At 41.9% G+C, this 144,179-nt stretch overlaps 1 protein-coding gene and 1 long non-coding RNA gene across 4 annotated transcripts; one reads left to right on the plus strand and one right to left on the minus strand.

Moving 5' to 3' along the window:
* Nucleotides 1-24,458: 24,458 nt before the first annotated feature.
* Nucleotides 24,459-108,134, plus strand: LOC103724117 (protein DETOXIFICATION 29-like). Of its 3 annotated transcripts, XR_005508280.1 has the most exons (9): nucleotides 24,459-25,059; nucleotides 25,137-25,678; nucleotides 30,233-30,319; nucleotides 90,537-90,593; nucleotides 90,684-90,922; nucleotides 106,142-106,249; nucleotides 107,133-107,251; nucleotides 107,503-107,589; nucleotides 107,914-108,134. XR_005508280.1 is itself a non-coding variant. In XM_039118904.1 (8 exons), exons 1-7 carry the CDS (start codon nucleotides 24,634-24,636, stop codon nucleotides 107,546-107,548), a joined length of 1,491 nt encoding a protein of 496 aa, XP_038974832.1. In that variant the 5' UTR covers nucleotides 24,460-24,633; the 3' UTR covers nucleotides 107,549-107,589; nucleotides 107,914-108,134. The 3 variants fall into 3 exon arrangements, 2 of the variants coding, with proteins under 2 accessions (XP_038974832.1, XP_038974831.1); XM_039118904.1 differs by lacking the exon at nucleotides 106,142-106,249 and having other exon boundaries at nucleotides 24,460-25,059; nucleotides 107,528-107,589; XM_039118903.1 differs by lacking the exon at nucleotides 106,142-106,249 and having other exon boundaries at nucleotides 24,461-25,059.
* LOC120106056 lies at nucleotides 86,819-89,145 on the minus strand. Its single transcript, XR_005508281.1, has 2 exons — nucleotides 87,097-89,145; nucleotides 86,819-86,995 (listed from the first exon to the last, which is right to left on the minus strand). It is a non-coding gene; the product is annotated as an uncharacterized LOC120106056 (long non-coding RNA).
* Nucleotides 108,135-144,179: the final 36,045 nt, after the last annotated feature.

The raw sequence follows: 144,179 nt of genomic DNA on the forward strand, positions 1-144,179 counted from the left end.
GAGCATCATTGGTCAAAAGGATGAATTATGCGGTAACCATATGAATGGGTTTTTTGAATGTTGCTTTGCATATTCGACCTATCCGGACATCGGGTTTCATTGCTAGATGGTCACCTCGATTAGTGCATGGAGTGGTTCATGTACTACCGGCTTAGTGTTCGAACCTATCGGAGTCACGCACATAAGTCAAGTTAAGTAGGAAGGACTTGATCCAATTTAATTGAGAATTAAATTGTGGGTCATTTGAGATTTGGTTTTGTCTATGTTCAGCTAGCACTGAACATGAGGTACATACTGAATTTCATGGATGTGTATTTAATTATGCCTGTATTCTGGCTTAATCAAGTTTCAATTAATGTAATTGAAATTGATTTGGACTTATTTGTTGAGTTTGTTTTTGAATTGGATTCAAATGAATGTAATTGGGCTTAATGATGATTTTATTAGAATTTATTCCATATTTATTCTAGTCCAAGTGTGACTCGGATTGATCTGAAAATTGAACTAATTGGAGTTCACATGAATCAGATTCATGTGGAATTTTTTCGGATCCAAAATCTTTCAAATTGGTCTTCAATTTGGTTTAGAACCAATAATGGACCCAAACCCATTTGATTCAGCCCATTTGAATTAACCCATTTAAGAAAAGTCAAATTTGATTCAGAAATTTACTTGTTTGCCCCTCTATTTGAATGACACGTTTTTGGTTCTGGTTTCTTCCTCGGTCCAGTGGACCAATTTTTTTTTCTGCAAACCTTCTCCCGTGGACCGCGTTCTTCTTCTTCTTCCGAACACATCGAAGGCCGCTTGATCTTCCCTCTTTCGGCTACCATTTGAAGATCCGAAGAGACGTGTCTCTTCGGTTTTGAAACCTCTTTAATATAGGACTGATTTAATTGAAATCAAACGGTTCAAAAAATTCAATAAAATCATGAAACGTTTGGCGTTCGCTCTTCCCTTTTGGCGTTTTCTCTTCCCTGGTTCAGCCTTGTCTTTGCCTATAAATAGGCTAGCTTTCTCTTCATTCTGAGCTAGAGATTTTATCTGGGGAGAGGGGAGATTCATGATCTTTTGAGTAGCCTGTAAAAGAGAGAAAAAGGAAACGGGAAGAAAGAGGAAAAGAAAGAAAAAGAAAAAGGGAAGAAGGAATTTTTGAAATTCTTTTCTTCCAGGGGTTTATTTGCAAAAGGGTTTTTGCAATATACAGACATCATCCTACCTTCCTGCATTTCTTGGCGTGCGTGTGAAGTAGAGGGTCCGTACATCCGGGCCTCGCATAGCACCAGATCCATCAGTACCAGATCCGGCACCAGATCCAGTTCCAGATCCAGTTCCCGATCCAGTACCAGATCTAGCATCTGATCCAGTATCTGATCCAGCACTTGGCCCTGTACCAGATTCTGTTCCTGAGTACCTTGACCATCTTCCGCTGCGGGATCGAGGTATGGTAAACATAATATAGTTATGTTATTTATTTATACCTGTTATAAATAAATAGATAAAATTTTAAAACTGATTTTCTGACCTGGCATCCGATTTTATCGGATTTTGCGGGATATTTTACATCAATTGGTATCAGAGCCAGGTTGGCCGATGGAATTGGCCTATAATATCTAGAATTATGCATGATTTAATTTTTAAATTTAGATTAGATCTAGATTTATTGATAAAATATCAATCTTGTGCTGAATTATAAGGTTGTCCTGCTATAAGGTTAACCCCTTATAGTGAAAAGGTTGTCCTAGCACAAAATTGAGATTAATTTGTATCATAAAATAAATAGTTTATTTTTGTGAAATTATGCATAATTGATGTTTATGAAATTTCAGTTTTAAATTTATTATGACCACAAAGTTTAAATATAAATTGTTTATATTTGGAATAAATTGACACCTTGAATCCATGATCATAATACATTTAATAAAGAATTAAATGTTGAATTTAAAATTTAAAATTTGAATTTCAAATAAAGATTTAAAATTCAAAATTTGAAATTCGAATTAAAATTTAAATTTGAACATGGGTTTTGGGGCATGGGTTAGCACAATCAGATTAGTTGATTAGGTTAGACCTAATGTTAGAATTGAATTGGAATCAATAGTTGTATTAGACTAAATTCATTTTTCTAATTTGATCAAACTCAATAGTTTAGTTGATCATGTCCAAACACTTCAATTGGATCTGATTGTGGCTCAGTGGTCGAGCCTGAGTTCTCAATGACTATCTAAATCAACTTGACATACCATTTGGTGTCTAAGGCAAGTTGGATCTACGGTTATTAATTGGGGCTACCTCTTTCCTGGCCAACTCTGTTGGTGTCTAGGAAAGACGGTTAATGGCGGAACCCTCCCGTGATCTCTCTTACCTGGCCAATGTGGTCGTTCAAGCTTTGATTTAGATATCTTGAGACTTGGTACTCACCCATGTCAATAAGGAAATCAGTATGACTGATTTAGATGTCCATAGACCAATGAAATTCTATGTCCTCTATATGACTCAGTGCAGTCAGTGGGAGGATATAGAATTATCGGTCTCTCTAAAATCCTCTAAATTATTAGGTCCTTAAAATAATATAGTTATATAGATAACTAGGTCATAGCCTCCCATTAAAATGGATGATAATTGGTCCAGTATTTCAGTTGGACATGCAGGACGCTTCCGTCTGGTGTTCATCTGAATATTGGAATTATCCTTCATTATATGATAGCTCTTTGAGCTATCTGATTGTGATTAGGTTGGCCGAGCTTTCCTCGGGCCTGATCATACATTAGGTAGTGTCATCGAGTTAGTTCATTAATGGTTGGATCTGACCAGGATTTTCAGTGGAGGCCTCCGCCTACTGATTACCACCTGGGGCAAAATAAAATACTAGAAATTATTTAGAGAAATAATTGGTAATGTACCTACCCTTAGATGCATATGGGTTGGCCGAGCTTTCCTCGGGCCTGTATACAGTCCATGTGGATTCTAGTACCCGCTAAGGAATTAAAGTAATTCCTCGAATTAAAGGTAGAGGCTAAAAATTTGACTAAAATAGTGGGAGAAATCTTTAGACTGAAGTCCAAGTCTTTAGAGTTAAAATAAATCATATACTAATTAGCTCTGGTTTTTTCCTTTCAGATATGGCTAACTCTTTGTCCCTCCGAACACTCTTAGACAACGATAAACTTAATGGACCTAACTTCGATAGCTGGTATCGGAAGATGAAAATTGTATTAGAGCACGAGCGGATCCTATATGTGATATTGGATCCAGCACCTGAGGAACCTGCAGCAAATGCACCACGTGCAATCAGAGACGCTTATCAGAAGTGGCTTAATGATCGCACTACTGTACGCTGCATCATGAGGGCTTCGATGAATGACGAATTTAGTCGTAAATTCGAAGAGGCACAGCCTGTGGAAATATTTCAAATGTTGAAAGAGTCTTTCGGGACACCTGATGATGTCGAACGACATAAGACCTCCTGTGCGATTTTCAATGCCCGCATGAGGGAAGGGGAATCAATCACAGAACATGTATTGTACATGGTTGAGAAAATTGATCTCCTAAGTAAACTTGGTTTTCCTCTGCACGAGCAATTGGGCAAGGATGCTATTTTGAACTCACTTCCCAAATTCTACCTAACCTTCCTTAGTCATTATAGAATGACTAAACCTGCAGTATCCTATCATGGATTGCTAGGTTTACTGCAGACCTATGAGAAGGATCACCAACTCTTTAAGGGGTCGGTGAATGTGGTGGGTGGAACTTCTGCAGGTCGTTCTTCCTTTAAGAAAGGAAAGAAAAAGAAGGTAAATAAAGTTCGTGCTAGGGCTTCTAAGCCCAAACAGACTATGAAGCAGAAATCTGATCAGAGTAAGGCAGAATGCTTCTTCTGCAAGAAGCAGGGTCACTGGAAGCGGAACTGTCCGGCTTATTTAGCGTCCTTTGATCCAAACAGGCTAAAGAAGAAAATGCAGCAAATAGTTGCTGCACAAGATAATTATATGATAACACCTTGTAATTTTTCTGTTTATGATTCTACTACCTGGGTATTGGATACCGGAAGTCCAATTAATATTTGCAATTCTTTGCAGGGACTTCAAGTAAGTAGAAGATTCAAGAACGGCGATCGATTCCTAAATGTTGGTGATGGAAGATCTGTTCCAATCCTAGCTTTAGGAGTCATTGAGTTGTTTTTTGAGTCTGGAGTAGTTATGTTAGATGATTGTCACTTTTGTCCAGCATTCTTGATGAATGTCATCTCTGTAGGCTTTTTGGCCAAGAATGGTTATACCTTTTATATAAATGAAAGATTTTGTGATATCATTTTGAATGATACTAAAATTTTCAGTGGACAAATGAAATATGACATTTATACTCTATCATTGCCTATGAATGTAATGTACACATCTAATAAACACCCTAAATTAGATAAAGTCAATGAAACCTATTTATGGCATTGCCGGCTTGGTCATATAAACAAAAACAGGATAAACAGGTTAGCCCAACAAGGCATTTTAAAAATCAATGATTGTGAATCATTGCTAACTTGTGAATCCTGTCTTCTGGGTAAAATGACCAAGTCACCTTTTTCTGGAAAGGGTGAACGAGCCAGCGATGTTCTTGGCCTCATACATACTGATGTATGTGGACCTATGAACGTAAGTGCCAAAGGTGGTTATGCCTACTTCATAACCTTCACAGATGACCTATCCAGGTATGGGTATGTCTATCTGATGAAGCATAAGTCGGAATCATTTGAAATGTTCAAACGATTTCGTAATGAAGTAGAAAAACAGACTGGAAAGAGTATTAAGATCCTTCGGTCAAACCGAGGAGGAGAATACCTTTTCGGTGATTTCTTGACTTATCTAGAGGAGAATGGGATTCTCTCACAATGGACCCCTCCAGGAACACCTCAGCACAATGGTGTATCCGAAAGGAGGAATCGAACTCTGTTAGACATGGTTCGATCCATGATGGGGTTTACTAGTCTGCCTCTATCTTTTTGGGGTTATGCTTTAGAGTCTGCGTGTATAATACTAAATAAGGTTCCAAGTAAGTCTGTTGAGAAGACTCCATATGAGATATGGACTGGGCGTAAGTCGACACTTTCATACCTTAGGGTTTGGGGATGTCCGGCTTATGTTAAACGTTCTCAAACTGACAAACTGGGTCCTAGGTCCGATAAGTGTTATTTTGTAGGGTACCCTAAGCAAACTAGGGGTTATTACTTTTACCTTCCTAATGAACAAAAGATGTTCGTAGGACTTAAGGCAACATTTTTGGAAAAGGAATTTCTTGGTGAAGGAATTGTTGCCTCTAAGGTTGAACTTAGTGAAGTTCAGCAGGTGGAAGATTTAACACAATCTACTGAACCCACAGAATCGGTTTTAATTAGATCAAACCAGGAGCCCAATGTAGAAGCACCATTAAGGCGATCCGGTAGAGTACCGCGTCAAGTGGATAGATACTACGGTTTCTTGGTCCATGACGCGGATCCTATTGAGCTCGATGAGAATAATAAGGATCCGATCACCTATATGGATGCTATGCAGAGGTCCGACTCTGAGTTGTGGCTTAATGCCATGATATCCGAAATGGAGTCCATGGAAATCAATAGTGTATGGACACTAGTTGATCCACCCGAAGGGATAAAACCCATAGGGTGCAAATGGATCTTCAAAAGAAAGAGAGGCGCAGACGGAAAGGTGGAGACCTATAAAGCCCGTCTGGTTGCTAAGGGATATCGTCAACGTTATGGTATCGATTATGACGAAACTTTTTCCCCTGTGGCAATGCTAAAATCTATTCGGATCATGCTAGCTATAGCAGCATATATGGATTATGAAATCTGGCAAATGGATGTGAAAACAGCTTTTCTAAATGGAGAGCTGGAAGAAGAGGTGTATATGATACAACCTAAGGGTTTCACATCCATAGATGAGTCCAAAGTATGCAAGCTACAAAAGTCCATTTATGGACTTAAGCAAGCTTCTCGAAGTTGGAACATACGTTTCGATAAAACTATCAAAACATATGGCTTCGTTAAGAACGAAGAAGAACCTTGTGTCTACAAGTGGGTTAACGGTTCAGTGATCACATTTCTTGTGTTGTATGTGGATGACATTCTCTTAATTGGGAATGACATTCCTGCATTACAAAATGTGAAACTCTGGCTGTCATCACAGTTCTCCATGAAGGATCTGGGAGAAGCATCCTACATCCTAGGGATGAAAATCTATAGAGATAGATCTAAGAAGTTGCTTGGATTGTCCCAATCCACGTACATCGATACTATGTTGAAGCGGTTCAACATGGAGCATTCCAAGAAGGGCTATCTTCCGATAGGCCAAGGAATTTCTCTCTCTAAGAAAGATTGTCCGACAACTTCCGAAGAAAGAGAGCGTATGAGTAGAATCCCATATGCTTCTGCAGTAGGTTCTATTATGTACGCCATGACATGTACAAGACCGGATGTTGCTTACTCACTAGCAGTAGCGAGTAGGTATCAGTCTGATCCGGGTGAGAACCATTGGAAGGTGGTGAAAACCATCCTTAAGTATTTAAGAAATACTAAGGACCAATGGTTAATCTATGGAGAATCTGACTTAAAACTTGTGGGGTTTACAGACTCTAGTTTTCAGTCAGACTATGATGACAGTAAGAGTATGTCAGGATTTGTGTTTACCCTGAATGGAGGAGCAGTCTGCTGGAAAAGTTCCAAGCAGCATTCAGTAGCCGATTCTGTATGCGAAGCAGAGTATGTTGCTGCATCAGATGCGGCAAAGGAAGCTGTTTGGATCAAGAAGTTTGTAAATCAACTTGGTGTTGCTCCCTCAATCAACGGTCCAGTTCTTTTGTATTGTGACAATACCGGAGCCATTGCACAAGCAAAGGAGCCAAAGTCCCACCATAGAACCAAGCACATTCTGCGTCGCTACCACCTTGTACGAGAAATCGTGGAACGAGGTGACGTCAATCTTCAAAAGATCGATGGAAAGGAGAACCTAGCTGACCCATTCACTAAAGCCCTTTCTGTAAAGGAGTTCGATTATCACAAATCGAAGATGGGTATTAGATACTGTACAAATTGGCTTTAGTTCAAGTGGGAGTTGTTGGGAATTGTGTCCTAAAGCCAATTTTTATTGTAAGAATAATGTATATGTTTTATTTAATGAATAATAAAATCTATTCTGGCATTCTTTTCATCACAAGTGTTGCATCTTCAAATAGGAACTCCTGTGTATTGTGATGAAGTCCTTAGGACTAATTTAGTAGATAAAGGAGGTTTTATCATTTAGTCCTTAAATTGGTTCGCGACCGATTGACAAGCTATTAATTGGACAATAGCTATGTCAAGTATAGGTCGTTGTATGCCATTTAGTTGGTTGTCCTCTTAACCAAAGAGTGTGGAGACACTGGTATGGCATATAGGTGAGATGTAGGAGTACATCGTCGCTGAACAGTGACTCACCTGTTGAGCACTACACTGTCAGGAGTTAGCTCACAAAGCATATGGGCATAAGTATCCCTTAGACCTGAGACTATCACGGTGACTTGCAAGCAACTCACTGTACTTTGGCACTGAACGATTTGAATTTCTAATTTAGATATTGAAAAGTTGCTGGGTGCAGTCAAGTACTCGCGAAGTCTGTGTATGAGTCAAGAAGGGATTGACCGCTCCAGATTATAGGAGTTGATGTTTCGCTGTATTTCAATTTAGTAAAACCTTGGCCAGGGTAAACCAAGTGATTGGTCACTCGAATTTAATTAATTGAAATACAATATGGATGACCGGACCAAAGTGTGACAGTTCACTTTAGGTCATCTTGAGCATCGTTGGTCAAAAGGATGAATTATGCGGTAACCATATGAATGGGTTTTTTGAATGTTGCTTTGCATATTCGACCTATCCGGACATCGGGTATCATTGCTAGATGGTCACCTCGATTAGTGCATGGAGTGGTTCATGTACTACCGGCTTAGTGTTCGAACCTATCGGAGTCACGCACATAAGTCAAGTTAAGTAGGAAGGACTTGATCCAATTTAATTGAGAATTAAATTGTGGGTCATTTGAGATTTGGTTTTGTCTATGTTCAGCTAGCACTGAACATGAGGTACATACTGAATTTCATGGATGTGTATTTAATTATGTCTGTATTCTGGCTTAATCAAGTTTCAATTAATGTAATTGAAATTGATTTGGACTCATTTGTTGAGTTTGTTTTTGAATTGGATTCAAATGAATGTAATTGGGCTTAATGATGATTTTATTAGAATTTATTCCATATTTATTCTAGTCCAAGTGTGACTCGGATTGATCTGAAAATTGAACTAATTGGAGTTCACATGAATCAGATTCATGTGGAATTTTTTCGGATCCAAAATCTTTCAAATTGGTCTTCAATTTGGTTTAGAACCAATAATGGACCCAAGCCCATTTGATTCAGCCCATTTGAATTAACCCATTTAAGAAAAGTCAAATTTGATTTGAAAATTTACTTGTTTGCCCCTCTATTTGAATGACACGTTTTTGGTTCTGGTTTCTTCCTCGGTCCAGTGGACCAATTTTTTTTTTCTGCAAACCTTCTCCCGTGAACCGCGTTCTTCTTCTTCTTCCGAACACATCGAAGGCCGCTTGATCTTCCCTCTTTCGGCTACCATTTGAATATCCGAAGAGACATGTCTCTTCGGTTTTGAAACCTCTTTAATATAGGACTAATTTAATTGAAATCAAACGGTTCAAAAAATTCAATAAAATCATGAAACGTTTGGCATTCACTCTTCCCTTTTGGTGTTTTCTCTTTCCTGGTTCAGCCTTGTCTTTGCCTATAAATAGGCTAGCTTTCTCTTCATTCTGAGCTAGAGATTTTATCTGGGGAGAGGGGAGATTCATGATCTTTTGAGTAGCCTGTAAAAGAGAGAAAAAGGAAACGGGAAGAAAGAGGAAAAGAAAGAAAAAGAAAAAGGGAAGAAGGAATTTTTGAAATTCTTTTCTTCCAGGGGTTTATTTGCAAAAGGGTTTTTGCAATATACAGACATCATCCTACCTTCCTGCATTTCTTGGCGTGCGTGTGAAGTAGAGGGTCCGTACATCCGGGCCTCGCATAGCACCAGATCCATCAGTACCAGATCTGGCACCAGATCCAGTTCCAGATCCAGTTCCCGATCCAGTACCAGATCTAGCATCTGATCCAGTATCTGATCCAGCACTTGGCCCTGTACCAGATTCTGCTCCTGAGTACCTTGACCATCTTCCGCTGTGGGATCGAGGTATGATAAACATAATATAGTTATGTTATTTATTTATACCTGTTATAAATAAATAGATAAAATTTTAAAACTGATTTTCTGACCTGGCATCCGATTTTATCGGATTTTGCGGGATATTTTACATCACTTCCTAATACTCCTTAAAGGGGGATTAGGTTAACCATGAAGGAGGGGCACATGCCTCTCCTCCTTTTCCTGGCTTGGTGTGGCAAAGAAGAGGGGCCGGCGCCCCTCTTGGAAGTTAATCAAGGAGCTCCTACAAAGTAGGAGCTCCACATGCTATTTAAGAGGAGGCATGGGGGCTGACCTAGGGCATCATTGAAGCCCTCTCCCTCTCCAATTTGTGGCCCCCTCTCCTTCCCTTTCCTTGGTTCATCCGCAAGCAAAGGAAGAAAAAGAAAGGTGGCCTCTTCATCCTCCCTTCCTCCTTCCAACGCAAGAAAAAGAAAGAAGGCTGCAGGGGTTTTGTTCCTTTACTATTCTTCATCCTTCTTCTTCCTCCTCTCAAGCACATTCAAGAGTTGAAAGAAAGAGAGGAGATCAGCCATTAAAAGTTGTCTCTGCAAGGGAGCTAGCACCCCGGGGAGACGAAGAAGCTTGATCGGTTCCTGCTTCGTGTGGATACCCGTAGAGGCTGGGCACTTGAACGGCTTCAAGCGAACCTTCATCCAAAACCACGATCATCAGTTTGCGGTGATCATCTACCCGCACAAGGTGAAGATCTGATCTTCTAATGATTCTAAAAGTTTTAATCCTTATCTATCTACGAACGGTTTTTGAACAACGTTCATGCGATGAACGGTTGATCCCGCGCATGCCTCTTCCGTTGCATCTGAATTTTTTTGAATTTTCTGCGGCATGGGCGCGGTCCCCAACAGTTATGTCTTACTTCATAGTGACTTAATATCCGAGTATCGCAGATCAGTATGGTTATAAGAAATCACAATTTACTGTCATATCAGATATAATATTCAAAACAAATAAATTTTTTCTCCTGCAGAGAATTTTTATGACTCAGCAAAGCGCCAACAATAACATTCATCCTACCCCAAGGATTGAGCAAAGATGGTTGGTTGAGTTATTTCCTGAATGGTTATTAAAACAGGTTAGACGTTAAATCCTATTAGGTCTTTTATTATATTCTACAATCGGAACTTTGAAAAATTAATTATTATCTGACTTAAATTTTTTTAGGTACCGACCATGATGGAGAGACATTGTTCCAATGAATTAATAGTCCTTGCTCGAGGTTCGAACAATATTGTCAATAGATATGATTGGTTCATTATAAATGTGTTGCTGGGGGTTCAAACCGAGAACGATTGGCACAGCGGTGTGAACGGGGTTCCCTTGGAATTGCTTCGGTTGCGCTCCACCTTCCGCCGGAAAACCTGCAAGCAAGCCTCGCACCACCACCGGGGTGGTGGGGGCCCTCCGACGATCAAGTTAGGGGAGATCGAAGGAGAAGGAGAGATAGCAGGTAAGATGATACTCTGGAAAATCTTGCTTACCCTCCCCTTCCCCCCCAGCCGCATATATATCAGGCTGGGGGGTTTTTCTGAGGATTGGTCATCGTGTCGCACGATGGGGTTGCCACTGACATGGTCGTTACAGGGCATCGTGGGGCAGCGCTGGGTACGGCCATGGCAGGGCGTAGTAGAGCTCCGCTTTGTACGGCTGTTACAGGGGATCGTGGGGCCGCGCCGGATACGGCCGTTGCAGGGAGTAGTGGAGCAGGGGGCCGCGGCGTGCCTCAGGGGAACAGTCTGTTGTTGTCAAGAGATTGCCGACTTGGGGTCGGATTGCTGGATCAAGGGGCACCCGACTCGGGGTCGGGCTGCGGAGCCGAAGATATCCGACCCGAGGTCGGATTGCTGGATCAAGGGGCACCCGACTCGAGGTCGGGCTGCGGAGCCGGAGATATCCGACCCGAGGTCGGATTGCTGGATCAAGGGGCAGCCGACCCGGGGTCGGGCTGCGGAGCCGAAGATATCCGACCCGAGGTCGGATTGCTGGATCAAGGGGCAGCCGTAGTCTTCCTGGGCGCGCGTGCCGGTCACGTGGGGCATGGTGGCTAAGTTTCCCCGTAACAGTAGCCCCCCACTTCCGAGCCTGGAACCAGGAGGAGAACGGGTGAAGGGAGTGACGCTTCGAGATTGCCGCCATCCCTCGAAAAGGCGCGCGCGCTCCGAGCTCCCCGCCTTCTTTATGGCGTATGGCGGTTGTCGCTGATCTGGCAGTCTGCGGATTTCGGCGGACATCCTTCCTTAATGGCGTCGATTCGCCTTTGGGGCGCGAACGATCCTTCGGCAGCCGGGCGTCCTCTGGCGTCACCGAGGCGTCACCCGCCTTTCCGCCTATTTAACCGGGGGCCCTTCCCCCGTCCGTCTTTCTCTTCACAGGCATCCTCGAGTTTCTCCCTTGTGCTGCTGCCGTTGCCGTCGGACTGTTCGTTCGCTCCTCCTTTGACGCTCTCGGAGCCGTTCTGCTGAGGGTCTCCTCCGAGGCGGACGACCGGATTATGGCGAAGGTCGTGGAAGCGAAAGCTCAGATTACGGAGCGAGCGGAGGCGGCGCTGGCCGAGAAGAGCGCGGAAATCGGGCGTCAGGCGGTACAGGCCTATCGTCAGTCCGCCGAGTTCATCCGTGACATGTCGGACGCGGGGTCCGACTCCTTTGCCTTAGGCTTCGATGAAGGCCTGGCAAGGGTGTCCGCTAAATACCCCAGAATTGACCTGAGTGGGGTCTCCCTCCTCGACTCCCCTCCGATGCCATTGCCTGCCGATTCTCCAACCGTCTCCCTACCCTTCGCGGACGTGCTCGCCGTTCCAGACCCAGGGGTTCCTCCAAGCTGATTCTCTGTACTTTTCTTTGTTCTTTTCTTTGTATGTTGGCGTTTTGCCATGTTGTATGGGTCTCGGCCCTGATGCAACGAAAGTTAATGCAAACAAAGTGTTTCCTCATTTCACTTTCGTCCTTCCTCTTTTTAACTCCTGGTAGCGTCTCGCCAACTCCTGACTCTTGAAGTTCCTCCGGCGCTAGGCCAGGCATCCGAGGGTTAGGCCTCAGAAAATTCTTCCGGCGCTAGGCCAGGCATCCGAGGGTTAGGCCTCAGGAAATTCTTCCGGCGCTAGGCCAGGCATCCGAGGGTTAGGCCTCAGAAAATTCTTCCGGCGCTAGGCCAGGCATCCGAGGGTTAGGCCTCAGGAAATTCTTCCGGCGCTAGGCCAGGCATCCGAGGGTTAGGCCCCAGGAAATTCTTCCGGCGCTAGGCCAGGCATCCGAGGGTTAGGCCTCAGGAAATTCTTCCGGCGCTAGGCCAGGCATCCGAGGGTTGGGCCTCAGGAAATTCTTCCGGCGCTAGGCCAGGCATCCGAGGGTTAGGCCTCAGGAAATTCTTCCGGCGCTAGGCCAGGCATCCGAGGGTTAGGCCTCAGGAAATTCTTCCGGCGCTAGGCCAGGCATCCGAGGGTTAGGCCTCAGGAAATTCTTCCGGCGCTAGGCCAGGCATCCGAGGGTTAGGCCTCAGGAAATTCTTCCGCTGGTCGGCCAAGGCTGGCGCAAGCCGAGGCGATCGGTCGGGGCTTCAGGCTAGTCTGCTCCCGGGATGATCATCGGGTTAGCCCGGCATCCGAGGGCCGAGCCTCGGGGAATTCCGCTCGTTGGTCGGCCAAGGCTGGCGCAAGCCGAGGCGACCGGTCGGGGCTTCAGGCTAGTCTGCTCCCGGGATGGTCATCGGGTTAGCCTGGCATCCGAGGGCCGAGCCTTGGAGAATTCCGCTCGTTGGTCGGCCAAGGCTGGCGCAAGCCGAGGCGACCGATCGGGGCTTCAGGCTAGTCTGCTCCCGGGATGATCATCGGGTTAGCCTGGCATCCGAGGGCCAAGCCTCGGAGAATTCCGCTCGTTCGTCGGCCAAGGCTGGCGCAAGCCGAGGCGACCGGTCGGGGCTTCAGGCTAGTCTGCTCCCGGGATGGTCATCGGGTTAGCCTGGCATCCGAGGGCCGAGCCTCGGGGAATTCCGCTCGTTGGTCGGCCAAGGCTGGCGCAAGCCGAGGCGACCGGTCGGGGCTTCAGGCTAGTCTGCTCCCAGGATGATCATCGGGTTAGCCTGGCATCCGAGGGCCGAGCCTCGGGAAATTCCGCTCGTTGGTCGGCCAAGGCTGACGCAAGCCGAGGCGACCGGTCGGGGCTTCAGGCTAGTCTGCTCCCGGGATGATCATCGGGTTAGCCTGGCATCCGAGGGCCGAGCCTCGGGGAATTCCGCTCGTTGGTCGGCCAAGGCGGGCGCAAGCCGAGGCGACCGGTCGGGGCTTCAGGCTAGTCTGCTCCCGGGATGATCATCGGGTTAGCCTGGCATCCGAGGGCCGAGCCTCGAAAAATTCTGCTCGTTGGTCGGCCAAGGCTGGCGCAAGCCGAGGCGACCGGTCGGGGCTTCAGGCTAGTCTGCTCCCGGGATGATCATCGGGTTAGCCTGGCATCCGAGGGCCGAGCCTCGGGGAATTCCGCTCGTTGGTCGCGCGCCTATCACTTGCCGCTCGACGAGGTTTCTCCGTGGCCAGCTGCGATCGTGTTTCTCCTCCTCTCGAAGCGTCGCCTGGGGAACACCAGAAGGCCATTAAATGCTAATTGAGGCGTTACCTGGAAAATCGGACCGGCCAGTTGCTGCTTGCGAGGAGTGCCAGTTAAGCGGCCGCGATACGCGCGTTCTTCGAGGCGGATGCGGCCTGGGCGCGTGCGGAGATACGTGGGCCGCGGGATACACGCCGCCCGGAGTGTCCTGCACGAAGAATGCAATTAAGGAGAACGACGCTTAGGAGATCGTGGGGGGATAAGCCTCGAGAGCCGGAACGGCTCCGGATTCGATGTGCCCGCATTTATTGGAGCCACCCGCATGAGAACGACCGGGAGGCCACAGTTTGGCTATAAATATAAGCGCAGGTGCGGTAGAGCCTGCCAAGCCGGAGCTGTTCAGGTTGCCATGGATCGTGGACCTCCTCTTCGGTGCGTGGCTGGGAAATCCCTGCCGGAGGAACGGAAGGCGCGCCCCTCGCGACTTCCACCAACTAGCCGTTTCATCTGGGATCAACGGAAAGATTCTCCCCGGTGGAACTCCGCTCTAGGCGTTTCATCCGGGATCACGCCTCCTCGCGCTCTTCTCCCTTGTATTCCTTTCCTCCCCTTCTCCTGGGGAGGACCGGAATATCCGTTGGAGGTGGCGTTCCTCTAGGAGCAGTGTGAACTTCTTCTTCGTCCGCGCCGGCTTTTCGTCTTTTGCGTGAGGCGTCGATGGCGCCTCCGGGGGGAAGCACCCACGTCCGGTGGGATTGCAGCTGCTTCGGGTGGAGGGTTCGGGATCCCGGATCTTCAGCTCCACGGAGTCCCCACCTCTTCCTTACTTTCTTTACTCCCCAATTCCCCTCTGGGAATTCTTTGTAATCACACGAACACGCCATTGTAACCAGGAATTATTGAAATGAAAAGAACTATATATTTTTTTTTGAACTGTCTTTTTGGCTTTGTCTTTCTACTGGTAATATACCCGCAGGTTAGCGGAATTCCAGCTCCTTGGAATTTCTCGACCATCTAGGGCCTCCAACTGGTAGGAGCCAGGTCGGTTTACCCAGCGAACCCTATACGGGCCTTCCCAATTTGGCGCCAGCTTTCCACCTTCCGCGGGTTGAGATGCTTTGGCTCGCCTTAGCACCAGATCTTCGATTCTGAAAAGTTTTGGTCGGACCTTGGAGTTATAATATCGGGCCACCCTCCGCTGATACATCGCCATCCGAACCTGCGTCATTTCCCTCGCTTCTTCCAAGAGGTCCAGGTTCCCTCGGAGTTGCTCCGAATTGGCCTCGGGTCGGTGCGCGGCCACCCGGGGCGAGGAGAGTCCGAGCTCCACGGGGACAACCGCTTCCGTGCCATAGGTTAGGCTGAAAGGCGTCTCCCCGGTAGGGGTCCGATGCGCGGTCCGATACGCCCAAAGGACGTTCTCGAGTTCTTCGACCCAAGCTTGCCTCGTTCGACCGATTCGCGCCTTAATTCCATGGAGGATTGTCCGATTTGTCACCTCGGCCTCGCCGTTGGTTTGGGGATGCGACACAGATGTGAACCGATGCTCGATCCCGAACTCCTCGCAGAAGTCACGGAAATGCTTGTTGTCGAACTGTCGACCATTATCCGAGATGAGGACCCGGGGTACCCCAAATCGGACAATGATGTTTTTCTTCACGAACTTCCGGACTTGCGCCTCCGTGATAGTGGCCAGCGGCTCTGCCTCCACCCACTTGGTGAAGTAGTCGATTGCAACAATCAAGAATTTTCGCTGGGCGGAAGCGACGGGGAATGGTCCGAGGATATCCATTCCCCACTGTGCGAAGGGCCAGGGTGCGGTGATTGGTGCCAAGGGGACAGAAGGGACTCTCTGGACGTTGGTGTGGCGCTGGCAGGCGTCGCATTTCCGTACGTGATCCTTTGAGTCCTCCAACAAGGTAGGCCAATAATAGCCTTTCCTCATGATCTTGTGCGCCAAGGACCTAGCCCCCGAGTGCGATCCGCAGACGCCCTCGTGGACTTCGCCGAGGACGTAGGCCGCCTCCGAGGGGCGGAGGCACCTTAAGAGGGGGGCGGTAAACGAGGTCCGATACAGCCTCCCTTCATAGAGTACGTAGTGGGCGGACTTTCTGACAAGTCGCCGAGCTTGATCTTCGTCTTCAGGGAGGATCCCTTCGGCGAGGTAGGCGACGAGCGGGTCCATCCAAGACGGCTCCGGGTCAATCGCCATCACCGCCCCCGCCTCGCCGATGCTCGGGGCATCCAGGGTCTCCAGGTAGATTGTCCTTGACAGGTTGCGCGCCTCTGCGCCCACCAAGCGGGTCAACCTGTCGGCCCTGGCATTTTCGCTTCTGGGGACCTGCTGGAGGTCGACGCTGCCGAGGTCGGGAATGAGTGCTTGCACCTTCCGGACGTAGTTCTGCATGGTCGGGCTCCGGGCTTCGAACTCCCCACGGACCTGCCCGACCACCAGCTGGGAGTCGGTGAAGACCTTCAAACGCCGGATGCCGAGCTCCCCGGCGAGTTTGAGTCCCGCGACTAGGGCCTCGTACTCCGCCTCGTTGTTGGTCACTGGAAACCCAAACCTCAAGGCATACTCGGCTATCACTCCATCAGGACTGGTAAGGACCAGCCCGGCCCCTCCACCCTCGGGGTTCGACGACCCATCGATGTGAAGCGTCCAGGTCGGGAGGTCGAGGCTGGGCGTTTCCAGCGGTCTAGGTTCCGCCACCTGCACCGTGCACTCAGCGAGGAAGTCCGCAAGCACCTGGGCCTTGATGGCGGGCCGAGGCTGGTAGCGGATGTCGAACTCACCGAGTTCTATTGCCCACTTCACCAGCCGTCCCGCATTCTCGGGGTTGCTGAGGATCTGTCGTAGTGGTTGATCAGTTAAGAGGGTGACAGAATGGGCTTGGAAATAGGGGCGGAGCCTCCTGGTCGCGGTTAGCAGCGCGAAGGCGATCTTTTCAGCCTTCGTATACCGCGCCTCGGCATCCCGTAGGACCCGGCTGATGTAGTACACGGGCTTCTGGAGCTTTGCCTCTTCCCGAACCAGCACCGCACTGACCGCGGTTGGGGAGACCGCCAGATAGAGGTAGAGCATCTCCCCTTCTTGCGGCTTGGACAGCAGGGGAGGAGACGCCAGGTATTCCTTGAGCTGGTCGAATGCTGCTTGACATTCGGCCGTCCAGAGGAAGTCTTTCGGGCGTTTTAACACCTTGAAGAATGGTTGGCAGCGTTCGGCCGATTTTGCCACAAATCGTCCGAGCGCGGCGACCCTTCCAGCGAGCTCCTGAACCTCCTTCACTTTGGTCGGAGGGGACATACCTTGGATGGCCTTGATTTTGTCCGGGTTGGCTTCGATACCCCGCTGGTTGACAATGAAACTGAGGAACCTCCCGGCCGAAGCGCCAAAGGCGCACTTCGCTGGGTTCAGCTTCATGCGAACCTTCCGCAAGGTGGTGAAAGTCTCCTCCAGATCCACGATGTGCTGGTCTGCCTGGCGGCTCTTCACCAGCATATCGTCCACGTACACCTCCATATTCCAGCCGATTTGCTCTTTAAAGATTTTGTTGACGATGCGCTGGTAAGTGGCGCCAGCATTCTTCAGACCGAAGGGCATTACCTTGTAGCAGTACAGCCCCCGGTCTGTTATAAAGGCAGTTTTCTCCTCATCCTGTGGGGCCATCTTTATCTGGTTGTAACCGGAGAAGGCGTCCATGAAAGACAGCAGCTGATGTCCGGAAGTCGCGTCGACCAGTTGGTCCATCCGCGGAAGCGGAAAGCTATCCTTGGGGCACGCCTTGTTCAGGTCGGTATAGTCGACGCACATCCTCCACTTCCCGCTCGCCTTCCGGACAAGTACGACATTTACCAGCCACTCGGGGTAACTCACCTCCCTTATGAATCCTGCCTCCAAGAGTTTGTCTACCTCCTGGTCGATCACCCGGATCCGATCCGGGGCACAGTGTCTCTTCTTCTGCTTCACTGGCCGGTGGGTCGGGTCGACGTTGAGGGCGTGAGAAATGACCTCCGGGTCGATCCCAGGTACATCGGCCGCCGACCAGGCAAATACATCGGCATTGGCTCGGAGGAATTCCACCAACCGGGCCCGAGCTCCCGGGTCGAGATTGGCGCCGACCCGGACCGCCCGGTCCCGGCGGCCTTCCTCGAGGGGAACTTCGACCACACCCTCGGCCGGCTCCCCCTGCCGCAAGGCCACCTCGTCTCTGGCATCAAGGGACTCGACGTTGAGGGCTTCTGCGGGCTTCTTCCCTTTGAGGGTCGCTAAGAAACATTGCCGTGCGGTCGGTTGGTCACCTCGGACCTCCCCGATCCCGACCGTCGTGGGGAACCGCATGAGCAAGTGGTACGTGGAGACCACCGCGCGAAGGGCGTTCAGCCCGGGTCGTCCGAGGATAGCGTTGTAGGCCGAGGGAACACGGACGACCAAGAACCCGAGTCGCACCGTGGCTTCTGCGGGTGCGACGCCCACAGTCACAGGCAGCTCAACGACACCTTCCACCGGGACAGCGTCGCCGGTGAATCCTATGAGGGGGGTGGATATTTTGCGCAACGATTGTCTGGACAAGCCCAGCTTTTGGAAGGCCTCGTAAAACAAGATATCAGCTGAGCTTCCACTATCCACAAGAATACGCCTTACATCATAGTTTGCCATAGTGAGGGAGATTACCATGGCGTCATCGTGGGGGGTCTGAACCCCCTTTACATCCTCATCACAAAAAGTGATTACATTGCCGACCCTCTGCCTCTTTGCGACGGCCGCACCTGACGCCTCCGTCGAGCCCCCTGCGTTCCTCACGGGCCGGGGGTAGCCCCCAGTGATAGTGTGGATCACGCCCGCAACGGGTCGATTCTGCTCCCGAGGCTCCGGAGGAGCCGGGTCGGCCGGACGCGGGTCTGCGGGGGGACGTCGGTCGCTCACATATCGACCGAGACGCCCCCGGCGGATGAGAGCCTCGATCTCGTCCCGAAGCTGGAAGCAGTCTTCTGTGTCGTGGCCGTGGTCTCGGTGGTACTCACAGTACGCCCGGGAGGGCCTCTTCCCAGGGATCTTCCGCATCTGTCTCGGGGCCGGGAGGTCCTTCCGCCCCTTGATCTCCATAAGGATCTGGGCCCGGGGAGTCAGGAGAGGGGTGTACCGGTTGAAACGTCGGGGCGGAGAACGAGGGCGTGGGGCGCCGTGGTTCTTCGCCGGCGACGGGCTTCTGCGCCGACGCTGGGGCATCGGGCTCCTCCTCTGGCGTGCCTCTTTCCGCCTTTTCTTCCCAAGCTTTGGAGGGATCTCAGCGGCCTCCTTGCTCCGGTGGGCGGCCGCCTCCTCGGCGTCTGCATACTGGTTCGCCCGGGACAACAGCTCTGGGAAGCTCCGCGGCAGGCGTTTGTCCAGGGAGAAGGTGAGTCTGCCCTTCCGGAAGCCACGCTTCAGGGCTGAAAGAGCTACTTCCTGACTCAGGTTCCGGACCTCCAGCGTAGCCCTGTTGAAGCGGGTAAGATAATCCCGCAGGCTTTCTCCCTCGTTTTGCCGGACATCGAAGAGGGAGTCGGAGACCAGTCGCCGCCGGCTACGGACGGCGAAATGAGTGACGAAGAGGCGAGTGAACTGGTCGAAGGACCGGATTGAGTCAGCCTCCAGCCCGGCGAACCACGCCCTCGCCGGGCCACGGAGGGTTGCCGGGAAAGCCTTGCAGAGAAGGGGATCTGATGCTCCGTGGAGGAGCATAAGGGTCCTGAAACTCTCGACGTGATCCCGCGGGTCCGCCGCCCCGTCATAGGGCTCGATCGCCGGCATTTTGAACCCCGGCGGATTCGGGGTCCGCAGGATCCTCGAGGCGAGCGCCGGCTGGGAGGAGATCTCTAAGTCGGCGAAGGGATCTTTGGAATGGCCCTTCAGGACCTGGAGTTGTCGGTGGAGATCGTCCACCCGCCGGTCCAGGGCGCGACCGGTGGGTGGGAGACAAGGAGCGGCGAGAGGGGGACCGACTGGAGCGCGGGTTCCTCGAGGACTGGGGGGTCTGGGAACGCGCCGGGGCCCGCCTCTCGGACCCCGCGCAGCTCCGGTGGGAAGGTCCCGGCAGAATGGAGCGTGCTCGAGAATCCTCCTCGCGCCGGCGCTCCTCCCCATGGGAGAGGAAGGAGCGCGGGTTGAGGAGGACAGGCGAACGCTCAGGCAGCGGCGGCTCCTGAACCCGCTGCGGCGCCCGGGACATCGCACCCTGCAGATTCTGCACCGCCTCCGCGAGGGTGCGAACCTGCTGGGTTAGCTGGTCGAACTGGGCGGCTTCGACCGTCTGAGCGGGCGGTGGGAAGGTGGAGTGTTGCTGAGAGTGTGTTGGAGATGCAGCGGCCCTCCGGCCAGAGGCGCGAGAGGCCCCGCGACCGGAAGCATTGGAAGCTCCACGACCACCTCGCCGTGCCATTACGATCGCCCTGAGATCCGGGCCCTCCTTCTAGCGCCAACTGTTGCTGGGGGTTCAAACCGAGAACGATTGGCACAGCGGTGTGAACGGAGTTCCCTTGGAATTGCTTCGGTTGCGCTCCACCTTCCGCCGGAAAACCTGCAAGCAAGCCTCGCACCACCACCGGGGTGGTGGGGGCCCTCCGACGATCAAGTTAGGGGAGATCGAAGGAGAAGGAGAGATAGCAGGTAAGATGATACTCTGAAAAATCTTGCTTACCCTCTCCTTCCCCCCCAGCCGCATATATATCAGGCTGGGGGGTTTTTCTGGGGATTGGTCATCGTGTGGAACGATGGGGTTGCCACTGACATGGTCGTTACAGGGCGTCGTGGGGCAGCGCTGGGTACGGCCATGGCAGGGCGTAGTGGAGCTCCGCTTTGTACGGCTGTTACAGGGGATCGTGGGGCAGCGCCGGATACGGCCGTTGCAGGGAGTAGTGGAGCAGGGGGCCGCGGCGTGCCTCAGGGGAACAGTCTGTTGTTGTCAAGAGATTGCCGACTTGGGGTCGGATTGCTGGATCAAGGGGCACCCGACTCGGGGTCGGGCTGCGGAGCCGAAGATATCCGACCCGAGGTCGGATTGCTGGATCAAGGGGCACCCGACTCGGGGTCGGGCTGCGGAGCCGGAGATATCCGACCCGAGGTCGGATTGCTGGATCAAGGGGCAGCCGACCCGGGGTCGGGCTGCGGAGCCGAAGATATCCGACCCGAGGTCGGATTGCTGGATCAAGGGGCAGCCGTAGTCTTCCTGGGCGCGCGTGCCGGTCACGTGGGGCATGGTGGCTAAGTTTCCCCGTAACTAAATGGTTTTAAATTTCAAACAAAAAAATGTGAAAAATTTAGAAAAACCTAAAATAGTGGAGTTATGGTCGAGGCGGACGGAAAAATTTATTATGGTACCCTAATAGATGTTTATGAGTTGGATTATTACGGAAACTTTAAGGTAGTATTATTTCGATGTGATTGGATGAATATAAACTCATCTAAAGGTTTGAGGCAAGATATAAATGGCTTCACATTAGTAAATTTTTTAAGGTTGATACATATTGGTGTGCTATTGAAAGATGACCCATTTGTTTTTTCATCTCAAGCTCAACAAGTGTTCTTCGTGCAAGACTCGAAAGATAAAGATTGGTCTGTTGTTATTAAGACTAAACCTAGGGACTTGTATGATATGGAAAAAATGTTAGCAGAGGAGGATGATGAGACTTATACTCAGTGTATGCCTTTTAATGTTGCGCCAATTGATGAATTGAATTCTACTAGTTTGGTTAGGATGGATGCTGAATAAGAGCTGGCTAGTTTCTTTATGGTAAGAAAAATATTACTTTTATGCATTAAATTATTTTACAATTTATAAATTATTTCTATAACTAATATTGATTCTTTTTTGTGCATACTAGATTACAACATGCCGCGAGAAAAATGTTTCAGAGATATTGAGTTTCAGCACAAATCCGTGGGATCTACTTCTGATCGTTCCTAGCAGCCCGATGAGCCCCATACTCAGTCTGGGTCCCAGTCTGAGCATGCGCCACCTGCAGCTTGTCCAGACATGGATGACGTGGACGTCCTGGGTAGTTTTTATATTAATTTCTCTTACAATCATACTATTTTAAATCATTTGCCTTTAATGGACTTCTTATTTTATAGATGGACTGGAGAGAGTGAGGAGAACACGAGGGCCCACTCGAGCACGAGACGTATGGACCCTACCTGAGGATGAGAAGATTGTCGTCCATTGCAACGAACTAGGGCAGCCCATCAAGAATGCTGCAAGCATTTTATCCACTTTTTTAGGATCGGTTGCGCGGAAGGGACAATTGTGTCCGCTCAACTATATGAAATGGAATGAAATACTTTCTTCGTATAAGATTGAGCCTTTTAGAGTTATTGAGGTAAAGAATTAAAGTTGCTTACTATCTTCAATTATTTTTTGATTTAACATTGATATAACATTTTTGACTTTGATATAGAAAAAGTTTGTCCTTCCTGCAAATAGCCATGATTGGGTGCTGAAGTCCGTCAACCGCAAATGGAAAGAATATAAGGCAAAGCTAAAGACAGATTGGAAGCACGAGGGCATGACTGAAGAGGAGGTGGCCTGTGTTTGTCCTCCAGATGTAATCTCTCATCAGTGGAGGGAGCTTGTCCACTACTGGTTTTCCGAGAGAGCTCAAGTTGTGTATATTTTTTCAATACCTTAGATTGTATTTATTATTATTATACATTAGAAATTTATACATTGTATAAATTATATTGTTTATTATTTTTCGGGAAAGACATATTCCAATATTGGTAGAGCTACTCGAGCATCACAGACTGTTCCTCACACTTCAGGCTCCATGAGTTATGCGAGGCGTAGAGCTGAATTCGTAAGTTTGTTTGAAACTCTTTAAATTTATCTTAAATTATTCTATCATATAGCATGTATACTCTTGAAATATACTTTTTGTTGTAGATGGATGATAATGGAAGGGAGCCTGGTAGGGTGGAGTTTTATAAGATGACTCACACCCATCGAGATGGCAGCTTCGTCCAGAAGGAGTCAAGAGATATAGTTGATGTATTCATCTTTCACTTGTGCTGCATTTTTTTTTGGTTCTATTATTGGCATACATTAATTTGAATTTTTTTTTTGAGAGATATAGGATAGGGCAACAAATCTTATTTCAGAGCGCGTCGGGGGGTCATCATCATCCGACGCGACCAATCATATTGAAGCTCAAGTGCTCGCTGAATTGATGGGCCCAGAGCGTTATGGTCGAGTGAGGGGTTACGGCGTTGGAGTTACCCCCACTCAGTTGTCTTCAGTGGGCACATATACAAGAAATGCCAGAGAATCTAGTAACACTGCAGAAGTTCGTCATCTTCAAGCAACTATTGAAGAGATGAAGCAAAACCAAGCAAATTTGCAGTCTCAGCTTACGAATATTTCATCCATGTTACAACGATTTTTTCCTTCTCAGGTAAATAACTATATATATTTGAATACATTACATATTATCAGTTATGATATATGAGTTAATGTATCACATTATTCCTAACTTCTAAGGTTTCTCTTTTTTTTTTTGTAGATTCCTGATACTTCAAATGCTTGTAGAGATGATGATGGAGCTGAATCTCGTCCCTTATGCATTCTAGATTATCTTTTATGAGTTTGATATGTATATGTTTCTTATTTTTCAGAATACATTGTAATTTGAAACTTATTAAGCAAATTTTTAATCAGATATGATAATATTCATATTTCGAATGATCTGAGTGTTTGTGTCAATGTATCAATGTAATACAGGTTCATATTGTTATAATGTATGTTTTGTAATGTGTGTTTTATAATATGGATTGGTGTTTTATTTTTTTTTAAAAAAACAATTCCTGATGCTTTTAAGCGTCGGTAAAAGACGTCATGGCTCCGCACCGGCACGCTTATGCCGACACTTCAAATGCTTATGTTAGCGTCGGCAAATGAGGATATGCCGACGCTTTAAAGCGTCGACAATTTGCGACGCTATAAAGTGTCGGGGAAAACCAGGAGGAAAACCGTGACGAAATTGTCCGTCAGGTTATCGGCGACGCCACTTAAGCTTCAGTAAAGCCCGGTTTTTGCCACTCTGGTATCTCCCATGCTTTGGCGACGCTTGGTGTTGCGTCGGCGGTACTTTAGCCGACACTAAAAAGCGTTGCTAAAGGTCCAAAAAAGCGCCGGGATTGGTCCTTTTTCCTGAAGTGAACATATCCTTCCCACTCATCTAGTAGCCTAGCTATGGTAGGATGTAAAATAAGCTCGAGCCCGAGCCGAACTTGGGCTCATAATTGAAACAAGCTTTACGAACTCAAGCCCGAGCTTTTGCTTTGCCAAGAAAGCCCGAGTTCGAGCCTAATACAGAGCTCGGTACCAAGTCCAAGCCCGAGCCCAACTTTTGTAAAACGAGCCGAGCCGGAGTCTGGGGAGGCTCGGGCTCGGCTTGGCTCGTTGACAGGTCCAGCGCCACTTGGGCATGGCTGTGTTATGTTTGAAAGGTACATGACAAAACCAAAATGACGCGTGAAGACCGGTCCGATCACCACCGCCTTCCAAGACTAGCCGACGATAGCGTTCAACCACGTCGATGTACAGCAACCACTACTTTTTTTTTTTTCCAGGTAACATACAGCAATCAGTGCTTCGAATGGGACAGAAATCTAAGTTGCTACACCAATGAAAACTAATACTCATGCAACCTCATCAAGTAAAAGAAAAAAAACAAAACAAAACAAAGCAAGATGGTTGCTACCTTCCATCAATATTAATTCAGCTGACAAATGGCAGTGGTCCTGCAAGAGTCGTAGTTCTGTAGTGCATGAACTTCCAGCGAGAGCAAGCCGAAAAGAAAGGGACAATAAAGGCACTCGATCGGCCGTCGTCGCCCTTTGAACGCATGGCCACAACGAGTGAACCGCTGCTCTCCAAGAGCTCTCGTCCAGATGAGCGGAGCGAAGAGCATGGCAGCGCGATCGCCGCCGCCCATTCGTCAATGGTCTTCGTGGCAGAGATCGGAGAGCTCGGAGACATCGGCTCCATAAGAGGACCAGGAGATTTCTGGAGGGAGTTCGTAGTGGAGTCCAAGAAGCTATGGTACCTCGCCGGCCCCGCCATCTTCACCTCCATATGCCAGTACTCCTTGGGCGCCATCACCCAGATGTTCGCCGGCCAAGTCGGCACGCTCGAGCTCGCCGCCGTCTCCGTCGAGAACTCCGTCATCGCCGGCTTCTCCTTCGGCATCATGGTAACAACAGATACAAAAATATCCTATATAAGAAACGCGTAAATTAATTAAAAGTTTTACATGATCGTTGTGTGAAGTTGGGGATGGGGAGTGCTCTGGAGACGCTGTGCGGGCAGGCGTACGGAGCGGGGCAGCTGGACATGTTAGGGGTGTACATGCAGCGGTCCTGGGTGATCCTGAACACGACGGCGCTGCTGCTGAGCCTGCTCTACGTGTTCTCGGGGCCGGTGCTGCGGCTAATCGGGCAGACGGAGGAGATCGCAGGCGCGGCGGGAACGTTCTCGGTGTGGATGATCCCGCAGCTGTTCGCGTATGCGATGAACTTCCCCATCGCCAAGTTCTTGCAGGCGCAGAGCAGGATGATGGCGATGGCGGTGGTGTCGGTGGTGGCGCTGCTGCTGCACGTGCTGTTCAGCTGGCTGTTGATTCTGAGGCTGGGGTGGGGGCTGGTCGGGGCGGCGGTCGTGCTCAACGCCTCCTGGTGGCTCATCGTGCTGGGCCAGCTCGCCTACATCTTCGGTGGGGCCTGTGGCCGGGCTTGGTCGGGCTTCTCCTTGAAGGCATTCGCCAACCTTTGGGGATTCGTCAGGTTGTCTATCGCCTCCGCCGTGATGCTCTGGTAACGACCGGTTTCAAAACGCTATCATTTATTTATTTATCTTTGTTTTATCTGGCACGTCTCCTGTCGATAATTAATGTTAATTGCATACGTATATATCTGGGTTAAGGGTCTCTGCCACAAAGCGGTCCGGTGCCTTTAGATTATTTATTTGTTTGTTTATGTACTTATTTGGGTTTCAGCAACACGAGGTTGGTCATCAGGCAACTCGGATATCTTAGATTAAGAGAGCCCCGTAAGCGTAAATGGACTTTTTAAAACGGACACTGGTAATCTGAGCATATCTCAATCGATCAAGGCATCCTTGTCTTTTCTCGAAAGAAACCAGTGATGATATTAGGTTACTGGGAAATATTTTTTAATATGGGAAAGAAACTTTTGGAGCCATTGTAACGTGGCATTGGCAGCAGAGTGTAGGACAACTAAGCCCCGTTTCCCAAAGGTAGTTGGCTGCATAGCTTCCAATAATATAACTTTTTAAAATAGAATTTTTATAAAAAAATATTTACTATTTAGAAACTAAATTTTTAAAATACTATAAAATTTTAATATATATATTTAGTAAACAAACTAAAAAAATACTTTTTGTTATGAGAAAATGATCATAAAAAATATTGTATAATACACCAGAGCAGAATAAAATATAATATGTATTAATACATAAATATATGATATAATATAATATTACTATAATATAATATAATATTATTATAATATAGTAATATAATATTATATACTATAGCATAATAATATAACATAATTTGATATTATATAATATAACATATCAATATATTATAATATAATATAATATAATATAATATAATATTTATAGTATAATATAATAATAAAGTATAAAATATTATAATTATTATTATTATTATATATTAATAAATATAAAAAAATATTTTTTGTAATTATAATATTTTATCATGAGTAGTTTGGTCTAAATAGAAAAAAAATTATAAATCAAAATAAGATAGGCTAAAAGTGCTTTGCCGAATAAGTTCTATTTTAGAATTTCTCTCGTAAATTTATTTTAGTTTTTTTGATAAAACTAAAACAGCTTCTAAATTTTTTTATTAAATATTTCTATTTTATTTAAAAATATTTTTGAACAGTCAAAAAATATTTTTTAATTCACCAAAAATCCTGTCGAACGGGGCGTAAAATGGTGCGGCTGAGGAGCCTACCGTATTAGACCTTGCTCGAGCTCCCACGTCATCAGACTGTGACAGCAGGCGACCCTTTTGTCGGAGTCCAATGACGATGAAGCGGCAGGTTAGGCCCTTTGTCTCTTTGCGTTTGGATTATTCGCTTCTTTCTTTGGTTAACAATTATTCGCTTCTTCAACCAATGCCCCCTGCGGGGATGAGAGAATTTTTGGATTATTCGCTTCCTGGACCTATGCAATCTAGGAGGACGAGAGAATTTAACCACGGAAATAATTTATTTAGCACAAGTGTCCAGCTAGAATAGATGATCGATTTGGTCGTCTCCTGTTTGATTACATTTGATTCTTGCACACAAATATCGCACAATAAGATTCACGTGTTAGTTCTTTGTCATATTTATAGTGTCATATAAGAAGAAAAACTATCTATGCACCAAAGAAGGTTGTATAAAGCGATCTTCCTTTTGTTCCACATATCTTAACTATTGCGTCCATCTTAAAGTGAAATTTGAAAAGTCAAAATTTGAACAGGAGGAAGACCTACTAACAAAGTTCATCCATTCCTCACTTAAAATAAAAAAGAAACAAAATGTGAAGCATAGTTTGTGAGGTCGTCCGTCTATCTCCGTCTCTTCTTCCTCATCAAATCATTCTTCTCTCTCCAACTATCCACAAGGCTTCCTCCTCCTTGCCATAGTTTGTGAGTCCTTTTCTTCTTCTTCGAAATATGGAGTCATTTTTCTCTCCATGATTCATGTTCACCAATACACAGTATATAACCAAGTAATACATATTTATAAATTAATCATCCAACGACCCATATATATGTCTAGGTAAATTGATACATAATTTTTAGAACATGATATTCGCCAGTACATAGTACATGTCCAGGTAATATATGTTCAACGGGTTTTTGATATACACTTTGAGTTTTTTTGATACAAACCCAACAATGGCCTAATACATATTTTCAGGTAAATCGCCACACATCCAGACAAATTAATACACAGTTTCCAAAACATTGTATTCATTAGTGCATAGAATATATCCAAGTAATACATATTCGACGGATTTCTGAGACAAACTTTAAGCTTTTCGATACATACCCAACAACGACCTATTATACACCTCCAGGCGTATTGATACAAATCTAGACAAATTGATTCACAGTTTCCACAACATTATATTTATCAGTACATAATTTATATTCAGGTGATATTCAAGCAATAAGTTTCTAGCGCATACTTTAAGCTTCTTTGATAAATACTCAAAAGCAACCTAATGCACACCTCTAGATAAATTGATACATAGTTTTAGTTTTTTTTTTTTTTTAGTACAACGGCGGCTCACACACAACGGGTGTGAATGCGGTATTTAGTTCTTAGAATAGGATGTTCACTAATACACAATTCATAGCTATGTAATATATACTTGGAAGAAGATTTTGAGGAGGAAAAATAAACTTCGGGAGGAGTTGAAGGGCTTATGGATGGATGGAGAGGGACGGATGGCTTGGCAAGGAAGAAAAAAAGGGATACTGATAGATAGTCTCATGGACGATGCTTCACGATTTTTTTTTCTTTTTTCAAATCATGGGATGGACGGAGTCTGGCATTCCATTCAACTTTGACTCTTCGGTTTCTAGTTTAATATAGATGCTATAGGATATGCATCAACAAAGAAAGAATACTTTTGTGATCTCCTTTGGTGCATGCACTAAAAGATTTTTATTTATGATGTGATGTTTGATGCAATATGCAGTTTTTACACATGAGAATGCTTAGAATTCTAATAGGGCCTGATATATAAATGTATAGAAACTAAGGTTGAAAATGGGCCGAGCTGAGCTTCCATTTGAACTTGATCCAAAATTTCTTGGGGGACTTTAGGCCGAACTTAGGTCCAAAAATTTTAGGAATGAAAAACACTACAAATGATAGGCATGAAAAACACTACAATAGATAGGCATGGAAGACCAATTCACCAACTAAAGCAGGGGTTTGGGGTAAAAAACGTGTTGCATTTTATAATTTATATATGTAGCATTGGAGGATGTGACACAATAAGGAAACTTGTTGGCTCTTGGGCTAGCAAATCCCAATTAACCAACGACAAGTTTATCCCCCTGGAGCAGGTTTACCTCATCATAATGGTGAGCACAAATTATATAGGAATGGTAGTGATGGGGTTACAGCATGTATGTATGTATGTATGTGTGAGCGGGTAACACAAGAAGGAAACTTGTTGGTTCTTGGGCTACTAGGAGCCAATTAATCAACGACAAGTTTATACCCCTAGAGCAGGTTTACCTCATCATGATGGCAAGCACAACTTATATAGGAATAGGGATTATGGGGTTGCAACATATACACCAGGAGTCAAGTATAAAAGTTTCGAACCTAAACCTAATCCAAAAGTTTCAGTAGGTCTTACTTTGGAGTCATAACCAACCCGTTCATTGTCAGATCTGTATTAGATTCAAGGCGGGTACTGGCTTTGCAAGTTGGTTTGACAACCTTGTACACCAGATCAGCTTGGTACATTCTAAACCAGCTGGCTTATGATAGTACGGCAAACCTTAATATCACGTACATGATAGTATGAACTGCTGTAGACATGAAGACCACTTTTATCATAGGTGTTTATGATATTTATCTAGTCTAGAAGCACTCTATACAATGTTAACCATCATATAATTTCATTTACCTAAAAAAATAAATAAGCAAAAATGTATACATTTTTATACACGTGGGGCTTAGGTTGTTGCCATAATGCCTCTATTACAGCTTGTTAAATGACATCATGCTGCAAAATATCATCCATGAGAGTGTACAAGGAAGTAGTTAGAAAGAAAGTTATAAGCTTTGATTGAGATTTAATCCAGAGAAAGTACAGTTTGATCTAGGTTGTTTCATATATGTCTAGTTATAATTTATGGCCTAAATAATAATTTTATTAAGTTGTACTAGAAACTACGGGTATGATGCTAAGATTATTTCCTTTACAGTGTTTATGTAAAAAAAATTCAAATTTGATTAAATATGAGAAATTAATATTTCTAGTGGATTTTATTTTAAGACGCATGAATAGAAAGGCTCTCCACATATCCTAAGAGGTGGGTATGTTTCTTTTAATCATTTAATTATGGATTTATATTCTACTAAAGATCGTGTGGCACTACTACTAGCTACTAGAAGTATGTTAACTCCATTGGTACCATTTCTAAATGCTTAAATAAACAAAGGGTAAACATGTAGCTACATTAGTCCAACATATTATTTTAGTCTTTCATGCATTTGCTTTGAGATGCAGTGCGTATAAAACCATTACCTAGTTGTGTATCTGAAAAGAGATGTATTTTATTATTTCTATTTATTTTGCAGCTTGGAGGTTTGGTATTTTATGGCATTAATTCTTTTTGCTGGTTATCTCCAAAATCCTGAAGTTTCAGTTGATGCTTTGTCAATATGGTACGTCTCTCTCTCTCTGTTTTTCTTTCCGCTTTTTTTCAATTGATCTCTCATCCTTTTGTCCAACCTTTCTAAGACCACTTACCGTTAGAAACGAAACATCGGGATATAAGCTTCTGTAAAACCATATGAATACTAATAAACATGAATAAGTTGGTTATGTATATAATACTACCTCACTTATAATTAGCCAAATTCAATAGCAACATATAACATTCCACAGACACTTCAAATAATTTAAAATAGCAACCATTTTCCCTACATTTAATCTTGGTGTTGGAAATCTCAGGTTATATGGAAAATTGTGATTGAATACTAAAATCAAGCATTTGCCAGAGATTTTAGGAAATATTGCAATAAAAGAAATATGTGAACGAATTTAGCATGTTATATAATACCCTCATAAACTACAAATCTTAAGCCTCAAACCTGTTGATATTTTTAATATTATTTTATTTATTCTAAATTAGTAATTTTTTCTAGTTAGTTGTTTTTAACAAACGGTTGTCTTTCTCAATGGATATTTGTTAACTAAAGTACCTTTCAGAGTGTCTCCTTTTGGGGAGACACTATACCTTTCTGGGTCTATATCATTGGGATTCTATAAATAAAGCAAAATCTGGGATTGTCAGATCACTATCACAACTCGTTGGCTTTTCTTACTTGCATAAACCTATGTGTTGGAAGTTTTTTAGTGAGATGTTTGCGTGGGTTTTTTCAAGATTGCTACTTACAAATCATAGAAGGCTTTATCCTCCATGCCTTAAAGATTAATTCTCATTTTTATTTCTCACCTCATCCACCATCTCGTTCCTAACAAAACCTTCATTTAGAATTATATTACACCATAAGAGAGCAAAAGGAAATTTGTTATATTTCATTATAAATCCAAGAGTTGGAAGTTTTTGGCAAGAGTTTTTTGGAATTTTTTGAGGATTGCTACTTACAAATCCTAGAAGGCTTTGCAGTATCTTGGGGGTGTTTTACTATGTTAGCAAAGTCAAATATCTAGCATAGGCAAGTAACACCTTTAACAAATATCCTACAAGCCTTAAAACTTAGATTCTCAATTTATGTCTCACTTCATCCACCATCTCGTTCCTTAACAGAACCTTCTTGAATTACGCCATACGATTGCAAACACCAAGCAAAAGGAAAATCTTTAATTTCATTATTTTGGTTCACCACGGGATGAAAAGTCGGTGGTTGGCTGAATTGAGACGTTGCCACGTCTAGCCGCAGTCTACGACTGCCATGCCATGAGCGAACAGAGCTGTGATCATTTACGGGTCTGGAAATCTCTCTGGGGAATAATCATTTGGAGACTGCAGTTGAGATGACCTCCTCCATGCATACAATCAACCCCACTTAGATGACTCAAAATCTAGGTCTTTCTCATCCCATTTAAATTTCCACGGAAGCTGAAATCTCTCAAGTCAGTTCCTCAATATATTGAATCATCTTGAGCTCATGCCTCTCCATTCCTAGCTCCTCACATCTGTGAATAAATTTAAACTCTTGCCATCCCAACACCATGTCTTGTGAAAGTTCAAATTGCGAAGGCTATCAGCTGGACCAACAGGCCAGATGGAACCAGACCTGGATCTCACCTTTGTCTGACTTGAACATGACCTAGATAATGGACGACTTTATGTCAGGCATGAGTCCAAAGATAAACACATGAATGTTATTGTTCTGGATCCAAGTCTTGTAAAAACATTCCAAACTTGATTCAGATATGATAATTTACCATATATTGTATAATATAATTTATAAATTTTATTCTTATACTTTTCTCCTTCATAAATATATTAATAAACTTGAGTTTTTCCACCACGCCTCTTGCGTCACCTCCCCACTTGTGCAACCAACAGACCCAAACTTTCCGCCACCAATAGCAATCATTTATTATTATCTCATATTTCTTCTCCTCTTTATCTATAGTTTTTGACATGTATGCCTATTAAAACTAGTCTATAACCAATCTATACTAGGATCATAAACTCATCAGATCTTAATAGTCGCTGGATATTGGAAACATGGACCCAATGCCCTATAGGGTCCGATCCAAGTTGAATGGCACCTCAACCTGATCCAATCTAATAGCATCCCCGCAGTCTACTCTCAACCATCCCATTTTCACAAGTCCCTAAGTATCATGAGTTTATAGCCCACCATTAGCATGTCCGCGCTCTATCACTCCAATTCTCTCTGTCTCGATCTCTTTCTCTCCGCCCCCCTCACCCCTCCCCGTCTTACGGGATTTCCTTTTCTTCTTATCAATTTTTAATAATAGCTTGTAATTACTTCTACATTTCTTACTTATCAATAATTTATTTCATATCTTGATTTTCATTGTTTTCTCTTTTTTTGTATGCCTCCAACTTTAGTATTTACCTTGTAGATATAAGTTCATGGTCTTTTCTTGAACTCAAAATAAAAGAAACAATATTCTCACATAACCTTAGTGTCTTTAAACTTGAAGATGTTTGATGAATGTATTTCAGCCAAACTACATCTAGATTTGAGATTCCAGTTCATGAGTTCTTTATATCCTTTTTAATTTGTGTATTTTAGTAATTGATATTTGTGCAAGACCTCAAGTGTCATGGCCACATATGCTATCTTGCACAAAAAATCTAGACAGACTAGAATTGGTCACAACACGGGAGAAATAATTAGAAAAAAAGCTAACACGTCTTCCCACAATTTTTAGGATTAGCAACTGGGGATAGGAATAGGGTTCGAGGGTTTTGGAGACAAAAAGACTTATTATGTGTTTTTGAAGGTATTTTAAATCTGGAAATGATATGCAGTATTTTGCAATCACACGTAGATTGCTCACAATTATGGTGGAAATAAAGAGTGAAGACAACGTTGGTGTATCTTGAGAAATGAGGAATCTTAGGATATTTGGGAAGCAATTATCAGGTGTAATGTGTTTCGGCAAAACGTTGACAACTTAGTAACTTAGAAAATCAGGAACAAGAGAACATGCACAACTAGGAATTAGTTTGTGATCACAATTTGATAGAATTGGTTGTTGCTAACCATAACTTTTTAAATTAGACTGGATCTTGCATGATTTGTAGAGAAGTTCTCTGCATATTAATATATCAGTAGCCTGTGATTTCATTTGGAAAAGAGATGAGAAGGAGCATTCTGAAGTCATTTATGAAGAAGTCATAATATGTTATAGTTAGTGGCCGAGGGAGTGGTTTTGGTTTTTGCTAATTTTTCATGAGTATTATTAGGTGAAATTAATTAACAAGGCCACATATATGGATTCTGGTTATGCTAAATCTTAGAAAAACATAAACTTGGAGTTCCGCCCTTAAAATAGGTATATTTTAAATTATACTATCAAACCTATTCAAGATCATTCTCATCCTACTACTACTTCTGCTAGTGTGAACTGAATGATTCTTCCCCAATGCACAACTAATATATGACTAAATGCATGATGGTGGTGAGTTACGCCCCATGCGATATGACGATCACAACGGAATCTCGCACGGGACATTGTTCATCGTATGAACACGCTACGGATCATAGAGTTCAAAAAATTTTTCTGGATCCAAATCCAAAAGGCCTTTGAACTCATGAGGAAGGAGAGATTAGGATCTGAAGGGATTAATTAAATATCACAAAACTAAAACAAAATCAGAAACAAAGGTTTGGAGATCCCATCTTCAAACTTTGTGCGGGTAGAAAAACACCGCAGCCTGATGATCTTTGGAGGTTCCTGTTGGAGCCACACACGCATTTGGCTTCTACAGGTATCCACACGAGGACTCGACTATCTGAGATCAGATCACCGGAGTGCTAGCTCCTTGCAGAGACCTCTCATGACTATCAATAATGATTAGAAGAAGATCAGCAACATACCTTCTTGAAAAGAACTCTTTCTTCTTCAACCTTACTCGTGATGGAGGAGGAGGAAGGAGGATGCTTTGCACCATGGATATTCCTTGCCTTACTACCGTAGAGGAAGAGGATGAAGAGGGCCTCTTGCTGCCATGGAGAAGGGAGGAAGAAGGCTTGGGTGTGGTAAGGAAAGAACCCTTCTTTTGGCGTGTTGGCTCCTCTCTTTGGTTCTCTTCTCACGCCTCCAATGCAACCTTGGAAGAGGAAGAAGGAGGGCTCCTTGCTGCCATGGGAGAAGAGAAGGAGAGGGAGAGGGTGGAGGCGTGGAGAAGGAGAGACTCCTATGAATTACTCTCATATGCCTCCAATGAATCCATTTTATAATTGGTGGCTTAGGGTTTTTCGAGGCTTATCAAAACCAAAAGATAGACTCTACCTTGCCACCCACCCTTGGATCAATGCCAAGTGTCCATGGCGCCATGATCAAGAGGATTAGAATCCTCTTAGGTGACGCCTCAAATCAATGCATGACATGTGTCCTTAAATCAAGAGATTAGAGCCTAATCACATTGGGCTTGGACCTCTTTCATGGTGCCTTGGATGGGTCCTAATCGCATTAGGACTTAGGCTAACTCCTAATCATATTAGAAGAATTAGATGGGGTACCATGCATCCTACAATGCCATGGAGACTTTAAAGTCCGCATGGTGTGAACACGATTTAATGCATTTTTATCCTACAATGCCATGTTACTTTAAAGTCCGCATGGTGTGAATACGACTTAAGGCATATTCCAAAAATATACCCTGATCTAATCAGGGTTAAACCAATCATGAGCCCAACTTAATTTGGGTCGAACCCAATTTGATTTGGCTCATCAAATCAGCCCAATTTGCAATCTAATTGCAATCAATTCCACTTAATTCTTCTTCCATTAACTCATTAACATTTAGTGGGTTAATTCAATCACCAATCATATTGATAATTGACATCAATTATGATTCTAAATCATAATTACGATAATTTGACTAATCAAATCCTTTATGTGTACGATCCTGTAGGTTCTATTCTGTCTGGTAGTAAGACATATTGAGATCTCCATCTCAATATCACTGAAACTCCTTTTAGTGGACTGAAATAATTTCAGGTCTACTCTTAGGGTTTACTAATCATCAAGTGAATGCCTTCAAGTCTCACAATCCACTAGTGACACCTAGCAGTATGTGGTGGCAACCCAGCAGAATGGAATGTCTAAACCTCTTAGTGCAGTTAGCGCATGATACAGTCCTTTTATCATGGATCCCGACATGACAGAGGTTATGGATAACTCGTCAAACTCCATCGTCCATCATATGTCAAATTTATTTGACCTCTAGTTCGAGATATGAAAAACTCTTTTTCCAAAATATCTGGCTAGGAATTTATCGAACTGAGTCTCATAAATCACGTAGGATCACTCTTAATCTATCAAGATCGATAGATTCAATTTAGATGCAACCCTATTCCAAAATGAACCTACTATAGCCAATCCGCACCACAAGGATCCGAATGGCTAGGGTCCAAGTTTGTATACTCGTCAAACTACAGCAACCTCACAGTGAATAGTTGAGGCATCTTAGGTCCAAGAACCAGTCATACAACTGCAGCATAAGTAGTCACTGACGAGTGGATAGACATCCATGTAACTACTTTCTTCGGCCACGTTCAATACCTTGTTCTCTAACAAGTACTTGCACAATCACTCCAATGTCTCTACACTGTGGACTCGAGACTCATCCATCTGACTAAGTGATCTATGCACTAATCTTATCAGATCGATCACCGTCCCTCATGATGGATCCATCGATCAGGAACATTTAGAAATTAATCCCTAATGACACATGCCTCAAATTTTCAACTCCTTCAGAATATGTGTCATCATCTTATTAATTTTTTGGACGATTCATGGACACATACAAACATGAATGAATAATAATGTCCAATCTTATTAACAAATAATAAGGGCCAAGTACAAATTTATATCCTATATTATAAATATGTGTCAGCCATATTGGCTTCTAGGGCATACTTCTAACAATCTTCCACTTGCACTAAAGTCAATCAGACATGTATCTAAGCTCCATCTTCTTAAGATGGGCTTCAGTCTTCTGTTGACTTAGTTGCTTAGTGAATGGGTCCACCACGTTGTCTGTGGAGTCTACTCTCTGCACCTCTACATACTTCTTTTCGAGGTAGTCGTGTATCAGATGAAATCGTCGCCCTATGTGCTTGGACTTCTGATGAGACCTCGGCTCCTTAGCTAGTGATATGGTGCCATTGTTGTCGCGGTAAAGTGCTATGGCGTCTGATGACATAACACCTAGCTCTTCGACAAACTTCTTGTACCAGAATGCTTCCTTTGTAGCTTCCGATGCGGCAATGTACTCGACTTCCATGATAGAATCTGCAATAAACAATTGTTTGGAACTCCTCCAATTTACCGATCCTCCATTGAATAAGAATACATATCCTGATGTTGACTTTCTATCATTAGGGTCAGTCATAAAATCTGAATAAGTATATCCTTCTACTTTAATTCAGATCCTCCTCCAAAGACCAAAAATATATCCTTAATCCTTCTCAAGTACTTAAGAATATTTTTCACAGCTATCTAGTGCTCTTCACGTGGATTCGACTGATATCTGCTTGTGACACTTACAGCATGTGCTATATCAAGTCGAGTACACAGCATGGCATACATGAGGCTTCCTATTGCCGAAGCATAAGGGATCCTGCTCATGCGCTCAATCTCTTCAGATGTGTTGGGGTACATCTTCTTGGAAAGATTTATCCCATGCATTAGAGGTAACAATCCCCTTTTAGAGTTTTTCATGCTGAACCTCTTCAGCACTTCCTCTATATACATTTTCTATGATAGGCCAAGCATCCTCTTAGATCTATTTCTATAGACCTTAATCCCCAAAATATAAGATGCTTTCCCTAGGTCTTTCATGGAGAACTCCTTAGACAACCATAATTTGACCGATGTGAGCATGGGAACATCATTCCCAATCAGGAGTATATCATCCACGTACAATACGAGGAATACTATAGCCCTCCCACTAATCTTTTTGTACACACATAGTTCCTCTTCGTTCTTAATGAAATCAAATGATTTGATTACATCGTTGAAACGAGTATTCCAAGTCCGAGATGCTTGCTTTAATCCATAGATGGATTTTTGCAGCTTGCAGACCTTGTGATCACCATCACTGAAAGTGAAACCTAGAGGCTGCTCCATATAGATATCTTCCACAAGATATCCATTAAGAAATGCAGTTTTCACATCCATCTGCCGAATCTCATAATCATGATAAGCTGCAATAGCAAGCAACGTTCGAATGGATTTCAGCATGGCTACCGGTGAAAAGGTATCCTGATAGTCAATGCCTTCGCGCTGACTATAACCTTTTGCCACCAACCTTGCTTTATAGGTCTCTACCTTGCCATCCAAATCTAATTTTTTTTGTAGATCCATTTAAACCCAATTGGTACTATACCTTCAGATGGATCTACTAAGGTCCAAACTTGGTTGGAATGCATGGACTCTATCTCTGACTCCATTGCTTCCATCCATCTCTCGAAATCGATGTCGAACATCGCTTCATTGTAGGTTTTGGGATCATCACCATGTTCCTTTTCTTCCATGAGAAACACTTCCTTTAGATTCTCTGTAAGTATACCTAAGTACCTTTCAGGAGGATGGAGAATCCTACTAGATCTACGAAGTGGATGAGATTCTTTATGTATTGGCTCAATGTGAATAGGTTCACTAGGCTCAATCGCTCGTTGCTCTTCAGAGACTTTCTCTTCGAGCTCAGTTTTCGTCCCACTGCCTCTATCAAGGATAAACTATTTTTCCAAAAAGATGACATGTTGGCTCATAAATACTTTGTGATCCTCTAGGATGTAAAAATTGTATCCTAACGACTCTTTAGGATATCCTATAAAACGAGCACCAATTGTCCTAGCCTCTAACTTGTCCGCCTGTTGTCGCTTGACTTGGGCCGGACATCTCCAAATTTTGAGATAACCAAGACTCGATTTCTTACCATGCCATATCTCATACGGTGTGGTGGGAATGGACTTAGAGAGAACTCTATTCAATATGTAGATAGCTGTAAGTAGGGCATCTCCCCACAGAAATAAGGGTAAATCAGTGAATCTCATCATGGACCTGACCATATCCAATAGAGTCCGATTTCTCCTCTCTGACACCTCGTTGAGTTGAGGTGTACCAGAAAATGTCCATTATGAAACTATACCATTTTCTTTGAGATAATCGCAAAACTCTCTACTAAGGTATTCACCTCTAGATCTGATCGAAGAATCTTAATGAGTTTTTCTGTTTGTTTTTCTATTTCATATCTGAATTTTTTGAACTTTTCAAATACTTCAGATTTATGTCTTATAAGATAAACATAACCATACCGTGAGTGATCAACAGTAAATGTTATAAAGTAGAAATAATGACCCCTAGCCTACATATCTAATGGGCCATACACATCAATGTGTACTAGAGCAAGTATCTCAGTGGACCTCTCTCCGTGTCCTATAAAGGGTAATTTGGCCATTTTTTCTTAAAGGCAGGATTCACAAATTGGATATGACTCAGAAGTCAATAAGCCCAAAAGCCCATGTTTCTCCAATTTGTTAATTCTGTCTTCTTCTATATGACCAAACCTGAGATGCTACAATTACTTTTGATTTATCTCATCTCTAAATCTTTTGGATCCTATGGTACTCACTGTATGCTCAGATACGTTCACAGATACATTCATGTTGGGGGGAGTCTCCACTCCTACATGGGTTCGATCCTATTAAAAATAGGGTGACACCCATGTATACCTATCAGAGCACGCATCTCTATACGCCTCCGAACGGAGAGCCACGCTTCGTCACATGATCACGCGTGAGAGTTCCCGAAAATCGGTCACAACTCTTGGACCTTTGCTCTGATACCACTGTTGGGATTTCCAGTGCTGTAGGGCGCAGCGGAAGATACGGGATTATAAAATTTTCTTATAAAACCCATTATATGAAACCCTAATAAGCTAAGATCACCTTAATAGTATAACCAAATAATATAGAAAATATAATCTTGGTATAGAAGAATACCTATCACGCTATATCCAATATGTCTGAAGATGTCCTAAGGTGCCCAAATGTTCACCCTCCGATGTTGATCCACACAGGAATGGGTTCAAGACTCTAGCTCCACCAAAACTTGATTCTAATTGTTCAATCCTTCCAAAGGATTTAATTGGTTGATTTTCCTTCACTTCCTTCTTCCTTTCTACCTCTAAAACATTCACTAGCCTTTTTGTCCTAAAGAAGACCCTCTTGTCTTGGGTTAGGACAAAAGAGAGAGGCTTGTAAGAAAGAAGGGATAAGGAAGAGAGAAGGAGAGGCTTTTTCTTGGATGATCTTTAGAACCCCAAGGCACCTCCTTATTTATAAGAGATGGAGGGATGCATCATAAAGGGATGCATCCCATCCACACACCTTATCATGATGAGGCATGTGCCAAGAGAGGCATCCCATCATGATGAGGTGTTAAGGAGAAGGGTGTATCAACTTCTTTCTCACATCTCTCTCTTAAATCCTGATAATCTAAGGGCCCAAATGCAGTGAACCAAAGCCAATGGTCCAGATCTAGGTGCCATCTAATGGTCCAGATCAAGGCATCATCATCCAGGGTGCCATCCAATGGTCCAGAAGCAAGATGCCATCACCGATGGTCCAGATTATGGTGCTGAGCAACGGTCTAGATCTTTCATCCAGAGAGCCATCCAGTGGTCCAGATTCAGGCGCTGACCAATGGTCCAGATCCTTCATCCAGGAATCCATCCAATGGTCCAGATGAAGGCGCCAACCAGTAGACCAGATCCTTCATCCAGGAAGCCATTCAATGGTCCAGATGAAGGCACCAACCAGTGGACCAGATCCTTCATCCAGGAAGCGATCCAATGGTCTAGAAGTGAAGGCCCTATCAAACCCAATCCAATTGGGTTTAACCAACTTAAAGAAAACATTAAACCTAATCAAATCAGGTCTAATTAAAGCCAAATGGGTTCCAACTCTTGGCTAACCCATATTAGGTCATGATCTAATCATATTAGATTGTTGCCCAGATAGACAACCCAAGAGGGGGGGTGAATTGAGTTTTAAAATAATTTAGATAATTTAAAACGTTATGGATGATTAATTAAAAACTATTGCAAGTTATTTAATTAATTACTATGTGCTGTGAGTAATATGAAATGAGAAGAAGGAGAGACAATCAATCACAAACACAAGTTTTATAGTGGTTCGGAGCTAACCCTTGCTCCTACGTCCACTCCCCAAGTCTCACTTGGGAATTCACTATAATCCCCTTGGATTACAGGCGGTTGTTTTCCAAGCTCACAACCAAACTTGTTGTTTTACGAGCTCACAACGAACTCGGTCGGTTTTCCCAGGCTCACCGACTAGAACCACCCCCGATTGTTTTTCCGGGATCACAATCGAACCCTTACACACGTTGGTTTTAACTCGGCTCACCAACCAACCTTAATCCCCTTGATTCAATCCCCGATTGAACCAAGTAAATACAAGTTGTAGAAAGAAAACAGAAAATGAGCTTCTCAAAAAGCAGATGAAAACAATATGAACAATAAATGAAGTTAAGAAGCCTCAAATGCTTTTATATTGGAGATGAGGAATGGCTTCTTAAACTTCTGGTCTCCTCTTGAAAGAGTAGTCGACTTGAATGCAGGAGAAGGAGGCTTTAATTGCTGGGAAGATGTAGTTGGAAGCAGTAAATGCAGATCTTCCTCTTTTTCGTTGAAGAGCACGTTGCAGAGCTTGAATGCTTGATTAGTTGGAGTAAAATAGTTGTTCCCTTCTTTGCTACAGTCTTCTGTGGCTATTTAAGCCAACCCCCACGGAAACTAGCCGTTACACTGCTTTTTCTGCCCGTTCTGCACACTCTGCGCAGCCTGACAATATGACCGTTGGTGGGTTGGAGTCGACTCGCGCGATCAGGAGTCGACTCGGCAACTGTTCCAAATTTGAATTAAAGTTGCCGTCACGACCCGGAGTCGACTCGTCTTGACCCGGAGTCGACTCGCCAACTTCTGGAGCTGACCTGGCAATTTTGGAGTCGGCTCATCCACTGAAGTCCGTGGATCCAATTTTGAATTTTGTCCACTCGAGTCGACTCGACTGTCCTTGGAGTCGACTCGAATCTCAGAGCCCGAACTCCCGATTCTCTGTCTTTTGGCTCATCCAGTCTTGGAGTCGACTCGAACTTCCTTGGAGTCGACTCGGCTCTCAGTTTCCGAAAGTTGGTCTTCTGCCTTTTGACGTGAAGCTTGTCTTGGAGTCGACTCGAGCTGTCTGGGAGTCGACTCGAATCTCAGAGGCAGTAACATGGTTTTCTGTCTGTCGATGGTCGCACAGTCTCGGAGTCGACTCGCGTATTGCGGGAGTCGACTCGAATCTCAGAGTCCATAAAATGCTCTCTGACCTTTTCTTTGTGTACGGCTGAGAGTCGACTCTTGCTTTCTCTGGAGTCGACTTGCCAACCATCGGAGTCGACTCGCGTTCCACTGGAGTCGACTCGAATCTCAGACCCGAGAAACTGCTCTTTGACTTTTCTTTGTGTACCTCTTGGAGTCGACTCTTACTATCCTGGAGTCGACTCGTTGAACATTGGAGTCGACTCGCGCACTTCAGGAGTCGACTCGTTGACAGGTTCTGAGATGAGGCTTTCTGTTCTTCTTTCTGTTTTCAGTCGGAGTCGACTCGTACTAGTCTGGAGTTGACTCGAGCTCGTGCCAGTGAACTTGATACGCTTGGAGTCGACTCGTGATACTCGGGAGTCGACTCGAGTCTCAGACTTTGGTTCAGCAGACTTCTTAACTTATCCAAAATACTATGAACCAAATCTAGAGACACTTGGACAGGATTTTCACTGAAACACTCAATTGAATTCATTAGTAATCACAAGATATACTCAAATGCTTTGAGCTCATCAAAATCAAATGGGGTTTTAATCAATCACTCCACAATCTCCCCCTTTTTGATGATGACAAAACTTTGAGTATATGTAAAATGACTTGCTCAATAAATAATGAAATAAAATCCATAAATGAATTCAAATGTCTGATAATTTAATTTATCCAAGTTTGAAAGGAGTGAAACAGCAAATTTCGGAGTTAAAGCTCCCCCTTTCATTTGGAATTATATAAGCCTTCATATTATGCAATCAATTGTTTGGCTTATATGTCATTAATGATTTAGCTTGATTAAAATTCAGATTCTCCCCCTCAACATATGCATTCAACTATGTTTTGATTCTCTGAATTTTCTTTTAATGCTTTGAAGTTTTTGAACTGAATTTTTTGTTTTTAGAGGAAAAATCTGTCAATTTGTTCTTGAGTAGGATTCAACTAATCTCCGAATATCCCTTGAATAGATTCTGGAGATTACTCCATTAGGAGCCCCAAAAGAGAGATAATGAGCCTCGAGGTACCGAATCCACTTAGAACAAATTTGTGTGTCTTTTTATTGATTTTCATTGATTTCTTTTACATATTTCATCCATATTTCTCCCCTTTTACATATTTTATACATATTTCTCCCCCTTTTTGTCATCATATCAAAAAGGAGGTAATCACACACAATCAATGGCACAAATGGCACAACCAATCATCAAATGGCACAGAAATAAAGATAAGATGTCTACTCATTGTATTGATATGAATGTGAATACATTTGAGCATACAATGAGTAAAGCAAAATAATACAAAACAAAACAAAAAGAACATCTATGGTCTCCTCGAGGATGAAGATCCCCCCTCGAGGATGTATCTCCCCCTCTCGATGAGGTGGCTCCTCCTCTCGAGGATGTGGCTCCTCCTCTCGAGGATGGTGCTCCTCCTCTCAATCGGCTCTGCTCCATGAGGAGGGTGACTGCATCTGTAACATGTCCGAGCTGCGTGATGATAGACGTGGTGGCTCTGCTATGTGTAGTGGAGAGCTCTGTCACCGACGCCTGAAGCCCAGTCACCGATGTCTGAAGTGCGTCCAGCTTGTCGATGAGTACATTCGCCAAGCGCTCGGCCCCCTCGGTGGTGGTGTGCATGTCACGACCTATCTCCTCTCGCATCTGTCGAGTGGAGCTCGTGACCTCACTCATGCTGTGGAACTGGGCCTGGACCAAACTCCGGACATTGTAGATCTCTTCCCGTACATGAGCCGTCATGTCAGTCACGGCTGTCAAGAAAGGGACCAACTGAGAAGATACGGGTGCAGGAGTGGGAGCAGGCACCGCACCTCGGAGCTCCCGAAGCAGCTCATCCCTCACCTCTCTGACTATCTCCTGTCGCAGCTCCCGGAGCTGCTCAGGATCAATCCGGACCGCCATAGAGGGTGGTGCCGAGGAGGAAGGTCCGGCGGAGGTGGTAGGAGCAGGAGGAGTGGATGGAAGGTCTGGATGGTCTGGACGGTCTGGGTAGTCTGAATCGGGCTCAGGACTGGGTGAAGGTCTGGTGGTCTGAGTGGTGAGGGTAGACTTCCTAACCCATACCCCCTCTCTCTTCCGAAATCCCATCCTGTGTAGGGTCCCCGCACGCGTGCGATCAGTCCATCGCAAAGCGCGAAAGGGCTCCCCCTCAGGAATGGGAACCTCGTACTCCCTAAACAGAAGGGTGAATATCATGCCATATGGGAGGGTGAGCCTAGGTCTATCTAGGGGCTCACACATGTATCGATATATGAGTTTAGGGAAGTTGATTGGGGTGTCATGAAGCATATAGAACATAAGAGCTAGGTCCCTCTCATTTACAAAATCAAATCTCCCTGTCTTAGGGAAGATGGACCTAGACAGTATACTCAAGAGGATTTGCATCTCAATCGGTAGTGAGCTAGCGGATACCTCGTCTACGGGTGACTGGGGTGGATGCCCGAGAACGGCCGTAAGGGCCTCAACTCTGTCCTCGGGATGTGTGGGAGCCACCCCTACTAGTGGAAGGTGGAGGATGTGGCCAATAAGATCCTCCGTGACAAACACAGGGACACCGGCTACTGTGCCCTCGATACCCCCATCTCCCCGATGGACGGTACCGTAAAACTCTCTAACGAGCCCTGGATATGTGGGGAGGTCCAATGTAAGGAAGAACTCTAAGCCCTGGACCCTAAGTCTTTCACCTATGGTGAACCCTTCCCGGGAGAGGAAGTCGAAATCGACATACCTCCCGGTGGAGACGACCTTCCCGGCCAATGGCCTCGCGGGAACCGCCCTAGGCGGGGAACGAGCCGGAGGTGGTTGCCTCGCGGGATCGTGCCGCGCCTTGGAGCGCCGCTCGGGACCGGCCTCGGGACGGGACCTCTTCCTAACCACGGTCTTACGTGGCATTTTGACCTAAAATGGAATGAAGAACCTAAAGGACGGAGAAGGGTCGACGGAGGAAGCTTGGGACGGACCGGAGACGACCTAGGAACGGACGAAAACCCTAAGAACCGGTGAAAAATCGACGGAAAAAGGGTTGGAGACGATCGGGGACGACCTAGGAGTCGGCTCTAGGGCTTTTTGAACAGTGGCGGCTTGAGAGAAAAGTGTTTTCGAAATGACAAATCTAGGGTTAAAAAGTCGGATCCCGACTGCGAGTCGACTCCCCTGAGTCGCGAGTCGACTCGACCTCGAGTCGACTCCAGAATATGCGCGAGTCGACTCTCCTTATGCGCCTGTAGACTTCGAGTCGACTCCCGACAATGTGCGAGTCGACTCCCCCTCAGCTGCCATCTTTGCGAGTCGACTCCCGCAAATGCGCGAGTCGACTCCCCCTTAGGAGCCGGCTCTGAAACTTACTCGAGTCGTCTCTAACCTTGGCACGCACCTAAAAGTCATACTATAACCATGCCAAATGAGGGAAAATCACCTAATTGGGATCTGATTTGATGATCATTGAATAGAAACTCTATTTTAACCGCATTCTAATCATCAAAATCAATTAATCTAGTGGAAACTCCCACTAGGATGGATCAATCACTCCTAATCCCCTCCTAAGCACGCTAAACCTCTCTTCACTTAGGGGTTTTGTAAAAATATCTGCTAATTGATTATCAGTACACACAAATTGGAGTGACACATCACCATTCAATACATGATCTCTTATGAAGTGATGTCTTATCTCAATGTGTTTAGTTCTTGAATGTTGAATTGGATTTTTAGTTAGATTTATGGCACTTGTATTATCACAATTAATGGGGATTTTATCTTGTTTAATGCCATAATCTTCTAATTGTTGTTTAATCCACAAGATTTGAGCACAACAACTCCCGGCTGCCACATATTCAGCTTCAGCAGTGGATAATGCAACCGAGTTTTGTTTCTTGCTAAACCATGAGATAAGGTTTTCTCCTAGAAATTGACAAGACCCGCTGGTACTTTTTCTATCAAGCTTACATCCAGCGAAGTCTAAATCTGTGTATCCTATTAAGTTTAGGCTAGATTCTTTAGAGTACCATAGCCCTATGTTCTTAGTTCCTATTAAGTATTTAAAAATTCTCTTAACTGCAGCTAGGTGTGTTTCTTTAGGATTAGCCTGATATCTAGCACACATGCACACACTAAACATAATATCAGGTCTACTTGCAGTAAGATACAGTAAAGATCCTATCATACCTCTATAAAGTTTTTGATCTACAGATTTACCAGATTCATCTTGGTCTAATTTGCATGATGAGCTCATGGGGGTGCTGATTGATTTGTTTCCCTCCATATCAAACTTCTTGAGCATCTCCTTGATATATTTAGCTTGATTGATGAAGATGCCTCCTTCAGACTGTTTGATTTGAAGCCCGAGAAAGTAGTTCAGCTCTCCCATCATGCTCATCTCAAACTCACTCTGCATCAAATCAGCAAACTCTTCGCAGAGGCGATTGTTAGTAGCACCGAAAATGATATCATCAACATAAATCTGTACTAATAACATATCCTTATTTTGCTTTTTCAGAAATAATGTTGTATCTACATTTCCCCTAGAGAATTCATGTTCTAATAGGAATTTGCTAAGCCTCTCATACCATGCTCTAGGTGCTTGTTTTAAACCATAAAGTGGTTTGTTTAGTTTATATACATGATTGGGATATTGATGATTTTCAAAACCAGGAGGTTGTTCTACATATACCTCCTCATTAATATACCCATTTAAAAAAGCACTTTTTACATCCATTTGATATAGTTTGAAGTCCTTAGAGCATGCATATGCTAATAATAATCTAATAGCCTCAAGTCTAGCTACGGGAGCAAAGGTTTCATCAAAATCTATGCCTTCTTCTTGATTATAACCCTTTGCTACTAGTCTAGCCTTATTCCTTATAACAATTCCATTTTCATCTAGCTTATTTTTATATATCCATTTAGTACCTATAATTGGATATTCAGAAGGTCTCTCTACTAGATTCCACACTTTGTTTCTAGTAAATTGGTTTAGTTCTTCTTGCATTGCATTTATCCAATTTACATCATTTTCGGCTTCTTCTATATGTTTGGGCTCAAAGTGTGAAACAAAAGCTAGATGGTTATTCAAATTCCTAAGGGATGCTCTAGTCCTAACGGGTTGAGATGGATCATCTAGAATTAGTTCCTTAGGATGCCCATGAGCATACCTCCAAGCTTTAGTTAGCCCATGATCCACAATACCCTCTTGGCTTGATGATTCTTCTTCAATCAACTTTTGATTATTATCTTGAAATCCCATCTCATCTATCTTTTCTTCAAGTATTTCAACATCATCATCAAAATTAATCTTCTTACTAGACGAGATGTCACTAGAGTCATCAAAAACAACATGTATAGATTCTTCTATAACTAAGGTTCTTTTATTAAAGACTCTATAGGCTTTACTAGTTGTAGAATAACCTAAGAATATTCCTTCATCCGATTTAGAGTCAAATTTACCTAGACTATCTTTCCCATTATTATGAACAAAACACCTACATCCAAAAACATGAAAGTAATTAACTTTTGGTTTTCTGTTTTTCCAAAGTTCATAAGGTGTTTTCTTTATAATGGGTCTTAACAAAACTCTATTTAATATATGGCAAGAAGTATTAATGGCTTCTCCCCAAAAGTACTTAGGGAGGTTACTTTCACATAACATAGTTCTAGCCATTTCTTCTAGTGTTCTATTTTTTCTTTCCACAACTCCATTTTGTTGTGGTGTCCTAGGTGCTGAAAAATTATGGGTTATCCCCTTTTTACTACAAAACTCCTCAAATGACTGATTTTCGAATTCGGTACCATGGTCACTTCTAATAGCTATTACTGAGTTATCTCTAGCATTGGTTACTTCTTTATGGAATTTCTTAAAGACAGAAAATGCTTGATCCTTATGTGCTAGGAACATGACCCATGTGTACCTAGAATAATCATCTACAATGACTAGACCATATTTATTTCCACCTAGGCTTGTTGTTCTAGTTGGACCGAATAGATCCATGTGTAATAATTCTAGAGGTCTAGAAGTAGAGACACATTTTATGGATTTAAATGAGTTCCTAGATTGTTTGCCAAATTGACATGCTTCACATATTTTGTTCTTTTCAAATTTTAATTTTGGCAAACCTATCACGAAGTCTCTTTTAACTAGTTTAGTTATTGTGTCCATGCTTGCATGACCTAACTTACGGTGCCATAACCAACTAGCATCATTTTCTTTAGTTTCATTAACAACTAAACATTGGTTATGTTTTGCAAGATCTTCTAGGTCTATAACATATATATTTCCACGCCTAATCCCTTTAAAAACTAAACTATTATCATTAGGATTTGTTATAATGCATAGTGATGGTTTAAACATAACATCATATCCTTTATCACATAATTGACTAATGCTTAACAAGTTATGCTTAAGACCATCAACATATCTAACATTATCTATAAAAGTAGAAGGGGTGATTTGAACTTTACCAATACCAATGATGTGACCTTGGTTGTTGTCTCCAAAAGTCACAACACCTCCCTTCTTAACTTCGAGGATGAAGAATTGATCTTTATCACCCGTCATGTGCCTTGAGCAGCCACTATCCAAATACCAGCAGTTTTTGTTGACCTTGGCTGCAAGACACTCCTACACAAGCAAATCATGTCATCTTAGGTACCCAAGTTTTCTTGGGTCCTTCATGGTTAGTCAAGTTGGTTCCTTTTGGAACCCATACCCTTTTTATTTTCCTTTTTGTTTTACTTTTCCTATAGTCACATACATTTACCTTATGTCCGATAGTTCCACAACAAAAGCAGGTTATTTTTTTAGTTTTAGTTTCCCCAGCTTTAACAAAGAAGTTACTAAGAAGTTTTTGTTTATTTCTTGGTTTATATCCTAAACCCGCTTTATTAAATACGACTCGTTGATTATTAAGTATCATATTTAACTTTTCAGAACTATACGTAAACTTTTCAACTAAAGGTTTGTATTTTCCAAGTTCTTTAGTTAATGTTTGATTTTCTGCTTTTAAATCATTTAGTTCTTTTGTAAGATCCTTATCTAAGGTTTGTTTATATTTTTTAAGTTCTGAAAATTCCTTAGTTAGTTTTTCATTATCTTTAGTTAAGGTGTTAGTCTTTTGAGTTAAAAGTTGGTTGTTTGTTTTAAGTTCAATATTTTCTTTGGTGATTAAGTCCTTATCCTTAACTAATTTATCGTATTTATGTAGGTATGATTGATTAGCTATTTTCAGTTCTTTATTCTTAAGATTTATAGCCTTATATTCTACCATTAACTCATTAAATGCATCATAAAGTTCATCAAAAGAAAAATCAAGATGCGTATCGGAAGTTACCTCGTTTTCGTTGGCCATGAAGCAGAAATTGGCCTTCTCTTCTTGTTCATCATCTGATGAGGAGGATGATGAGTCGGAGTCGGATAGTGTAGTGACAAGAGCCTTCTTCTTCTTGTACTTACTCCCCTTCTTCAGTAAGGGGCACTCTGCTCTTATGTGACCCGGCTTCTTGCACTCGTAACACCCAATCCCCTCGTTTTCCCTTTCCTTACCTTTGTCCTTGCGGTAGAAATTTGAGGGGCCTCTCCTTTGATGATAGGACTTCTTGTGGTTGATGAATCTCTTGAACTTGCGCACAAGAAGAGCCTCACCATCATCTTCCTCATGTTCTTCTTCTTCACTGCTGCTACTGCAGGACAAGTCCTTGTTAGATGAAGTAGATTTAAGTGCTATTACCTTTTTCTTATGGGAGGACTCTTCTTCGCTGTGTTGCTTCATGGTTAGCTCGTGAGTCATTAGGGATCCAAGGAGCTCTTCGAGTGGAAGCTTGTTCAAGTCTTTAGCTTCTTGGATTGCCGTCACCTTGGCTTCCCATGACCTTGGTAGACAGCGAAGTATTTTCCTGACAAGATCACTGTTAGTATAGCTCTTGCCAAGGCTTTTTAGGCCATTGACAATGTCAGTAAACCTAGTGAACATGCTAGTGATTGTCTCATTAGAATCCATTTTAAATAGTTCATACTTATGAACCAATATATTAATTTTGGATTCTTTAACTTGATTCGTGCCCTCATGGGTCACTTCAAGTCTATCCCAGATCTCTTTTGCAGAGTTGCAAGTAGAGACCCTATTGAATTCATTTCTATCTAAGGCACAATAAAACACATTCATAGCTTTAGAGTTTAATTGTGCCTTCCTCATGTCATGTTCATCCCAATCCTTTTCTAATTTGGGTACCTTAACACCCTCTACATATGTGGATGGGATGTATGGGCCATTCACTACAATGGTCCACATCTCATAGTCTTGGGCTTGGACGAATATTCTCATCCTAGCCTTCCAGTATGAGTAGTCGGATCCATTGAAGAAAGGGGGTCTTTGGGTGGACTGACCCTCAATGTGAGAAGATCCAAATGGGGTTGTCATTTTGATCTTTTAACTCTTGAGTGGAAGAGTTTTTGGCTCTGATACCACTTGTTGCCCAGATAGACAACCCAAGAGGGGGGGTGAATTGGGTTTTAAAATAATTTAGATAATTTAAAACGTTATGGATGATTAATTAAAAACTATTGCAAGTTATTTAATTAATTACTATGTGCTGTGAGTAATATGAAATGAGAAGAAGGAGAGACAATCAATCACAAACACAAGTTTTATAGTGGTTCGGAGCTAACCCTTGCTCCTACGTCCACTCCCCAAGTCTCACTTGGGAATTCACTATAATCCCCTTGGATTACAGGCGGTTGTTTTCCAAGCTCACAACCAAACTTGTTGTTTTACGAGCTCACAACGAACTCGGTCGGTTTTTCCAGGCTCACCGACTAGAACCACCCCCGATTGTTTTTCCGGGATCACAATCGAACCCTTACACACGTTGGTTTTAACTCGGCTCACCAACCAACCTTAATCCCCTTGATTCAATCCCCGATTGAACCAAGTAAATACAAGTTGTAGAAAGAAAACAGAAAATAAGCTTCTCAAAAAGCAGATGAAAACAATATGAACAATAAATGAAGTTAAGAAGCCTCAAACGCTTTTATATTGGAGATGAGGAATGGCTTCTTAAACTTCTGGTCTCCTCTTGAAAGAGTAGTCGACTTGAATGCAGGAGAAGGAGGCTTTAATTGCTGGGAAGATGTAGGTGGAAGCAGTAAATGCAGATCTTCCTCTTTTTCGTTGAAGAGCACGTTGCAGAGCTTGAATGCTTGATTAGTTGGAGTAAAATAGTTGTTCCCTTCTTTGCTACAGTCTTCTGTGGCTATTTAAGCCAACCCCCACGGAAACTAGCCGTTACACTGCTTTTTCTGCCGTTCTGCACACTCTGCGCAGCCTGACAATATGACCGTTGGTGGGTTGGAGTCGACTCGCGCGATCAGGAGTCGACTCGGCAACTGTTCCAAATTTGAATTAAAGTTGCCGTCACGACCCGGAGTCGACTCGTCTTGACCCGGAGTCGACTCGCCAACTTCTGGAGCTGACCTGGCAATTTTGGAGTCGGCTCATCCACTGAAGTCCGTGGATCCAATTTTGAATTTTGTCCACTCGAGTCGACTCGACTGTCCTTGGAGTCGACTCGAATCTCAGAGCCCGAACTCCCGATTCTCTGTCTTTTGGCTCATCCAGTCTTGGAGTCGACTCGAACTTCCTTGGAGTCGACTCGGCTCTCAGTTTCCGAAAGTTGGTCTTCTGCCTTTTGACGTGAAGCTTGTCTTGGAGTCGACTCGAGCTGTCTGGGAGTCGACTCGAATCTCAGAGGCAGTAACATGGTTTTCTGTCTGTCGATGGTCGCACAGTCTCGGAGTCGACTCGCGTATTGCGGGAGTCGACTCGAATCTCAGAGTCCATAAAATGCTCTCTGACCTTTTCTTTGTGTACGGCTGAGAGTCGACTCTTGCTTTCTCTGGAGTCGACTTGCCAACCATCGGAGTCGACTCGCGTTCCACTGGAGTCGACTCGAATCTCAGACCCGAGAAACTGCTCTCTGACTTTTCTTTGTGTACCTCTTGGAGTCGACTCTTACTATCCTGGAGTCGACTCGTTGAACATTGGAGTCGACTTGCGCACTTCAGGAGTCGACTCGTTGACAGGTTCTGAGATGAGGCTTTCTGTTCTTCTTTCTGTTTTCAGTCGGAGTCGACTCGTACTAGTCTGGAGTCGACTCGAGCTCGTGCCAGTGAACTTGATACGCTTGGAGTCGACTCGTGATACTCGGGAGTCGACTCGAGTCTCAGACTTTGGTTCAGCAGACTTCTTAACTTATCCAAAATACTATGAACCAAATCTAGAGACACTTGGACAGGATTTTCACTGAAACACTCAATTGAATTCATTAGTAATCACAAGATATACTCAAATGCTTTGAGCTCATCAAAATCAAATGGGGTTTTAATCAATCACTCCACATAGATCAACCTAATCTAAGAATCAGATTCGAATTTAATTTGAATCAGGAGCTAGGGTTTGCAACACGTGCTAGCATGTTCATCTTGCAAACATGATCTAATCCAATTAGACCCTTGATCAATATCCTTGTGTGTGACCCATTGAGTTCCTTATCTTAGCCAGCAGTAGGTGCAGGTGCAAGTTGACCTAACCTGATTAGAATACCTCTAATCCAATTTAGGTTCAATTTAGTGCTAAACCTGACTTAGCAATCAGAACCTTTCTGATGCTTTGATCTAATCAAACTCTTTGATCCGATCAACCCACAAGACATGATTGACGTCTAGCAACGTATCATGTCTACCCGGAAGATGAGGAACGTATTGGACAAATCCAAACATACCCTTCAGTGGCAAGTTACCGTGCAATTCAATTCCTCAGTCATACTACATCCTGAATAAGTGCATGAGTATGGATCAATATCAAACTCAATCACTTATTCATGTCTTTCTCAATCTTTTATATGATAATTCAAACAATGAAACATTAGAAACTCTTTCTAATATTCATTTTACTTTGATCAAAGGCTTCTTGAATCATCATAAGATTAGAGTAAGTAGGATGTTACATTCTCTTACTAGAAGTGACTGATTCCTTGTTGACCTACTCACAACCTTCGTACAAAATCCACCATATCCAAAATACCCCGTACATAATGCAATGTCGTGAATGAGGGTAAACCAAAACATAGCTTCAAGTGCACAAGGTACCATGGTGATCTCAGGTCTAAGGATCACTTGCACAACTCCCACTATGAGAACCATCTTTTGATAATTAAGTAAGAATCCATAAGATGTTCTCATGGCTGGTCATTTCAGTGAACTCATTCCTCTAATGAGCATCCACATCTTTGTATTAGTGTCTCACACAAGTGATTGTGAGTTATTCACCCTCTACATCGAGCATACATAAGATGTGCCAGTCTTTCCAGTAATATTGATCCCCAACTCAATATACCAATTTGACTGGAAATATTCTAAATTAGGATTTTAGGATTTTAGGTCTCACTGGTATGATCTCATCATAACCCTAAAACCAATGTCCTAATTTATGGGGTTCATCATCCAATAATAAAACAGATAAGCAGCAAATGATGAAACACAATGCCTTTATTGATATATATCGAGTGTCAAAGTACGTGATTTGGAGGATTAAAAAGAGAAACCCATCAAATGATTGGCTTATAGGGCATCTACTCTTTCAATTCATATGTAAGTGATAGAGACTATCAATCATGAAACCACATGTAACCAATTTATTTCGCAAATAAATAGAATAATAGTCTTTATTGAAATTGAATTCAAAATGTTTCTATGCTAGACAAGATACAAAAATCAAATTTCTGCTAGCACTAGGTACAAAATAACAATATCTAAGTATCAAACTAAATTCTGATGGTAATCGCAGAGGATAGGTGCCCACAACAACAGCAACAACTCTTGCTCCATTGCCAACCTGTAGGGTTACCGTACCTTTCGTAAGCCTTCTACTTTTCTTTAGACCCTACTTGGTAGTGCACAAGTGAATATTAGAATTATAGTCTATAACCCAACTAGAAATAGAATAAACTGTTAGATTAGTTTCAATAATGAGCATATTAGACATACCTTCAGAAGGCATGTCTTCCTTCTTGCTCTTTATACTCTCCATGTAGATAGGACAGTTCTTTTTCTAATGGCCGTCCTCGTTGCAATAGAAATACTTAGCTTTGGGTTCGGCCTTCTTCTTAGGAACTTCCTTCTTCGGCTCCTTCTCGGTCTTCTGCTTCTTCGCAGGCTTCTTTTTCTTTTCAGTAGACTTTCTCTTGGAAGTAAAAGCCAGCCCAACAGCGAGAATTGTGCTCCTTAAACCTTTCAAGGTTCTCTCAGTTATTACCAACATGTTCAATAATTCAAGTTTGGTGCATTCAATTTTATTTATATTGTAGTTTATAATAAACTGCCCATATGAAGATGGTAAGGGTTGCAGGATCAAATCCGTTTGCAGATCCTTGTGCATGGTCATGCCGAGCTTCTCAAGCTCCTGAAGATCGTTGATCATGGTCAAGCCATGGTCATGGACAGACTGCCCATCGTGCATCTTGGCTTTGAAAAGCCTCTTGGATACTTCAAACCTCGCTATGCGACTCTACTCACTATACAACTCTTGCAGGTGATCAAGTATATCCTTGGCAGTCTTCATGCTCTCATACTAGCATTGTAATTCGTTGAACATAGATGCAATAATGTAGCACCTAACCTTATTGTCATCATCTAACCATTTCGCATGCGTCTCACACTGCTCATTAGTTGGACGGGCTGGTAATACTGGGAGTTCATTGGTTTAGAACATATGCTATCTTCTCACAACTCAAGACAATCTTCAAGTTGTGGAGCCAATCCTTGTAATTTGGTCCAGTCAATCTATTGTTATCTAGGATTCGAGTTAATGGGTTGGAAGCCATTATCATCTGCAGAGAGTAAAGATTCTAATTAGAAATTTGTACTTGACATTAATTTATTTTAGGAACTTTTAAAACAAAAGTGGATCAAATCCTACCACTATTTTTTGGATCTCTCAAACTCTCCGGGTAAGGATACGAAAACCTGCGACTTAGGATTTCAAGTTGGGTGCTACGGTCCCACCAATCTATATGCCACCTCACCTAACAGTTATGTGTGATATATAGACGATGAGTGTACAACTCTTGTACAATGTTTCATTAGCAAGTTACAGCTAACCTGGTTTCCAAGTCATAAGGACCTCACCTAATAGTTATTGACCCCATTTCTTAGTTAAGTCAGACCCTCGTTCCTTGGTCTCCTGATAGTCAATGTCTTCGCGCTGACTATACCCTTTTACTACTAGCCTTACCTTATAGGTCTCTACTTTTCCATCCGAACCTATCTTCTTTTTGTAGATCCATTTGCATCCAATAGGCACAATACTTTCTGGTGGACCCATTAAGGTCCAGACTTGGTTGGAATGCATGGAGTTTGACTCTGACTTCATAGCTTCCAACTATTTCTCAGAATCGATATCTGATATCGCCTCGTCGTAGGTTTTGGAATCCTGTATGTATTCTCTATCTCCCATGAGGAACATTTCCTTAGTATCCTCTTCAAGTATACCTAATTATCTATCAGAAGGATGGGAGACCCTACTAGATATGCGAGGTGGAGGAGGAACAACGTGTACTGGCTCTGTATGAATGGGTTCTATAGGATTCATGACTTGTTGCTTTTCAGAGACTTTCTCTTCAAGCTCAATTTTCCTCCCACTGCATTAATCAAGGATAAACTGTTTTTCCAAGAATATGACATGTCGGCTCACAAACACATTGTGATCCTTTGAGATGTAAAAATTATATTCTAATGACTCTTTAGGATATCCTATAAAACGAGCTCTTATGGTCCTAGCCTCTAGCTTGTCCGCTTGTAGTCGCTTGACGTGGGCCGGACATCCCCAAATTTTGAGATGACCAAGATTTGGTTTCTTACCATGCCATATCTCACACGGTGTAATAGGAACGGATTTAGAGAAAACTCTATTCAGTAGATAAATTGCGATAAGTAAGGCATCTCTCCAAAGAAACATAGGTAAATCAGTGAAGCTCATCATGAACCGGACTATATCCAATAGAGTCCGATTTCTCCTCTCTGATACCCCATTGAGTTGAGGTGTACCCGGAGGAGTCCATTGTGAGACTATGCCATTCTCCCTGAGTTAGTTCCGAAATTTTTCACTAAGGTATTCTCCTCCTCGATCTGATCGAAGAGCCTTAAGGGGTTTTCCAGTTTGTTTTTCTACTTCATTTCTGAACTCTTTGAAATTTTTAAAAAATTCAGATTTGTGTCTCATAAGATACACATACCCATACCGTGAATAATCATCGGTAAAGGTAATGAAGTACGAATAACGACCTCTGGCTAGCACATCGAATGAGCCACACACATCTGTATGTACCAGGGTAAGTATTTCAGTGGTCCTCTCCCCATGTCCTACAAAGGGCAATCTAGCCATTTTTTCTTGAAGACAGGACTCGCAAACAGGATATGACTCGAAAGTCAATGAGCCAAGAAGCCCATCTTTATCCATTTTGTTCATTCTGTCCTCTCCAATATGGCCAAGCTTGAGGTGCCACAAATACTTTTGGTTTATCTCATCCCTGGATCTCTTGGATCCTTTGGCACTCACTTCTTGCTCAGACACATTTACAGATATATCCATATGCAAATAATAGAGACTGTCAATCATAAAACCACGTGCAACTATTTTATTTCTGAAATAAATAGAATAGCAGTTTTTGTCAAATGTAAAAATATGACCTTCCTATGCTAGACATGAAATAGAAATCAAATTTCTGCTAGCAGCAGGTACATAATAACAGTCTCTAAGTAATAAACTAAAACCATACGGTAGTCGCAGAGGGTAGGTGTGTTGGAAATTGTATCCTAAATCCAATCAATTGTTGATTATAAATGTATTTGAATCAATTATAAATAACATGATATTTATTCATCACCAGAACATCTTCACAAACTCCGATGTGATGAAGTCCTTAGGACTGCTTTGTGTAATGAAATGTGATTTTGTCACACAGGTCCTTAAATGTTCATGACCGTATGATATACTATTAACAGGATGATAGTATTATCGGGCGTAGGTCATTGTGTATTGGAAGCCATCAAGGGTTGATTGCTTAGAGAAGTTCCAACCTTCAAAGAGAGGATCTCTGCAAGGGAGCTAGCACCCTGGTGAGATCAAGGTGCTTGGAGCGATCTACCTCGTGTGGATACCTGTAGAGGTCGGACGATTGTGCAGCTTCAAGCAAACCAAATCCGATAGCGGTGAAGATCTAACCGCTCAAAGGTAAAGATAGGATATTTACTTAGATTAATTGTAGATCTAAAATTAATCAAGTTATTAATTTTAATCTTTCCTTAAGATTTTATAATTTTTTGAATTAGAGAACTCAGAATTTTTTTGAAATCTACGTTTTCTAGGACGTTCATGAGATGAACGACCCCGCGCGTGCATTTTCGTTGTGATCATCGCAACGCATGTGGGGATAACCTGATAGATCAGGCCGGAGCGATTCAATCAATAAATCATAGGGCATGAACTCCATTAGGAACAAAATTAATCAACATGGTTCATCAATAAAGATTTTAGAGATATTTAATAGGGCCAGGATGATCGGTCTAGTAGGCAGCCTAAGTGCTAGAGCAGATCGGAGCCTTTTATAAGGATCAACTCGAATTCGTAGAATAGGTTGACAGGACCCAATACTGGGTTCCTTAGATCTTTTGGAGAGAGAAAGTAGAGAGAGAAGAGAGAAAGTGGACAGAAGAGAGAGAAAATAAGAGAGGGAAAGAGAGGGATGGTTCTCTCTCCTCTTCTTTTTTTTTCTTCTTTTTTTTCCTTCTTATTTTCTTTCTTTCTTGGTAAAACAGAGGAGAAAAGGAGGCAGACCGATGGCTGCCATGTCATGGTCCAGCAAGATTGCAGTAGGCTGATGGTGGCGAGTAGCCGGTGGCAACGACTGAAAGAGGAAGACAAGACCAAAAATAGGGACAAAATAGAGGCATTCTTGGTTTGGATTTCATATCCCTGCCTGCTCGCCGGTGGTTGGAGCTCTGGTGGAGGCCAAGGGCCAACACAGGGAAGAGACTGAGTCTCTTGGCGACGAATGTTGGCAGCGGCGGTGGTCAGAATGAGGAAGAAAAACTTGGCCAAAATAGGGAAAAAACACAGTCTTCTTTTGCCAGTCAATTTTCGGCCAATTTCTCGGTCAGCAGCTGCAATTCTGTCACGACCCCCGCCCTGTTCCCGGCGGGCCGCCGCGACGGTCCTAGGGTGCGGGTAGGCATAAGGCCACCAGCCACCACGTAGAACCCTACTACCTATCAATCATCAATAAATTCTGAAAAATTTTGGCATGATGCATGCACAAAATGATCACCTTTTCTATATTGAACTGTCAGGATTATCTCATTACATACAACAACACTACCTGTCAGAGCAGCAATCACATAATCTGTCACATAATGAACCTGGACAATATATATCAATACATCATCACAGGCATATAACTCATCTGTATAAAAATATGGTTTCCATTCCATCCATGGTCAAACCCATATCCACAACAGGATCTATGACTGTAACTATATACTATATACAACAGAAGATTTATAATACACCAAAAGGGTATAAACCTCTATCTACGTTATACTATACTATGGAGCGGCACAGCTAGCAGGCAACCACTAATCCTGCTCCTCTCTATACAATACCTGCCCTGCAATCAAAAACATCAAACTGGAGAGTGAGTATATCAATACTCAGTAAGTGGAGTAGAGAGTACTATGCACATGAGACAGAATATAATCATGGCTCGAGATGAAATCTCAAGATCAATAACAAGATGAACATGAACTCAACATAGAAAATATGGAGTAAATCATCAATATCACCACAATCACAATTAACTCATGTAGAGCACATATGGAATAATCAAGTAGTCATTTATGCTACTCATGAATATGCTCGACAGATCATAATACTGGAACATACAAATCGGGTGTCAATATGCTGAAACATTGATATATAGCTATCGGAAGGTGGGTCTTACGCCCCAGGCGAACCACAACAACTCCCTACTGCCATATGCATGCATAGATTATGACACCACACCAATATATAAATCCGGATGTCAATATGCAAAGTCATCACTGGACAGCTGTCGGGAGGTGGGTCTTACGCCCCAGAAGAACCACCACAACTCCCTACTGTCACATGCATATGCAGGATAAGACACCACACTGATCATGTAAATGCTGGCCAGTATCCATAACAGAAATCCATAGAAATATCTCACATCTATATACTAAACGGCACCTCGCGGGAATTCCACATCCGCGGAAAGCCATACTGCACCTCGCGGGGTCTTACTATGCCCAGCGGCAAGCAGAATATAAGTCATAGGACCGGCCGATCCTACGCCTAGGGCCGTGTCCCCCCTAGGAAGGGACTGGGTTCCGCCCATCCAGAAGGCTACTATGTGCACACAAGCCGATGTTCAACCCCATCGACTATAGGTGTCCTGTAGATACTGCCAAGCCATGCATGAATGCCATAATGCACCCTCCCAATACTCTACTAAAAAGGAGCATAATCAAGACTACCACTCACTCGGCCACGACCCAATCATAAGTAACATCAGGGTTGGGAGTGAGGAATCATGGGAGTGCAATTTAACTCAATATACCACTGAAAATGGCTCTACAAATCTTTGAAATAGAGAAAATGAAATCAATTTACAAAAGAAGTCATTTCACAATTCGGATCCAATTTAACTACTCATAAAGGAGTATAATCAAGACTACCACTCACAAGTCTTTGAAATAGAGGAAATGAAATCAATTTACAAAAGAAGTCATTTTACAATTCGGAATCAATTTAATTACTCATCTACCCCTCGTAATTCCTCTCAATGTTCCCTCAAATGCATGTACAGAATAATCAAGCATGGAGAACAAAACATAGAGGAATCTACCACAACAATTAATCAATAAGCTCAGATGGAATCAAGTCACACTTGACAACATTCATGAAAATGAATAAGGAATGTGCTCATGATGCAAAGTACATAACTCCCACTCACCTGCCGATCCGGCACGACCTCGATACGCCTCCAAAACTTTATGGTAGGCAGTAGGGAACTTCTTCCTCTAGTTCCCTAGCTTCTTGCCCAACTGATACATGCATTTACAATACATTTAGTTTTGTATCAAGGGCCATAATCTACGTGCCAATCATAAATATAGGAAACTTTAATTGATTCAACTCCTTCCTTTTTTTAAATCCTTCCCTTTTTCCCTTTTTTCCTATCAATTAATCTTCTCCTTATATGTATTATGATGCAAAAGCATCACACACACATCTTAGGCCACTGTCATAGGGTCAAGGTACGAGAAAGAGTCAAAATTCTCCTTCACTAAAAATTTCACTGAAGCGTGAGTCGACCCCAACCTCAGGAGTCGACCCCGACCACAGAGCCGTAAAACTTCATTTTCTGGACTTTCAGAGAGAGTCGACCCCTAATCTGCCCCGAGTCGATTCCAGTTGACCTCGAGTCAACTCCGGCACGTTTTGAAGCGACTCCCACCATTTTCTCACTTTTTTTCATCTCGGATGAACAGTAACCTGGACTGACAGTGGGTCACTTCATCCCGGTTTTGATCTACTTTTCGAACTCCAAATTTTATGAATTTTTACCTAACATTCTACACTCATAGAGGATTCCAAAGAGGTATCATGCATTACTATCGGAGGCCGTTTGACCTCCAAAACAATTCGCTGAAGTTGGGACTTCGACATAGTTTTTCTGTAGTGCCGGAAAAATTTGTCGAAATCCGATTCTTCCTCTTTTAACCACCTCTACAACTCTTATCCGACCCCTCTAGACTACATCCACCCTTTGTATAGCCTAATATCATCAAAAGACTAAATAGGGATGGATATTTATCTTTTTCTTTTTGGAAATCGAGGTCTTTGCGTAGAGGGGAAGGAGATCTACACTTTTGTTGCCCAGATAGACAACCCAAGAGGGGGGGTGAATTGGGTTTTAAAATAATTTTGCAATTAAAACGTTGTGGATGACTAATTAATGCTTTACCAAGATGATTAATTAATTGCTATGTGCTGTGAATGAAATGAGAGTAAAAGAAAGAGACAAACAATCACAAACACAAGGCTTTTATAGTGGTTCGGAGCTAACCCTTGCTCCTACGTCCACTCCCCAAGTCTCACTTGGGAATTCACTATAACCCCTTGGATTACAGCCGGTTGTTTTACAAGCTCACGACCAAACTTGTTGTTTTACGAGCTCACAACGAACTCGGTCGGTTTTCCCTGGCTCACCGACTAGAACCACCCCGATTGTTTTCTCGGGATCACAATCGAACCCTTACACGTTGGTTTTACACTCGGCTCACCAACCAACCTCTACACCCTTGATTCAATCCCCCGATTGAACCAAGCAAAGACAAGATGGAAATAATGACAACAAACAGAAAAACAGAGCTTCTCAAAAGCAGATAAATAACAATATAAACTAGAGAGAAGTTAAGAGCCCTCAAACACATTTGAGTTGGAGTAGAGTAGGGCTTCTTGAACTTCGGGTCTCCTCTTGAATGTCTGGTCGACTTGAATGCAGGAGGAGATCTCTTTCAATGTTTGGGAAGAGGTAGTTGGATGGAGTTATGGCGCTCTTCCCTCTTTTCGTTGAAAAACCACTTGCAGAGAATGAATGCTTGATTACTTTGAATGGAATGGTGCGTCTCTACCTTGCTACAGTCCTCTGTGGCTATTTAAGCCATCCCCCACGGAAACTAGCCGTTAGACACCTTTTTCTGCCCGTTCTGCACACTCTGCACAACCTGACAATATGTCCGTTGGGGGTCGGAGTCGACTCGCACGATCAGGAGTCGACTCGGCTGTAGCGGGAGTCGACTCATGCTTTTCTGGAGTCGACTCGGCAACTGTTCCGGGTTTGAATTAAAGTAGCCTCTTCGACTGGGAGTCGACTCGTCTTGACCCGGAGTCGACTCGCCAACTTCTGGAGCTGACTTGGCATTTTCGGAGTCGGCTCATCTCATGAAATCCATGGAGCTAATTTTCAACTTGGCCCACTCGAGTCGACTCGACAATCCTGGGAGTCGACTCGGCGCTCAGAGCCCGAACTCCCGATCTTCTGTCTTTTGGCTCGTCCAGTCTTGGAGTCGACTCGAACTTCCCCGGAGTCGACTCGGCTCTCAGTTTCCGAAACATAGGCTTCTGCCTTTTTGGTGTAGCGCTGCCTTGGAGTCGACTCGAGCTGTCTGGGAGTCGACTCGGCTCTCAGAGACAGTAAATCGGTCTTCTGTCTTTTTAGGGTCGCGCTGTCTCGGAGTCGACTCGCGCATTGCGGGAGTCGACTCGAATCTCAGAGTCCGAAAACTGCTCTCTGACTTTTGCCTTGTGAACCACTGAGAGTCGACTCTCGCTTTCTTTGGAGTCGACCTACCAACCATCGGAGTCGACTCGCGTTCCACAGGAGTCGACTCGAATCTCAGGGTCGAAAATCGCTCTCTGACTTTTCTGTCTGTAACTCCTTGGAGTCGACTCATACTACTCCGGAGTCGACTCGGTAAACATCGGAGTCGACTCGCGCACTTCAGGAGTCGACTCGCTGACAGGTTTTGAGTTGATGCTTTCTGCTCGTCTGTCTGTTCTCAGTCGGAGTCGACTCGTAATGATCCGAAGTCGACTCGAGCCCGTGCCAGTGATTCTGATACGCTTGGAGTCGACTCGTAATACTCTGGAGTCGACTCGAGTCTCAGACTTTGGTTCAAACTGACTTCTTAACTTATCCAAAATATTATGAACCAAGTCTAGAAACACTTTAGACAAGATTTTCACTGAAACACTCAATTGAATTCATTAGTAAACAAGAGATATACTCAGATGCTTTGAGCTCATCAAAATCAAATAGGGTTATGATCAATTACTCCACAATCTCCTCCTTTTTGATGATGACAAAACATTGAGTATATGTAAAGTGAATTGCTCAATAAACAAGGAAATAAAATCCATAAATGAATTCAAGTGTCTGGTTATTTGATTTATCCAATCTTGAAAGGTGTGAAACAATAAATTTTGGAGTTAAGGCTCCCCCTTTCATTTGGAATTATATAAGCCTTCATATCATGCAATCAATTGTTTGGCTTATATATATTTAATGATTTAGCTTTCTTAAAAATTCAGATTCTCCCCCTCAACATATGCATTCAACTTTGTTTTGATTCTCTGAATTTCCTTTTAATGCATTGAAGTTTTTGAACTGAAATTTTTTGGTTTTTAGAGGGAAAATCTGACAATTTGTTCTTGAGTTGGATTCAACTAATCTCCGAATATCCCTTGAATAGATTCTGGAGATTACTCCATTAGGAGCCCCAACAGAGAGATAATGAGCCTCGAGGTACCAAATCCACTAAGAACAAATTATGTTTGAATTCTCATTATTCCTTTTATGTTGATTCCATTTACATATCTGTTAAGTATTTCTCCCCCTTTTTGTCATCATATCAAAAAGGAGGTAAGCAGAACAAACAATCACTTAGAGATCAAAGTGCACACAATTGAAGAGAATATGTCTACTCATTGTATTGATGTGTATGTAAATACATTTGAGAATACAATAAGTAAAGCAAAAAAAAGGAATACATGTCAAAATAAAGCAAAAAGCAGCTAAGGTCTCCTCGAGGATGTGGCTCCTCCTCTCGAGGATGTGGCTCCTCCTCTCAATCTGTTCTGCTCCATGAGGAGGGTGACCGCATCTGTAACATGCCCGAGCTGAGAGATAATGGACGAAGTGGCCCTGCTATGTGTAGTGGAGAGCTCGGTCACCGACTTCTGAAGTGCGTCCAGCTTGTCGATGAGCACGTTCGACAAGCGCTCGGCCCCCTGAGTAGTGGTGCTCATGTCCTTCCGGATGTCATCGCGCATCTTCCGAGTGATGCCCGTGACCTCACTCATACTGGAGAATTGAGCCTGGATCAGGCTCCGGACGTTGTAAATCTCTTCCCGCACATGGGCCGTCATCTCAGTCACGGCTGTCAAGGAAGGGACCAACGCTGACGAAGGTGCAGGAGTGGGAGCAGGCACTGAACCCCGAAGCTCCCGAAGTAGATCATCTCGCAAATCTCGGACAATCTCCTGCCGCAACTCCCGGAGCTGCTCGGAGCGATCCGGACCTCCATGACCTGAGGAGCTGAGGAGGAGGGTCCGGCTGAGGTGGTAGGAGCAGAAGTGGAGGGAAAGTCAGGATAATCTGAGTCTGGCTCAGGACTAGGGGAATGTCTGGTGGTATGTGTGGAGGTGGAAGACTTCCTAACCCAGGTCCCCTCTACCTTCCGAAACCCCATCCTGTGTAGGGTCCCCGGACGCATGCGATCTGTCCATCACAATGCGCGAGAGGGTTTCCCCTCAGGAATGGGAATCTCGGCCTCCCTAAACAAAAGGGTGAACATCATGCCGTAGGGGAGGGTGAGCCTAGGTCTATCTAGTGGCTCACATAGATATCTATAAATAAGTTTTGGAAAGTTGACTGGGGTGTCCTGGAGAATATAGAACATAAGGGCGAGGTCCCTCTCAGAAACAAAGTCGAAGCGCCCAGTCTTCGGGAAGAGGGACCTAGACAGGATGCTCAGGAGGATCCGCACCTCAACTGGAAGTGAGCTAGCGGATACCTCATCCAAGGGGGACTGGGGTGGATGCCCTAGAATGGCCGTAAGGGCCTCAGTCCTATCCTCAGGGTGTGCGGGTGCCACCCCAACTTGGGAAAGATGGAGGACCTGAGCAATGATATCCTCCGAAATGAATAATGAGACACCGGCTACCGTGCCCTCTATACCCCCATCGCCCCTGTGGACGGTACCGTAGAACTCCCTAACTAGTCCAGGGTATGTGGGGAGATCTAAGGTGAGGAAATACTCTAAGCCCTGGGCCCTAAGTCTCTCTCCTATCGTAAAGCCCTCCCGGGAGAGATAGTCGAAATCGACGTATCTCCCGGTGGAGACTGCCTTCCCGGCGCACGGCCTCGAGGGAACCGCCCTCGGCGGGGAACGAGCCGGAGGTTGTGGCCTCGCGGGATCGTTCCGAGCCTTGGAACGTTGCTCGGTGCCGGTTGCGGGTTGGGGCCTCTTCCGGCTTGGGACAACGGTTTTACGAGGCATGGTCGACCTAGAATGGAGTAAAACGCTAATGGACGGTGAAAGGTCGACGGGAAAAGGCTTAGGGACGGCCGGAGACGATCTAGGAGTCGGCTCTAGGGTTTTGAACAGTGGCGGCGGTGAAAATAAGTATTTTCTAAACGATGGAGTTAGGGTTAAAAAGTCGGATCCCGACTGCGAGTCGACTCCTCTGAGTCGTGAGTCGACTCGACCTCGAGTCGACTCCCGTCTGTATGCGAGTCGACTCCCCCTCTGTTGCCATCGATCTCGAGTCGACTCCCGCAAATGCGCGAGTCGACTCCCCCTTACGAGCCGACTTTGAAACTTGCTCGAGTCGTCTCGAACTCTGGCACGAACCTAAAAATCATGCTATGTTCGTGCCGAATGAGGGAAAATCACTAAATTATGATCTGATTTGATGATCATTGAAACGAAACTCTATATTAATCACAATCTAATCATCAAAATCAAATGAATCTAGTGGAAAATACCACTAGGATGGATCAATCACTCCTAATCCCCTCCTAAGCACACTAAATCTCTCTTCACTTAGGGATTTTGTAAAAATGTCAGCTAATTGATCATCAGTACAAACGAATTGTAGTGTCACATCACCATTCAGTGCATGATCTCTTATGAAGTGATGTCTTATCTCAATATGTTTAGTTCTTGAATGCTGAATTGGATTCTTAGTTAGATTAATGGCACTTGTATTATCACAATTAATGGGTATTTTATCTTGTTTAATGCCATAATCTTCTAATTGTTGTTTGATCCATAAGATTTGAGCACAACAACTCCCGGCTGCAACATATTCAGCTTCAGCAGTAGATAATGCAACCGAGTTTTGTTTCTTGCTAAACCATGAGATTAAGTTTTCTCCTAGAAATTGACAAGACCCGCTGGTACTTTTTCTATCAAGTTTACATCCAGCAAAGTCTGAATCTGTGTATCCTATTAATTTTAGGCTAGATTCTTTAGAATACCATAAACCTATATTCTTAGTTCCTATTAGGTATTTAAAAATTCTCTTAACTGCAATTAGATGTGATTCCTTAGGATTAGACTGATATCTAGCACACATGCAAACACTAAACATGATATCAGGTCTACTTGCAGTAAGATACAATAAAGATCCTATCATACCTCTATATAGTTTCTGATCTACAGATTTACCTGATTCATCTTGGTCTAATTTGCATGATGAGCTCATGGGGGTGCTGATTGACTTGTTCCCCTCCATATCAAACTTTTTAAGCATCTCCTTGATATATTTGGCTTGATTGATGAAGATGCCTCCTTCAGACTGTTTGATTTGAAGTCCGAGGAAGTAGTTCAGCTCTCCCATCATGCTCATCTCAAATTCACTCTGCATCAAATCAGCAAATTCTTCGCAGAGGCGATTGTTAGTAGCACCGAAAATAATATCATCAACGTAAATCTGCACTAATAACATATCTTTGTTTTGCTTTTTCAGAAATAGTGTTGTATCTACATTACCCCTAGAGAACTCATGTTCTAATAGGAATTTGCTAAGTCTTTCATACCATGCTCTAGGTGCTTGTTTCAAACCATAAAGTGCTTTGTTCAATTTATAAACATGATTAGGGTATTGATGATTTTCAAAACCAGGGGGTTGTTCTACATATACCTCCTCATTAATATACCTATTTAAAAATGCACTTTTTATATCCATTTGAAATAGTTTGAAGTCCTTAGAGCATGCATATGCTAATAATAATCTAATAGCCTCAAGTCTAGCTACAGGAGCAAAGGTTTCATCAAAATCTATACCTTCTTCTTGATTATAGCCCTTTGCTACTAGTCTAGCCTTATTCCTTATGACAATTCTATTTTCATCAAGTTTATTTTTATAAATCCATTTGGTACCTATAATTGGATATTCAGAAGGTCTTTCAACTAGATTCCATACTTTGTTTCTAGTAAATTGGTTTAATTCTTCTTGCATTGCATTTATCCAATTTACATCTTTTTCAGCTTCTTCTATGCGTTTAGGCTCAAAATGTGAAACGAAAGCTAGATGATTGTTTAAGTTCCTAAGGGATGCTCTAGTCCTAATAGGTTGAGACGGATCATCTAGAATTAATTCCTTAGGATGCCCGTGAGCATACCTCCAAGCTTTAGTTAGCCCATGATCTACTATAGTCTCTTGGCTTGATGATGCATCTTCAATTAATTTTTGACTGTTATCTTGTAATGTCATCTCGTCAATCTTTTCTTCAAGAATTTCCGTATCATCATCAAAATTAACTCTCTTACTAGAAGAGATATCGCTAGAATCATCGAAGACAACATGTATGGATTCTTCTATAACTAGGGTTCTTTTATTAAAGACTCTATATGCTTTACTAGTTGTAGAGTACCCTAAGAATATGCCCTCATCAGATTTAGAATCAAATTTTTCTAGATTATCTTTCCCATTATTATGAACAAAACACCTACATCCAAAGATATGAAAATAGTTTACCTTTGGTTTTCTGTTTTTCCAAAGTTCATAAGGTGTTTTCTTTGTAATAGGTCTCAATAAAACTCTATTTAATATATGACAAGAAGTATTAATGGCTTCTCCCCAAAAGTACTTAGGGAGGTTACTTTCACATGACAAAGTTCTAGCCATTTCCTCTAGAGTTCTATTTTTCCTCTCCACAACTCCATTTTGTTGTGGTGTCCTAGGTGCAGAAAAATTGTGTGTTATCCCCTTTTTACTACAAAACTCATCAAATAAATGATTTTCGAATTCGGTACCATGGTCACTTCTAATAGCTATTACTGAAGTATCTCTAGCATTGGTTACTTCTTTATGAAATTTCTTGAAAACTGAAAAAGCTTGATCCTTATGAGCTAAGAACATGACCCAAGTGTATCTAGAATAATCATCTACAATAACTAGACAATATTTATTTCCACCTAGGCTTGTGGTTCTAGTTGGTCCGAATAGGTCCATGTGTAGTAGTTCTAGAGGTCTAGAGGTTGAGACACAATTTATAGATTTAAAGGAGTTCTTTGATTGTTTGCCAAATTGACATGCTTCACATATTTTATTCTTTTCAAACTTTAATTTTGGCAAACCTATCACCGAATCTCTTTTAACTAGTTTAGATATTGTGTCCATGCTTGCATGACCTAACTTACGGTGCCATAACCAACTAGCATCATTGTCCTTAGTTTCATTAACAACTAAGCATGGGTTGTGTTTGGCAAGATCCTCAAGGTCTACAACATACACATTTCCACGTCTTATTCCTTTAAAAACTAAACTATTGTCATTTGGGTTTGTTACGATGCATAGTGATGGTTTAAACATAACATCATAACCTTTATCACATAATTGACTAATGCTTAATAAATTATGCTTAAGACCGTCAACATATCTAACATTATCAATAAAAGTAGAAGGGGTAATTTGTACTTTACCTATACCAATGATGTGACCTTGGTTGTTGTCTCCAAAAGTCACAGCACCTCCCTTCTTAGCTTTAAGGGTGAAGAATTGATCCTTGTCACCCGTCATGTGTCTTGAACAGCCACTATCCAAGTACCAGCAATTTTTGTTGACCTTGGCTGCAAGACACTCCTACACAAGCAGATCATATAATTTTAGGTACCCAAGTTTTCTTGGGTCCTTCATGGTTAGTCATGTTGGTTCCTTTTGGAACCCATACCCTTTTGATTTTTCTTTTAGTTTTTCCTTTCCTATAGTCACATACATTTGCTTTATGTCCTACAGTTCCACAACAAAAATAGGTTATTTTCTTAATTTTACTTTCTCCTGCTTTAACAAAGAAGTTACTAAGAAGTTTTTGCTTGTTTTTAGGTTTGTATCCTAGACCTGCTCTATTGAATACAGCTCGTTGACTATTAAGTATCATATTTAATTTTTCAGAACTATATGTAAATTTTTCAACCAAGGATTTGTATTTCTCAAGTTTTTTAGTTAGTGTCTGTTTTTCTGCTTTTAGATCATTTAGTTCTTTTGTGATACTCTCATTTATATGTTTATAGTTTTTGGGTTCTAATGTTTCTTTGTTCAGCCTTTCATTTTCTTTAGTTAAGGTATTATTCTTTTGTATCAAGATTTGGTTGCTTGTTTTAAGTTCTGCATTTTCTTTGGTGATACAATCCTTATCCTTAACTAACTTATCGTATTTATGTAGGTAAGATTGATTAGCTATTTTTAGTTCTTTATTCTTAAGATTTATGGCCTTATATTCAATCATTAATTCATTAAATGCATCATACAATTCATCAAAGGTAAAATCGAGATGCGTGTTGGATGTTACCTCATTTTCATTGGCCATGAAACAGAAATTGGCCTTTTCTTCTTGTTCCTCATCCGATGATGAAGATGATGCGTCGGAGTCCGATAAGGTGGTGACAAGGGCTTTCTTCTTCTTGTACTTGCTGCCCTTCTTTAGTAAGGGACACTCAGCTCTGATGTGCCCCGACTTCTTGCACTCATAACACCCAATCCCCTCATTTTCCCTTTCCTTACCTTTATCCTTGCGATAGGAATTTGAGGGGCCTCTCCTTTGATGATAGGACTTCTTGTGGTTGATGAATTTTCTGAACTTGCACACAAGAAGAGCCTCATCATCATCTCCCTCATGATCTTCTTCTTCACTGCTGCTACTGCAAGACAAATCTTTGTTAGATGATATAGATTTGAGAGCTATTACCTTTTTCTTATGGGAGGACTCTTCTTCGCTGTGCTGCTTCATTGTTAGCTCGTGAGTCATTAGGGATCCAAGGAGCTCTTCAAGTGGAAGCTTGTTCAAGTCCTTAGCTTCTTGGATTGCCGTCACCTTGGCTTCCCATGACCTTGGTAGACAGCGAAGAATTTTCCTGACAAGATCACTGTTAGTATAGTTTTTGCCAAGGCTTTTTAGGCCATTGACAATGTCAGTAAACCTAGTGAACATGCTAGTGATTGTCTCATTAGAATCCATCTTAAATAGTTCATACTTATGAACTAATATATTTATTTTGGATTTTTTGACTTGATTCTTGCCCTCATGGGTCACTTCAAGTCTGTCCCAAATCTCTTTTGCAGAATTGCAAGTAGAGACTCTATTAAATTCATTCCTATCTAATGCACAGTAAAGCACATTCATTGCTTTAGAATTGAGTTGTGCCTTTCTCATGTCATGTTCATCCCAATCCTTTTCTAGTTTAGGTACAGTGACACCCTCTACATAGATGGATGGGATGTATGGTCCATTTACTACAATGGTCCACATCTCATAGTCTTGGGCTTGGATGAATATTCTCATCCTAGCCTTCCAATATGAGTAGTCAGATCCATTAAAGAATGGGGGTCTTTGGGTGGACTGACCCTCAATGTGGGAAGATCCAAATGGGGTTGTCATTTTGATCTTTTACTCTTAGGGTAGAAGAGTTTAGGCTCTGATACCACTTGTTGCCCAGATAGACAACCCAAGAGGGGGGGTGAATTGGGTTTTAAAATAATTTTGTAATTAAAACATTGTGGATGACTAATTAATGCTTTACCAAGATGATTAATTAATTGCTATGTGCTGTGAATGAAATGAGAGTAAAAGAAAGAGACAAACGATCACAAACACAAGGCTTTTATAGTAGTTCGGAGCTAACCCTTGCTCCTACGTCCACTCCCCAAGTCTCACTTGGGAATTCACTATAACCCCTTGGATTACAGCCGGTTGTTTTACAAGCTCACAACCAAACTTGTTGTTTTACGAGCTCACAACGAACTCGGTCGGTTTTCCCTGGCTCACCGACTAGAACCACCCCGATTATTTTTCCGGGATCACAATCGAACCCTTACACATTAGTTTTACACTCGGCTCACCAACCAACCTCTACACCCTTGATTCAATCCCCCGATTGAACCAAGCAAAGACAAGATGGAAATAATGACAACAAACAGAAAAACAGAGCTTCTCAAAAGCAGATAAATAACAATATAAACTAGAGAGAAGTTAAGAGCCCTCAAACACGTTTGAGTTGGAGTAGAGTAGGGCTTCTTGAACTTCGGGTCTCCTCTTGAATGTCTGGTCGACTTGAATGCAGGAGGAGATCTCTTTCAATGTTTGGGAAGAGGTAGTTGGATGGAGTTATGGCGCTCTTCCCTCTTTTCGTTGAAAAACCACTTGCAGAGAATGAATGCTTGATTACTTTGAATGGAATGGTGCGTCTCTACCTTGCTACAGTCCTCTGTGGCTATTTAAGCCATCCCCCACGGAAACTAGCCGTTAGACACCTTTTTCTGCCCGTTCTGCACACTCTGCACAACCTGACAATATGTCCGTTGGGGGTCGGAGTCGACTCGCGCGATCAGGAGTCGACTCGGCTGTAGCGGGAGTCGACTCATGCTTTTCTGGAGTCGACTCGGCAACTGTTTCGGGTTTGAATTAAAGTAGCCTCTTCGACTGGGAGTCGACTCGTCTTGACCCGGAGTCGACTCGCCAACTTCTGGAGCTGACTTGGCATTTTCGGAGTCGGCTCATCTCATGAAATCCATGGAGCTAATTTTCAACTTGGCCCACTCGAGTCGACTCGACAATCCTGGGAGTCGACTCGGCGCTCAGAGCCCGAACTCCCGATCTTCTGTCTTTTGGCTCGTCCAGTCTTGGAGTCGACTCGAACTTCCCCGGAGTCGACTCGGCTCTCAGTTTCCGAAACATAGGCTTCTGCCTTTTTGGTGTAGCGCTGCCTTGGAGTCGACTCGAGCTGTCTGGGAGTCGACTCGGCTCTCAGAGACAGTAAATCGGTCTTCTGTCTTTTTGGGGTCGCGCTGTCTCGGAGTCGACTCGCGCATTGCGGGAGTCGACTCGAATCTCAGAGTCCGAAAACTGCTCTCTGACTTTTGCCTTGTGAACCACTGAGAGTCGACTCTCGCTTTCTTTGGAGTCGACCTACCAACCATCGGAGTTGACTCGCGTTCCACAGGAGTCGACTCGAATCTCAGGGTCGAAAATCGCTCTCTGACTTTTCTGTCTGTAACTCCTTGGAGTCGACTCATACTACTCCGGAGTCGACTCGGTAAACATCGGAGTCGACTCGCGCACTTCAGGAGTCGACTCGCTGACAGGTTTTGAGTTGATGCTTTCTGCTCGTCTGTCTGTTCTCAGTCGGAGTCGACTCGTAATGATCCGAAGTCGACTCGAGCCCGTGCCAGTGATTCTGATACGCTTGGAGTCGACTCGTAATACTCTGGAGTCGACTCGAGTCTCAGACTTTGGTTCAAACTGACTTCTTAACTTATCCAAAATATTATGAACCAAGTCTAGAAACACTTTAGACAAGATTTTCACTGAAACACTCAATTGAATTCATTAGTAAACAAGAGATATACTCAGATGCTTTGAGCTCATCAAAATCAAATAGGGTTATGATCAATCACTCCACAACTTTTTCCTTCAACTGGCAGCGCAACCGGAATTCCCTTCCCTTCCTTTTTTCTTCTTTTTCTTCCTCTTCTTTTCTTCCTTTCTTTTCCTCTTCTTCTTTTTCTTCTCTCTGTCCGTCTGAGACTCCCACCTCTCTGTTTCAATCCAACGCCTCAGCCAGCTCAAACCCATGAATTAAGTCACATCAAATACTATTCACCCTTTATTTAATATTATTAAATTCTCATTTTGCCCCTAACACTTCAACATATCTACTGTTATGCCATTAACTTTTGATTCCTTTCTAATTTTACCCTTACCACTTCAACGCATCTACAACTATGCCATTATCTTTTGATTCCTTCCAATTTTACCTCTTATATCAATTTTAAAGGACTATTCTATCCCTTTTTATATAATTTTTTTTTTTTTTTTGGGTTATTACATCCTCCCCCCCTTATATAAAATTCATCCTCGAATTTAAAAAGATAAATTACCTGATTACTTAAAGAGGTGAGGGTATTTGCTATTTATTGTTACCTTGTCAATCCTCGATAACCGATACATAACCTCAAACTTCCATCTTTCTTCTTTACAAACAATACTAGAGCTCCCCAAGGTGACACTCTAAATCAAATGAGGCTTTTATCAAGCAGATCTTGCAACCGTTCCTTTAATTCTTTTATTTTAGTTGGAGCCATTCTATAGGGGATTTTTGAAGGTTGGTGTGGTATTGGGAATCAAATAAATTGGAAGTGTTTTACCTTCTATCTCTACCACACAGGTAGGATACACATATTTCGTTTCTATACTATCCCCTACAGATGTACTAATAGCTAAGGGAATATACATTAATATCTTATCCTTAGCTAACTTTTTAGCAAAATAAGGAGACACAAATGAATGGGTAGCTCCATAATCAAATAACACTCTAGCTTTAATCTTATCAATGAGGAGCATACCTGTCACAGCTGCATTCGATGCCTGTGCCTCTTGTGGATTTACCGTGAACACCCTTCCTTGCCCTCTGCCTACTGGAGCTGATGGCTGAGATGGTCCAGCACTCTGCTGTGACGCTGGTGTCTAACCTCTACCTCTGCCTACAGGCCCCCTACTACTAGACCTGTCCATCTGCACAGAAGGGTAGGATGCCAAAGGTACAAACTGCTGGGTGGCACCCTGCGGGCATTCTCTGGCAAAATGACCCGGCTGTCCACATCTGTAGCACACTCCCTGGCCCATTCTGCATCTGCCAGGATGCTGCTTCCCACATATGCCACACACTGGCCATGATTGGAACCCGGATTCAGTTCTGGCCATAGTGACTGGAGGACGAGGTACTGATGGTAGAAAAGTATCTTGTGATTGACCTCTTCCCCTCCATTTTCTCTTACGTGGGGCAGGTGGAGCTGAGCGTACAGACTGCTCCGTCGGGCCCTTCGAGAGATCTACTCCCTCAGATCTACCTCTACTGCTTTGCTCCTTCCCCACACTCATTTTCCTCTGTTCTCTTTCAGCTCTTTCCTCTTTGTTTCTAGTCTCCCACTATTTTGTTTTATCTATCAGCCTAGACAAGGTGGGGACCTCTACTGCTAGTACTGCATTATAAAGCCTGAATCTTTCTATCCTGGCAGCTTCAGTGGGAATGATGTAAGGAGCATACTTCCCCAATCTAGTGAACTCACGAGCGTACTCAGATAAGCTCATTCCGGGCATCTGCTTCAGCCTCTCAAACTGAAGAGCCCGATTTTGCCTCTCAGCTGGAGACAAAAACTCATCCATCACTGCTTGCCTAAACTCTTCCCAGGTTAGAGGATTCCTACTGTACAATCTGTCCTCCACTTGTCTCTGGTACCAGTCCCAGGCATCTTCCTTCATGGTAAGCCCTACAAGTTCTATAGCTCTTGCATCAGAACAGGGCAGTCTCCGTATCATTTTTTCAGTCTCCTCCAGGAATCTCTGAGGATCTTCACCTTCTTTCTCCTTAAACTCCGGGGTTCTGAGCCTCAGAAATTCCTGTACAGTAATCCCTTTATCATCTAGAGCCCGCCTGGCCAAACTTCTTGGCACAGGTACAGGAGGTGGGATGGATACTACTGACGGGGCAGGAGGTTTCCCCCGAGCAATCTGCTCTCTCAGAGCCTGATTCTCCGCCAGTAACTGTTCTATCAATGCATCTCTACTTCCTACCTCTCCGTGATCATTAACCCTCCGTCTATCAGCAGGAGGAGATTTTTCTCTTTGGGGCTCGACATGTGCAGAACCCACATCCAATGCTATATCTAGCTCCATCCTCCTTCCAGGATGAGCAGGTCCTCTCCTTGGAGGTATTCTTTATATGTCTCTAAAAGAGTTAAAAAGAGAGGGTAGTCGTTACACACTGAGTCATAATATATTTTACTGAATTGTAAATGACTCATAAATTAACATACAGAAAAATCCTATGCTCCATAGTATAATCCTATACTTAATCCTGACTCACCCTATTATTCTGACAGGACTCTTTTTAACCTTTGCTCTGATACCACTTCTTTGTCACGACCCCCGCTCCGTTCCCGGCGGGCCGCCACGACGGTCCTAGGGTGCGTGTAGGCATAAGGCCACCAGCCACCATGTAGAATCCTACTACCTATCAATCATTAATAAATTTTGAAAAATTTTGGCATGATGCATGCACAAAATGATCACCTTTTCTATGGTGAACTGTCAGGATTATCTCATTATATACAACAACACTACCTGTCAGAGCAGCAATCACATAATCTGTCACATAATGAACCTGGACAATATATATCAATACATCATCACAGGCATATAACTCATCTGTATAAAAATCTGGTTCTCATTCCATCCATGGTCAAACCCATATCCACAACAGGATCTATGACTGTAACTATACACAATATACAACAGAAGGTTTATGTTGGGGTATGTGGAGACCTTTGGTGATGAAGAGAATTGAAGGAAAATCAATTCTGCATAGTTTTCTGTCTGGCGGACTGTCGGAGTCGACTCGAGCTTCAGTCGAGTCGACTCGGGAACAGTCGAGTCGACTCGAGGTCTGTCGAGTCGACCCGAGAGGAGAAAGCCGCAAAAATCATGTTTCTGTCTGGACTGTCAGAGTCGACTCGAACTACAGTCGAGTCGACTCGGAGCATCGTCGAGTCGACTCGAGATATAGTGGAGTCGACTCGAGATCGTGCCAGTTAAACTGGAAGTTGTTCAGACGTGCCAGAGTCGACTCAGACTTCAGCCGAGTCGACTCGGGCTCGCGAAAAATCGTACGGACGATTTTCTTTTGGTGTTTTTGGTGGCGTTTCGACGGCTATGATCATCTGAAGGTCTTGAGACTATATATAGGACTCATGAGAGCCCTAGGGTAAGATTATTGGCCGTATATTTGAGAGAGACTCTTGTTTGTGAGGCTAGGGTTCTAGAGAAGAAGAGGATTGGGATCCTACTTCTTGTGCAAAGGGAATTCTGTGTGAATCTCTTGTAGATCGATCGCTTGTGATCGTTCGGGTGTGTGCTATCTCTGTAATCAGTTCATCCTTATTGAGATTTGGAGCGGTGGAGGACGTAGGCTATTTGTAGCCGAACCTCGTTACATTTTTTGTGTTTGCTTTGCTATTTTCTTCCTTCTTCTTCCTTTGATCTTTGATAATCCGTTGCGGTGCTCAAGTGTTTTATCCTACTGATACCACGGGGTAATCTTTTGCCCTTCGTAGGCGGAGCGAAGAGGTGATCCTTGAGTCCGGAGTCGAGGGAGCGAGAGAGTGCTTATCCGTTTGTATCTCTCTTGCTTGTCCGACGTCGGTGGCGGCGCTGGTGTGAGTGGGTTCCGGTGCGGGGCGCCGACAACTATTGGTATCAGAGCTATTGGTTATTCTGCAATGGCGGATGAAGGGAAGTTGCGAATTGAGAAGTTCAATGGCACGAACTTCGGGTTTTGGAAGATGCAAATAGAAGATTACCTTTACCAGAAGGATCTCTATTTACCTCTTGGAGGTAGAGCAAAGAAACCAGAGAAGATGTCCGATGAAGACTGGGAGGTCCTCGATCGGAAGACGCTCGGCACCATCAGATTGTCACTTGCATCCCAAGTGGCATTCAACATCAAAAACGAAAAGACGACGATGGAGTTGATGGCAACATTGTCGCGGATGTACGAGAAATCCTCAGCATCAAACAAGGTATTTCTCATGAAGAGGTTGTTTAATCTTCGTATGAAAAATGGCGGCAGCGTAGCAGAATACCTCAACGAGTTCAATGGACTCACGGCCCAGTTGGAGTCAGTGGAGATTAGTTTTGACGATGAGATTCGGGCATTGCTAATCCTCTCCGGATTGCCTGATAGCTGGGAGGGCCTGGTGATGGCGGTGAGCAACTCTTCGGCAACGGGGAAGTTGATTTTTGATGACGTTGTGGGAGTGCTTCTGAGTGAAGAAGCAAGAAGGAAATCTTCTGGAGCTACGGAGTCGTCTGGAAGTGCACTAAACACCTCTGACCGGGGAAGACAAAAGAAGGACGGTCGATTTCGAAGCGACTCGAAGTCGAGATCCAGCAGGTCTCGAGCACCTCAGAACAAGGGAGCGAAGTGCTGGAACTGCGGGAAGACGGGGCACTTTAGGAGGGATTGCAAATCTCCTAAAGGGAAGCAAGGCGACCACACCGAAGGAGTCAGCAAGGATCTGGCAAATCTTGCTGAAGACGGTGATATGGATGCCCTCGTTCTATCTTTGTCTACCTGTGACGAGTCTTGGGTGATAGACTCGGGCGCGTCTTTCCATGCTACATCCCAACGGAAGCTTCTTGGAGGATATGAGAAGGGAGACTTTGGCAAAGTCTACCTAGGGGATGGAGAGCCTTGCACCATACAAGGAAGGGGAAGCGCGGAAGTGAAGTTGGTTTCTGGGTCTTCACTTGAGCTTGAGGACGTACGGCACGTACCTCAACTGCAGAGGAATCTGATTTCTGTTGGACAGTTGGCGAGCCAGGGGTACAAGGCTACTTTCACAGCTGATCAGTGGAAGATATCCAGAGGTTCGTTGACGGTGGCTAGTGGCAAGAAGGTTGGGACACTTTATGTCACCAACGGCACGGAGAACTCTATTGGAGTTGTTGCAGCAGATGTGGACACCAAGTTATGGCATTGTAGACTTGGGCACATGAGTTATCAGGGACTGGAGGTGATGCACCAGTTGGGAAAGCTGCAGGGTCTCAGGAGTGTTGAGATGGACTTCTGTGAGGATTGTGTTCTCGGAAAGCAGAAGCGTGTTTCATTCAACAAAGAAGGTAAACCTCGGAAGCAAGAAAAGCTAGATCTCGTGCACACGGACGTGTGGGGGCCTGCACCAGTTTCTTCCATTGGTGGATCTCAGTACTATGTTACTTTTATTGATGATGATACCAGGAAGCTTTGGGTGTTCTTCTTGAAGCACAAGTCAGAGGTATTTGGGGTCTTCAGGAGATGGCAGGCGATGGTAGAACTCGAGACAGGAAAGAGGTTGAAATGCCTGAGATCGGACAACGGTGGTGAGTATTGTAGCAGGGAGTTTGAGGACTACTGTGCAGATGCTGGGATCGTCAGGCAAAGGACAGTTCCAGGAACACCACAACAAAATGGAGTTGCTGAAAGGATGAACAGAATAATTAATGAGCGTGCCAGGAGTATGAGGATACATGCTGGATTGCCACAGCAGTTTTGGGCGGAAGCAGTTAACACTACTGCCTACTTGATCAACAGAGGGCCATCAAAGAAACTTGAATTTGGGATTCCTGAGGAAGCATGGACAGCGAAGAAGATTGATTTGGCGCACTTACGAGTATTCGGTTGTACCAGTTATGTCCATGTTGATTCCAGTCAAAGAAGCAAACTAGACGCCAAATCAAAGAAGTGTATTTTCGTTGGATACGGAGGTCAACAGTTTGGGTACCGGCTTTGGGATCCCGAACACAAGAAGATCATTCGTAGTAATGATGTGGTATTCAATGAGAAAATGCAGCAGAGCACTGAATCAGAAATAAAACCTGTTGAGCCGTGTTTTGTGGATCCTGAAGAGGAGTCTACAAATTCTGGTCAGAAGACTCAGTCAGAGCAAGAACCTGAAGCATTGGCACCCCCTCCACAACTAAGAAGGTCCACTCGTAGTACTCATGGGAAGCCTCCTCAAAGGTATGATGGGACTCTTAGTTATTTGCTGCTCACAGATAATGGCGAACCTGAATGCTTCACGGAGGCATTGGAGGTTGATACCAGGAAGGAGTGGGAGTTGGCCATGGATGATGAGATGAAGTCATTGGAGCAGAATCAAACGTGGGATTTGGTGGATCTGCCTAAGGGGAAGAAAGCACTGTCAAACAAATGGGTTTACAGGCTGAAGGAAGAGCAAGGCGGGAAGAAGCGATACAAGGCCAGGCTGGTTGTAAAAGGATTTCAGCAGAGAGCAGGTATCGACTTCACAGAGATCTTTTCTCCTGTAGTCAAGATGAGTACTATTCGAGCGGTGCTGAGCATGGTGGCAGTAGAGGATCTTCACTTAGAGCAGCTTGATGTGAAGACGGCCTTTCTCCACGGAGATCTCGATGAGGAGATATATATGCAGCAGCCGGAGGGATACATTGCAGCTGGCACGGGTGACTTAGTCTGCAAACTAAAGAAAAGCCTCTATGGTTTGAAACAGGCACCCAGACAATGGTATCTCAAGTTCGATAGTTACATGCTTGAGATAGGATACAGGAGATGTCAGGAGGATCACTGTTGCTACTTCCGGGACTTCGGTACATCTTACATTATCTTGCTATTGTATGTTGATGACATGTTAGTTGCAGGAGCTAGCATGCATGAGATTGCAAAATTGAAGCTGAAGCTGTCAAGAAAATTTGCAATGAAGGATCTAGGAGCAGCAAAACAGATCCTTGGGATGCGGATCAGTAGAGATAGGTCTAAACATATCCTCAGACTATCTCAGGCGGAGTACATCAGCCGAGTACTCAGGAGATTCTGCATGGAGGGTGCCAAACCTGTTGGCACACCGCTGGGTGCCCATTTTAAGCTCTCAAAAGGGTAAAGTCCGAAGATGCGGGTGGAGGAGCTTAATATGTCAAAAATCCCGTATGCATCGGCAGTGGGGAGCTTGATGTACGCTATGGTGTGTACGAGACCAGACATTGCTCAAGCAGTGGGAGTTGTGAGTCGCTTCATGAGCTGCCCAGGCTTGGAGCATTGGCGCGCAGTCAAATGGATACTGAGGTATCTGAAAGGCACTGAGCACATGTCATTGTGCTATGGAGGTTCTGAGATCCGGTTACAGGGCTATGTGGACTCAGACATGGCAGGGGACTTGGACGGCAGGAGAAGCACGACAGGGTACTTGTTCACCTTGGGCAGTGGAGCCGTCAGTTGGATTTCCAGGTTGCAACCAGTTGTTGCATTGTCGACTACGGAGGCGGAGTATGTGGCAGCCACAGAGGCGTGCAAGGAACTAATATGGCTTCAAGTCTTGATGAAGGAGCTTGGGAAGGAACAGAAGGATTGCATGTTATATTCAGATAGTCAAAGTGCAATTCATCTGGCAAAGAATTCAGCTTTCCATTCAAGGACGAAGCATATTGACATACGGTACCACTTCGTGAGGTCATTGCTCGAGCAGGGACTCGTCAAGTTGGAGAAGATTCATACAAGTCAAAATCCTGCAGATATGTTGACGAAGGTCGTCACGGTGGAGAAGCTGAGGAGTTGTTCAGCTTCTGCTGGTCTTCATGCTTGAAGACGTTGAGGAGGCATCGTACCTATTTCACTAGGATGATTTAGTTTCAGTGGGAGCACAGAGGAGAGCCAAGTAACAAGAGGATATACCCAAGGTCTCCAAGTGGGAGATTGTTGGGGTATGTGGAGACCTTTGGTGATGAAGAGAATTGAAGGAAAATCAATTCTGCATAGTTTTCTGTCTGGCGGACTGTCGGAGTCGACTCGAGCTTCAGTCGAGTCGACTCGGGAACAGTCGAGTCGACTCGAGGTCTGTCGAGTCGACCCGAGAGGAGAAAGCTGCAAAAACCATGTTTCTGTCTGGACTGTCAGAGTCGACTCGAACTACAGTCGAGTCGACTCGGAGCATCGTCGAGTCGACTCGAGATACAGTGGAGTCGACTCGAGATCGTGCCAGTTAAACTGGAAGTTGTTCAGACGTGCCAGAGTCGACTCGGACTTCAGCCGAGTCGACTCGGGCTCGCGAAAAATCGTACGGACGATTTTCTTTTGGTGTTTTTGGTGGCGTTTCGACGGCTATGATCATCTGAAGGTCTTGAGACTATATATAGGACTCATGAGAGCCCTAGGGTAAGATTATTGGCCGTATATTTGAGAGAGACTCTTGTTTGTGAGGCTAGGGTTCTAGAGAAGAAGAGGATTGGGATCCTACTTCTTGTGCAAAGGGAATTCTGTGTGAATCTCTTGTAGATCGATCGCTTGTGATCGTTCGGGTGTGTGTTATCTCTGTAATCAGTTCATCCTTATTGAGATTTGGAGCGGTGGAGGATGTAGGCTATTTGTAGCCGAACCTCGTTACATTTTTTGTGTTTGCTTTGCTATTTTCTTCCTTCTTCTTCCTTTGATCTTTGATAATCCGTTGCGGTGCTCAAGTGTTTTATCCTACTGATACCACGGGGTAATCTTTTGCCCTTCGTAGGCGGAGCGAAGAGGTGATCCTTGAGTCCGGAGTCGAGGGAGCGAGAGAGTGCTTATCCGTTTGTATCTCTCTTGCTTGTCCGACGTCGGTGGCGGCGCTGGTGTGAGTGGGTTCCGGTGCGGGGCGCCGACAACAGTTTATAATACACCAAAAGGATATAAATCTCTATCTACATTATACTATACTATGGAGCGACACAGCTAGCAGGCAACCACTAATCCTGCTCCTCTCTATACAATACCTACCCTGCAATCAAAAACACCAAACTGGGGAGTGAGTATATCAATACTCAGTAAGTGGAGTAGAGAGTACTATGCACATGAGACAGAATATAATCATGGCTCGAGATGAAATCTCAAGATCAATAACAAGATGAACATGAACCCAACATAGAGAATATGAAGTAAATCATCAATATCACCACAATCACAATTAACTCATCTAGAGCACATATGGAATAATCAAGTAATCATATATGCTACTCATGAATATGCTCGACAGATCATAATGCTGGAGCATACAAATCGGGTGTCAATATGCTGAAACATTGATATATAACTATCGGGAGGTGGGTCTTGCGCCCCAGGCGAACCACAACAACTTCCTACTGCCATATGCATGCATAGATTATGACACCACACCAATATATAAATCCGGATGTCAATATGCAAAGTCATCACTGGACAGCTGTCGGGAGGTGGGTCTTACACCCCAGGCGAACCACCACAACTCCCTACTGTCACATGCATATGCAGGATAAGACACCACACTGATCATGTAAATGCTGGCCAGTATCCATAACAGAAATCCATAGAAACATCTCACATCTATATACTAAACGACACCTCGCGGGAATTTTACATCCGCGGAAAGCCATACTGCACCTCGCAGGGTTTTACTATGCCCAGCGGCAAGCAGAATATAAGTCATAGGACCGGCTGTGCCCCTTAGGAAGGGACTGGGTTCCGCCCATCCAGAAGGCTACTATGTGCACACAGGCCGATGTTCAACCCCATCGACTATAGGTGTCCTGTAGATACTGCCAAGCCATGCATGAATGCCATAATGCACCCTCCCAATACTCTACTAAAAAGGAGCATAATCAAGACTACCACTCACTCGGCCACGACCCAATCATAACTAACATCAGGGTTGGGAGTGAGGAATCATGGGAGTGCAATGCAACTCAATATACCACTGAAAATGGCTCTACAAATTTTTGAAATAGAGGAAATGAAATCAATTTACAAAAGAAGTCATTTCACAATTCGGATCCAATTTAACTACTCATAAAGGAGTATAATCAAGACTACCACTCACAAATCTTTGAAATAGAGGAAATGAAATCAATTTACAAAAGAAGTCATTTTACAATTCGGAATCAATTTAATTACTCATCTACCCCTCGTAATTTCTCTCAATGTTCCCTCAAATGCATGTACAAAATAATCAAGCATGGAGAACAAAACATAGAGGAATCTACCACAACAATTAATCAATAAGCTCAGGTGGAATCAAGTCACACTTGACAACATTCATGAAAATGAATAAGAAATGTGCTCATGATGCAAAGTACATAACTCCCACTCACCTGCCGATCCGGCACGGCCTCGATACGCCTCCAAATCTTTATGGTAGGCAGTAGGAAACTTTTTCCTCTTGTTCCCTAGCTTCTTGCCCAACTGATACATGCATTTATAATACATTTAGTTTTGTATCAAGGGCCATAATCTACGTGCCAATCATAAATATATGAAGCTTTAATTGATTCAACTCCTTCCTTTTTTTAAATCCTTCCCTTTTTCCCTTTTTCCCTATCAATTAATCTTCTCCTTGTATGTATTATGATGCAAAAGCATCACACACACACCTTAGGCCACTGTCATAGGGTCAAGGTGCGAGAAAGAGTCAAAATCCTCCTTCACTAAAAATTTCACTGAAGCGTGAGTCGACCCCAACCTCATGAGTCGACCCCGACCACAGAGCCGTAAAACTTCATTTTCTGAACTCTCAGAGAGAGTCGACCCCTAATCTGCCCCGAGTCGATTCCAGTTGACCTCGAGTCAACTCCGGCACGTTTTGAAGCGACTCCCACCATTTTCTCACTTTTTTTCATCTCGGATGAATAGTAACCTAGACTGACAGTGAGTCACTTCATCCCGGTTTGATCTACTTTTCGAACTCCAAATTTTATGAAACTTTTACCTAACATTCTACACTCATAGAGAATTCCAAAGAGGTATCATGCATTACTATCGGAGGCCATTTGACCCCCGAAACAATTCGCTAGTTGGGACTTCGACATAGTTTTTCCGTAGTGCTGGAAAAATTTGTCGAAATCCGGTTCTTCCTCTTTTAACCACCTCTACAACCCTTATCCGACCTCTCTAGACTACATCCACCCTTTGTATAGCCTAATATCATCAAAAGACTAGATAGGGATGGATATTTACTTTTTTCTTTTTGAAAATCGAGGTCCTTGCGTAGAGGAGAAGGAGATCTACACTTTTTCCTTCAACTGCCACCGCAACCGGAATTCCCTTCCCTTCCTTTTTTCTTCTTTCTCTTCCTCTTCTTTTCTTCCTTTCTTTTCCTCTTCTTCTTTTTCTTCTCTTTGTCCGTCTGAGACTCCCCCCTCTCTGTTTCAATCCAACACCTCAGCCAGCTCAAACCCATGAATTAAGTCACATCAAACACTATTCATCCTTTATTTAATATTATTTAATTCTCATTTTGCCCCTAACACTTCAACATATCTACTGTTATGCCATTAACTTTTGATTCCTTTCCAATTTTATCCTTACCACATCAACGCATCTACAACTATGCCATTATCTTTTGATTCCTTCCAATTTTACCCCTTATATCAATTTTAAAGGACTATTCTATCCCTTTTTATATAAAAAAGAAAATTTTTGGGGTTATTACAAATTCCTAGTCATTGGAAGAAGATGAAGAAAAGTGGAGGAAGGACAAGGCGTTACGTTGGCTTCAACGGCATCTGGTAGCCCTGATCTCCGGGGAGCACAATAACAGACAACCGTGAACTCAATGCGAAAAGGATGATGAAGGAGAGGGAAAGAAAGAATAGAGCTTGAGGTAGAGGGCTAAGGTGGGTGGGGAGGTGGTTATATAGAGGAAGCAAGCCTCCCTTGCTCTCAGAGGTCGAGTACTATGAGGAGTCAGATGGAGAAGAAGACTCCCATCCAGAGTCTTCCTCTTAGTTTTACTCTTTCCTTTTTCTTTGTGATGTGAGCTTGAGTTGGGCTAAGCTCGGGTTACACTACAAAAGAAGGAATAAATTTCGGCGGTTTTTTTTGTCTCTACCGATGCTTATAAGCGTCGGCGAATTCCCAGCCCGCACTTCACAAAGCGTGGGTCAGACGTCGGGCAGGTGGGCGTGGGTCGGGTTTAACCCGACGCGTCAAAAAAGCGTCGTCGGTCTATGCCGACGCTTTTAAGCGTCGTTCCTTTTATAAGACTCCGACGCTTAAAAGCGTCGGCGTACCTCAACCGACGCTTCCCACCGTAGTTTCCGTTGGGCTATGCCGACGCTTAAAAGCGTCGGCCTAATCTGCTTTACCGACGCAATAAAGCGTCGTTAATGGCGTTTTGCCAGTTCGTATTTCCGATGCTAAATAGCGTCGGCAATGGCATTTTTTTTTAAAAAAAATTTTGTAAATGCAATTTTTAATTCTCTGTATACATTAATTTCTAACAAAACACATACACTAAATCACATAGATAACAAATACACAACACAGACAAGAACTTTTCATTCAAAATCTCAATATTATCATATTTGATTACATTGTACTTCAAAAACATTCTAAAAACATCCATCTCAAATTCCTAAGTACACAATCTACGATGTATCAAGAGTCGACGGCATCATCTCTACGAGTAGATGAAGTATCAGCAACCTACAAGAAAAAAAATACTTTAGAAACTAAAAATACGAAAGTCATCACGCTAATACAAGAATACATTATAATTATATAAAATATTCAAATATATTTAGTTATGTACCGGAGGAGCAAATCTCTGCAAAAAAGATGAAATTTGGTCAAGCTGATCCTGCAAAGATTGTATCTTCAACTCTTGGCTCTGCTTCAACTCCGCCATATCAGTCATATGACTCTGCCTCATCTCCTCTATCCTTGTCTCATATGACTGCTTTATCTGTGCCATCTCTGTCTTCAAACTACAAATCTCTGCAGTGCTAGTACCTTGTCTGGCATCTTGGGTATATCGGCTCACTGCAAATAGCTGAGTGGGGGTAACTCCGATACCGTAACCCCTCACGCGACCATAACGTTCTGGGCCCATCAATTCGGCATAGACCTGAACCTCGACGCGACTGGCCGCGTCGGATGATGATGACTCCCCGACGCGCTCTGCAATAAGATTTGTAGCTCTTTCCTATATCTCTCTCAAAAAAACAAACAATCACATTAATAATTTAAAAGAAGTAAAATTAATTAAAAAATTATGATAAAATAAAAAATGAATACATACAACTATATCTCTCGACTCGTCCCGAACAAAGCTGCCATCTTGGTGAGTGTGGGTCATCTTATAAAACTCTACCTCACCAGGCTCCCTTCCATGCTCTACTATCTACACATACGGAAAGTATATGGGCAAACTACATATCATGATACGTGCTATATGTTAGTAGAGTTTCAAATAGTTTCAAAAGAACTTACGAATTCATTTCTACGTCTTGCATAACTCTTCGAGCCTGAAGTATGAGGAACTGCTTGAGATGCTCGTGCAGCTCTACCAATATTAGAATATGTCTGCCAAAATAAAAGCACACAGTATAATATGATTCAATGTATATATTTGCAATCTATATTAATAATAAAGATAATAGAAGATATTGAAATAATTTACGTGACCTGTCCTCTTTCAGAAAACCAGTAATGAACAAGCTCCCTCCACTGCTGAGGGTATACATCAGGAGGAGTCACACGAGCAACCTCCTCCTCTGTCATACCCTCGCGCTTGAAGTCCGTCTTCAATTTGCTTTATATTCTTTCCATTTGCGATTGAGGGACTTTAGCACCCAATCATGGCTCTCTGGAGGGAGTACAAACTTACCCTACAACAAGATTCAAATATTTCAAATAATAATATTAAACATCTAAAATAAAATTATGATACTAAGCAAATTAATATACAGAAGGTGTCGAATTAAAAAGAATAAATTCAATTCATTACCTATATAAGTTTAAGAAGCTCAACCTTATACGAAGGAAGCATGTCATTCCACTTCGTATAGTTGAGTGGACACAGCTGACTCTTGCGTGCAACCGATCCTAAAAAGCTTGATAGTAGACTTCCAGCTCTATTGATGGGCTGCCCTAATTCGTTGCATCGGATGATGATCTTCTCACCCGGAGGAAGCTTCCACACATCCTTTGCTTGAGTGGGTCCCCATCTCGTCCTCACTGTCCCTTGTCCATCTATTCAAATTAAATAAAATGTCTTACAAAGTTGAAGACAAATATGAACATAACTTTAAATCGAATTACCCTGGATCCGGAGCTCATCCTCCGGACAATCAGCAGGAGGCTCGCGCTGAGATTCTGACTCGTGCTGCTGGTGCTCACATGACTGCTGGGACTGATCAGAAGTAGATCCTACCTGAGAATGCTGGAACTCCACATCTCTAAATCGTCTCCCTCGGGGCATATTGTTACCTGGTATGCATAAAAAAGAATCAATATTTGGTTAAATGATAAATTTATACTAAATAAAGGGCTAATAAACCCATCCAAACCCATCCACCAATATATTAACTCTTCATTAACTCTTCTTCGCTGTATGGCAGACAAGGTCCCTTTTTTAATCTTTGGGAATACAAGGTTTGGGGCCGCTAGATTAATACAATTCACAGGTTTTTCCACCATATTAGAAAGAAAATAAACAAAGGGATCAAGCTAAACATCAGCTGCTTGGTGACGATGCAAACATGAAGAGTCCTCCCAATGTCAAAAACTGCAATCACAAAGAAACAGGGATGAAAACCGAGATAATCCATGACTATGACATCAGAAAATCGGTAAATCTTAACACAATGAAGGTATCAAGGTCTGAACCTTTTAGTGGGGTTACTCCTGCTCGCGATCATTCAGGAAAATGTTGCAATGAGGAACCCCTTGTAGATGCTCATGAACTTAGCCACAAATGCTGTGGAAGACATTGTTGGAGAGATGGAAACAATAAAGAGTTACAGAAGGGTCTAAAAGTATATAATAAACTCACATACACATGGTGTAGCATAAAAACCAGGGGCATATTGTTACCAAACCCATCCACCAATATATGGCATCATACTTGGTATGTCAGTCCACTTACTCCTTGGTCATGACAGCATAGAAACTCGTGATGGGACAACTCCTAAACCACCTTCCATATGCAAATCACCAAACTCAATTTCCTTGTATTGCAGTCCACTTACTCCTAAAATCATCTAAGGTCCTCAAGTTTAATTACTTTTAAGTTCTCTAGAGAATCTGATGCATTATCAGAATCGCTTCTCATTGCAGACAAAGTTGCATCTCTGTTCTTTCACTTCGATCTCAGTCTTTTAATACCTCAAGCTCAGATCTTATATACACTGCCATCAAATCCCAAACCATCACCCTCGAACTTGACCACCACATATATATCAAAATCTAACACCTAAGTTTATGATATAATATTATAAAAATTATAATAATTAATATTATAGTAATTAATATCTTTGATCAATGCATCTGTGATTAGGCAAAGCACCATATTGCTTTTGTCAGAAAGCTTTTAATCTTGTTTTGTCAGTGAATTGGCACTACTTGTTTCCTTCAGCTGGGGCTACAAGGAGTGAGATTTTTCTTGCTTATGAAAGGCTTTGGCTGGAAAAATGGAACGTAGATCAAACCTTTTCAGGACAAAGTGCAAAGACCAGTTTCAGCCATCCCATAGCATGCTAAGATAAAGCCCTACAGCTTTAAGTTGTGTTTAAATAGAGAGACCAGTTTGTGGGTCAAAAGTTTGTGCTTTTGTTTGGGGTCAAAGCTATAGTACCCTACCACCCCTTCTCAAAGCCAACAGTTTAGGGCAGTTCCAGGTTTCCACCCTTCAAGAAAACAAAAGAAAAAATAAAAAAAAAAAATCAGAAAGTGGCTGGAATTCTTGACAATAAGTGTTATTCTCCATCATTATCCCAAGTTTCAAAAATCTGCCACCACTGCTAGAATTGGAAGGCATGTGGAGGCACATGCAATGATGCATTCCAAGATCCACAACCATTACACCAACCCCTTCTTAATCATTAAAAACCCAACACCATCAATTATCCCCTAGTCCTCTCAATCCCTCCTATAGAAATCCATGCAATGGAGCTTTTTCAGCTATACACACAGTCATAGGGCCCTTCAAACCAGTTCTCACACACAAAAAAAAGAGACAATTTCAGAAACTAGTTGGAGATCAATACTTCCACCTCCTAACTTTTAAAGACAGAGCTACACCATTGGTATATTATTAACTTCAAACATTTTCTAAAGCCCACCAGTGCTCCGAAGACAGACAGCACGCAAGGAAAAAGGAACTATGCATAAAAAGAAAAGAAGCAAAGGAACTAGCTAACCATACTATAGACATGACCTAATCTTAAGATCTAGACAAATTCTTTAAAACCAAAAATTAGACAGAGTCTGCCATCAGATTTGTGGCATGTCAAATGGACTCATGAACAAGAAGAAGAATCATCTTGCACATGACATAAAAAAGCAACCCTTAAAAGGAAAAGAAGAAACAACCAAAAATTTAAATAAGAAGAAACCGGATCTTTCTTGTTCATACCAATACGAAATTAGGCTATCATAAAGTTGTGAGACGTATAAAAATGAATTAGAAATGAAATAATACACGAAAGCTTTGCGGAGGCCTGTTACTGGCTGCAGACACCAAATGTACAAAAATGAATGGGTTATTGCAGGTTGGTAATTTCTAATTTGTTGAAAGAAAATGTTGTCGAGTGTCATTAATTTTTGAAGAAAAAGGATCACTTACCTCAGACGACGGCGAGGTTGACGGTGGCGGAGTAGCTAGGTCTCGGGATGGAGGTCAAATGTTGGCACGCAGCTAGGGCATCGATCGAGAGGATGAGGAGAGGGGGCCGGGCGAGCGTTAAAAACAAGAAGAAAACAAAGAGGAGGAGGAGGAGGAGGAGGAGGAAGAGAAGGAGAAGGGGAGGCTTACCTCAGACGGCGGCGAGGTCGACGGCGGCGGAGAAGCGGAATCTTCGATCGCCGATCGGGGCTAGGGATGGGGCTCAACCGAGAGAGTATGAGGAGAGGGGGCCGAGCGAGCGTTAAAAACAAAGAGGAGGAGGAGGAGGAGGTCGACGGCGCGTAGCTAGGGCATCGACTGATATAAAATGAGGAGAGGGGGCCTGGTGACGGGTTGGGGTTTTATGTTTTATAACGACGCTTAACAGCGTCGTTGTGTCTCAAAGTTGTCACGACGCTCTAAAGCGTCGTTATTGTTGCAGAGTTACCGACGCTAGATCAAAGCGTCGGCAAAGGTTGGCGCTGAGCCAACCTTTCCCGACGCTTTTCCCTAGCGTCGGGAAAACATAGTCGGCAAAACTCACATTTCCTGTAGTGTTAGGCCGGTCAAGCAGATCGGGCCTTGAGTGGGCCATCACACTATATATAAAACTAGCTATTGTTTGTCTAAGGAGGCATCATATATTAGCCATAACTATCCAATCTTGCCCTAACTATTTGAGATAAAATTTATTGAGTCTTATTACCTAACCATTTGTATTAATTGCATTCTCATATGTTATTCACGCCATTCCATATTTTACTCTTTCATAACCTCTATCCAAGCTAACTTTGGTCTTCCTATCCATTTTTGACATCTTTCAACACAACATAATGTACTCCTTATTAGAGCCCCTTCGTATCTTTGTAATATATGGCCTAGCATCTATCTTAATTAGTTCACCTTTTCTTTGTTCTTAATTTCTGCAGCATCCTTGACTCCTCTTGAGAGGTTCAATCACCAAAAAATTTCATATACCTTTTTCTTTATAAATGCAAATCATACTAGATGATTGGGTATCCAAGTTTGCTTGCCTAAGATGAGTAACTCTATTGCTTTCCTTTAATAGAGAAAGTAGGCCTGTTGGATTATAAAAATGTCATGATAGATCCAAAATTTATATGGAAGGAGATAAAAGGAGGGAGGACAAGAAGATACAGAACTTCGAAAGAATAAAAGAAATAGAGTGGTAAAATGAAAGGATAAGAATGAAGAGAAAAAGGAGGTTCACTAACTATTTTACCAAACTTTATATTTCCTTATATAAATAGTAAAGAAGAAACCAAAACCCAAGACTAAATAGGCTTCAATGTGGTGCCATTGTCAACCATATTTATTTGTTACAATTTCTATGTTCAGATTCGAATACAAAGTTTTTATTTTGTTTAATATGATATCAAATTGACTTACCTAATCTCATATTTGAAACTTTGTTTGTTAACAGCATGAATATTCTTGGATGGACTATTATGGTTGCTATGGGAGCTAATGCAGCAACAAGGTTTGAATTTGACCATGATTTTTAAATCAAATTATGTTAGAATATTTATGTTTAATTCAATTATACTAATAAACATTTTTTCTTTTTCAGTGTTAGGGTGTCTAATGAACTTGGGGCAGGTCATCCAAGAACAGCAAAGTTTTCTGTTGTTGTAGTTGTTATAACTTCATTCTTCATAGGTGTTTTCCTTTCTCTTATCTTGATAATCACAAGGAAGCAATATCCGTCGGCATTTACAAATAATAATGACGTGAAAAGACTTGTTTATGCTCTCACTCCGTTGCTGGCAACATCTATTGTAATCAATAATGTTCAACCTGTTCTTTCAGGTATTTAACTAACTTTATCAATTGCAGAATTTCTTAACTTCCTTTTATTTGCACTTTATGTGACAATTTTTTATGCTTATGCCATCAAGCATTAACTAATATTAAGCCATCAAGTATTGGATTTTATAAAAAAAATCCAAGTTTTAGAAAAATTGTAAGGTAAGTGCAATGCCCATCGGTGAGGAAGGTGAGGAAAACAAAATTACATCCAAAATTCTTGCTCTGCTCATGGAACAGTGATTTATGATTTCCATGAAAACTTATCAGTATATTCTTTTCTATCATGATTTCTTTCTTTTGATTGATCAAATTTTAACATCACTATCATAATCATTGCAAGATAAATTTTGTTAATAGAAATACTAGAGAAATGTGGATTACCAAAATTGCCCTATATTGACTTATGCCATAAATTGAAAGAAAATAAAATATAATAATCAAAATATAGAGTTTATTTTTTCATATGTATCCAACTATAAGTAACAAAAAAAAATTTCTGACACAAACAAAATATCATATGTATCAAAATATCTTTACTTGACACTCATTAAAGTACACTAAGATTAGGAAGAATTTTTGGATTGAAGACAAAACTAGTCTCCTTTTTTTTTGTGGTAAAAACGGCTACTCATTTCATATAACTCTAATGTGAGTACATCCTGCCAAATCACAGAAAAATAAGAAATACAAAGGATAGAAAACATCCGAAGTAGATGTCCAAAGAAAATCTCCGGAGTGCCGAGCGACATAAGAGGCGACCCAGTCTGCTGCCCTGTTCACCTCCCTACACATGTGTGCTGTCTGAAAGCCGCCCAACATCTGAGCCATCCTGCGAGTCTCCTGGATAAGGGGATTGAGGATGATAGTATTATTTCGATGATTGACACAACCATTGAGGAAATATCAAATTAGAAATACAATTTAATGTGATACATTTAGAGAATGAGATAGAGATGTCTTCCAATGATTAATAACGAGATAAAATTTATAATAGAAAAGGGATAGAGAATTCTTAATTCTAATTCAGCAAGATTTCAAGTGAAATATACTCTTAAAGGAAAAACAGTGATTTTCATTATTAAAAGTATGTAGCACTACCATGGCATACACTCAAAATTACTTGAAATATATTTCATTGATTATATGGATTCCTCTAACCCTAAGATACAGCAAAGTGTGGAATGAGTGGACCCCAACATAAGTGGAGTCGACCCTGGTACATCATGAAACCATCTGGCACACCCCTGCAAAAATGGCACTGATGAACAGTAAGTGGAGTCGACCCCATGTATGCTGGAGTCAACCCCAGGAGTGGAGCCAACCCCAGAGAACCTTGAGTCAACCGCAGCCTCAAACCTCAAGAAAACAACTCTCTGGAATTTACTGAGAGAGCCGACCCCAGAAATACTTGAGTCGACCCCAATAGAGCCGACCCCAAGTGAACATGAGCCGACCCCAAGGATACATTGCTCAAAAACCATGTCTCTGGAATTCCTGAGAGGGTCGACCCTAATGGAACTTGAGTCGACCCCACTGTAGCTTGAGTTGATCCTAAGAAAGGTTGAGTCGACCCCAGTGAAAGAAGCTGAAAATGCAAGTTTCTGTGGTTCCTGAGAGGGTTGACCCCAGAGGAAGTTGAGTCAACCCCAAGCCCAATATACAGTAAGTTGAGTCGACCCCAGTAAAGTTTGGATCGACCCCAGCACGGGCAAGGGCATAACGGCTAGTTCTGCAGAAGTACCTTTTGACCTCCCAATAGCTAGTAACGGCTAGTTTTTGAAATCTAACCAATGGGGGGTAACCAATAGATGAGGAAAAGTATTTAAAGTGACACTATTCATCAGAGGAACATACACTTTTGCAAAAAGATCAAAGCTCATTCAAGAAAGAAAAAGCCCTAGCATTCTTCATTCAAGTGCTTCATTCAAAGAGCCAAAAGAAAGTGGTTGAGCAGATTCTGAGAGACACTAAGAGCTCCACCAACCCTTGAAGAGTGAAGCAATCTTGACAAAGAAGAAAAAAGTCTTATCAAAGCGATAACTATATTCTAAACTCTTCTTTGTAGTTCATAATTATTATATTTGCTCATCTAGGAGTTTCAACTTTCTTCTTCTTAATCACCTTGTAAGATTTGTTGGTGAGCCCGTAAAACCAATGGTGTAGATTTGTTGGTGAACCCGTAAAACCAACGGTGAAGGTTTGTTGGTGAGCCCGTAAAACCAACATAGGTTTTTGGTGATCCCGGAAAACCAAAGTATAAAGGTTTTTAGATTGTGAGCCCGGAAAACAATCCAACTGTATTCCGTGGGATTATAGTGAATTTCCAAGGGGACGCTTGGGGAGTGGACGTAGGTGGTTAGGAGAACACCGAACCACTATACTTCTGGTGTGTTTGCTTTGTGTGTCTTTCTATTTCCACTACATGCACTTAATTAGTATTAACTAAGTGATTCAATCTCCTAATAATTTAATTGAAAAATCAAAAATTTAGAAGAACCAATTCATCCTCCCTTCTTGGCTTGTCACTTTGGGCAACAAGTGGTATCAGAGCCCAGGTGCTCTCATAGTATTCGTTGATCTTACGATCAAAAGTCAAAGATCATGACAACTCAAGTAGGATGTTTTATGAATGAGGGACAATCCATAAATAGACCATCCTTGTTTAATAGCACTAATTACACTTTAATATATTGGTACATAAGTATGAATTGTTTAATGGAGTCCACTGAGTCCATAACTGAAATGTTCACTAGATTCACGGAAATCATAAATGGATTAAAGAGTTTAGGTAAGTCTTATACTAACTCTGAACTAGTGCTAAAAATTCTCAGGTCTTTACCAAGAGTATGGAATGCCAAGGTAACTGCAATTCAAGAAGCAAAGGACCTCAATACACTACAATTGGAAGAACTTCTAGGATCACTCATGACCCATGAGTTGACCATGAAGCAAAATTCAGAAGATGGGGTCAAGAAAAGGAAGACTATTGTCTTGAAGTTTACAACTCCAAAACAGAAAATTGAATCAGAAGAATCTGATGATGAGGAGGAATCTGATGAAGAAGGAATGGCTATGCTCGCAAGAAAATTCAGAAAGTTTATGAGAGAAATGAAGAAATTTCATAAAAGGAAGACCTTCCTCAAAGGTAGCTCGAGTAAGGAAAAGGGAAAGGACAAAGAAAAAGAAAGGAAAACGCCAATCTGCTATGAGTGTAACAAGCCCGGGCATTTTAAGATAGATTGTCCAGAATTGAAATGGATGGCAAGAAAACATAAAAAGAGGAACCTTATGGCTAGATGGATTGAAAGTGAGCAGTCAAGTTCGGAAGAGGAAGATCAACAAGAGACGACCCAAATCTGCTACATGGCTAATGACGATGAGGTAGATTCTAAACTTGAATGTGATTTTTTAGTAGAAGAGTTACATGATGCATTTTTAGAACTGATGGAAGAACACAAGAAGCTAATCAATAAAAATAAAGTTCTAAAAGATGAAAGTCAATCTCTTATCAAAGATAAGCTGAAACTATCTAATGACTATGAAACATTAAGTAGGAGGTTCACAAATGAAACCAAAAATCTAATTGCTGAAAATGTCAAGCTAAAAGAAGATGCAAAAAAATACAAATCCTTAGTGGACAAGTTTACACTTAGTTCAACTAAATTAAATATAATTCTTGATAGTCAAAAAGCTGTATATGATAAGGCTGGTTTGGGATATAAAACAAATAGGAAGCAAAAATACTTAAAGAACATATTTGTGAAAGCCAAAACTGAAAATATAACTTGTCATTGCTGCAATAAAGTAGGACACAAAGCATATGAATGCAATTTTAGAAAGCTTAGCTATAACAAACTGAGTGATAAGAGTAAGCTAAAGTCCAAAAAAATTTGGGTTTCAAAAGGAACATCAAGTATTAACCTTAAAGGATCCAACATGGTTTGGATACCTAAAGCACATTCTTGACTTTGATTGTAGGAGTGTGTTACAGCTAATAAGAGGGATAAACGATGGTATCTAGATAGCGGCTGTTCAAGACACATGACAGGTGACATAGAACAATTTGTCACCTTGGAATCTAAGGAGGGTGGAGTGGTAACCTATGAAGACAATGGAAAAGGACTTATCATTGAAAAGTATAAAATCTATATTACTCCATTCACATTTATAGAAAATGTTTTATTAGTTAATGGTCTGAAACATAACTTGCTTAGCATAAGTCAATTTTGTGATAAAAGTCTTAAAGTCACATTTGAAGCTTCAGTATGCGTAATTACAAATCCAAAAGATAATAGCATTGTACTTATGGGACATAGGCATGAAAATATTTATATGGTAGATCTTCATGATTTAGGCAAAAAAAATGGATTATGCTTAATTACTAATAAAGAAAGGAAAAGTGAAACAAGTTGGCTTTGGCACCGTAGACTAGGAAATGCTAGTATGGACTTAATATCAAAACTAGTTAAGAAGGATCTGACAAAAGATGTGCCAAAATTGATCATTGAAAAAGACAAAATCTGTGGACCATGCTCATTGGGAAAGCAAACAAAATCATCCTTCAAATCAAAGAATATAGTATCAACTACTAGGGCCTTTGAACTCATACACATGGATCTATTTGGGCCTACTAGAACTGCAAGTCTAGGAGGAAAAAAGTATGGACTAGTTATAGTAGATAATTTGTCAAGATATACATGGGTTTCATTTCTTACACATAAGAACGAAGCATTTTCAGCATTCTTGAAATATTATAAAAATATTATAACTGAAAAGAAGCTCTCCTTAATTGCAATTCGAAGTGATCATGGAACTGAATTTGAAAATCAACACTTTGAAGAGTTTTGCAATGAAAATGGTATCTCACATCAATTTTCAGCATCTAGAACGCCTCAACAAAATGGGGTTGTTGAAAGGAGAAATAGGACCTTGGCAGAAATGGCACGCACGATGTTGTGTGTCTTCCAAAGTACTTTTGGGCTGAAGCTATAAGTATTGTTTGCCATATTTTAAATCGTGTTTTAATACGACCTATAACCAAGAAAACTCCTTATGAACTTTGGAAGGATAAGAAACCAACTGCTAAATATCTTAGAGTATTTGGATGTAGATGTTTCATTTTAAACAATGGCAAAGAGGATCTAAGTAAATTTGATGCCAAGTCAGATGAAGGTATCTTCTTAGGATACTCTACATCTAGCAGGGCATACAGAGTGTTCAACAAAAGAACTATTGTAGTTGAAGAGTCAATTAATATCATTTTTGATGAGTCTGATAGTGAGTCTCTTAGGAAAGAAAATACTCTTGATGATGATGCAGGAATTATTGAGTTTGAAAAATTGAATCTTAATGACGTGCCAAATCAAGAAAAGGAAGATGATCGTGTGCCACCACAATCTCAAGACTTACCAAAGGAATGGAGGTATGCACATGGACACCCTAAAGACTTAATCATTGGTGATCCATCTCAAAGGGTAAGAACTCGATCCTCTCTTAGAAATTTAAATGACTATCTTGCTTTTGCTTCACAAATAGAACCTAAGACTTATGAAGAAGCTGAAAATGACATAAATTGGATTAATGCTATGCAAAAAAATTAAATCAATTTAAAAGAAGCAATGTTTGGATATTGACTGAGAGACCAAAGCATAACTCTGTAATTGGTACAAAATAGTTTTTTAGAAATAAATTAGATGAAAATGAGGTAGTTTTAAGAAATAAAGCTAGACTTGTAGCTAAAAGATACAATCAAAAAGAAGAGATAGATTTTGAAGAAACATTTGCTCCCGTGGCTAGGTTGGAAGTTATTAGATTACTTCTAGCATTTGCATGCTTCATGGACTTCAAATTATATCAAATGGATGTAAAAAGTGCCTTCTTAAATGATTATATAGAAGAAGAAGTGTATGTAGAGCAACCGCTTGGTTTTGAGAATCATGAATTCCCTGATCATGTATTTAGATTACATAAGGCACTATATGGATTGAATCTATTAAATAATGATTTCAGTAGAGAAAATATAGATAAAACACTTTTTCTCAAGAGAAAAAAAATAAAAATTTGTTAGTAGTACAAATATATGTAGATGACATAATTTTCAGTGCCACTAATAATAGTCTTTGCAAAGAATTTGCTGAATTAATGCAAGGAGAATTCGAGATGAGTATGATGGGAGAACTGAATTTCTTTCTGGGATTGCAAATCAAACAAACCAAGGAAGGCATCTTTATCCATCAAACTAAGTACACAAAGAAAATATTAAAGAAATTTGAAAATGAAAATCACAAGAAAATAGGCACTCCAATGAACCCCACTAGTAAGCTAGACAAAGATGAAAAAGGAAAAAGTGTAGATATAAAGCTCTATAGAAGCTTAATTGGATCTTTGCTTTATCTTACTACTAGTAGGCCAGACATAGTATTTAGTGTGGGAATATGTGCTAGATACCAATCAGATCCTAAGGAGTCACATCTAAGTGCTGTCAAGAGAATCCTTAGATATTTAAGAAGAACCACAAATATTTGATTATGGTACTCAAGAGACTCCTGTCTAAATTTGCTTGCATATTATGATGCAGATTTTGCTGGATGCAAATTAGATAGGAAGAGCACTAGTGGAACATGTCAATTCTTAGGAAATAACTTAGTATCATGGTTTAGCAAAAAGCAGAATTCAGTAGGATTGTCAATGGCTGAGGCCGAATATATAGCTGCCAGGAGTTGCTGTGCTCAAGTACTATGGCTCAAGCAACAACTAGAGGACTATGGTATTAAACTAGATAACATTTCTATAAAGTGTGATAACACTAGTGCCATTAACCTTACCAAAAATCCGGTTCAGCACTCTAAAGCCAAACATATTGAAATAAGATATTATTTCATTAGAGATCATGTACAAAATGGGAATGTATGTATTGAACATGTATGTATCGAGAAACAATTAGCTGACATATTCACAAAACCTCTAAGTGAAGATAGATTCTGCATGCTTAGAAGGGAATTAGGTATATGCGACCCCTTTGATTGAAAACAATGAAGAGAACAAGTTGTCACGTGATACTCTCCTCTCATTTTGAAAAACTATGAAACATTAGTCAAATCAGTTATTTATAGATTCCTTACTCATATATCAGTGTCCCACAAAGATTTGGTAAGGATTGGAAGAAAGGAAGAATTTAAAAAAAAATAAAAAAAAAGCCTGAACTGGGCCCGACTCGAGCCAGAATGGGGTCGACCCCATGTTGAGTCGACCCAAGAAAAATCTGGGGTCGACCCAACGGCGGGACCCTGTTTTTAAAAGAGGGACCCAAGAGCCATTTTAGGACACTGTTTTCATTTGTCCTCTTCCTAAAATTCTATTTTCCACTTTTCAATCTCTTCCAATCACCTCCAAACAGTAGAAGATTGCTTTTCCAAGCCATTGGATCAAGACCTAAGGAAGCATTTGGTGAAAATGGGACCCAAGCGAGCCGTTGCTAAGAGATCCAGGAGAGTTTCACGGCCAACCCTTGTAGATAGACATGCTAGAGATTCTTCTACAGTGCCCCACAAGGTGAGACACGTGTAGAGTCTCCTCCTCCTCCTTCCCCTTCAGTTCAACTTGCAAAATATGCAGGAAGACCGGTAACTATGGGGAGAAGGATCCACTTCGAATTTTTGGATCAAGAAGGGTTCCGTTTGGGGGATTGGATCCAAAGGCAAAGATGGGAGTATCTTTGCTCCCTACATTTGGTGACCGACCCGGGCTTGGTTCGTGAGTTCTACGCCTTCCTAAAAGTTGGACCGGGAGGGCTTGTGTCTGAGGTCCGAGGAGTAAGGGTTAGGGTTTCAGAAGAAAGTTTGAGTGAGTTGCTTCAACTCCCCTACAAAGGAGCCACACTAGAAAGACAAGAAAACAAGTTGAGGGCTCTACAGATAATCTTTGAGAGAGATGACTTTGACTGCTCCGAAAATGTGATTGCTAGCTCTCTATCAGCTGAGATGAGGTTATTGCACAACTTCATAGGTCGGATTTTGTTTCTGAAGAGTGGAAGATTTGATCACATATCTGAGCGAGACATGGTCATTATGGAGCATGTCATTCAGGGTATTTCCTTGAATCTACTAGCTATGATGATCAGGCAGATGCGAGAGGCTATATGCAAACCGAGAGTTTCTTTGACCTATGGTAGGATACTCACCCTGATATTCAGGCATCATGACATATCTGTGGAGGGAGAGATATCTAGGCATCTGCTATTTACTGACACCTACACTGCACGGTCCCTAGTTCGCATGGGTTATGAGAAGGTGAACGGGCAGTGGGTGCGTGAAGGAGTAGGGATACATGCACCAGAGATTGGAGACTCTGTCCCTGAGCATGAGATACCTGCAAATCATCCTACGGCACCTTCAGAGGCTGGACCTTGGTCATCCGTACCTACGGAATGCACAGAGGAGTTTTAGAGTAGGATGACTGAGCTTGTGTCAGCTCAGGTGAGGACTCTTTCTGATGGGATGATGAGCAGGATGGATATTATGACTGCTGAGATTAGAGACCTCAGAGACTAGGTAGGAGCATTAGAGAGAGAGAGAGAGGCTCATGGTCCATCTGTGCCCCGAGCAGCTGAGTCGGAGGTTTCGGCACAGAGTCATCCAGCTCAGCAAGGTCCACGCCAGACTCAGTCCCATTAGGCTCGACCTCCCCTCGCCACTTATGCTAGGAGGATGAGGACTAGATCACAGCTCTTAGATTCTCCCTAGGCCCGATGTTAGCACTACAGTAGTCTATCATGTCTAGTGCCTAGGATTTATCTAGTTCTTATATGCATTTTACCTGATTGATGTATTTTATACCTTAATTGAAGAATATTGTACTTTTGGCATTAATGTACTACAATGTTCCATTTTGATCAATGAAATTTGAATTTTTATTATTTACTGCTTCTACTTATCTATTGCTATACACTTGTTTGATGATAACAAAAAGAGGAAAAAGTAAGAAAAGAAAAAAGTTGCAACATAAAGGGACAAATAAGTTTGAAAATAATAGCAAGAGATAATATTCATTTAAGGGGGAGCAATATGTAACAATGAAATTTCTGAATTTGGCACATACTTCTCTTGCCTCGATACATAACCTGAAACTCTTGCTTTATCTTAAATTTTTGAAGTTTCATCCTTAATAAAATACAAAAGAAAGGGGGAGAAAATCAAAAGTTCTAATTGGCAATATTTGGATGAAAGAGCGGGAGTTTTCACCTTCAAATTTGAAAAGCTGAAATTCAGCAACTTGAGCTCCTTCTAAAACAAAACTCCTAATTTCAATATAAGTATCAATCTGTTCATACTCAATATTTTATAATTATCAAAAAGGGAGAGATTGAGGACGATAGTGTTATTTCGATGATTGACACAACCATTGAGGAAATATCAAATTAGAAACACAATTTAATGTGATACATTTAGAGAATGAGATCGAGATGTCTTCCAATAATTAATAACGAGATAAAATTTTTAATAGAAAAGGGATAGAGAATTCTTAATTCTAATTCAGCAAGATTTCAAGTGAAATATACTCTTTAAGGAAAAACAGTGATTTTCATTGTTAAAAGTATGCAGCACCAAAATTACTTGAAATATATTTCATTGATTATATGGATTCCTCTAACCCTAAGATGCAGCAAAATGTGGAATGAGTCGACCCCAACATAAGTGGAGTCGACCTTGGCACATCATGAAACCATCTGGCACACCCCTGCAAAAATGGCACTGATGAACAGTAAGTGGAGTCGACCCCATGTATGCTTGAGTCGACCCCAGGAGTGGAGCCGACCCCAGAGAACCTTGAGTCGACCCAGCCTCAAGCCTCAAGAAAACAACTCTCTGAAATTTATTGAGAGGGTCGACCCCAAGCTTCCTTGAGCCGACCCCAGATGGAGCCGACCCTAGAAATACTTGAGTCGACCCCAATAGAGCCGACCCCAAGTGAACATGAGCCGACCCCAAGTATATATTGCTCAAAAACCATGTCTCTGGAATTCTTGAGAGGGTCGACCCCACTGTAGCTTGAGTCGACCCTAAGAAAGGTTGAGTCGACCCTAGTGAAAGAAGCTGAAAATACAAGTTTCTGTGGTTACTGAGAGGGTCGACCCTAGAGGAAGTTGAGTCGACCCCAAGCCCAATACACAGTAAGTTGAGTCGACCCTAGTAAAGTTTGGGTCGACCCCAGCACGAGCAAGGGCATAACGGCTAGTTCTGCAGAAGTACCTTTTGACCTCCCAACAGCTAGTAAAGGCTAGTTTTTAAAATCTAACCAATAGGGGGTGACCAATAGATAAAGAAAAGTATTTAAAGTGACACTATTCATCAGAGGAATATACACTTTTGCAAAAAGATCAAAGCTCATTCAAGAAAGAAAAAGTCCTAACATTCTTCATTCAAGTGCTTCATTCAAAGAGCCAAAAGGAAGTGGTTGAGCAGATTCTGAGAGACATTAAGAGCTCCACCAATCCTTGAAGAGTGAAGAAATCTTAACAAAGAAGAGAAAAGTCTTATCAAAGCGATAACTATATTCTAAACTCTTCTTTGTAGTTCATAATTGTTATATTTGCTCATCTAGAAGTTTCAACTTTCTTCTTCTTAATCACCTTGTAAGGTTTGCTGGTGAGCCCGTAAAACCAACGGTGTAGGTTTGTTGGTGAACCCGTAAAACTAACGGTGAAGGTTTGTTGGTGAGCCCGTAAAACCAACATAGATTTTTGGTGATCCCGGAAAACCAAAGTATAAAGGTTTTTGGATTCTGAGCCCGGAAAACAATCCAACTGCAATCCGTGGGATTATAGTAAATTTCCAAGGGGACGCTTGGGAAGTGGACGTAGGTGCTTAGGAGAGCACCGAACCACTATACTTCTTGTGTGTTTGCTTTGTGTGTCTTTTTATTTCCACTACACGCACTTAATTAGTATTAACTAAGCGATTCAATCTCTTAATAATTTAATTGGAAAATCAAAAATTTAGAAGATCCAATTCACCCCCCCTCTTGGCTTGTCACTTTGGGCAACAGGAATGACCATCACCAAACCTATCCGCCACTCGGATCCAATCAATCACCATGGAGGAGGCTCCCTTGGGGTACATCCGCTTGGCACCAAGTACCAACCTCGCATAGGATATACCCTCCCAGGCTGCCTGCAGCTAAGCCCCCACTACTATAAGTCCAGGCGTGCGCCGTCCTCCTACTGCTATCATCCTACCAAGATGGTTCCTGATCACGAAACCAACCCCTCCAATCACACCATCCACTGACCTACTATGGTCGAAGTTTACTTTGAGATAGCCAAGGGGTGGGGTACCCAAGAAACAAGGGCAAACTGGGGCGCTGAAACATCATGAAGAGTACCCCAAGTGTCCTTAGCCATCCTAGAAGAAAACACATCGGCAGCCACCAAAACCTCCCTCGCATGTAACACTGCTCTATCCACCACCATCCTCGGTGACATCCTCCTCCCCTCAAACAGACCAGCATTCATGTCCAACCAAATATAGTAGGACAGGTATGCCATTAGAATCCCTGCCTCCGCAGACCAAGGGCTCCACATGGAATCTCTCAGCATGCGAGTTAGGTCATGCACCGAAACCACCGCGTCGGGAAGTGGGACCGGTGACCTCCTTCATATCTTTCGGGCTCTAGGGCACTGCACAAGAACATGCTCGATGGTCTCCTCAACATCTGCACAAGCCTCACAACACTGAGAGATCCGCATGCCACGTCGAACTAACAAACTCCTGGTCGGAAGGCAACCCCAAGCCACCTTCCAGATGAAGAGCGCCACACGGGGATGAATCCGCAACCTCCATATCCAGCCACCCTCAATCTGCCGATCTGGCTTCGTACTGAACATGGCGTGAAGATCTCTCGCTCGCACCCGCGACCGTCCCGTCGGCATCCATACTAGCCTGTCAGACTCCCCCCCGGTAGATACCAGTAGAGTCAAAACCAACTCTGCCAACTGCTCCCCAAAAGTCTTCCGAATCAGCACCTCCCACCAGCCAGCCCCCTCTGAGTCCAGTAAATTACTCACCCTACAGCCTGCTAATCTTGCCAAATCCACCATGGTGGGCATACAGCACATCTGCTGCTCGGTCACCCAACTGTCCTCCAGCACATCGATAGATCATCCGTCACCAATGGCCCATCTGATCTCCGGGAGCACCACCGCAGCTCTAGCGCACATCTTCCTCCAAACCGAAGAGTGGTGACGCCCAGCTCGCACACCTGGTACTAAGGCTCCATACTTGGCCCTCATCAACGAGGACCACATACTCTTCGGCTCTAACACAAATCTAACTGTATGTCTGGCCTCTAGGGCCTCCCGTCTCGCCACCAGGGACTGCACCCCCAGCCCTCCAGACCCGGTCGGCTGACACACAACCTCCCAAGCCACCAGATGGATGCCATCTCTACCACTGCGCCTCCCCCATATGAAACTCCTGAAGAGCTACTCAAAGGACCTCAAGACCACTACTGGAATGATGGCGTTAGAGAGTAAGTAGATAGGGACCGAAGTAAAAACTGATTGAACAAGAGTGATCCTACCCATCATAGAAAGTGTATGCACCTCCCACCCCTCCAATCTGCGTCTGATGCTAATCTCAAGAGCAGTGCAGTCCCTACTCCGAAGCCGCCGGCCGGAAATAGGGATCCCCAAGTATGTCATAGTACCCTCTTGCTCTCCCACCCCTAGAATCTCCAGTATAGAGTTTCTCACCAGCAAACTAGTCCTCGGGCTGAAACTAATAACTGAATTGGTCAGATTGACCCGCTATCCAGACACTGCACAATAATCTTGAAGAATCCGACCTATAATCCGGCCCGCCTGCCGAGACGACCTGACTAGAAGCAAACAATCATCAGCAAAAAACAAGTGAGAAATCGGGGGGGCCTCCGCCACCGGTCTGTAGGCCTCCAACTCCTGAGTGGCCACAACCTGCCTCAGGGATCTAGACAATACATCCGCACAGATAATGAACAGTAACAGAGAGAGGGGGCATCCCTGGCGCAGCCCTCCTGACGACACAAAGAACTAGGATGGCATGCCATTCACCAAAATAACAAAGGAAGGATCATGGATGCAGCCCATAACCCATCTGATCCATGTCTCATGAAAACCAAACCCCTGCATAGACTCCTGTAAAAAGTCCCACCTCATCCTGTCGTAGGCCCTCTCTATGTCAAGTTTGATCCCCATCAGACTCCTCCTCATCGGAGCCCTACCGAGATCAAACATAAACTCTTGGGCAATAAGTACATTGTCAGATATACTCCGCCCCTCCAGAAAAGTCCCCTGCTCCGGACTAATAAGTCTAGAGAGAACACCCCTCAACCTGATGGCGGGGATCTTCGTCGTAGCCTTGTACAGAGTCGTACAAAGGCTGATCGGGCAAAAATGATTCGGCTCTGTAGCGTCCTACTGCTTCGGTATCAAGGTGATGAAAGTCCTCTGCTAATCTGCCGCCAATCTGTCTAGTCTCCTTGACTAGACATAATTTGTTGACAATGATAATATTATACAGTTTTCAAACTTGCTGATTAATGCATTTTTTTTCTCCAAGTAAAGAAAGTTTATAGCTTCTGCGGGAAAATTTTAACCTTTGGATGATAAATTTGATGTCCCGAGAACTTTAGATAATACAAGTGGGTTTTATGTTGTCATAATGTTAGATATTAATAAATCTTAGAATGATATTTGTCACCATTGTAAGGGCAAGGAAACTGAAACTAATCTTATACTGGTTGAAAGGCATGGGTTCCAGTATCATTGATCTAGCCTAAACATGTCAAAAAATTATGATCTTATACCCATATACATATGCATATACATCATATTTGCATTTATGTGTATGTAAGTACACATACATGCATGAGATGACATACTTAGGAACCTTACATGCAAGGTAGATTGATAAGCCCATGGTAGAAATATTTGGTGGCATGCGATTCATTAGGTAGCAAGCCCCGTTCAAACTACTTTACTGCACTATAGAGATCCTATAAAGCGAATTTAACATTTTAATATGGAAGCAGATAGCAAGTGATGGTAGGGTCACCTCTACCTTTATGAAGAGCAAACCAAGGTAGTCTAGAGCCAAGCATCTTCAAAAAATTTGTATGTGTAATAAAAGTAAAGGGCTGCAACTCATTTGGTTCACTTAGAATCTCTATCAACAATACGGAAAAAGTAATAATAGAAGGTAAGAAAGTAGTACGTCTTCATCCATCTGGATAAAAACTTTGGAGAAGCTTAACATGAATGATAACAGCGGCCTCTATTTCATACTAGACCTATTCAGTCCTCCAAACTAGAGTCAGATTCTTTTATCGTTATAGAGATTGGTTTAACTACATATTTTGGATATCTAAATTGGGAGCGTGGGAGAGGATGTGGGTGAAGAGATGTGAAGCTACACGAAAATTTGGGGTATGGAAGTGTACGAAGCGAGCTTTCTAAGAGATTGCAAAGCAAGTGCAGCACCTTTTCTCAAAGATTCCATCCAGTAGGTATACATGGTAGAATGGATATAATATATGTAGTAGGAGGGTGTGCTCGGTATCGAAGTCAGCCAGGGCAGCTAGATGACATTTTTATCCACTTTCATTTCTTGTAATATCCTTGAATCCCTTCTAAATTAGGACTTGTGTTCCAGTCAAACTTAACAATGTGCAACAAGTGGAGTTTGACCGGCATTTTGAAACAACATGCTAACCCAACTGTGATTAAAATAACACCAACAGGTTTGCAGAATTGATATCATCATGTTGCTCGTTGAGGTCACTAATTGATACCTAGAGTGTCAAAATCAGATGTTGTGTAATAATGTAATGGGATATCCAGAAGATGCGCGCACCGGTGATCAAGGGCTTGATGTGCTACATCTTGCTCCTGGAGCCGTTCCAAATATGTATGATGTATTCTAACAGATCGAAAATAATATTATTCTCCTAGATCAGATTATAACACTTTGTTAATTATTTTAAATAAACAATACAAGACTAAATTTACAGTATTGAAGATGTTGACGACTTATAATACCACTATGCCTATTCTAGTTGTATCATATCTGATGCCACTGATGTGGGAGCCTCATAACCCTTTTACAATGAATTTTATTGCTAAAATCTTCAAAAGCAAATGACATATTACTGCCTTGATCTTCAAGTTTTCTATACTTTGATATGCAGGTAAATTCCAACTGGGGAAAATCATTTGTCAGGAACATAAAACACAATGAAGCTCTACATGAATCTTTTTGTCATTTTATTTGTGACGAAGAACTTTAATACGTATAGGTAAGAGTGAAATACAAGGATATACATCCCATGCACAAAACCAATCTTCAAGATTTATTTCTAATCCTATCAAGTCCAAAGGGACCAAGATTTTATCAATAACAGGGAGATGTGCAGAGACCTAAATGGATTAAAATGACATGGTGAATTGGTTAAACAATATAGAAAAAAAAAACTATTATGGGAATAAAGATGAACAGGCAAATGTATAGGAGGTTTGCTTAGGTAGAAAGTTAAAGGTTGCTAGAAGCTTTTCTTCCTACATCTGAACCTGGACAAATTATATACTTGCCTTGAAGTCTCTGGAAATTTATGTTAGAGAACATGACTTTAAAATTTCTAGAAGCAGCAATACATTGAATAGTAGTGAAATGTGATAACATCATACAAAATATCCTAAGAGATCTTTCAAGGTTATCTCATTGGACTTCTACATTTACATCAATAAAGAGGTATGTAGCAGCTGATCATCAAGCAAGATACAAATGACTAATAGATGAGACTGCATGATAAATGTGACTCGTTAAGATCTTCAAACAAGTACTTGACAAGATTATATAGTCTGTGCTGAAACTTATTTTGCATCTTTTCTTTTCATCACATAAGTGCACCTTTGTCTCTTGCAAACTTATCATGCATGAGAAAGTATCTCCTGTACTCAACTTTGACAACCTAATCCATTTCTTTACTATATTGAATAATCTCATTACTATCCGATTGAACTATTCATAAAAATGGTCAATCATGTAGTTCTCTAACAAACATTTGTTTTAAACAATAGTATTAGGAAAATTGTTAAGTTTCTTATGTAGATATCATCCATGTTTTCCTTTATTCATTATCATATCATTTACCTAACGATAGTAATAACCGATGATAACAGGTGTGGCCATTGGAGCTGGATGGCAAGCATTGGTTGCATATGCGAACATTGCTTGTTATTATATATTTGGCATTCCCCTAGGCCTTATAATGGGTTATAAGCTTGACATGGGTGTTCGGGTAAATACTCTTCTCTTGCTCCTACTGTTGCAACTGGCTATTAGCTCACAATCGGTAGCAGTAGATTTCAAGACTTGAACGTATTAGCTTCCTCCATTATTGGGCCTCTAGCTCAAACAGTATGTAACATGAAAGAAACTAATGATTGTTACCTCAAAGAATTTCCAATTTATACCTTATCGACATCACTCTAACTGTGAGGCATATCCCAGTATTTTCTTATTTTTGCTTTTGATTAACTTTAATTTCAGGGAATTTGGTTTGGAATGTTATCAGGCACTATCGTACAAACACTAATCCTATTCTGGATGACATATCGGACAAATTGGAACAAAGAGGTACATAGCTTACATAATTTTTTGTACTATCAATACTGGTGTTCTTTAATATTTTGTCAAAAAATATATAAATTGAGATCTTATCTAGTAGCAGATCCAGTAGTAAGAGAACAAACAACACATTAATTTTATTCAAAGGTAGATGATTCAGTTTGGCCCTCTAAGTCAGCATGCAATGTCTGGTTTCTCACACAATACAAAGTAATCATCAAGTTGTTCTATTTATGTTGATATTTCATTATCAATTCACATCGATATATCAGGTTCTGTAGAATCTCATGTTTACCAGATATATGTATCATCAAAAATGATATTGCATTGCAGGCTTCAATAGCTGAGGAAAGGATAAGAAGATGGGGTGGAGAACCAGAAGTAAAGACAATGCTCTAGAGGATTGAAATAAAGGGCAAATAAGGCACATGAGTGGCCTTCAGGAATTCTCTTTAAAATTTTAGTTTATTTTTTTGAGTAGCAAACAATGTGTAACAAACATTTCGTTCACTGATCTGATTCTTACAAAAGGAACAACTTCTTTTTGGACTTCATCTCCTCCTTATACAAGCAGAAAATAGGCAAATATGTTCATAAATAACTTTCACGCTTTATATACATACATATATGTACGTATATATGCATATGTATATGCATGTTTTATATATATATATATATATATATGTATGTATGAATGTATGTATGTATATGTATATGTAGATATATAAATAAATACTTACATACACACACACATACATATACATACATACATTCATACATACATACATACATATATATATATATATATATATATATATATATATATATATATATGAACATACATACATACACACATATATACATATACACATATATACATGCAAGCATATACATATACATATACATACATATACATATAAATAAACACACATACATATATACAGACATACATAAACATATACATATACATACATATACATATACATACATAGATAGATATATACATACATAGATATATACATACATAGATATACATATATACATGCATATATACATATATACATGCATATATATGTACACACATATACATACATATATACATTGTTGACTCATGGATTGATTTTGATGATTACAAAATATTCGAATAGGTTACGAATGATTGTACGTTGTAGAGCAGTTTAAGTTGTTTTTCAGGGAAGTCTTAGAAGATTGAATGTTTAGGAAAGTATGGAAAAGTTTTAAAAACTAAATTTTCAAGTTAGAGACAAGTTTGAAGAAGTTTGGAGGCTGCTAAAGCACAAAAACGGATTCTAGTTGGCTAAGAGTCGATTTCAATGTGTTCACCAGACGAAATGATGAAGAGTTAACACTTTGATCACCCAGAGTCAACCCAGGGTCTAGGAGTCAACCTCCAGGTCAACTCTAGCACTTTGGAGATAAGCAGAACACCTGGCACAGACAAGGAGTCGATGTGCAGGTCGGCTCCTTACATGCCATAGGAGAGAAATAGAGAGATAAAATTTCTGGTCTCTTTAGGAGTCAACCTTGAGATCGATCCCTAGAGCAGGAGTCGACCTGCAAGTCACCCCTCTACTCCAACAGTGTAACGGCTAGTTTTTTAGCAAGAAAGATGTGCATTTAGTAGCTTCTAACCACTCTCTAATGATCATCAATGACTAGTAATCACTCTCTAGCAACTTCTCTTTGTAAATAGGCTTCCAAAGGTGCAAAATAAGGAGAATTAAGAGAGAAATCATTCAAAGCAAGAAGAGCATTCATTGAGTGAGAGGCATTCAATGCAACTTTAACAATTACTTCAAGAGCATTCATTGAGCATTCCTGACTGAAGTGCACACCAAAAGGCTTCTTCTGACGATTCTAAAGAGCTTTAATGGGTTTTATTTCTCCTTATTAAGGAGTTTTTATTGTATTCATTATATATTCACTCTTTTATTATTGTATCTCTTTCTATTTGTGGGGATAAGTTTTGGTTGTGCTGAAACTTAGAAAAGGTTGATCCATACCTGAAAAAAGAGTGTGTATGGTTTTCTTATGCCCGAGAAATAAGTGATAGTTTGGAAAGAGCTAGGTTATTTGGTAGGTGATATCGAATGTTGTAGTCATTTGCAGACATTTAGTGGACTAGAATTCCTAAGTAGGGAGCTTGAGGAATGGATGTAGATGTTAGGTCTTGCATTTGTGGTGTTTTGATTATTTTCATTATGTATTTCATTTATTATTTTGATTATCATTTATTCTATTCATTGCAGATCACATTCACATTAAAAAGTTATTATTCTATTGCACTTATAGTTCATAAATTTTTGAAAAGCCCAATTCATCTCTCCTCTAAGGTTGTATGGTTGGGCAATAAGTGGTATCGGAGTTTGGTACTCTAATCCCACGTTGACCTAACCGTCAAAAGTAAAAGATCTATAACATCCCTAATTAGATCCTCTCTGGCCGAGGGACAGTGCACTAATAACCTCCTCTCTTGAATAGCCAAACTACACTTATTGGAAAGCACGTGTGAAAATCTTTATTCAAGCACTCGATTATGATATATAGAGTATCATAATTAATGGACCACACACACCTACTAAGTTGATTAATGGTGTGCACACTCCCAAGTTTGAAGGTGAATGGGATTAGTTTGATAAAAAAATGGCTCAGCTCAATGCTAAAGCTATGAATATCTTGTATTATTCTTTGGATGCTAATGAATTTAATAGAATTTCAACTTATAGTTCTGCAAAAGAGATTTGGCATAGACTGGAGGTAACTCAAGAAGGCACTAACCAAGTTGAAGAATCTAAAATTAACATGCTTGTACATAAAAATGAACTCTTTAAAATGAAATCTAATGAGTCAATTTCTAAAATATTTACATATTTTACTGATATTATTAATGATCTTAAAAGTCTTGGCAAATCTTACTATAACAGTGATCTTATGGTACTTAGGTTATTACAAAGATTATGGAAGACGAAGGTCGTGGTGATCCAGGAAGCAAAGGATTTTAACACTTTGCCATTGGAGGAGCTCCCTGGCTCGCTGATGATGCACAAGTTAACCATGAAGAAGAAGCAAAGAAGAAGACTATTGCTCTCAAGTCTACAGAGCAAGAAGAAGACGAAATGAATCAATTGAAAATGGTGATGATGATAAAGAATTGGCTCTAATCACCAGAAAATTTAAAAGATTCATAAGGAGAGGAAGACAAGAAATGAGAAAGAGGCCTATGGCTAAAAGGGAAGCCTAGCAAAGAGAAGGAGGAGTAGTCATTTGTGTCCTATAAATGCAAGAAGCCTGGTCACTTTAAAGCGGACTGCCCACTACTCAAGCAAGTTCCCAAGAAGTCAAGGAAGAAGGCAATGATAGCTACATGGAGTGATAGCGATGATTCTAAATATATTAATGATTTTACTTTTGATGATTTATTAAATTAATTAAAGAAGCTAGGACTAAAAAATAAAGATCTGAAAATAAAAAAATCAATGTTTGACAAATGAAAAGATAGAAATTTCAAAAGAAAAGATATTGTTAATAAAAGAAAAATAGAACTTAAAGAAAGAAGTAGATAGGTTTAAACCAATTATGAAAAAAATTATTTTTAAGTTTGGAAAAGCTACAAATTGTCACGCCCCGGACCCGGATCCATGACACGGCCGTGCTATTGCCGACTATCGCCCACAGTAGCACGCAGCCTCATACAGGGGTAACAGGTAGCCAAAAGGATTCAAACTTATATATATATATTAAAAGTTTGCAGTACAACCTTCAAGTTTGAAACCAAAAAAAATACAGAGCTTCTATGCTATTCAAATGTACAAAAGTATATAAGCTTCTCCAAAAATACGAAGCTCTGTAACAAAATAAAAACATATCTGATGGCGATCACTGATGAGGATCTGAAAGAAAACGAAGCATAAACAGATGTGAGCTACACGGCTCAGTAAGTAATCCTGCATAATCCTACCGGATCAACCAGTAGGCTAAACATGTAAATCAGGGTTTGAGAAGCTGACATGCATGTTTATCTAATAATCATCATGGCATAACATGTAAGCAAATTAAACAAAGCAGTAGTGCAAATCACAAAAATTTTCATAATATATGCATATCAAACCGTGCCCCCGGCATGCCGTGGTCTTTTTTCTCTCGGATGCTACTACGAAGTCAGACTCGACCACTGGCGGGGCCAGCTCAGTTACTATTCAGCCACTGGCGGGGCAGGCTCAGTTACTATTCAGCCACTGGCGGGGCAAGCTCAGTTACTATTTAGCCACTGGCGGGGCAGGCCCAATTCCAATTCAGCCACTGGCGGGGCAGGCTCAGTTACTATTCAGCCACTGGCGGGGCAGCTCAGTTACTATTCAGCCACTGGCGGGGCAAGCTCAGTTACAATTCAGCCACTGGCGGCTCAGTCATTCTCAGTAGCATCTTTGAGCCCATTATAGTGCCTCTGGGCTAGCTAAGACTTTATAAACTTACATGCATGATTAAAATATCAGTATCATCATGTTGCATACATAGCCATAGCTTCTGGGATCATGCAAGTTACTTATGCATTGTAACATATCATGCATGAAACATATATACTTAAAATAAATGCGTAGGAAACATTAATGACATGATCCATAACAGGATTAGGACAGGTTACTTACATTCTTCACTAATCATGCATACAATTCAAATTGTATAAAAAAATACTGGTTCATCTTATAAAACGTAATACAAGATCTACGATAGGATTAAGACAGATTACTTACAGCAAATTCGTTATCCAAGGTCTTGGTGGCAAATCGTTGATTCCTAAAACCACATTATAGGAATCATATTATTCTCTATTTATTATAGAATTTGGTTTATCTTATCATGGACTTGCTTGGGTCCCAACCAAGGATCTTAGCCCATTTTAATTTAGCCAATTTGAAGCCCTTGGTGTTCATTTAAAGCCATTTGGGTCCATATGGTTAATTGGGCTTTTTAATGACAGGGTTGGGCCTGATTTAAAACTAAGTCCAGCCTCTTTCAGCCAATTAGGCCCTCTGCCAATTTAATTAGCTTGGACTGGGCCTGATTTACAATTAATTGGGCCTGCTGGGATTACTATTGCATAAATGGGGGTTCAGGCCCAGCTCAATTGGGTTTAATTTAACCCATTTCATTCAATTGGGCTTGGTTCAGTTCCTATTGGGTTTGGATTTAGCCCAATCTACTTAATTCGGGTTCAATCAGGCTTGATTGGGTTCAGACTCAACACCAATTAGGCTTAATTGACCCGTTTAACTCGATTGGGCTGGAATCAATCCCTCATCGGACTCACCCAAATCGAATTAAAGGATTTAGGCCTAACGGGTTTCGGATCCGGACTCGGATCCGACCCGCTAGGCAGACCCGTTAAGGGCCTTTTCCAGGGGGTTCCAGAGGCTTCCGCCTCTTTCGCGCGCCCCTCTCCCTTCTTCGGCCTCCTCCGCCTCCGGTCCCTCCCGCTCTGGCCGAAGCCCCTTCCCGGCCTCCTCCGCCTCCAATCCCTCCCGCTCTGGCCGAAGCCCCTTCCCGACCGTCTTCTCTCCTTCGCGGACGACCGGGGGATGCAATGCCCCCCGATCCACCGGCCGAAAAAGGGTGCTCCTCCCTCGGGCAACGGCGGCGGGAGGCCGGCCCCTTCTTCCCTTCTCCGAAGTGTTGCCGGAGAAGAGGGGGGAAGGGCCGGGAGGTGAGATCGAGGCCGGACCTCCTCCGAGGGGGTCTTCACCGGCTCCGACCACGGCTAGGTAAGGCCGTGGCCCGAGGTAAGTATTTTAATATTTTTTTTTTTGTCTTTCTTCTTCTTCTGTTTCCCTCTTCCCCCTTTCTCCTTTTTCTTGTGGGGGTCTCGCCACCACCTCTCGGCCGGCGGAGAGGTGGGGCTCGGCTGGGGCTGGCGGCCTTGAGGCCGCGTTGTCGCCGGCACGGCAGACCCGGCGGCCCTTGGCTGCCCCTCAGCCCTAGGGCAGCCATGGCCGGGGCCTGTCACCCGCAGGCTGAGTCCGGCTGGGCTCGGCCCGGGTGGCGTTGGGCTCGGCTTGGACCGTTCTCAGGCCGGCCCGCGGCCTGTTGGTCCGGCCCGCAGCCCGTGGGTCCGGCCCGCAGCCCTCCTCCTGTTTTTCTCTCCCGTGCCGGTCTCCTCCTCTCTGTGCCAGTCTCCTCCCCTCTGTTTCATCAGTGAAACAGAGGGGAGAATACCCCACAGAGGGGTACCTCCACTCTGTCCTTGCCTAGAGACCCACTTACAGAGCCTTACCTTGATTCGGTTGACTGGAGTTGGGCAGTATCTCCTTCTCGGCAACTCCCTCCTTCCTCTCCTAGGGCTGCAGGGTCCCTTCCGCCTCCAGCTCCATGGCTTGGCTCTCTGGTGCAGTAGATCCAGAGGGTTAGAGGTTTAGGGAGGGTACATTCAATTCGGGGTTAGCAAATCTTAGGGGTTTTAAATACAGGGCTTATGACTTGACCCCAAAGGAGAGGTGGCGTTCTCTCCTTCCTCACTGCTCCGGAAGCCACCAGCTGCCCCTCCTCCTCAGGCCAGCTCACAGCTCAGTTGCCGAGGGGGAGGAGGTGGCGGGCTCCTGTTTTGCATGCCGGTGGGGGTTTCTCCGTTGGCCATCTGGTGGTCTTGTCTTTTCAGCCCTCAGGCGGGAGATTATGGCCATCTTGGGCCAGTTAACCCCTCCCTGGCCCAATACTATTCAACTGGGCCCTACAGTATTGGGCCCGGTCTGTATTGGGCCCGGACATTACATCCTTCCCCCCTTAAATAAATTTCGTCCTCGAAATTAAGCATACCTTGGTTCTCGAAGAGCTGAGGGTAACATTGTCGCATCTCTTCTTCCAATTCCCAGGTGGCTTCCCTTTCAGTGTGATTGGTCCACTGGACCTTAACGTAGGGAATGGTGCGCCTTCGGAGGATCTGCTCTTTTCTGTCGACGATGCGCAGGGGAGCCTCCTCATAGGTTAAATCTCTATTTAATTGCAGAGGCTCATGTGGCACCACATGGCTGGGATCCGAGATGTACCTCCGCAGTAGTGAGATATGGAAGACGTCGTGTACGCCCGATAGCTCCGGGGGTAGGGCCAATTTGTAGGCAACCTTGCCTATCCTGGCAAGAATCTCGAATGGGCCGATGTAGCGAGGACTTAGCTTGCCGTGTCTTCCGAATCGGGTGATACCCTTCGATGGAGAAATTTTTAGGAAGACAAAGTTCCCCTCCAAAAATTCCAAGGCCCTTCTTCCTCTATCAGCCCATCTTTTCTGTCTGTCTTGGGCAGCCTGAAGCCTTTGCTTAATTAGTAGTACCTTGTCTCTGGTGTGCTGGACCAGTTCGGGGCCTAGCATTTTTCGCTCCCCGACATCATCCCAGTGTAAGGGGGATCGGCATTTTCTCCCATAGAGAGCTTCGTATGGGGCCATCTGGATACTGGAATGGTAACTATTGTTATAAGCAAATTCCACCAGTGGTATATGACTATCCCAATTTCCACCTAGGTCCACAGTGCAAGCCCTCAACATGTCTTCCAGAGTTTGGATTGTCCGCTCTGACTGGCCGTCAGTCTGGGGGTGGTATGCTGTACTGAGCCTCAGCCCGGTGCCCATGGCCTTCTGAAAGTTTTCCCAGAATCTGGACACGAATCGGGGGTCACGATCAGAAATGATACTCACTGGTACTCCGTGCAGGCGTACAATCTCGTCGATGTATAATTGGGCCAGCTTGTCTAAAGGAGTACCAATTCTGAATGGTAGAAAATGAGCCGATTTTGTGAGGCGATCAACAATCACCCACACTGCATCATTCTTTCTCACCGTTTTGGGGAGTCCTGTAACAAAATTCATCGTGATGTGCTCCCACTTCCATTCAGGAATTTCTATTGGTTCCAGCAACCCTGCTGGCCTCTGGTGCTCTGCTTTTACTAGTTGACAGGTCAAGCATTGGGCCACAAACTCAGCTATCTCTCTCTTCATCCCCTTCCACCAGTAACGTTCCCGAAGGTCCCGGTACATTTTAGTACTGCCTGGGTGAATAGAGAAACGGGATTGGTGGGCCTCTTCCATGATTTCCCTTCTTAGGTCAACATTTGCCGGTACACACAGTCGGTGGCCAAACCTTAGAGTGCCATCTGGGTGCATTTGGAGCTCGGGTCGCAACCCTTTCTCCACTTCATCCTTGAGCTGGCAGATGTGCTCATCAGACTGCTGGGCAACCTTTATTCTGTCGATCAAGGTTGGTTGTATACTCAAAGCGGCCAGCAAACTTCTTGTAGTTCGGGTAACCACCTCAACCTGCAGTTTATCGAGATCCCCCTGAATCTGTGGTTGAGTGGTGAGTAATGCGGCGGAGCCCACTACTGATTTCCTGCTTAGGGCATCAGCCACCACGTTGGCCTTCCCTGGGTGGTACTTAATGCTCAGGTCATAATCCTTCAGGAGTTCCAACCACCTTCTTTGCCTCATATTCAATTCCTTCTGGGTGAATATATACTTTAGGCTCTTGTGGTCGGTGTACACTTCACAGTGTTCGCCATACAAATAATGTCTCCAAAGTTTCAAGGCGAACACTACCGCGGCCAACTCCAGGTCATGTGTCGGGTAGTTCTGTTCATTGGGTTTCAGCTGTCTCGAGGCATAGGCTACCACCTTGCCATCTTGCATCAGCACACAGCCTAGCCCGTTCTTGGAAGCATCACTGTAGATGGTAAATTCTCCAGTTAAGGACGGCAATGTTAAAATTGGGGCAGAAACTAACCTTTGTTTAAGCTCCTGGAAGCTCCTCTCACACTTGCCGTCCCAGATAAACTTGGCCCGTTTCTTAGTCAAATGGGTCAAGGGAGTAGCTATTTTGGAGAACCCTTCCACAAATCGCCGGTAATACTCGGCTAATCCCAAAAAGCTTCTTATTTCCTTGGCGTTGGTAGGACGAGGCCAATCCACCACCGCTTCTATTTTCTTGGGGTCCACTGACACTCCTTCCTTGGAGATTATGTGGCCGAGAAATGCCACACTGTCCAGCCAGAACTCACATTTGTTCAGCTTGGCGTACAGCCTTTTCTCTCGAAGGATTTGTAGCACCACCCTCAAATGGTCTTCATGTTCCTTCCGGCTCTTTGAGTATATCAAAATGTCATCGATGAAAACTATCACGAACTGATCCAAATATTGTTTAAAGACTCTGTTCATTAAGTCCATAAATGCAGCCGGGGCATTGGTCAGTCCAAAAGGCATAACCAGAAATTCATAATGCCCATACCTGGTTCGAAATGCAGTTTTTGGCACATCCTCAGATTTGATCTTCAGCTGATGGTAACCCGACCTCAAATCTATCTTGGAGAAGACTTGGGCGCCTTGCAGCTGATCAAACAGGTCATCGATCCGGGGTAGGGGATATTTGTTCTTTATGGTTATCTTGTTCAATTCCCGGTAATCGATGCATAGCCGCATACTCCCGTCTTTCTTTTTCACAAACAGGACAGGAGCTCCCCATGGCGACGCACTGGGCTGGATGAACTTTTTATCCAGGAGTTCTTGTAGTTGTACCTTCAATTCCCTTAACTCAGCAGGGGCCATCCGATAAGGAGCCTTGGAGACTGGCCCCTCTCCTGGTGCGAGGTCGATAGTGAATTCGATTTCTCGGTCTGGGGGTAATCCTGGTAATTCCTCCGGGAAGACATCCGGATATTCTCTGACTACTGGAATATCTTCCAGTTTGGTCTCTTTCTGGGTATCCATTACACAGGCCAGATAGGCCATACACCCTTTTCTCAGAGCCTTTCCAGCTTTCAAGGCTGAAATAAAGTGTAGTGTAGGAGCACCTTGAAGGGGTATATCGCCCTGAAAGAAAAATTCTTGCTCCCCAGGTATCCGAAATACCACCCTCTTGTGGTAACAATCAATGTGGGCGTGATACTGTGACATCCAGTCCATGCTCAAGATAATATCAAAGTCTTGCATGTCAAGCTGTAAAAGATTTGTCTCTAATTCTTTTTCCCCTATCTGAATTATGCAATCTTTATATTTAGTGTCAACAATTGCGGTTTTCTGAAGGGGTGTAGCAACATGCCATGGTTCCACTAATTTCTCAGATGTGCTAAGTAATTGTCTGGAAAAGCTAACTGACACGAAAGAATGCGTAGAACCAGAATCAAATAGAATGAGGGCAGGAACCGAGTTGACCAGAAGTGTACCTGTCACCACCTGATCGCTAGCACTGGCATCCTGTCGAGTCAGTGCGAAAACTCGAGGGTTACCCCTCGATCTCTGGTCCTCTGGTGCAGTATGTCCGGGCTCGTCCTTCTTTCGGCTAGGGCAGTTGCGGGCGATGTGTCCTGTCTGCCCGCAAGAATAACAAGCTCCGGTCTTCTTCATGCAGGTACCCTTGTGGTTTCCGCCACAGGTGGGGCAGCCTCTGCTCTGTCTCTTCTTGGGCACAGACCCCTTGCTGCCTCCAGACCCACTACTCGGTGCTCCCAATGACCGGGTCCTCTTCAGGTCCTCCCTCTCTCTCCCGGATCGTATCAGGTCAGCCTCAACCTTCAAGGCTCGGTCCAGTACATCCTTGTAGCTTGAGAATAGATGGGAGGATATTCGGGACCGAATCCCGTACCTCAATCCCTGTTCAAACCGGTTCACCTTACTTCTCTCATCCTCCATGAACTGGGGGCAAAATCGTCCCAGTTCGTTAAATTTATTGGCGTACTCCAGAACGGACATCTGGTCAGTCTGGGTCAGCGTCAAAAACTCATTCTGCTTCGCCAGGTGAACTGAGTCCGGAAAGTATTGATTGTAAAACATCCTCTTAAAGTCCCTCCAGGTGAGTCCGTCAACGGCATAAGCCGTCTCCATGGCCGTCCACCAGTATTCAGCGTTTCCTGTCAGCATAGAGGTCGCCAGTCGGACTGTCACCTCATCAGGAAAGTGGAGGGCTCGGAACATCTTCTCCATCTCCCGGATCCATGTTTCTGCCGCCATGGGGTCAGACCCACCCTCAAAGGTCGGGGGGTTCAGTCGGCGGAACCTCTCATAGTAGGAGTCTGCTGATGGCATAGCGGCCAGCTGCATCATCTGCTGCTGTTGCAGCACTTGTGCCATAAGCTGATACACTCCGGCTAGGCCTGCCTGACCCGCTGCAGACCGTGGGGTATCCGGGGAAGCTGACCGCTCGCTGGGCTCCGGGGAGGGTGGTCTCCGGTCGTCGTCCATATCTTCCTAATGATCGCCTAGCAGTCAAAAATTTTAAAGTGAGATTATGATAAACTAGCATATTATAACATTTTCTATGACGGTGACATTCTTAACTACCCCTTTCCTTAGGCATTTTATGGTTATTCTATTGTTTAACCTAAGGCTCTGATACCACTAGATGTCACGCCCCGGACCCGGATCCATGACACGGCCGTGCTATTGCCGACTATCGCCCACAGTAGCACGCAGCCTCATACAGGGGTAACAGGTAGCCAAAAGGATTCAAACTTATATATATATATTAAAAGTTTGCAGTACAACCTTCAAGTTTGAAACCAAAAAAAATACAGAGCTTCTATGCTATTCAAATGTACAAAAGTATATAAGCTTCTCCAAAAATACGAAGCTCTGTAACAAAATAAAAACATATCTGATGGCGATCACTGATGAGGATCTGAAAGAAAACGAAGCATAAACAGATGTGAGCTACACGGCTCAGTAAGTAATCCTGCATAATCCTACCGGATCAACCAGTAGGCTAAACATGTAAATCAGGGTTTGAGAAGCTGACATGCATGTTTATCTAATAATCATCATGGCATAACATGTAAGCAAATTAAACAAAGCAGTAGTGCAAATCACAAAAGTTTTCATAATATATGCATATCAAACCGTGCCCCCGGCATGCCGTGGTCTTTTTTCTCTCGGATGCTACTGCAAAAAGTCAGACTCGACCACTGGCGGGGCCAGCTCAGTTACTATTCAGCCACTGGCGGGGCAGGCTCAGTTACTATTCAGCCACTGGCGGGGCAAGCTCAGTTACTATTCAGCCACTGGCGGGGCAGGCCCAATTCCAATTCAGCCACTGGCGGGGCAGGCTCAGTTACTATTCAGCCACTGGCGGGGCAGCTCAGTTACTATTCAGCCACTGGCGGGGCAAGCTCAGTTACTATTCAGCCACTGGCGGCTCAGTCATTCTCAGTAGCATCTTTGAGCCCATTATAGTGCCTCTGGGCTAGCTAAGACTTTATAAACTTACATGCATGATTAAAATATCAGTATCATCATGTTGCATACATAGCCATAGCTTCTGGGATCATGCAAGTTACTTATGCATTGTAACATATCATGCATGAAACATATATACTTAAAATAAATGCGTAGGAAACATTAATGACATGATCCATAACAGGATTAGGACAGGTTACTTACATTCTTCACTAATCATGCATACAATTCAAATTGTATAAAAAAACACTGGTTCATCTTATAAAACGTAATACAAGATCTACGATAGGATTAAGACAGATTACTTACAGCAAATTCGTTATCCAAGGTCTTGGTGGCAAATCGTTGATTCCTAAAACCACATTATAGGAATCATATTATTCTCTATTTATTATAGAATTTGGTTCATCTTATCATGGACTTGCTTGGGTCCCAACCAAGGATCTTAGCCCATTTTAATTTAGCCAATTTGAAGCCCTTGGTGTTCATTTAAAGCCATTTGGGTCCATATGGTTAATTGGGCTTTTTAATGACAGGGTTGGGCCTGATTTAAAACTAAGTCCAGCCTCTTTCAGCCAATTAGGCCCTCTGCCAATTTAATTAGCTTGGACTAGGCCTGATTTACAATTAATTGGGCCTGCTGGGATTACTATTGCATAAATGGGGGTTCAGGCCCAGCTCAATTGGGTTTAATTTAACCCATTTCATTCAATTGGGCTCGGTTCAGTTCCTATTGGGTTTGGATTTAGCCCAATCTACTTAATTCGGGTTCAATCAGGCTTGATTGGGTTCAGACTCAACACCAATTAGGCTTAATTGACCCGTTTAACTCGATTGGGCTGGAATCAATCCCTCATCGGACTCACCCAAATCGAATTAAAGGATTTAGGCCTAACGGGTTTCAGATCCGGACTCGGATCCGATCCGCTAGGCATACCCGTTAAGGGCCTTTTCCAGGGGGTTCCAGAGGCTTCCGCCTCTTTCGCGCGCCCCTCTCCCTTCTTCGGCCTCCTCCGCCTCCGGTCCCTCCCGCTCTGGCCGAAGCCCCTTCCCGGCCTCCTCCGCCTCCAATCCCTCCCGCTCTGGCCGAAGCCCCTTTCCGACCGTCTTCTCTCCTTCACGGACGACCGGGGGATGCAACGCCCCCCGATCCACCGGCCGAAAAAGGGTGCTCCTCCCTCGGGCAACGGCGGCGGGAGGCCGGCCCCTTCTTCCCTTCTCCGAAGTGTTGCCGGAGAAGAGGGGGGAAGGGCCGGGAGGTGAGATCGAGGCCGGACCTCCTCCGGGGGGGTCTTCACCGGCTCCGACCACGGCTAGGTAAGGCCGTGGCCCGAGGTAAGTATTTTAATATTTTTTTTTTGTCTTTCTTCTTCTTCTGTTTCCCTCTTCCCCCTTTTTCCTTTTTCTTGTGGGGGTCTCGCCACCACCTCTCGGCCGGCGGAGAGGTGGGGCTCGGCTGGGGCTGGCGGCCTTGAGGCCGCGTTGGTCGCCGGCACGGCAGACCCGACGGCCCTTGGCTGCCCCTCAGCCCTAGGGCAGCCATGGCCGGGGCCTGTCACCCGCAGGCCGAGTCCGGCTGGGCTCGGCCCGGGTGGCGTTGGGCTCGGCTTGGGCCGTTCTCAGGCCGGCCCGCGGCCTGTTGGTCCGGCCCGCAGCCCGTGGGTCCGGCCCACGGCCCTCCTCCTGTTTTTCTCTCCCGTGCCGGTCTCCTCCTCTCTGTGCCAGTCTCCTCCCCTCTGTTTCATCAGTGAAACAGAGGGGAGAATACCCCACAGAGGGGTACCTCCACTCTGTCCTTGCCTAGAGACCCACTTACAGAGCCTTACCTTGATTCGGTTGACTGGAGTTGGGCAGTATCTCCTTCTCGGCAACTCCCTCCTTCCTCTCCTAGGGCTGCAGGGTCCCTTCCGCCTCCAGCTCCAAGGCTTGGCTCTCTGGTGCAGTAGATCCAGAGGGTTAGAGGTTTAGGGAGGGTACATTCAATTCGGGGTTAGCAAATCTTAGGGGTTTTAAATACAGGGCTTATGACTTGACCCCAAAGGAGAGGTGGCGTTCTCTCCTTCCTCACTGCTCCGGGAGCCACCAGCTGCCCCTCCTCCTCAGGCCAGCTCACAGCTCAGTTGCCGAGGGGGAGGAGGTGGCGGGCTCCTGTTTTGCATGCCGGTGGGGGTTTCTCCGTTGGCCATCTGGTGGTCTTGTCTTTTCAGCCCTCAGGCGGGAGATTATGGCCATCTTGGGCCAGTTAACCCCTCCCTGGCCCAATACTATTCAACTGGGCCCTACAGTATTGGGCCCGGTCTGTATTGGGCCCGGACATTACATCAAGCAAGTTCCCAAGAAGTCAAGGAAGAAGGCAATGATAGCTACATGGAGTGATAGCGATGATTCTAAATATATTAATGATTTTACTTTTGATGATTTATTAAATTAATTAAAGAAGCTAGGACTAAAAAATAAAGATCTGAAAATAAAAAAATCAATGTTTGACAAATGAAAAGATAGAAATTTCAAAAGAAAAGATATTGTTAATAAAAGAAAAATAGAACTTAAAGAAAGAAGTAGATAGGTTTAAACCAATTATGAAAAAAATTATTTTTAAGTTTGGAAAAGCTACAAATGATCTTAGATAATCAAAGAGCGGTGTATAACAAAGCCGGTCTTGGTTATAACCCACATAAAACCCAATTTCTTTTGAAAAACACCTTCGTTAAACTTTGCAATAATAATTTGCCAAATGTTGCTTATTTCAGCTATGGTAGATTAGGTCATAAATCCTTTGCATGCAATTCTAAAATACATGGTAATACTATTGTAAAGAAATTTTGGGTTCTTAATGAAGCCATACTATTGATGGATCTCAATTCATCACTCTTGAGGCAAAAGATGGAGGGATGGTCATCTTTCGTGATAACAATAAAGGAAAGATCATTGAAATTAATAATATTGGTATCACCCCCTCTATTTTTATTGAAAATATTTTATTAGTAGATGATCTTAAACATAATTTACTTAGCATTAGTCAGTTTTGTGATAAACATTTTATGGTTGTATTTGAATCTTCTATATGCATTGTTTCATGATTTTCAAATTCAGGTGGTTGTTCCACATAAACTTTTTTAGTAATAAAACCATTTAGAAAGGCACTTTAAACATTTATTTAAAATATTTTGAAATTTGTGTACCAAGCAAATGCAAGAAATAATTTGATAGCTTCCAATCTTACTACAGGAGCAAAAGTTTCATCAAAATCAATGTCTTCTTCTTAGTTATACCCTTTAGAAAGCAATCCAGCTTTATTTCTTATTACATTCCCATCATCATTTAGTTTTTTCTATAAAACTATTTTGTTCCTATTATTGGATAATTCTTTGGTCTACTTACAAGTTCTCAAATATTATTTCTTTCAAATTGGTTAAGTTCTTCTTTGTTGACCCTGTATTTGATTTTGATAAACACAAAACACTTGAGTATATATATCTTGTTGTACTAATAAATTTGATTAAGTGTTTCAGAAAAAATATCATAAAAATTCATCATGACAAATCTCAAGAAGTTTAAAGTTGAATTGAAAGAGTTCTGATTCTCAAAGTGCCTTGGAACAGTCCTTGAGTCGACCCATGAAAGTTTTGAGTCGACTCTGCACGAAAAATTCTCAAATGGCACACTTGGCATGCTCACAAGTCGACTCCCTCAGTAAAAGACAGAAACACAATTTCAGAAGAACAGTTCATGAGTCAACTCCCGCAGTTCATGAGTCGACTCCCCCAGAAAAAGACATAAACATCTTTTAGATGAACAATAGATGAGCCGACTCCAACAATCCATGAGTCGACTCTCTTAAAGAAAGCAGAAATATCTTTTAGATAAATAGTAGACAAGCCGACTCCAACAGTCCGTGAGTCGACTCTCTCAGAGAAAGATAGAAATCCAGTTTTGAAGATCCCGAGCTCGAGTCTACTCCTCAGCAAGCTCGAGTCGACTCCCAACTTAGCCGAGCTGACTCTAGGTCTGCATGAGTCGACTCAAAATCTGCTGGAAGCTCAACGACTAGTTTTGCACAGTGTCAAATGGAGCCAAATCCTTTCTAACGGCTAGTTCAGAAACCATAAATATAAGGGAACTATCTTGGATTAAGAGGAGAGATTGAAAATATTGAAGAAAGATCAACAACCATAAATCCAAATCATTAAGAGCTATCTAAAATAGAGCAAGAAGTGTGCATTCAAGTTTGAAGCATTCAAAACTTTTATTGCAGCAATCAAGATCAAGTTCTTGGCTCTAAAAGTTGGCTGATCTCCATCGACTTCATTTAAAGCGCTCACAACCAATTTATTGCTCATTTTTTCTGAGTTTGTGCATTTAATTGTTCGAGCAAGAACTTCTATGTTCTAACCCTTTTTATATGATTCTTGTAACAAGTTTCAAGTATTGAAACTTGGGGGAGGTTTAGTCCAAACCTGAATTGGATTGGGTAAAAGGTTTTAATTGGTGATCCTTTGGGAAGAAACCAACTGGATTCGTTGTGATTCTAAAAAAATAACGAGTTGGGTTGTAAACTCGGAAAACAATCACACTGTAATCAAGAGGTTATAGTGGACTTCTTAAGAGTCTTGGGGAGTAGACGTAGATGCAGGGATAGCACCGAACCACTATAAATCCATTATTTTTGTGTGTGTGCATTGCTTACTTTGTTTATTGTATTTATATTTCAGTCATTTACTTAGAATTTTTATTCTGCTGCACTTAGAAGAAAAGTTTTGAAAAACCTCATTCACCCCCCTCTTGGGTTGTCTTCTAGGTGACAAGTGGTATCAGAGCAGGTGCTCATTTAGTTTTTATCTTTTAAATTTGACCTAACCATCAAGAGCGAAAGATCAGATGGCAACTCAATCTTATTCTTCATTCTCTGAAGGATAATCAACTAATAGACCCCCATTGTTTAATGAAACAAACTATACATATTGGAAAGCTAGGATAAGAATATTCATTCAAGTTTTAGATTATGACTTATGGAACATAATAGTAAATGGACCACATATTCCCACACACACAGTAGAAAATATAGTCAGTCTTAAACCTGAAAGAGATTGGGATGAAAATAATAAAAAAATGGCACAATTAAATACAAAGGCTATGAATATGCTATATTGCTCATTAGATGCCAATGAATTTAATAGAATTTCTACTTGTATTTCGGCTAAGGAAATTTGGGATAGACTTGAAATTACTCATGAGGGTACCAATCAAGTAAAAAAATCTAAAATTAATATGTTAGTTCATAGATATGAGCTTTTCAAAATGGAACCAAGTGAATCCATCACTGAAATGTTCACCCAATTTACTGATATAGTTAATGGCTTGAAAAGTCTTGAAAAATCCTATGCTAACACTGAACTTATCAGAAAAATTCTAGGATCACTTCCAAGGTCATGGGAAGCCAAGGTGATAGCAATTCAGGAAGCTAAAGACCTGAGTGCGCTACCACTCGAAGAACTCCTTACCTCCACAGAATAGAGTCGTTGGCCTGTTTCTAGCTGAATAAAGACCTCAAACCAAATTATTCTCAGATTTCCCCCGCATCCGTGATTCATCTTCATCCTGTGAGCATCCCAAACAACTTGGTCCCAAGCTCATCCCTGCTCACGGATCCATCCAACCTTCATCCTCTGCTTTGGAACAACGTCTCAGATCCCATCTTCTTTGTGATCTTCTTCTCCCAGATAAGCTCCAATCCGCCGAACCAGCCGCATCTTTATCCATCATCCAAGATTTCTTTCCAACATCCATGCAACCTCCTCCGGATTCCTTTCACGGACATCTCCTAGCAAATCAGCTCATCTTCCCTTCTCCAAACATCCCAGCTCATGAATTCGTTTCCTCTTCCTGTTCGGAATTGATTCCATCTCCACAAGATAAAATCAAATCTCACAAACCTCCCAACATCAAAGGATCAAGTCTTCTCAGCCGTGAGCTTCATCCACAACATCCCAGCCAGCAAATCCTCTTCCAGATTCCTCTGTTTCGGGATTAATTCCAGCCGAGACCCCATCCGGATTTGCTCCCAACTTTACGAGTCTTCTTCCGCATCCCCTGCATCCATAACCAGCCAATGGCTGCATCCCAACCCGGATAAGCTCGGATTAACTTCATCTCTAGCCATGCTATCACCCATGGATAAGGTCCAAGCTTTTCAACCTCATCTCCTCCGCGGATCCGATCTTCCTCCCAGCCGTTCCCGAGCCTTCAGCCAAGTCCAACTTCCTCTGCTTCAAAACAAAATCTCCGGCATCATCTCGGATAAATCTATGCTTGGGAACAGAGCCACGTCTTCCGCAGTCCAAAGATCTCCTCCGGATCAGCTTCATCCCGAATTCCATGGATTAACAGCTTCAAACTTCATCCTATTCTCCGCATCCTCCCGATGGCTTCCTTCCATTATTCACGGGATGAATACCAGCAGCGATCATCACTATCCCATGTGCTCCCAGCTCGCCCACGCTTGTTCTAGCACGTCCGGAGATCAAGCAAGAATCTTTCAGCCTCATCCTGCTTCGATCCATCCTTATCTCGACTTGGAACAGAGGAGGAGAGGGGGAGGTATGCAATCTATAAAAGGCTCGACATGAAACCAAAGAGGGCATTCTTCAACTTCGGTTCGGTTCCAACTCTTCTCTCAGGCTAAATCCCATGGGAAGAAGAAGAAATAGAAGGAGGGAGAGAAGTTTGGGCATTTCAGGAATAACTTCCCATAAAAAAAAATAATGAAGTGTTGAGAGGGAATTTTCGAGGGGAGTCGCTGAAGGAAGAAAAGAAGAAATGGGAGCCCGCTGCTGTCGCCCATGACTCCATGGAAGGCTGATCTTCTCTCTAGGGCCGGATGCAGCCCTAACAAAAGGATAAGGGTTTTGTATTTTTTTATTTCTGTTCTTGGGGTTGTATGAACTTATTGTTTTTAATGAATATCTTCTTTTATCTCACATTTAATTTCTGTGATTTTAAATATGAAGTTTATACAATTGTTCTTCATGATCACTAAGTAAATATGAGATAGTTCATGCTTAAGGAAGATGTGGTGTGCTACCACCTTAGATTAGGATAGACATTTTATGCCAACTGAAGATGGATTATTTCCAAATTACTTTTGTGAATTTCTATTTAAATGCTTATTAGGCTTGTAGCCAATTTGCATGTTAATCCAAGAATAAATTAAAATACAATTAATCCTTGTTTCGATGTTAGTGGTGAATTCCTTGCCCTAGGTTTCTTTCAAACTGATATCATTTTAATTGCATTTTTTATTAAATTTCTTAGTTTAATTTTCTTCACAAACTCTTCCTTTTAAATATTTTTATTTTTAAGAAAATAACTGTACTCCAATCCCTGTAGATCGATATCCGTAATCACTATCCTACCAGATACATGCTATTGCATGGTGTTTAAAGTTGACTATCACAAGGCTCAATATATTATTGGCTCGTTCACCTGTTTTAGTAAAAGGTGATTTGGTCATCTTTCCGAGAAGACAGGATGCGCAGGTAGTCAATGATTCACAATCATCAACTTTGAGGATACCCTCTTGAGCTAACTTGTTTATCCTTTTCTTGTTAATGTGACCTAGCCTACAGTGCCAAAGATAAACATCGGAGACACTATCTATTCTAGGGTGCTTACTTGACGTGTACGTTACATTAACAGGTTGTGATAACAGATAGATGACACTGCTCAATTGTCCATTCATTACAGTAACATCATTCATAATGATATCACAAGTACATTTCTTTATTGTAATTTCATAACCGTTCATGGCCAAAAGGCCTACGGAAATTACATTCAATAAGAACATAGGACAATAGTGACAATCACTCAAGACAACTACATAAGAATTGAAAACAAGTTTGAGATTTTCTAAAGCTAGAAGTGGAATAGATCTTCCATCTCCAATATTTAGGAATCTCTCGCTGTTTCCAAATCTCTCATTGACCTGAAGTCCTTGCAACGAATTGCATATATTAAACGGACTTCCAGTATCTAATACCCAGATCGAATTATCACATATAGAGAAATTACAAGGTGTTATCATATAAATACCTTGATCAGCAACTGATTGCCCTTTTCTCTTGCTTGGCCTATTCGGGTCAAGTGACGCAAGGTACTGAGACAATTCCTCTTCCAATGCCCCTGCTTCTTACAATAGAAGCATTCTGCCTGACTCTGGTCAGCCTTAATCTTTTTGGTCTGACTATGCTGAGTTTTCAGCTTTCTAAGCCAGCTATTAAAGTTGGATCATGTCAGCTTATCACTATCCAATAGCGATTGGAGCGACAAGTTTGTGTCCATTTCTGCATAAAGAAAAATCATGAACTTTAGTCTAAAGGTTCTTCCACTATTTTATACAAATTGATAACCTCTACATTCAATTCGAAGAATTACTCTTAACCCTTTAGTGGGCACTAGAATCCATTTGATCACATATGGGCCTGAGTGTGGCTTGGCTAACCCATATGCATCAATAGGTAGGTTCTTAACCAATTATTTCATCCAAACAATTTCTAGTGTTAATTTGGCCTCAGGCACCTCTTCAGTAGGCATGTGATGCCTCCACTGAAAGTTCTAGTTAGATCCAACCATTAACATGACAGAATTTAATGTAACCCATTAACAAATGACCAGGCCCGAGTGTGGCTCGGCTAACCTGATTACCTATCAGAGAGCACAATTGAATCATCATATTATGGATGATAATTTCAATGGTCGATAAGCACCAGGTTCATGCGGCGCCTCCAATGATTATCGAACCATTGGACCCATTATCATTCAACTTAATGGGAGGCTTTGAGCTAGTTATCTCTATAACTATTTCATTCTATGGACCTAATAATTTTAGAGGATTTGATTCAATTGAGAAGAGAAGAGAAGAACCGGTTAATCTAGATCCTCCCACTGACTTCATCAAGTTAGATTAATAAGAACTAGATTCAATCCGGTTAAGGAGGCATCTAAATCAGTTAGACTGATTTTTCTTAAAGGCATGGGTCAACTCGAATCATTAAATAATCTAATCAAAAAATGATTGACCAAGTCGGCCAAGTAAGTGAGATCGGTGGAAGGGATATATCATTAACTCGATAAAGATGAATCAGTGCGAGTAGCTCCCAATTAAAAACCACCGATCAAGACTGCCAAACTTACCTTAGACACCGACTGGTTAATCAATTTTGATTTAATTACTCAAATGACTCGAGCTCAACCTCTGAGCCTCAATCAAGTTTCATCTTGATCTAATCATAGATATGAAATTTGATCAACTATAACTATTGTATTTGATCTAGAATTTTCTTGACTTAATCTAGTTACTACTTAATTAGATTTGATAAATTAATTCTAATTAGACCATGTTTGATTCTAACCCTAGGTCTAACCCAATCTTAAGAACTTGATTTGAGCTTACCCAAATACCCCAAGAATTATGCAATGTCATTGAATTGAGTTTATAATTTTAGATCTAGGTTTTCATATTACTTAATTCTTAATTAAGTGTAGGCTTATAAAAATTTCAGATCATTGCATATTCTTTTAATTACATATTAATTACAAAGTTTCAGTTCTTAAAACTTATTTTCATATTTGAGATTTGTAATTAATCATGTTTAATTCAGATTTAATTCATGTTTAAATCTTAAATGATTTATGTTCATATATCACATATACAAACTAATATGAATTAACTTAAACAACATACATCATATGCATTTGTTTTCAGATTTGATTTGTTATACAAAATCAGAAAATAAATGAATCATAAATTTCATTTAGATCTAATCTAAACAAGTGTATGATTTCAGATTTATTCATGTTCTTTATATCACATATACATCAACATGAATTTACCTAGATCTCATGCATCACATGCAACTGATTTTCAGATCTGATTAATCATGCAAAATCAGTAACTAAATCATTCATAAATACTCTTTAGATCTGATCTAAACACATTTATAAATCTCATATTTAATTACAAAGATTAAAATAGATTTTAATCTACCTTTCTTTGTTCATCTTCAATGATCAATCATAGTGGCACCCCTACATGCCAAAGGAGATACCATCGAATGGAAAAAGAGGGTAACGAACCCTTCTTTCTTCTATGACCAGACGACCTAGTGATTAATCCAATTAGATTACTAAACTACTCAGATTAATACAATTGTTTTAAGCATAAACAGTTTAAACATTTAATGAACCTGGCTCTGATATCACTGTTGGAAACCCTAGTGGTAGCATGTATGTATTTTTAAAGATTTTCCAGCGAAAGCATGAATTAAACTATTTAATTCCTATGCATGCTAGAGATCATATCTCTACAACAAAAATAGATTCAGGACTTTAAACATTTATCCTAAACAAGTATGCATAATTCTATATCTAACATGTAGTCATGCAGAATTTCAGCAACCTAGTTAATTTCTAATCCTAATTTTTAATGAGATCAGATCTCATACCTTTTTGCTTTGAGAACTTTGATGATGCCTTGATCACCTTGTGTAGCCACACATGCGTCCGGCCTCTGCGGATAGTCCACGCGAAGCTCTAGGAAGATCCACAACTACAGGAGTGCTAGCTCGTACAGAGGTGCTGCAATGGCTGAACTTTTCTCCCTTGAAGCACTCAACTTTTAATTCGTCTTCGAGAGGATGAAGGATGAAGATGAAGGAGAAGAAGGAGGAGATAAGGTGGCTAGCTCTCAAATTTTTTTCAAAATTTAGAACCCTTTCTAAAGACCATCTCTTGCAAATCCTAGGCATGGGGGTCTTTTTATAGCCAAAAGACCCCCCACACCTCACACCTCTTTTGGCTAACAAATTTGGCTGATAAAATTCTCAAAAAATTCTGGTGAATCGGCAACTAAGACATGAACAAATTCTCTTTTAATCTTGTGCCATGAATCCCTAAAAATCAGGAGGTTATTGCACCATGCAGTCCCTACAAATTAGGAATTTGATTCTTATCTTTTTAGGAAGATTTGAGGTGCCATATTTTACTGGAAAATAGCCCCACACTTCTCTTTCCTCATGCCAAAAATTAGCCAAAAATAAACAGGATAGGCACCACTATTTTTAGGGATAAGGATGAGATATCTTTCTTCTCCAAAAAAGAAAGCTAGGGTCCTAAAATTTAGAGATTCTTCTTCTTATCAATTTTTGAATTTTTGAACTTAGAATCCTTATCAAATAAGGATTTTTAATAGGCTCGGGTCAAGCCCAATCCAATTGGGTCAAGTTTGATTAATTGGGTTGAGCCTAATCAACTTGGATCGAACCCAATCCAATTAGGTCAAACCTTGGTGTAGCCCAAATTGAATTTAGCAATCTAATTACTAATTAATCCTTCAATAATTCAGTAATTATTTTACTGCAACTTTTGCTTAGGGTAATCTGTCAATCGAATTGACCGATGTACCTCTAGATGACTATTAATCGTCGATCAGCCATTTGATCAAGCTACAAACTTCTATGCGTGTAACCCCATAGGTTCGAACCTAAGCCGGTAGCACAAGAACGACTTTCTGTACTAATCGAAGTAACCATCTAGCAATAGTATCCGATGTCCGGATAGGCCAAATAATTGCAAAGCAATATTCTGGAACCCTTGAACTATGGTTACTGTATAATTCATCCCTATGACACCAAATGCCTAGGATGACTTCAGAGTCCTGTCAACTCTTTAATTAGTGCATCCAAAAATGTATTTCAACTTTACTAATCCTGCGACTCCTCACGAGGATTATCCTAGCCAAGATTTTGCTAAATTGAACACAAGGGCATTATCTCTTGTCACCAGAAGAGGTCAATTCTATCTTGACTCACACACCGACTTCGCAAGTACTTGACTGCACCCAATGTCCTTCCATCCCTGAATTAGAAATTCAGCTGGTTCGGTACTAAAGTAAAGTTAGTTGCTTGCTAATCACCGTGGTGATCTCAGGTCTGAGGGACATATATATCGATATCCACTTGGAACATCTTTTGACATCAAAGCGTTCCGAAATGGTCACGTTCAGTAAAGTATACTCCTATACTTCACCTATGTGACATATCAGTATCACCACACTCCTTGGTTAAGAGGACAACCAACGTATATGGCACACAATGACCTAATCTTGATAATGTTTTTGTCCTAGTAACAACACATCATTTGGTCGCAAACTATTTTAAGAATTTGTAGATAATTCCTCCTTTATCATAAAGGAGTCCTAAGGACTTCATCTCATAACAAGAGTTCATTTGAAGATGTATAAATAAAATGATGAATAATACCAAATAATATTTTATTAATTAATCAATTCATATACAAATTCAATCATTAATAGGCTGACAATTAACTTTTAGGAAACAATTTCAAACACGAAGCACCGCAGGTCATTGGACTAGTCACACTACTGCAACATCAAGTAAGTCACTGACGAGCGGATAGACATCTAAGTGACTTCTTACGTTGGTCATGCTCAGTACTCTTGTTCTCTAACAAGCACCTGCACTATCACTTCAGTGTCCCTACGCTGTGGACTCGAGACTCGTCCATCCATAAGAAAAGCGATCTGTGCACTGATCTCATCGGATTGATCACCGTCCTTATGATGATCCATTGATTAGGAGGCTCAAATTCTCAACTCTTGAGAATATGCATCATCATCTTATTAATTTCTTGGACGATTCATGGACAGATACACAATATGAATGAAAAAGATACCCATTTATTATTCAATAATAATAAAGTCAAGTACAAAACTATGTCCCAAAATTTATAATGTGTCAACCAGATTGGCTTATAGGTGTTGCCCAGAGGTGCAGCCCAAGAGAGGGGATGAATTGAGTCTCTTTAAAAAAATAATTAAAGATAAAACGTATAGAGAATATGGGTTACTGTTATCTTACAGATTCAGCAGCGGAAATAAGATTGCACAAATACGATAGTGAATAAAGTTTGGAAAGCAGTCAGAAAAATGCAGAGGAAAGGAAGAGAAGAACGACAATCACAAACACCAAGGTTTATAGTGGTTCGGTGCACTCCCAGCACCTACGTCCACTCCTCAAGCCTAGCTTGAGATTTCACCATAATCCAGCAGATTATAGCCTAATTATTTTCCGGGCTCACAATCCAAACCCAATCGGTTTTTCCAGGCAACCAACCGAAAATCTTTTATTTTTCGGGATCACAAACAACCTAGTTGGTTTTCAGATAAACCAACCAAAAACTTTACACCATTTGTTTTCTCGGGATCACAAACAACTTAGTCGGTTTTTCGATAAACCAACCAAAAACTCTAAACCTTGCTGAATGTTCCCAATTCAGCAACTTCCAATCGAGGCTTGGAAGAGCCTTTACAAGTTTCAAATCAATGAAACTGTTACAACAACAATTAATCCAACTAAAAGAATATTGTAACCAGTAAACTTAAAGCTTCAGAATATAAAGAGTGAATCAATGAAAATAAAAGCTGAAGCCGATGAAGAAGTTGGCTGTGGAAGGATGTTCCAATGTCTAAACAGCAGCTCTTCACGTTGCAGTGAGAAGCTTCGACTGATTTCCTCACAAGAGAAAGTTTTTGATTCAATGCCGGTGAGGATGATGAACTGTTAAGTTTTTCTTCTCTTTTTCTCAGTGGAAATCTTTTTGTTTTCTATAAAATCTTTTCCCTTTTCTTTTTTGTTTCCATTCTGAGGTTCCTTCGTATTTATAGACAAATTCTTTGGTGGGATTTGAAATTCTTTCTTCCCGTTCTGATGAGAATCTTTTTCTGTTACAGAAGAAGACAAAAGTCGTTCAAAGCTTTCCGTTGTGGTCCCAGCAGTACAAGGGTCGATTCATGTAACTCAGGGGTCGACTCATGTTCATTCTGGATCGGCACTTCAAAATGTCGAGAAGGCTTATGCTGTGATATTTGCAAAGGGTTGACTCTTTATCCTTAAGGGTCGGCTCATCTTCATCAGGAGTCGCCTCTTTAAACACAAGGGTCGGCTCATGCTTTGGTTTTTTGGCCGGCGCTGAGACTGAGCAGGGGTCGACTCTTCAATTTCGGGGGTCGACTCATTTTGAACAAGGGTCGACTCTTCAAACTTTGTCTCAGACGGTGAAAGCTTTCTGTTTACTTTTTAACCATACAAGGGTCGACTCATATTTTGCGGGGGTCGACTCATTGACTGTGTTCCTTGAATAAAACATATCAGAATCAACTTAAACTTATCTTTTTTTGCTTAGGGGTTGACTCAAGTCTTTCAAACAGAAAACTTTAGACTTCATCTCTGATCTCCATGGACTAGATTAAGATTATTTTCTTTTAGAACATGTCCAATAAGATATTTGCGAAGAACTTAAGATTTTGCAGTGCTTCAATTCTTCTGATTTTTCTTAACTTATAAAACTTCACAATTAAGCCAATGTCATTAGTACACAATATCATCTCAAGCGTTTTGTAATCAGCAAAATTCATCCTTTAGGATTGACAATCTTCTCCTTTTTGATGATGACAAAACCATTGAGTTGAAAAGAATTTTGCAATAAATTTCACAACAATTATCAGAATTTTATAATGAAGTTCAGAGCAAATATGACATTCAGAGATATATGCATAATTTCACCAAATTAAAGAGAAAAGTCTCCCCCTATCAATTATAAACATTTGAATTATGCAGAGTTCTTGTTCTTCATCTTTTCTTAAGTTTTGTTTACCATCATAATTTAAATCTCCCCCTATATATTATCTTTAATGTAGAGATTGGTATTCTGAATTCTTTTCACATTTCTTATTTCTCAGATTAGAATTCTTTTTCCTATATTTCTTCCAATTTGTATTCTGAATTCTTTTCACATTTCTTATTTCTCAGTTTAGAATTCTTTTTCTTATATTTCTCCCCCTTTTTGTCATCAATAAAAGGAAGGAAACTAAAAATAATATATGACACCAACATTAAGGATTTTGATACCATTACAGATTTTGATAGGTATCAGAGCAGTGTATAAACTAATAAAGACATATACTTCAAGAAAGATAATAATTCATTGTGAAGTACATTTGATAAATCAGAAGATTACAATTGTATCAATTGGTATCAATCAGCATACAAGTGTGCCAAATAAATATGAAACTCAGCTTAGTACAAGATTATATTTTGAAAACATGGGTTCCAGTCTAAGTTCAAGTTAGGTTCAGTCTAAGGTCAGTCTAGATTGAAGGTTTTGAAGATGAAGGTCCAGACTGATCTTCCTTTGGCTCTTCCATCAGCTTGTCAATTTTACTGTTTAGTGCAGTGATGGAGCAATTGAGCTGAGTGTGTTCTTCTTTCAATTCTTGAATAGAGCCTTGAACAGTATTTTCTTGTTCTTTTAACTGTTTTTCAATCTCAGTAATTTTCCTCTGCTGGTTAGCTGCTAATTGCCTCAATCCTTGCAGTTCAGATTTTACTTCTTTTACCAAATCAATGAGGTCAATAACCTGATTCCAGCATACTCCAGAGTTGAACATTACATTTATGATGTTATCTCCAATGAACTTTAATTGCCATTTCTCAAGTCTAAGTGGAGGATCTGATGGCCTTTGAATAGGTGGAAGCTGATTGACTGGAGATTCTGTTGGAGGTACTTGTGTAGGAATTCTTTTGCCTTCGTGTGGTGTAGGAGTGTCTTGACCATTTTCATCTTGAGATCCTTTTTCTTTATGAGTCCATTTTTTCTCAGATTTGACAAATCCCATCCTCTTCAGTGATTTGTCATTGTAAACATCAGAAGACAATAATTCTTTCTTGGTTTCCCCTTCTAGATTTACATTGAAGTTATAGAGGACTTGAGTTAAGACCATACCATAAGGAAGTGAAGCTCCTTTTCTCTATCCTTGAGCTTCCATGTATCTAAGAATCAGGCAGGTAGGTTCAGTGGGAGTCTTTGTAAAATATGATGCATTACTAGTATATCCCATTCTGAAACATAATCAAATTTTTCTGTCTTCGAGAAGAATATTTTGTTGATCATGTGATGCAGTAGACGCATCTCTACATTCAGCTGATTGGCACTGATCTCAGTCCAATCTCCTGTGACTTCTCTATTCAGAATGGTACTTATCCCTTCATTTCTATTCTCTAGGTAATCTCTGTTTTCTCCATCATTTGGAATCCGAAGGGTATCTCTAAGAATCTCTTTAGTAATCAGAATAGGTACATCTTTTACCTTGGACGAGATATGTCCTTCTCCATATCTGGCATTGTTGTAGAACTCTCGTACTAGGTCTGGGTAGGTTGGCACATTCAGGGAGCATAAGTATTCCCAACCCATATCCTTTAGATTCTGCCCTAGTGGGAAGTTTTCCTTTTCCAAGAACTCAAAATCCACTCTTCTTCCTGTGGATACATTTCTTATGGAGAGAGGTCCTTGTTTCAAGACCGAGGACGGAGGTGACAAAGGGGCTGTGACAGGTTGAGGCGGTGGCGTTGCTTGCCTTTGTGGATTCATCTCCTTTTCTGCCCTAGCCTTCGTTCTTCTCTCTGTGTGTGAAGTGGCATTCTTCCTCTTAGGTCCGGATGTCACTTGCTTTACCCTCAACATTGGAAGATCAATCAAAACCTTGGAAAGATTTTCTAGGATTTTTGGAGGTTTTTGTTTGAAGAAAAGTTTGAAGACAAGAAAGGCGCTCTAAGGGGTATGAAACGTTTTAGGTTCAACGTTTCAGAGAAAGAGAGAAAAAACCTTTTAGAATATGTTTCCAATAGTTTCCTCTTTAGTCAACTCATTCAACTCATGAGTCATCTCCTATAAACTAGGAGTCGACTCTTTTAACTTAAGAGTCGTCTCTTGTGAGTTAGGGGTCGACTCTTTTAACTTAAGAGTCGTCCCTTACTACATGAGTCGACTCCTCATTTACATGAGTCGTCTCCTCAGACTGTTCAAGAGACAAAATTATTTTGAATAAGATTTAAAACTCAATTGTAAACCACGGATCAAATCAACTAAAATTCAACTATTAATAGTCAATCAAAATACACAATATATCATTCATAATCAGTCATCAAAATGGATCACAAATGCATAATTCACCTCTAAATTTACAAAATACTTCTTCATTAAGAGGTTTAGTAAATATATCTGCAATTTGTTTATCAGTATTTATAAATTCCATTTTTATATCCTCATTTTGAGCATGATCTCTTATGAAATGATGTTTGATTTCTATATATTTAGACCTTGAGTGTTGTATGGAATTTTTTGTAAGATTTATGGCACTAGTATTGTCACACCTTATAGGAATTTTATTTTATTTTATGCCATAGTCCTCGAGTTGTTGCTTAATCCATAGAATTTGAGCACAGCAACTTCCTGCAGCAATATATTCAGCCTCATCTGTAGATAATGCTACGAAATTTTGTTTCTTGCTAAACCAAGAAATTAAGTTTATTCCAAGAAATTGACAAGTTCCACTTGTACTTTTTCTATCTAATCTACAACCAGCAAAATCATCATCTAAATATCCAATTAAGTCAATTGTAGATGTCTTAGAATACCATAAGCCTAAGTGTTGTGTTCCTTTTAAGCATCTTAATATCCTTTTAACAGCAATTAAGTGTGATTCTTTAGGATTTACTTGATATTTTGCACACATACAAACACTATGCATTATATCAGGTCTACTTGCTATAAGATAAAGTAAAGATCCAATCATTCCTCTATACAGCTTTGAATCAAGGAATTTACCATGCTCATCTTTTTCTAATTTACAAGAGAGGCTCATAGGAGTACCTATTGATTTTGAATCTTCCATACCAAACTTCTTTAAGATTTTCTTTGTGTACTTGCTTTGGCAGATGAAGATTCCATCTCTTGTTTGCTTAATTTGGAGTCCAAGGAAGAAGTTGAGTTCATCCATCAAACTCATCTCGAACTCACTTTACATGAGCTTAGCAAATCCTTCACATAAACTTTCATTAGTAGCACCAAATATAATATCATCAACATATATTTGAACAATTAGAATGTCAGCATTTTTCTTTTTAATAAACAGAGTCTTATAAACATTTTCTCTTGAAAAATTGCTCTTTATTAAAAAGTTGCTTAGTCTATCATACCAAGCTCTAGGAGCTTGCTTCAAGCCATAAAGTGTTTTGTTCAATTTAAAAACATGATTTGGAAGTTTATGATTTTCAAATCCTGGTGGTTGTTCTACATAAACTTCTTCTGTTATGAAACCATTTAGAAATGCACTTTTGACATCCATCTGAAATAATTTAAAATCCATGAAGCATGCAAATGCAAATAATAATCTAATAGCTTCAAGTCTAGCTACAAGTGCAAATGTTTCATCAAAATCAATTTCTTCTTCTTGATTATACCCTTTAGCAACTAATCTAGCCTTATTCCTAATTACAATTCCGTCCTCATTTAATTTATTTCTGAAAACCCATTTTGTTCCAATTATAGAAATATTTTCAGTCCTTCTAACTAAATTCCAAACATTGTTTCTTTCAAATTGATTCAGTTCTTCTTGCATTGCCATTAACCAATTGTTATCTTTTTCAGCTTCTTCAAAAGATTTTTGTTCTATTTGAGAAACAAATGCAAGATGATTACTAACATCTCTAATGGACGATCTAGTCCTAATGCCTTGTGAAGGATCACCAATTATTAAATTTCTAGGATGACTATGTGCATACCTTCATTCTTTTGGGAGACTAGTTTTACCTTTAAGCATTTGATCTTTTTCTGCTTGATTTTCATCATGCTTTGAATTTTCAGATGCAGAAACATCCTTTAGGATTAATTCTTTGACTTGCTCATCTGGTTCTTCTGCATCATCATTGAGATCTACATTGTTCCTTGAAGAAGGGTCATTAGATTCATCAAAGATAACATGTATTGACTCTTCTACGACTAGAGTTCTCTTGTTAAATATGCTATATGCTTTGCTTGATGAAGAATATCCAAGAAAAATAGCTTCATCTGATTTTGAATCAAATTTTTCCAAGTTGTCCTTACCGTTATTTAAAACAAAATAGATGCAACCAAAAACATGAAAGTATGAAAGATTTGATTTCTTATTCTTCAAAAGTTCATAAGGAGTTTTCTTTAGAATTGACCAAATAGTAACTCTATTAAGAGTATGACAAGCTGTATTTATAGCTTCAGCCCAAAAATACTTAGGTAAGTCACTTTCACATAACATTTTTCTAGCTATTTCAGTAAGAGTTCTATTCTTTCTCTCTACAACACCGTTTTGTTGTGGTGTTCATGGTGCAGAAAAGTTATGATCAATATCATTTTCAGTGCAGAAATTTTCAAAGTCATGTTTTCAAATTCAGTTCCATGATCACTTCTAATCTTGATGGTCTGCAGTCCATGTTTATTTAAAATCTTTTTATACAGTTTGGTAAAAGCTGAAAATGCTTCAGTTTTGTGTGCCAAGAATAAAACCCATGTATACGTAGAAAAATCATCCACAATAACAAAGCCATAATGCTTTCCATTTAGACTTGCAGTTCTAGTTGGTCCAAATAAGTCCATATGCAGAAGCTCTATAGGTCTATTTGTGGAGACAGCATTTTTAGATTTGAAAGAGGTTCTGGTCTGTTTTCCTAGTTGGCATGCAGAGCAGATTTTATCTTTTTCAAATGACAATTTAGTCAAGCCGAAAATAAGTTCTTTTCGGATAAGTTTTGAAATTAAGTCCATGCTTGCATGAGCTAATTTTTGATGCCATAACCAGCTAGTTTCACTGTTTTTGATTTTCATTGCTACCAAATAGTCTACGTTTTTCATGAGTATTTGATCTTAATCAACCAAATACACATTTCCATGTCTATGTCCAGTAAATATTATACCACTATTATTAGTACTAGAAACTAAGCACATTGATAATTCAAAAGTCACAACATATCCTTTATCACAGAATTGACTAATGCTTAGCAAATTATGTTTTAATCCATCTACCAATAAAATATTTTCAATAAAAGTAGTTGGAGTAATCCGAATGTTACCAATACCAATGATTTTGCCTTTTTCATTATCACCAAAGGTAACCATTCCTCCGCCTTTCTTTTTGAGGGACATGAATTGAGATTCATCCCCTGTCATGTGTCTAGAGCATCCACTGTCCAAATACCATTTTCTGTTTGATGCTTGGGATGCTAGACACACCTGCAAAACAGAAGTTCAATTCTTTATCTTTGGTACCCTAGCTTTCTTAGGTCCTTGAATGTTAGCAATGATGGTTTCCTTCGGAACCCATATCTTCCTAACTGAAACATTACTTACCAGTTTTTTGCTTTTAGGATTACATGTAGTGTATTCTTGTTTCAGTTTATCTAACTTAAACAGTGTAGATTTCGATTTTACATAAGTTGGCTTTACAAATATGTTCTTCAATGATTTCTGTTTCTTCCAAGGATTATATCCTAAACCAGCTCATAAACAGCTTTCTGACTTTCTAGAATTAGATTTAATTTCTCAGAGCTTAGGATAAATTTATCAACTATAGGTTTTAGTTTTTCAACTTCATTTACTAACTTCTGATTTTCTTCATGCAGTTTCTTCTTATTATCCAGAAGCAGAGTATTTTCTTTTTCTAATGATTGGTTCTTAATCTTCAGTTCATTGTTCTTTAAGTTAAGCTTTTTATATTCAATCATAAGCTCAAAAAAAGCATCTTGAAGCTCATTGAAAGTGAAATCATATTCAGTATTCAGATATACCTTATTTTCGTGTCTCATTAGACACAGATTTGCAGCTTCTTGTTGCTGCTCTTCTTCTTCAGAGCTAGATTCATCACTGTCACTCCAAGTAGCCATCATAGCTTTCTTCCTTAACCTCTTCGGAGCTTTTCAACAGAGGACAGTCTGTTCTGAAGTGTCCAGGCTTTTTGCACTCATAACAAACATATTGTTTCTTATTTTCTTTGGTTTGCTCCCCCTTGATTACAGGCCTTCTCTTGAAGTTTTCTTTATTTCTTCTAAAGAATTTTTTGAACTTTCTTATAATCAGGGCCATTTCCTTACTGTTATCAGATTCAGAATCCTCGCTCTCATCCTAATGTAGAGTGGATTTAAGAGCAATAGTTCTGCGCTTCTTGGGTTTATCCTTCTTAAGGTTCTATTTCATTAAGAGCTCATGAGTCATTAAGGAACCCAGCAGTTCTTCCAGTGGCAGAGAGTTGAGACCTTTTGCTTCTTGAATGGCAGTGACCTTTGCTTCCCATGATCTAGGAAAAGACCTAAGAATGTTTCGAACAAAATCACTATTAGAGTAAGATCTACCAAGATTTTTCAGGCCGTTTATAATATCAATGAATCTTGTAAACATTTCAGTTAGAGATTCACTATTTTTTATTTTAAATAATTCATACTTATGCACTAGCATACTGATTTTAGATTCTTTGACCTGGTTAGTGCCTTCATGTGTAACTTCCAGCCTATCCCAGATTTCTTTAGCAGTCATGCAAATAGATATGCGATTAAACTCATTTGCATCTAAAGAACAGTAAAGAACATTCATGGCTTTTGCATTCAGCTGAGCCATTCTTTTATCATGGTCATCCCATTCAGTCTTAGGTTTGAATAAGGTGATGCCATCAACAATTTTAGTTGGTGTGTGAGGTCCATTAACAATATCAGTCCATAAATCATAGTCAAGTGCTTGAATAAAAATTCTCATACGAGCTTTCCAATAAGCGAAATTCGTGCCATTGAAAAGAGCCGGTCTGTTGGTAGATTGCCCTTCGGCAATAGAGAATCCCATAATGGCTGCCATGACTTTTAACTCTTGATTGTTAGATCAAAAAATTTTGTGAGTACTAGGCTCTGATACCATTTGTTGCCCAGAGGTGCAGCCCAAGAGGGGGGGTGAATTGGATCTCTTTAAAAAAATAATTAAAGATAAAACGTATAGAGAATATGGGTTACTGTTATCTTATAGATTCAGCAGCGGAAATAAGATTGCACAAATACGATAGTGAATAAAGTTAGGAAAGCAATCAGAAAAATGCAGAGAAAGGAAAAGAAGAACCACAATTACAAACACCAAGATATATAGTGGTTCGGTGCACTCCCAGCACCTACGTCCACTCCTCAAGCCTAGCGTGAGATTTCACTATAACCCAGCAGATTACAGCCTAATTGTTTTTCGGGCTCCCAATCAAAACCTAGTCGGTTTTCCCAAGCAACCAACCGAAACCTTTTTTTTTTTAGAATCACAAACAACCCAATTGGTTTTCAGATAAACCAACCAAAAACTTTACACCGTTTGTTTTTTCGGTCTCACAAACAGCCCAGTTAGTTTTCAGATAAACCAACCAAAAACTCTAAACCTTGCTGAATGTTCCTGATTCAGTAACTTCCAATCGAGGCTTGGAAGAGCTTTTACAAGTTTCAAATCAATGAAACTGTTACAACAACAATTAATCAAACTAAAATAATGTTGTAACCAGTAAACTTAAAGCTTCAGAATATAAAGAGTGAATCAATGAAAATAAAAGCTGAAGCCGATGAAGAAGTTGGCTGTAGAAGGATGTTCCAATGTCCGAACAGCAGCTCTTCACGTTGCAGTGAGAAGCTTAGACTGATTTCCTCACAGGAGAAAGTTTTTGATTGAATGCCGGTGAGAATGATGAACTGTTAAGCTTTTCTTCTCTTTTTCTCAGTGGAAACCTTTTTGTTTTCTATAGAATCTTTTTTCTTTTCTTTTCTGTTTCCATTCTGAGGTTCCCTCGTATTTATAGACAAATTCTTCGGTGGGATTTGAAATTTTTTCTTTCCGTTCTGATGAGAATCTTTTTCTGTTACAGAAGAAGACAAAAGTCGTTCAAAGCTTCCCGTTGTGGTCCCAGCAGTACAAGGGTCGACTCATGTAACTCAGGGGTCGACTCATGTTCATTCTGGATCGGCACTTCAAAATATCGAGAAGGCTTATGCTGTGATATTTGCAAAGGGTCGACTCTTTATTCTTAAGTGTCGGCTCATCTTCATCAGGAGTCGCCTCTTTAAACACAAGGGTCGGCTCACGCTTTGGTTTTTCAGGCGGCACTAAGACTGAGCAGGGGTCGACTCTTCAAATGCAAGGGTCGACTCTTCAATTTTGGAGGTCGACTCATTTTGAACAAGGGTCGACTCTTCAGACTTTGTCTCAGGCGGTGAAAGCTTTCTGTTTACTTTGAACTATACAAAGGTCGACTCATGTTTTGCAGGGGTCGGCTCATTGACTGTGTTCCTTGAACTTAAACTTGTCCTTTTTTGCTTAGGGGTTGACTCTAGTCTTTCAAACAGAAAACTTTAGACTTCATCTCTGATCTCCATGGACTATATTAAGATAATTTTGTTTTAGAACATGTCCAATAAGATATTTGCGAAGAACTTAAGATTTTGCAGTGCTTCAATCTTCTCAAGATGGGCTTCAATCTTCTGCTGATTTAGCTGCTTAGTGAACGGGGCCGCCACATTGTTCACGGAGTCTACTCTCTACACCTTGACATATTTTTTTTCGAGGTAGTCACGTATGAGATGAAAGCGCTGCTCTATGTGCTTGGACTTCTGATAAAACCTTGACTCCTTAGCAAGAGTTATGGAGCCATTATTATCGCAGTAGAGTATTATAGTATTTGATGATATTACATCTAACTCTGCAATGAATTTCTTGAATCAGAAGGCTTTCTTTGCAGCTTCAGGGGCGGCGATACACTCAGCTTTCATGGTAGAATCAGCAATGATCGGTTGTTTGGAACTCTTCCAATTTACCGAACTACCATTGTGTTGGAATTTGTATCCTAAATGTCAATCATCAGCATATTGATGATTGAATTTTGTAAATGAATTGATAAATTAATAAAGTGTTATTTGGCATTATTCATCATTTCATCTTCAAATGAACTCTTATATGATGAAGTCCTTAGGACTTATGTTATGATAAAGGAGGATTTATCTTTGAGTCCTTAAACTTGTTCGCAACCAAATGATATGTTGTTACTAGGACGACAGCATTATCGAGATTAGGTCGTTGTGTGACATATACGTTGGTTGTCCTCTTAACTAAGGAGTGTGGAGACACTGGTATGCCACACAGGTGAAGTGTAGGAGTACATTTCACTGAACGTGATCAATTCCGAAATGCTCTACTATCAAGAGATGTTCTAAGTGGATATGGGTATAAGTTTGGCCCTTTGACTTGAGACCACAACCTGTGACTAGCAAGCAACTCGCTGTACTTTGGTACCGGACTACCTGAATTTCTAATTTAGTGACGGAAAGTCACTGGGTGCAGTCAAGTACTTGCGTAGTCAGTTGTTAGTCAAGATGGAATTGACCCCTTCTGAAAACAGGAGATAATGTTTTGTGATTAATTTAGCAAAACCTTG

Source organism: Phoenix dactylifera, unplaced genomic scaffold (assembly GCF_009389715.1).
Source record: "Phoenix dactylifera cultivar Barhee BC4 unplaced genomic scaffold, palm_55x_up_171113_PBpolish2nd_filt_p 000441F, whole genome shotgun sequence".
Lineage (NCBI taxonomy): Eukaryota > Viridiplantae > Streptophyta > Magnoliopsida > Arecales > Arecaceae > Phoenix > Phoenix dactylifera.

Bases quoted from the DNA above. Each gene is read 5' to 3' on its own strand.
- LOC103724117 (XM_039118903.1), top strand. From the start codon at position 24,634: ATGAACTTCCAGCGAGAGCAAGCCGAAAAGAAAGGGACAATAAAGGCA. The intron at 90,923-107,132 runs GTATTTAACTAA...CGATGATAACAG, and splicing joins TGTTCAACCTGTTCTTTCAG to GTGTGGCCATTGGAGCTGGA. The intron at 107,590-107,913 runs GTACATAGCTTA...ATTGCATTGCAG, and splicing joins GGACAAATTGGAACAAAGAG to GCTTCAATAGCTGAGGAAAG.